Here is a 137,779-nt window from a genome sequence, read left to right as displayed (position 1 = left end):
GAGGGGCAGAGAGAGAGGGAGACATAGAATCCAAAGCAGGCTCCAGGCTCTGAGCTGTCAGCACAGAGCCCAACACGGGGCTCGAACTCAGGAGCCCTGAGATCATGACCTGAGCTGAAGTCGTATGCTCAGCTGACTGAGCCACCTAGGCGCCCCCGGCATCTTCTAATATATATATATATTTTTTTCAGCAGTGTTGATCATATAACAGGTGCTTTGTAAGTGTTTAGCTTCAGTATTCTTATTCAATCAAATCATTATTTATTAAATGAATGATAAATAGGTACATTCCCAATTCTAGGTTCCAGACACCTAGAGCATTCATTTAATAATTTTTTTGTCATTCATTCAATAATTAAGACTTTTAATGAATGAATGAAAAGTAGGCGAGACCTTCTGACAATTGTTGAATATGTCACATTATACACATCCAAGTAGAACCTGTTATATATGTTACAGATTATATTTGCTCCTCTTATTTCACGATGGCTCCTCGGCAGGAAACAGTGAGAAGTTCTTGTGCAGTGTAGATTTTTCAGTCCTGGAGAGGATCTTCGCGAAAACAGGCCAAGCTCAAGCTGAGACTGGTTTCAGGGCTTCACTCTTGCAACTTCCTTGGGTTCCACCAGAGGGAGCTCCATACCGCTTAGCTTTACTGAGACTCTTGCGCAAGTATGCATTCACTCGTTCAGCAAATGTGTATTGAGTGTCCACTATGCGCCTAGCAGTTTTCCCTGCGGAGGACTCTGCCCTCCAGGGACTCAAGTCTAAAGTGGAGACAGACATGTAAACAAGTAACGATGGCACAGCCTAGCGAGGGCTATAATAAAAGCGTGTCGCAAGGTGTTAAGGGGATTATTAACTCTGGCGGCAGGGGGCCAGGAAGTCTTCATAGACTGGGAGCTGAAGTTTGAAAGGCAAGAGTTTATCAGGTGGACAGAGTAGACAATGGTTTATCAGGTAGGGCATAGCTTATACAGATACACGTGGGGAAATAAGAAGAAGCATGTGATGAGTTTGGAATGGCTAAGAATTAAGGTTCCGGGAGGCTGGAGAAAGCGGAAAAGGGGCTGGATAGTTGGCAGGGGCCAGATCATCAAAGGCCTTAATCTGTGAAAAGAGAAGAGCCACTTACTGTGTATATCAACTCAATAGCTATATGAGAGATCTTAAACTGTAGGAGAGATTATAGCCTTCTCATACTTGTGCACAAAATAGTTGTTTAGTTTTTTGTGGGTTTTTGTTGCGGTGGTGGTTGTTTTAAGATTTTACTTGTAAGTAAGCTCTACACCCAACGTGGGGTTCGAACTTACAACCCCCAGATCAAGAGTCACATGTTCCACGGGCTGAGCCAGCCAGGTGCCCCTAGTTTTTTGTCTTTTAGAGGGTCCTCGGGGACCATGTACACACTTCACAAGATCAACGTTCTCATGATTTCATAATCGATGCCCAGTTTGGTGCTCACTTTCTCTCACGTTCTTAGGATTTGGTTTTTGTGACTTAAATGTGTCCAAAAATCAAACACCCTCTCAAAAACCAGGGAGATTTGCCACGATCAAGGATCTCAAAAAATAAATAAATAAGTAAAAAATCATGGTTCAGCCTTCTGAGGCAATTCCTAAAGACGCATTCTAGAAATGTCTGGGAGGATGTCAGCAGCATGAGAGTAAAAAGCTTGTGCTGAAGGTGACAGTTTTAATTAATTAGGTAATTAAATTTACTTACAAAATGGAAGCACAGTTGATACCCAAGGCCAAGGTAACAGCTTTAAACCATAATTTTTGCTCTGCCTTTAAAAGGAAGACATTTCCTCCGGTTACCTGCTAGTGTGGCCCAGCAGAGATCGACACTTGGGCCTACGACATGGGAGGAGACAGAAAACAGCAACGGTGAGGAAGTCTCCCTGAGTTTTCCCAGTACTGAAGCTGGGGGGGGGGGACCCCCACCGAGAGGGGCACCGGGCCTGTCCCTCTCTTGCTCTGACTCACCTGAGGAGACTCACACCCTGTTTGCCTGGGCAAGCGGCTGGCTGCCCCTTCCACCCAGAAACACTGAGCAGACAAGTCCAACCTGCTGGTTCCCTTCAAGGCCTCAGGCCTCAGTGGGAGTGGAGGGGAGGCCAGAAGGCTAAAATGCCTTAGCCAACTCAGCGCCTTTGCTCAGCATTCCGCAGATCCCTGATGGACACCAGCCGCCCTGAGGCCGGGAGCAGTTTATTAGTGACAGAACAGCCTGACTCTTCTGAGTTAAGACCGAGTTCGAAGGATGAAGCCCTTTAAATCAGGACGGTAGACTTCTAGAATGTAAAGGGCTGGAAGGATTCTTGGAAGTCACCTGGCCCACTCCCTTCCTTTTATAAATGTGGAAACCGAGGACCCGAGAGTTTAAAATTTTTTTTTTTTTTCAACGTTTATTTATTTTTGGGACAGAGAGAGACAGAGCATGAACGGGGGAGGGGCAGAGAGAGAGGGAGACACAGAATCGGAAACAGGCTCCAGGCTCTGAGCCATCAGCCCAGAGCCTGATGCGGGGCTCGAACTCACGGACCTCACGGGCCGCGAGATCGTGACCTGGCTGAAGTCGGACGCTTAACCGACTGCGCCACCCAGGCGCCCGACCGAGAGTTTAAAATAGGGTGACCCCACCTCCCGGTGCCCCTGGGGCAGTCCTGGTGTCTGTTTTTCGGGTGTGAGTATCAATAATGCTGCTTACACTCTCTGAGGTGTCCCAGCTTGGACAATAAATCATATGGGCACCCACACCCTGACTTAAAAGCAAGGCTATGAATAGGTGGAGAGCAGTGGAGAAGGAAGGTTAGAGGGAGGAGACAGTATGAAAAGGGATAAAGGTACACCTGGCCGGCTCAGTTGGTGGAGGCTGTGATTCTTTTTTTTTTTTTTTTTTTCCAATTTTTAAATTATTATTATTATTATTTTTAATCTTTATTTTTGAGAGAGAGAGAGCATGAGCAGGGGAGGGGCAGTGAGAGAGGGAGACAGAGAATCTAAAGCAGGCGCCAGGCTCTGAGCTGACGGCACAGAGCCCGACGTGGGGCTTGAACTCACGGACAGTGAGATCATGGCCTGAGCCGAAGTCAGAGTCTTAAAGGACTGAGCCACCCAGGTGCCGCTTTAAAATTTTTTTTTTTTTTTTAAATTCTTATTTTGGGTGTTGTATGGAAACCAATTTGACAATAAACTTCATATATTGAAAAAAAAAAAGTTCTTATTTATTTATTTTTGAGAGAGAGACAGAAAAAGCAGGGCGGGGGGACAGAGAAAGAATTCCAAGCAGGCTCCGCACTGTCGGCACAGAGCCTGATGCGGGGCTTGAACTCACAAACTGGGAGATCACGACCTGAGCTGAAACCAAGAGTCAGACGCTTAACTAACTGAACCACCCAGGTTCCTTGGGACCTGCAATTCTTCATCTCATGGTCGTGAGTTCGAGGCCCACATTGGGCATAGAGTTTTTTTTTTTAATTTTTTGAAAAATGTTTATTTTTGAGAGAAAAAGTGCAAGTGGGGGAGGGACAGAAAGAGGGGGGATAGAGGATCTGAATCAGGCTTTATGCTGATGGCAGCGGGACCTACGTGGGGCTCAAACTCACGAGAAGGGAGATCATGACCTAAGTTGGACCCTCAACCAACTGAACCACCCAGGTACTCCATAGAGATTATTTAAAAAAAAAAAAAAGATGAAAGTAAGAAAGAATTTAGCATGTCAGATCTCTTCTTCAGTGGCTCTGTTGCTAAATTACATTTTCCTTCACGAGTTTTTGCTTCTCAAGATAAAAGAGAGAATCATAAATATAAATTTTAAAATTTTAGCTAATTTGGAATTTCTTCGTACTAGTACTATGGTTGAATTCTGTTTGGCTGGTATAAGCAAATTACTACAAATCATTCATATGAGAATACCAAAGAGGGGAGCCTGGGTGGCTCAGTCAGTTGGGCGTCCGACTTCGGCTCAGGTCATGATCTCACGGTTGGTAGGTTCAATCCCCTCGTTGGGCTCTACGCTGACAGCTGAGAGCCTGGAGCCTGCTTCACATTCTGTGTCTCCCTCTCTCTCTGTCCCTCCCCCACTTGTACTCTGTCCCTTGAAAATAAATGAATGTTAAAAAAAATTAAAAAAAAAAAAAAAGAATACCAAAGAAACAAACGAGGGGAAAAAACTCAAAATTGTAGTAGCTTCTTTTTTTTAAGGTATTCTTTTTTTTTTCTTCAAGTTTATTTATTTATTTTGAGAGAGACAGAGACAGCACAAGTCAGGGAGAGACAGATAGAGACGGAGACAGAATCCCAAGCAGGCTCTGCACCGTCAGCACAGAGCCCCGTGCAGGGCTCGAACTCATGAAACCATGAGATCACGACCTGAGCCCAAACCAAGAGTTGGATGCTTAACTGACTGAACCACCCAGGCACCCAGGTAGTGGCTTTTTGGTGAAAGAGCCACCTGACCTTAGTTTTGCCAGGAAGAAAGAATTTTTACTCAAAACTTAGGCTTTCACCATTATCCTTAAAAGAACTCACTTCTACTAAGCCAAGATCATTTTACTCACTCACTAATGTTTACCGAACACCTACTCTGTGTTAAAGTACTGTGTTTGATCAGTGAGCTGGGGCACTTCTTTTCAAGAGGCTGGTAATTTTTTTTTTTTTTTAATTTTTTTTTTTTTAACGTTTATTTATTTTTGAGACAGAGAGAGACAGAGCATGAACGGGGGAGGGACAGAGAGAGAGGGAGACACAGAATCGGAAACAGGCTCCAGGCTCTGAGCCATCAGCCCAGAGCCCGATGCGGGGCTCGAACTCACGGACCGCGAGATCGTGACCCGGCTGAAGTCGACGCTTAACCGACTGCGCCACCCAGGCGCCCCGAGGCTGGTAAATTTTTAATGACCGTGTGTTTCAATGAACGATTACAAATATTTTATGAGAATGTCACATCTGGCTTATGGTTTGGAATTCTCTTTGTTACGGTGTACCTTCATTAAAATGTAAGGTCATTGGTGTAGAGACTTTTTTTTTAAAGAAATGTTTATTTTGAGAGAGAGAGAGAGCAGGTAGAGGGGCAGAGAGAGAGAAGGGGGGAGAAAGAGAATTCCAAGCAGGCTCCTTGCCATCAATCTGGAGCTCGACTTGAGCTGAGATCAAGGGTCAGATGCTTAACTGACTGAGCCACCCAGGAGCCCCTCAGCGTAAAAAGTTAAATTAAAACACATATCGAGAGGGGCACCTGAGTGGCTCCGTCGGTTAAGGGTCCAACTCTTTTTTTTTTTTTTTTTTTTTTTTTTATAAATTTTTTTTTTTTTTTTCAACGTTTATTTATTTTGGGGACAGAGAGAGACAGAGCATGAACGGGGGAGGGGCAGAGAGAGAGGGAGACACAGAATCAGAAACAGGCTCCAGGCTCTGAGCCATCAGCCCAGAGCCCGACGCGGGGCTCGAACTCACGGACCGCGAGATCGTGACCTGGCTGAAGTTGGCCGCTTAACCGACTGCGCCACCCAGGCGCCCCTAAGGGTCCAACTCTTGATCTGAGGGTTGTGAGTTCAAGCCCTGCATTGGGCTCTATGCCAGGCATGGAGCCTACTTCAAACAAACAACATAGTAAAGATAATTAAACAAAACGATGTGACAGTATGAGGCCTGCCTTTCTCACGGCAACAAATGGCTGGAGCTGGGGAGCAGATGTGTCTGCGAATGGGCATGTGTTCTTTCTTGTTTGCCACAGTCCCCACTCACTCCTTATCGTCTCATCCTTGGCCAGCTTCACTCATTTGTTGCCTTGCCTACACCTGGGTCTGGGTCAACGCATGGCTTTCCCACTTTGTTCAGGTGTGTGCTCTTTCGAGGTTGAATTTCCTCAATCCAGTTCATTCTGGAGATTCCTCCCAGATTTTGGCATTAGCGCGATCCATTTGCCTGAGTTGCCACGGCACACCGTTGTACTGTTGCTGGGTGGGGCCCTGTGACGATTTGCTCGCTGGATGCCATTTAAAACCAGAATCCCATCGTCGGGGCGCCTGGGTGGCTCAGTCAGTTAGGCATCCGACTGCGGCTCAGGTCATGATCTCGCGGTCGGTGAGTTCGAGCCCAGGCTCGAACTGAGCTCAGAGCCTGGAGCCTGCTTCGGATTCTGCGTCTCCCTCTCTCTCTGCTCCTCCCCCACTCACGCTCTGTCTCTCTGTGCCTCAGAAATAAATAAACATTAAAAAATAAGATAAAATTGGGGAGCCTGGGTGGCTCAGTCGTTTAAGTGTCCGACTTCAGCTCAGGTCACGATCTCGCGGTCCGCGAGTTTGAGCCCCGCGTCGGGCTCTGGGCTGATGGCTCAGAGCCTGGAGCCTGCTTCCGATTCTGTGCCTCCCTCTCTCTCTCTGCCCCTCCCCCGTTCATGCTCTGTCTCTCTCTGTCTCAAAAATAAATAAACGTTAAAAAAAAAAATTTTTTTTTTTTAAAGTAAGATAAAATAAAAACCCTGAGAAGTACTGTGGCTATAAACGAAACAAACAAAACCGTCTAATTTTGTTTCACCTAGTGTTTCCCCTTGCGCATAGAATTTTCTTTTCATTCAGTACCTACTAACACCCGGAGGAGTGGTGTTTGTCTGAATGATCATTGAGGGCATCTTAGTGGTAGTGACAGAGCTCCACGATGCCTCGCCGTTCTAAGAGTTGGACTCCTGATCTGGCGCTCTCTTCCTGACTCCTCTATCCATCTTTCCTCTTGCTTGGTTGCGGATGCCGTGCTTCTCTGGCCTGTGATACCGTCTTAAACCTAGCGTGTCTGCAACCCCCCTGTCCCCTCCCCCCCCAGCAGACACTTGCTAAAAATAGTGAAGAATGAGAGGTGGGGTTACGGTATATCCAGGGCCCAGGGCAGAACACTGCTGAGGTTGCGGCCAGGGGAGAACAGACCTGCTGATTCAGATTTCAAGTCAGGACTTGCTGCACGTTTCTCTGGGAAGCCTCCGCTTGCAGTCATGCTGTAAACAGGCTAATTGCAAGTTCAGCTTTCTTCCAAGAAGGTTAGGTCTGTTTTCAAAGATATAAGTGCGCTGTCTCAGTGATGTTTATGGAGCCAAATATTTGCAGGTGTTGGAAAAAGGGAAGCTTTTCCCCCACTCTGCCTGGCAGAGCGTGGCTCATGTGGAGACTCCGTCTTTTAATTAACCAGCAGATTATTCTCCACCCTTTTAATGTTAGAATTCGGTGGGTGCTTGAGGCAAACACTTTTGATGACCTATGCTTAAATCCTTAAGTGGATGTAAAATGTCTATTACGTTTAGAAAGTCAAGTCTCCCTAGCATTACTGACAAGTAAGTCCTTATTGCCTTTCTCTTTTACGCATATTTAAAATTTCCATTATGGGGGCACCTGGCTGGCTCAGTCAGTGGAGCACTCTTCATCTCAGGGTTGTGAGTTCGAGCTCCACGCTGGGTGTAGCGATTGCTAAAAAATAGACTAGAATAGAATAGAATTTCCATTACCTATTAGAATTTCCTCTTACATTATCTGAATTTAACTGAGAACCCTTGTAATACAATGCAGAGAAAAGAATCCCACCTTTCAAAGCTCCTTTCCTGCTGTCCTCTTACATCCTAAACTTGCTCTGTAGAAGAGGGACCACAGGGTTTGGAATTAAAGCCCAGCTACACCGTCTCCCAGCTATGTGATCTTGGGCAAAGTACTAAATCTCCCAGACTCATTTTCTCATCCGTGAAATGGGCATATTAACAAATTACTTTCTAAGGTTGCGCTGAGATAGAAAGATATGAAAAGTTATGTAACAAACGATGGTTATTATTACTGGGCTCCAGCATTCTACTTGACGCTGAACTTGAAGTTCCTATACAGGCCGTGCTGTCTTAAAACTAATGACAAGACCTTGGCCCAGAAGGCCCTGCCCTTTCGTCAAGTGGATGCCAGGGATGTTTAACCTTTTCGGAGCTGGCTTCCCCAGTGCTCCCAGGTAGGGTTTGTCCCTAGTCCTGTGCTAATGCTGTACCTAGCATGTACTTTACCATTGCCTATCACCCCATAGAGTGACTGCTTGTTAAAAGCCTGATCACTCCTTGAGAGCTAAGATATTATCTTTTCTTTAACCTTGGAATTCCCGAGGACAGCATTGGACTCCTGTCATTGCTCAAAACTCTTTATTTTTCAGGGCACCTGGGTGGCTCAGTTGGTTAAGCATCTGACTTCGGCTCAGGTCATGATCTCACAGTTTGTGAGTTCGAGCCCCGCTTCGGGCTCTGTGCTGACAGCTCAGAGCCTGGAGCCTGCTTCCGATTCTGTGTCTCCCTTTCTCTCTGCTCCTCCCATGCTCACGCTCTGTCTCTCTCTCAAAAGTAAATAAACATTGGGGCGCCTGGGTGGCGCAGTCGGTTAAGTGTCCGACTTCAGCCAGGTCACGATCTCGCGGTCCGTGGGTTTGAGCCCCGCATCGGGCTCTGGGCTGATGGCTCAGAGCCTGGAGCCTGTTTCCGATTCTGTGTCTCCCTCTCTCTCTGCCCCTCCCCCGTTCATGCTCTGTCTCTCTCTGTCCCAAAAATAAATAAAAAAAAGTTAAGAAAAAAAAAAAAGTAAAAAAAAAAAAAAAAGTAAATAAACATTAAAAAAATAATTAAAAAACCATTATTATTGAATTAAAAAAACTAATTAATATTTAATTAAAAAAATATCAATGAGTAATAGGGTATGGAAGGACCAAAATGATGATATTTTGGCATAATCCAAACCTCATTATAGACACAATTTCTAAGTATTTTCCCATCAAATCTTTTCTTTTAGGAGAGACACTGAGAAGAGGATGCCTAATGTTTGCTTCATTTACTTTTGCTTCAAAAGTCTTCCAAGGGCATCTGGGTGGCTCTGCCAGTTAAGCGTCTGACTCTTGGTTTGGGCTCAGGTCATGGTCTCATTGTTCATGAGTTGGAGCTCTGCGTTGGGCTCTGTGCTGACAGTGCAGAGCCTGCTCGCGATTCTCTCTCTGTCTCTCTCTCTCTCTCTCTCTCTCAATAAATAAACTTAAAAGGATAAGCATAAAAAAACAAAAGTCTTAGAGAACGGTAGAGGTGGTAAGTGGAGGGAAGGGAGGCCACTACATGTCAAAGAGTGGCCTGTCTTTACGGCTGAGGTCGACTGTAGACATGTTTGGTAAATTCTAACGAGGAAGGGAGATTAGTATCATAGAGAGACTTCCAGTTGGCTCTGGAGAGGGCTTGGGAGTTAAGCCTGGCTCTGGATTCTGGTCGCATCATTGGATAGGAAACCCCGGGTGTGTACCTGACCTCTGAGTCTTAGACTTGGGCGAATTCCCTCTCTCGTTCCTGTCACCACCTATGGCAGACCTCCTCCTCTGTCTTTCAGACATCTGCTCCCCCATCTCCTGTCTCATTCTGGAACTTTCTTTCCTATGAAGTGCATAAAGGAGAAGCTATCAGGGGAGAACTCCCTCAGGAGGGGAGAGAACTTTATAAACACACACACACAGACGAAATCTCCTTCAGCTTGTGTTCCCGACCCTTTTCCCTTCAGAGTGAGCCTGATCTGTGCCCATCCTGGGGTTCCCCTTACCTAGGTTGACCATGTAAATTATTTTCCAAACTGTAACACCGACATCGGAGTGGGAAAGGGGTACTATTAATCATTATGGCAGGACAACAGCTATAAATCAGGATGCTCTTGAGCACCCAGAACATTCTTTTTTTTTGTTGTTAACGTTTTATTTATTTTTGAGGGGGAGGAGGGGCAGAGAGTGGGAGACACAGAACCTGAAGCAGGCTCCAGGCTCCAAGCTGTCCGCATAGAGCCTGACATGGGGCTCGAACTCACGGAATGCAAGATCATGACCTGAAGTCAGAGGCTCAACCGACTGAGCCACCCAGGCGCCCCTTGAGTGATCTTTTTAATACACAAATCTGATCAGGTCACTTTTTAAGTTTTCAATGTCTCTCTACTACCTTCAAGATAAAGTCCAAACACCTTAACCCTTATCAAGAGCTGTTAGGGTCTGGCTTCTGATTAGATTTTCTGCCTCACCTCTGGTTAATCATTCTTCTTTTTTACCCTTTTCTCTCTACCTACCATAGAGCTCAATAGGTACTAGAATGAATATATCTCTTTGAGTCTCAATTTCCTCTATAAAATCTCACAATTACGGACATCAGAAATAATATGCGTAACATGCCTACCACAGAACTTGGTACGCAGTAGGCACTTTAAAAAAAAAGATTTTAGGGGCGCCTTGGGTGGCTCAGTCGGTTAAGCGGCGGACCTCGGCTCAGGTCACGATCTCGTGGTCCGTGAGTTCAAGCCCCGCGTCAGGCTCTGTGCTGACAGCTCAGAGCCTGGAGCCTGTTTCAGATTCTGTGTCTCCCTCTCTCTGACCCTCCCCTGTTCATGCTCTGTCTCTCCCTGTCTCAAAAATAAAAAATTAAAAAAACGTTAAAAAAAAAAAAAAAGATTTTATTTGGGGGCACCTGGGTGGCTCAGTCGGTTGGGCGTCCAACTTCGGCTCAGGTCGTGATCTTACGGTTCGTGGGTTCGGGCCCCACATCAGGCTCTGGGCTGACAGCTCAGAGCCTGGAGCCTGCTTCAGATTCTGTCCCCCTCTGTCTCTCTGAACCTCCCCCCTCACACTGTGTCTCTCTATCTCTTGAAAATAAATAAATGTTTTTAAAAAAATATTTAACTTTTAAAAATTTTTTTACTGTTTATTTTTGAGAGAGACAGAGAGAGACAGAGCATGAGTGGGCGGAGGGCAGAGAGAGAGGGAGATACAGAATACGAAGCAGGCTCCAGGCTCTGAGCTGTTGGCACAGAGCCCAACGCAGGCCCTGAACCCACAAGCCGTGAGACCATGACGTGAGCCAAAGTTGGACCCCCAACCAACTGAGCCACCCAGGTGCCCCAAAAGACTTTATTTTTAAGTAATCTCTATACCCAACGTGGGGCTCAAACTCACAACCCTAAGATCAAGAGTGCCACTGTCTGAGCCAGTCCGGCACCCCAAGTAGGCACTTGATAAATGGAAATGTTTTTTTAATGGTAATTTTTATCTGTTAAAAATTACCCGTATTCTAAGGAATGATGTCTCTACTAGAATACTATAAAATTATGAATCTCCAACACTTTATAAACATTTACTTAATGTGAAGGAAACTTGGCGAAAGAGGGAATAAATTTTGCCAACCTCTTATTATGAAAATTTTCTTTTTTTTTTTTTTAATTTTTTTTTCAACGTTTATTTATTTATTTTGGGACAGAGAGAGACAGAGCATGAACGGGGGAGGGGCAGAGAGAGAGGGAGACACAGAATCGGAAACAGGCTCCAGGCTCTGAGCCATCAGCCCAGAGCCCGACGCGGGGCTCGAACTCACGGACCGCGAGATCGTGACCTGGCTGAAGTCGGACGCTTAACCGACTGCGCCACCCAGGCGCCCCTTATTATGAAAATTTTCAAACACGCAGAGAAGTTGGGAGAATCTTACAGTGAATATCTGTATACCCCACCTAGGTTCTTTGGGCAACATTTTACTATACATTTTATCACACATCCGCTCGTTTCTCGTCCACCCTTTACCCATCCAGCCAGCAATGCATCTTACTTTTCTGGTGCATTTTATTTTATTATTATTAAAACAGAGAGAGAGAGAGAGAGAGAGCATGCAGACAGGAGAGAGAGGCAGGGGGAAAGAGAGAATCTCAAGCAGGTTCCATGCTCAGCATGGAGCCTGACACAGGGCTCAATATCATGACCCTGGGATCATGACTTGCACCCAAACCGAGACCCAGATGCTAAACCGACTGAGCCACCCAGGTGCCTCTGATGCATTTAAAAATGAAATTGCAGACATCAGGACACAGCCCCCTACGCACCTCAGCATTAATGAGAGTCCAATATTTATCATTCTTTTTAAAAAAAATATTAAAACAAAATTTTCATACAATGAAACACACAAAACGTTCAATGTGTACCTTTCAAAGAGGTTTTTCAGGGGTGCCTGGCTGGCTCAGTCGTCAGAGCATGTGACTCTTGATCTCAGGGTTGTGGGTTCAAGATCCACGTTGGGTGTGGAGATTACTTAAATAAATTAAAAAAATTTTTTTTTAACTCAAAGATTTTTTTCAAAAGCACAAGCCTGTATAACCCAAATTGCTATCAAGATGGAGAACATTAATATCCTCTAGAAATTTCCCTCATGTCCCTCCTGTCAACTCCTGTCCTCACTTTCTCAGGGGCAAACACTGTCAGGATTTTTTCCACCAAAGATTAGTTTTGCCTGTAATAGAACTTCATATAAATCGAACCAAAGAGTACATACTGCTTTATATCTGCCTAATTTTGTCCAACATAGTATTTTTGAGATGCCCTCACGTGGCTGAACATATCAGAAGTTTGCTCTTATTTTTTTGGTGAGTAGTATCCCATTGGACGAGTATTCTACAAAGTACCCATTTTTCTGCTGATGGACTGCTGGGCTGTTTCCAACTTGGGAGTATTATGACTAAAACTTCTACAAATATTCTCATACAAGTCTTTTTGTGGATATATAACTTCATTTCTCTTGGATAAATACCTAGGAGTGGAAATGCTGAGGTGGTTAGCTTTACATGATTATTAAAATTTTTTTTAATGTTCATTTTTGAGAGGGAGAAACAGAGTATGAGCAGAGGCAGGGGAGGGGCAGAGACAGAGGGAGAGACACAGAACTCGAAGTGGGGTCGGGGCTCCGTGCTGTCCGTGCACAGCCCGACATGGGGCTTGAACTCATGAACTGTGAGATCATGACCAGAGCCAAAGTCAGATGCTTAACTGACTGAGCCACCTAGGCACCCTGAAACATGACCTTATAAGAAACTCTCAGACTTTTTCCCAAAGTGGTCATGGGAGCACTTTTCAAAACCTTAACTAAGTACAATCACAACCAACCAACCTTACTGAGTGTTTTCTATGGGCACCAAGCACAGAGCTGTATTTAAATGCAGTGTTTTATCTGATTCTTACACCAAGCCTGTGGGGCAGATATTACTATTCTCATTTTACATAAGGGACTATTGAGGCACAGAGAATTAAATAACTCCCCAGGTCTCCTCACAGCTAGCGAGTGGCCAAGGGTGGATTTGGATCAAAGCAAAGCAGGTGAGATTCCAGCCCCTGCCTCCTGCCTCCTGCCTCCTAGTATATAGCCGCCAAAAAAAAAAAAAAGGAAAGAAAGAAAAAAAGAAGTTGCTGTGTTTTCTCTCAGGAAATGAATTAATTTCCTAAGAATGAAAATTGGTCATGGTAACCAGAAGATACTATCTTCATCAGTAAGCAGGATATATATATATATATATATATATATATATATATTTTTTTTTTTTTTAGTAAGCAGGATATAAATGTAAATTCTCACCCATTATTTCGATGTAGTACCTTTGGTGAACAAGGAGGTTCTTCGGTTATCTTGCAAGACACCCATCTCTCCAGCCCTGTGCAAATCCATCTAGCTGCTCTTTAGAGTAAGGGAAGGGTTAAACTTCAGAGTCTCTTCTCTGGGCCAGTTAATAAGAGCCTGATGCCCTCCTCTATAATTAAGAAAGGAGCCCCGGGCTTTACTGGGGAGGTATACAAGCCGCAGTGAGGAGGGAGATTCGAGAGCCAGAGAGCATGGTTTTTCTAAGCTATTAGAGCTCAGTCTCAGATCCAGACTTGCTTTGGAGTATCTCCAGGGAAGGCAAGGCCAGGAGGACCAAAGTGAACACACCTCCTCTTTTGGACTAAGAGCTCAACTCTCATCTAGGACTCTGACATTCTGACCTCCCTCTCTCATCTGTGAAAAGCTCACCAGAAGTTTAAAAAAAGAAAAGAAAAGAAAAGAAAAGAAAAAGAAAGAAAGGAGCTATAGAGGGGCACTGTTGTTGGGAGGGGTGGCTGGGAGTCCCTGAGTCGTCTGAAAATGGGTATGAAGTTTGTACTTTTCAAATTCTGGCCAGGGGACCTCTGAGAAAGCTGTTTGAGTATGTGGTGGTTGAGGTTCCAAGGCTTTCCCTCATTATGATTATTATTTTTTAACGTTTATTTTTGAGAGGAGAGGGGAGCCAGCATGCAGGGGAGGGGCAGGGAGACAGGGAGAGAGAGAAACCCATATTATCAGCGCAGAGCCCAGCGCAGGTCTCGATCCCACAGACTGTGAGATCAGGACCTGAGCCAGAATCAAGAGTCAGACACTTAACTAACTGAACCACCCAGGCGTCCCTCCCTCATTACTTTTTTTTGGTCCGGTAAATACCAAAGTCATTCCACTCTTTTTGGATCACGTATCAGCCACTTCCAAACGGTGTATTTGTCAGGATCAAGTCCATACTCCTTAAAATGCAGAATGAGGACCCTCAACATCTGGACCCAGCCTCTCTCTCCAGCCTCCTGGCCAGCCACCCCTCCCCGTGCACTGGGTTGAGAAATCATTTGTAGGTCCCTGTGGGGACTACATTTCCGCCCCCCGTTTATTTCAAAGGAGCGGCTTTGTTTCTCCTCTCTCTCTCTAATTCCTATTTGTCCTCTAAGGACCCATCGCAAAGGTCACAAATATGGTAATTATTTGTTAACATAAGACTCCACCTCCCAATCTTCTTTGGACTCTGATTCCCCCCACCCCCACCCCAGGCAGAAATATCTTATTCTACTTGATATGGCTCGCCCAGCATATAACAAAAATTAAATAAAATCTTTCCTAATAAGAAAACATATGGGCAGAAGCTTTTGAGTAAACAGACCTTTATCTGAACCAGCCGAAGAGCGAAATCATTTGTTTCCCTTGCTTTGAATGCTAATTTCATCTTGTGGTGAAAAAGACATTTTGCCTTGAAGGTTAAGATGACAATTTTTACAAATTTCAATACAAGCCAGTTGTCCTTTATGTCTTTTGGGCCCCCGCTGTGAGTTTCCCACTGGCCAGTGGGTTTCTAGGTATCCATTAATGGGGTGCCTGGGTGGCTCAGTCGGTTAGGCGTCCAGCTCTTGATTTCAGTTCAGGTCGTGATCTCGTGGTTTGTGGGTTCGAGCCCTACATCGGGCTCTGTGCTGACAGCGCGGAGCCTGCTTGGGATTCTCTCTCTCCCTCTCTCTCTCTGCCTCTCTCTCTACCCTCCTCCACTTGTGCTATCTCTGTCTCTCTCCAACTAAATAAACTTAAAAAAATTTAAAAAATATTTTTGAGGGGTGCCTAGGTGTCTCAGTGGTACTTTGGCTTGGGTCATGAGCTCACGGTTCATGAGTGTGAACCCCACTTCGGGCTCTGTGCTGACAGTGTGAGCCTGCTTGAGGCTCTCTCTCTCTCTCTCTCTCTCTCTCTCTCCCTCTGTCTCTGCCCCTTCCCTACTCTCACTCTCTCTCAAAATAAATAAACTTTTTAAAAAAAGGAATATTTAAAAGGAAATGTGTAGGGGGTGGGGACAGATGAAGTGCTTCGAAAACTAGAGTATGCCATCAATTTTAATGGTAATCAGGATTTGTCTCTGGAACAGTTTAGGGAAAAAAGTGATAGCTCTGAAACTTCATTTTTTCGTTTTAATCTCCACCTTCTTCCTTTTCTCTTGTTCGCTGAGACACTAAATGCACCAGAGGCCTTATCTAGATGCCTCCGGTTTTGATCAAAGTCCTGCCTACCGCCACCCTGGGGACCCTCGGGGGCAAATGTCCTTTTTATTCAGTGTTTTCTCTACTGAAGGAGTCCAGCCTTTGGTCTCCCCCTCCCCTCCCAGGGAGGGGAACTGGATGACTCTGGAGCCACTCCTGCTAACTGGAAGGAATTGGGCGTTGCTGGGCACAAAGCCAGGAACTTGAACCCTGCTGAAGAATGGGATCTGGGCAGCTGCTGTCCTTCAGAGCACGGCCGGCGGCCAGCACCCAGGGCGTCTGGCTACCTGGGGGAGAGATTCTTCTCCTGACAACAGGCAGTTTGTTCAGTGCTGCCTGCCCTGATTCCTCTCCTGCTGCTTTTCTCTGTGTCCTTGAGCTGTCTGGTAACTCTATCTCTCACCAAATTTTGCAATTTGTTCTAGACTTCAAGACCTCAGGCTCTACTTCCCTTTCCTTTAGAGCTGCATTTCTCCGCAAGCTGAAGGCTAACAAAGCAGATAAGTTTCTCTAACTCCTTGTTATGCCCGAAGTTTTGAAACCTCCCACAGAAGACCACCAGAGTCATAAGTCAAAGCCAAGCGGCAAGGGTCGTTTATTGCAGGTTCGAACTTGGACCTCTGCTCACTCATTGCCGGTGACGCTAAGAGGCAAGGCTGACCGATCGGGACCAACACTCTTTTTTTTTTTTTTAAATTTTTTTTTTCAACGTTTTTTATTTATTTTTGGGACAGAGAGAGACAGAGCACGAACGGGGGAGGGGCAGAGAGAGAGGGAGACACAGAATCGGAAACAGGCTCCAGGCTCTGAGCCATCAGCCCAGAGCCTGACGCGGGGCTCGAACTCACGGACCGCGAGATCGTGACCTGGCTGAAGTCGGACGCTTCACCGACTGCGCCACCCAGGCGCCCCCGGGACCAACACTCTTGAAAAGAGCGTGGCCGACCGATCGGGACCAACACTCCTAACAAGAGTGTGGCCCTGAACAGCCGGGGTACAGAGTTTTTAAAGCCGATCACATCGTTTTATCATTATCTGGGAACAGAACAGAGAAACAGTTTCTAGATGAGTTAGAAATAGTTGCCAGATGAGTCAGAAACAGTTATCGAATGAGGTGATTATTTTAGACTTTCTGCCGCTAAGTTGCAACCAGTGGGTCTCCTTGACCTTGTCTCTGATGCTCTTTTTTGAGCTTTTGTTTTCTTCATTGGTAAAGCCTGATTCACAAGAGTATGAAGTATGATTTACAAGAGTAAAAGCAAGGTTGTTATCTTTTGACCTTCAGTGTCAGAACAAAGTTATTTTTCAAGCTAAGCGTTAGCCCTACAGTACAATTTAACCCTTACATCCTTTTCTTTGGGGCTCTTGGAGCTGAACTCCACAGACCTACTGCCGGAGAGCCTCTATTTTATCCTACCACCATTTTTTAAAAAAAAAATTTTAATGTTTATTTATTTTTGAGAGAGAAACAGAGCATGAGCAGGGGACAGGCAGAGAGAGGTAGACACAGAAGCTGAAGCAGGTTCCAGGCTCTGAGCTGTCAACACAGAGCCTGACGCGGGGCTCGAACTCACAAACCGTGAGATCATGACCTGAGCCGAAGTCGGATGCTCAACTGACGGAGCCACCCAGGCACCCCAATCCTATCGCCATTTTGAAGATTCCCCCAGCATCTCTGGTTCATCTCTGGTCTAGAAGCCGACAAAGGAACCACTCGATTTTCAGGAACACTCATCACAATAAAATACTCATGTTAGGAAACACTTCATTTTGGGTAGCCCCTGGGTTTCTCAGTTCTTTCTCTTTTTTTATTTTATTTTTTTATTTTAAAAAATGTTTATTTAGGGGCGCCTCAGTTGGTTAAGTGTCCGACTTCTGCTCAGGTCATGATCTCAGAGTTTGTGGGTTCAAGTTCTGCATCGGGCTCTGTGCTGACAGCTCGGAGCCTGGAGCCTGCTTTGGATTCTGTGTCTCCCTCTCTCTCTCCCTCCCCTGCTCACGCTTTGTCTCTCTCTGTCTCTGAAAAATAAATAAACATTAAAAAATTGAAAACTGTTTATTTATTATTATTTATTTATTTATTTTTTTTTTTCAACGTTTATTTATTTTTTGGGGGGGACAGAGAGAGACAGAGCATGAACGGGGGAGGGGCAGAGAGAGAGGGAGACACAGAACCGGAAACAGGCTCCAGGCTCCGAGCCATCAGCCCAGAGCCCGACGCGGGGCTCGAACTCACGGACCGCGAGATCGTGACCTGGCTGAAGTCGGACGCTTAACCGACTGCGCCACCCAGGCGCCCCATATTTATTATTATTTATTGAAAGAGAGAGGACATGGGCATGGGAGAGGGGCAGAGAGAGAGGAGGAGAGAATCCCAAGCAGGCTCCACACTCAGCACAGAGCCTATCATGGGGCTTGATCTCAAGAGATCATCAAGAAATCGAGAGATGTGGCACAAAAACAGACACATAGACCAATGGAATAGAATAGAAACCCCAGAACTAGACCCACAAACGTATGGCCAACTCATCTTTGACAAAGCAGGAAAGAACATCCAATGGAAAAAAGACAGCCTCTTTAACAAATGGTGCTGGGAGAACTGGACAGCAACATGCAGAAGGTTGAAACTAGACCACTTTCTCACACCATTCACAAAAATAAACTCAAAATGGATAAAGGACCTGAATGTGAGACAGGAAACCATCAAAACCTTAGAGGAGAAAGCAGGAAAAGACCTCTTTGACCTCAGCCGTAGCAATCTCTTACTCGACACATCCCCAAAGGCAAGGGAATTAAAAGCAAACGTGAATTACTGGGACCTTATGAAGATAAAAAGCTTCTGCACACAAAGGAAACAACCAACAAAACTAAAAGGCAACCAACGGAATGGGAAAAGATATTTGCAAATGACATATCAGACAAAGGGTTAGTATCCAAAATCTATAAAGAGCTCACCAAACTCCACACCCGAAAAACAAATAACCCAGTGAAGAAATGGGCAGAAAACATGAATAGACACTTCTCTAAAGAAGACATCCGGATGGCCAACAGGCACATGAAAAGATGTTCAGCGTCGCTCCTTATCAGGGAAATACAAATCAAAACCACACTCAGGTATCACCTCATGCCAGTCAGAGTGGCCAAAATGAACAAATCAGGAGACTATAGATGCTGGCGAGGATGTGGAGAAACGGGAACCCTCTTGCACTGTTGGTGGGAATGCAAATTGGTGCAGCCGCTCTGGAAAGCAGTGTGGAGGTTCCTCAGAAAATTAAAAATAGACCTACCCTATGACCCAGCAATAGCACTGCTAGGAATTTATCCAAGGGATACAGGAGTACTGATGCATAGGGGCACTTGTACCCCAATGTTCATAGCAGCACTCTCAACAATAGCCAAATTATGGAAAGAGCCTAAATGTCCATCAACTGATGAATGGATAAAGAAATTGTGGTTTATATACACAATGGAATACTACGTGGCAATGAGAAAAAATGAAATATGGCCTTTTGTAGCAACGTGGATGGAACTGGAGAGTGTGATGCTAAGTGAAATAAGCCATAGAGAGAAAGACAGATACCAAATGGTTTCACTCTTATGTGGAGCCTGAGAAACTTAACAGGAACCCATGGGGGAGGGGGAGGAAAAAAGAAAAAAAAAAAAAAAAAAAAAAGAGGTTAGAGTGGGAGAGAGCCAAAGCATAAGAGACTGTTAAAAACTGAGAACAAACTGAGGGTTGATGGGGGGTGGGAGGGAGGAGAGGGTGGGTAATGGGTATTGAGGAGGGCACCTTTTGGGATGAGCACTGGGTGTTGTATGGAAACCAATTTGACAATAAATTTCATATATTAAAAATAAATAAATAAATAAATAAATAAATAAATAAATAAATAAACTTAAAAAAAATAAAAACATATGGTAGTACATGGGAAAAAAAAAAAAAAAAAAGAAATCGAGAGATGGCTGCTTAACTGACTGAGCCACCCAGGCGCCCCCAACAACTGCGTTTTGTTGTTTACCTTTTTTTTTGCCCCATGATCATGACATCTTTCTCCTGCTGCTTTTCTTTTCTTTTTGGCTTTTCTTTTTCACTTCTGCAATCTGCCTCTCCCTCAGTGGAATTTTCTCTTTTCCTCCCTCTTTATGAAGTTTTCTCTTTTTTCTCTTTCCTAGTCAGCCTGCCCCTTCCTTCCTTTTCTGGCAACTTCTCTGTTTCAGGGTTTAACTAGACGTTATGAATCACTCCAGTTTCTAGGTTGCTAATCCAGGGAATCGGGGCAATTTGTTTCTGTTCAGGGTTGGACTCCTGTCAAGCTTGCTTCTTAACTTCATGTGGAATCTTCCTTCTCTTCTGCTGTTTCGCCATGCTGCTTCATTAATCTGTAACAATTACCCACCCTCTTTCCAGACACAGAGGCACCTTTACTCATTTAAATTCCTCAACTCTTCAGATTTCAGACAGATGGCTGCCCTCAAAATGGCAGGTGAAATCTGAGGCACAAAAATGTTATTTTTCTTTCAAAGATTATTTATTTATTTTGAGAGAGAGACAGAGAGAGAGGGAGAGAGAGAATCCCAAGCAGGCTCCATGCCCAGCGCCGAGCCCCACGCGGGGCTCGATCTCACAACCACAAGATCACAACCTGACCTGGTATAAAGTCGGATGCTTAACTGACTGAGCCACCCAGGCCCTGCCAAAAAAGTTATTATGGAAACCTTTTCTGCGAGAGTCCTCTGGGTCTGCTGGTCCACGTCAGGTATAATCTTGCAGAAAGAGCATTAGACTTGAGAGTCAGAAAAGTTTTGATGTTCCTACCTATTGGCTGTGCAAATTTGGGAAAATCACTTACCTTCCCTGGGCTCTCTGGAAAAATGGGAACACTTCATGGGAGTATTGTGGAGACGAAGAAAGAAGCAGAAAAATACCTGCAAACTGGACCGAGATGGTAAGTGAGTAGGGACGATGTTCTGCTTCTTTAAATTCTTCCAAGTGAAGGGGTCATAATAACACTGACATTTGTTTGGTCAGTTTCTTCCCACCACCACCCCCGCCCCGCCCCGCCCCCCCTCCAGGGGTCTCAGGGAAAGCTACAAGCTGGAAAAGGTGCAGAGATCCTTGTGGTCACATTTGGCTCAAATGTCTACGCTGTAGGACTTTTTGTCTGGAGAGGGTCTTAAGAAATTCTGATTGGAGTTCTGTGAATCCAGTCCAGGCCAAAGCGGCCCCAGGGAGGTGCTTTGGGAAGGGCAATCACTGCAAGGTGGTTGCAACAGTTCACTTCCCAGGCGGGCAGGAAGTCTGCTTAGAAAAAATCGTGTGTGTGTGTGTGTGTGTGTGTGTGTGTGTGTGTGCGCGCCAAACCCAAAGCAGCCTGGGAGTTTCAGGCTGGCACCACCTCTGGCTGTCTCTGAGGCCATCCAGAGGCCAGAGCCCAGGCAGATTAACTGCAAAGTCAAGAGAGGACCGCAGAGTTTGGAACTGTGTGTGGACCGCTTGCAGCGGAGAGGGCGGGAGGGAGGAAAGGGAGGAGGGCGTAGGGAGCTGAGGCCCCACCTTTCATTCCAGCAAAGTGCACTGGCAGAGCCGGGATGAGTCACAGGCACTGGAGCTCAGGTTCCCATAGGTGAGGGACTGGCTCTTCTCTCTGGGAAAACGAGGTGCCAGTTCTTACTGGAGTGGCCTTGGCAGGGTGTTGGAGCCCTCGGTCTGCCCGGTCTGGTCTCTGGGGCCAGGGCTGGGTTCCCTCATGTATGGCAAGAGCACTTCGCGTGCTGGGCTGCTTCTCCTTGGCGTGCAGCTCACAGGTAAGGGCTGCGGGGAGGGGTGGGGGTGGGGGTGGGTCCCTCGCCATTTCCTCCTTCACGGCCGACCCTGCAAGGTGGTCGCAAGAGTGTTGCTTGGAAGCCTGAGCCACGGTTGCCGTTCACTTTAGGTGTTGACTTTCCTGAAACCGAAGTTGGTGGGTTGTTTTTGGAGAACTGATTTTGGACAAACAGGTTTAGGTGTGTTTGGGCTGCTAGTGATTCAGGCACAGAGAGGGCTTTCTAATCTCAGGTTACAAACCATTTTTTTTTCCCTTTTTTTTTTTGTGGCTACTCTCAACCTCCTACTGCAGGCAGGGTCAGGCGCTTGGATTTCTGTGCGTCTTGTCTGGGACTCTCAGCAGCCCTGGGAAAGCTGAGAAACTTAAGGAGAGAGACCCACGGTGATTTTGAAACTGCCCCAATATGCACCTTCTAAATGTAAATATCCTGGTTAAAAAAAAAGCGCCATGTGGTGTAAAGGTTCTAGGGGCGCAGACAAACAGAAGCTGTCTGGGCTTAATTAATTTCAATTTCTGCAGAAGATTGGGGACAGCATGAAATCAAGGACCCTTTCTGGACAACTTGCCTTCTAGGGGACCATTATGCACACAATACATAATGCTTCATCTGAATACATGTCTAATCCATGCTACGATTAGTTTTGATTTTTGTGCTTTCAATTGTTTGTAGTTGGTTCCAACAGTGTGGGAGCGGGGACCGTGAGGCTAGGGTATCGCACTATGGAGAAAGTTGAGAGCACCGAGAAGGCTCGCCATGTGGTATTCTGAGTCACGGTTGCACGTAAGTGGGAGCATGCAGACTCAGGACGAAGTCAGTTTGAGAGCCGGGGCATTGGCTTCATTACAAGACTCACTCAGACATTTATTTGGGCCGTGTAGGCAGAAATTCTCTTAATCTGCATCTTCCTTTCTCCTTTTCTCTGTGGTAGCCCTTTGGCCTATAGCAGCTGTGGAAATTTACACCTCCCAAGTGCTGGAGGCTGTCAACGGGACAGATGTTCGGTTAAAATGCACTTTCTCCAGCTTTGCCCCCGTGGGTGATGCGCTAACAGTGACCTGGAACTTCCGTCCTCGAGATGGGGGCCCCGAGCAGTTTGTGAGTAGATTATTGTCATAGGCCCGGGGACCCCTGGTGGGGGAGACAAGCCGGTCCATTTCTCCTTGCCCTTCCTGTGTTTTTTTTTTTTCTCAGCAATAAGCACAGGGTAAAGCTGAGACACGATTCTTGGCAGAGAATGACTGGCAGAGTTGAGAGGTCCATCAAGGGGAAAGCAAGAGGTTCTTGGAAGAGCGCTGCATCTGGGGCAGTGAGGCTGGCTCCCCTTTCTCAGCCTCCGTGCCCCGGCGCTGAATAATAAGACTTTTGGCCGCTTCTGCCTTGTAGGTGTTCTACTATCATGTGGATCCCTTCAAACCCATGAGTGGGCGTTTCAAGGATCGAGTGGTCTGGGACGGGAACCCCGAGCGGTACGACGTCTCCATCATCCTCTGGAAGCTGCAGTTTGACGACAATGGGACATACACCTGCCAGGTGAAGAACCCACCTGACGTTGATGGGCTGATAGGGGAGATTCGGCTGAGCGTCGTGCACACTGGTAGGTCACACAGGGGAAAAGGGTTTTGGGAAGCTTGAGAGCTTATAGAAAGGAGAGGGGTGGTCTTTTGTGACGGCTGAAAGAGTAGCGAGAAGGGCTAGCCCTTCGGGTCTGGGATCTACAGAGGGAGACTGAAGGGTCCTGGGGTAAAAAGAGAAAGACTTTGTTTGTCTGTGGAAAGAAACGGAAAGTTAAGCAAGCAGACTGCGGAATCTGTTACAGAAGTGGCATTGAGATTGTAAAAGGGAGAGGAAGCAGTTCTCTGATAAAAGGCTAACAATAGATCTGTTCATTCACTCATTTATTCACGGGATACTTACTGAGTACCTACTCTGTGTCAGGCACTGTCCTGTGCTTGGCCCGTACTGTCTCACTTAATCCTTACACCCTAGGCTGCGGATGCCAGTGATGGTGGTGATCATTTATTGAGTGCCTCCCACGTGTCAGGGGCTTTGCATGTGTTATTTAATCTTTATATATCACATCAGTTTCTTGTGCTCTTAGTGCCCCACATTTTACTAATGAGGAAGTTGAGGTTCATAGAGGTTAAGTCGTTTGTCTGAATTCATGGAGCTGAGGGAATGGAATCATTTGGAACTCAAACCCAAGCATCTTTGACTCCAAAACTGTACTCTAGACTAATGCATTGTGGTGCTTGCAATCTTATAAAGGAAAACACTGGGTGTTGTAGGGAAGCCAATTTGACAATAAATTATATTAAAAAAATAAAATAAAATAAAAAGAAGGGAAAAAAATAAAATAAAATAAAAAGAAGGGAAAAAAATAAAAAGGAAAACTCGGAAGCTGTGCAGATAAGACCATAAAACTTAGGAGTTGTAAATCTGGGCTTGAATCACTGCTAGCATTTACCAGTTGGCAATAAATCTTTTTTTCCTTTCCTTACAGTGAGAATAATCTAGCGAGGCTTATGGTGAAGGAAAAATGAGACAATAAATGTAAAAATTCCCCAAACTTTTTTTGCACCAAAAACTTTTTTTTTTTTGCACTGAAAATTATAATAACTACCATACAGTGAGTGTTTATTATGTGTGGGCACAGTGTGGAACCGATTGATACGAATGTCTTTTTTTAAATAAGAATTCAATAAATGAATATTGTTGTCTCTGTTTGCTACATTGAGGAAACTGAGGCTCAAAGAAGTTAATTACCCCAAATCACATAGCTAGTAAATTGTAGAGCTGGCATTTTCACCCAGCTGTCTCTGGCGGGTGCTCTTAACTAACACATGACATTACTACCTGTAGAGTACTAGGATTTCCTCCTTTCATTCCTAGTATCGTCCTTCAGGGCTCCATCAGTAGGGCTGCGTGACCTTGGAGAAGTCAGTCGAGTACCAAAAGACGTAATGGAATGTCTTTGGACCTCAGTTTCTGAATTCATCTGTGTGTAACCCGCAGGAACAGGTTGGACAAGAACACATGTTCTTAAACGTATTGTGGTCACTACCCTGAGAACCTAAGGAAAGTCGTGGCTCTGCTTCCCACAAAAATGTACACATACACACACTATGACACAGAGTTTGTGGGCTTGTGGCCCGGTTCTCTTCCCATCCTCTTTCACAGACTCCAGGCTGGGAACTTCTGGGCTAGACATTTTCTAAAGTCCTTCCTGGCTCTGAGGGTTTATTGAAGTTTTAGTCAGAAATCAGGGCACCTGGGTGGCTCAGTGGGTTTAAGTGTCTGCCTTCAGCTCAGGTCATGATCTCACGGTTTGAGTTCGAGCCCCGCGTCTGGGTCCGTGCTGACAGCTCAGAGCCTGGGGCCTGCTTCGGATTCTGTGTCTCCCTTTCTCTCTGCCCCTCCCCTGCTTGCACTCTGTCTCTCTCTGTCTCAAAAATAAATAAACATTAAAAAAATTAAACTAAAAGGCAGGAGACCCAGGCTTCACAGGGTGAAGGGACCTTTCCCACTGGGTTCCGTCTTGCATCATTTTATCTACTGGACTATAGTTACAGATTTACTTGCCTATCTTCCCAGTGGGTATGAGTTCCTTGAAGGTAACGTCTTTTTTGGCTTTGTATTTCCGTTGCAATGTCTGAACATAGTAGGTCCTTAATAAATCTGGATAAATGACCGGATGAATGCCAGAGGTGAGAGGGACTCTAGGAGAAACAGTTTGGACGCTGGGTTTGGCTAGGTCAGCAATAACCTTAGCCTACTGGGTGGTTTACTGGCTCCGTGGTTCTCCGAATCTTAGCATCAGAATCACCTGGAGGACAGGTTAAAACAGATTGCTGGGCCCCACCTACAGTTCAGGAGGTTGAGGTGGCCCTGATGATTTGCATTTCAAAGTTCTGCAGAGTGCTGCTATTACTTCTGGGACCATAGTTTGAGAACCACGAGAGCAGCCTTCATAGCTTCCTTACTGCTGCTAGAGTTCACAAGATCGTATGGTAGGAGAAAGGAAGATTCCATTTAATGCTGAAACTACATCCCTCTTATATCGTTAGGTTTCATCATATTCTTTCTCTTTTTAGAATCATGACATCCTCTTTTTGTCCTTACAGTACGCTTCTCTGAGATCTACTTCCTGGCTCTGGCCATTGGCTCTGCCTGTGCCCTGATGGTCATTATAGTAATCGTGGTGGTCCTCGTCCAGCATTTCCGGAAAAAGCGATGGGCCGAAAGAGCTCATAAAGTGGTGGAGATAAAATCGTAAGGCTGGGCAGTTCTGGGCAGTCTTCTTCTAAAACTCTTCTATCGTGACTCTTGGTATTTTACACTTGGGCAAAATGATTGTTGAACAGATGTTTTTCCCTCCAAGTAAATCTTATAAAAGAATTCAGATTCACAGGATGGAGAAAGTAGGGTGTGATCTGGTAACTTCACAAAAGCTTTCTTAATTGTATAGAAGATTTCATTAGAGGCTTTCTTTATTATGGAGGATTTGATATTGTCAAAATCTGCTTATGTGAAGCTTTTCTAGGATATTCCTTACTTTAAAAAAATTTTTTTAACCTTTATTCATTTTTGAGAGACAGAGCACAAGCAAGGGAGGGGCAGAGGGAGAGGGAGACACAGAATCTGAAGCAGGCTCCAGGCTCTGAGCTGTCAGCGCAGAGCCCGACGTGGGGCTCAAACCCACAGACTGTGAGATCACGACCAGAGCCGAAGTCAGACGCTTAACCGACTGAGCCGCCCAGGCGCCCCTGCTATTCCTTACTTTTCAATATAAAGTGTGTATTTGTAAAATCTGCTGGGCAGGCAGCAGGGGCATTGTGAGTCAGTGCCTAGGAGAGTCAGCCATGCTGATATAAGGTGCTCAAAAAATATATATTTTTTGAGATGAAATTTACCTATCATAAAAATTTGTCTTTTTAATGTTCACCAAGTTACATAACCATCACCACTAATTCCAGAATTTTCATCACCCCCAAAGGAACTTCATACATTTTAGCCATCACTATTTATTTTCCACTTCCACCTGCCCCTGACAACTACTGATCTGCTTTCTGTCTCCATGGATTTGCCTGTTGTTCGAAGGCAAGGAGAACGTAAAGTGCCCCACCCCCCACCCCAGACTGAGAAGGCACTTTGAAACTGGAAGAGCTACAGAATACGCAGAGTTCTATGTTCAGTGACTTCCTGCCAGGGAGGATCAGGAGGACCGCCATCTGGACAGCTGCGCAGCCAGTCTCCTCAGAAGCCCTGCGTTTTAGCTTACTGGTTTTAAAGGAGCTGGACGTGCGGGGGAATGGTTGCATATACGTGACTGGTGGCTAATGTCTAGCAGACCTTATGGCACCATCCATGCGTTTGCAGAAAACTATGTTATCTGCACTGGTATCTTAATGGGCCCATTGAAATCCAGAACAGATTCCCTGGACATTCTGGTTTTAGAAGGTGAGCCTAGAGTTTATACATTAACCTTTTACATCTTATACATTACTCTAGAATGTGTATCCCTGACGAGGTCATCAAGCAGACAACAGCAAGATGGTAGGGCAAAGATGGAGGCAGTATGGCCAGCATTCCTACACCTATTCTGGACATTTCGTATAAATGGAGAATCATCCGATGTGGCCTTTTATGTCTGCTTCTTGACTTAGTATAATATTTTCAACGTTCGTCCACGTATGGCACTTCGTTCCTTTTTATGGCTGTGTAACATTCCATTGCATGTATATACCACGGTTTGCTTATCATTCATTCGATGGACATTTAGATTTTCTCTACTCTTTGGCCAACACGACTAATGGTGCTATGAATATTTATTTATAAATTTTTGTGTAGGCATGTTTTCAGTTTTCGTGGGTATATTATACCTAGGAGTGGAATTGCTGGAATGTATGGTTACTCGGTTAACCTTTTTGAAGCACTGCGAGACTGTTTTACAAAACAGTTACACCATTGTATATTTTCACCAGCAACATTCCAATTTGTCCATATCCTTGACAACCTTTGTTATTGTTTGGCCTTTTGATGATAGCCAGCCGATGGGTGTGGAGTGTTATCTCCCTGAGGTTTGGATTTGCATTTTCTTAATGACTAATGATGTTGAGCATCTTGCCATGTGTTTATTGGCCATTTGTATATCTTATTTGGAGATCTATCTATTCAAATATCTTGCCCATTTAAAATTGGGTTATTTGTCCTTTGTGGGTTGCCCTTTCACTTTCTTTTTCATGTCCTCTGGAGCACAGACCTTTTTAGTTTTGATGAAGTATAATTTATCTATTTTTTTCTTGTGTTGCTTCTGCTATTGGTGTCATATCTAAGAATCTGATGCTTAAGTGTTAAGCATCTGAGTTTGGCTCAGGTCATGATCTCAGTGTTCGTGAGTTCGAGCCCTGCGTTGGGCTCTGTGCTGACAGCTCAGAGCCTGGAGCCTGTTTCAGATTCTGTGTCTCCTCTTTCTGTCACCCCCCAACTCGCACTCTGTGTTTCTCTTTCTCAAAAATAAAAATAAACATTAAAAAAAAAAAAAAAAGAATCCATTGCCTAATCCAAAGTCATGAAAGTTTATGTTTTCTTCTAAGAGCTTTACAGTTTTAACTCTTACAGTAGGTCTTTGGTTCATGTCGAGTTAATTTTTGCACATGGAGTGAAGTGGGAGTCCAAATTCATCCTTTTGCAGTTGAAGTACTTGAGTTGTTCCAGCACCATCTCTTTTTTTCCTGCAAGTAATATTTACTGGAGTAAAATGGAATTGATTTGAAGAAGCTCAATGAGCCCAACTCTGAGGTTAGGGCTTGAATAGAATATAAGCAATAAAGATGACTTCTAGGTCAACATAAAACTTTGTATTTTCTGAATAAGGAATGGAATTAGAGGCAGCATACTAATGACAAACTAAGGTTTATTCAAGTTCCCAAATTGTATTTCCCTCCAAAAATATTCTGAAACATGTCAAAGTTCAGATACCCAGGGTCATGTGGAAGCATGTGTATTTTTAGACGGCACTAGTGGTAACTTTGGATTTATTCCCAGATGCATATAATTCTACCCAAAACATGGGAGAAAATACATCTACATCAACCGCAGCTTTGTAAGATTTGCCTCCCGTGCTTTTTTTTTTTTTTTTTAACCTCCCTTGCTTGTTAACATTAGTTTCTGCTTCTTTGTTACAGAAAAGAAGAGGAAAGGCTCAACCAAGATAAAAAGGTCTCTGTTTATTTAGAAGACGCAGACTGACATTCTTAGATGGTGAGGTTCATAAATGAGTTGATTTCTTTCCTTAGCTTCCTTGTCTGGCCCATCTCTAATGTGGATCCTCCAGATTTTAGGACTGTTAGGTGTTTTCTACGTGAAGTTAGAGGAGCTGGGTCAGGGAGATGAAAGTCTTCTATTAGTGTTATGGATGGCTTCCCCTCTCAGTATGTTTTATGCAAAGGATGAGGGAGTTAGACCCTACTGCCGTTGAAGATGGAAAATTCTAAGATTATCTGAGGCTTTGTGGTTATGTTTACCATGACCACGAATAATAAATGAACTTTCAACATGTAAATAAATCTTTATTTTTTATTTATTAAATTTTTTTCACGTTTATTTATTTATTTATTTTATTTTTTTTAAATTTTTTTTTTCCACGTTTATTTATTTTTGGGACAGAGAGAGAGACAGAGCATGAACGGGGGAGGGGCAGAGAGAGAGGGAGACACAGAATCGGAAACAGGCTCCAGGCTCTGAGCCATCAGCCCAGAGCCCGACGCGGGGCTCGAACTCACGGACCGCGAGATCGTGACCTGGCTGAAGTCGGACGCTTAACCGACTGCGCCACCCAGGCGCCCCATCACGTTTATTTATTTTTGAGAGAGAGAGAGAGACAGAGAGCATGAGCGGGGGAGGGGCAGAGAGAGAGGGAGACACAGAATCCGAAGCAGGCTCCAGACTCTGAGCTGTCAGCACAGAGCCCGACATTGGGCTTAAACTGTTGAACCGTGAGATCATGACCTGAGCCAAAGTTGGATGCTTAATCAACTGAGCCACCCAGGAACCCTGACATGGCCTGACATTTTAGCAGGAGAACTTTTATACTATTTGGAATTGATTTCAACTCCTTTCATCTAGTTCCTGGGAATATGAATCCCATTTTAGTAGTGTGTAATTTTATTTTACCAGTTTTCAGGCTTATTCTGCTTAAAAAATATGATGACTTATTTTTCATATGATCAGAATTTTTTCTATTCTCTGAAATAGGCCTGCTATTATTATTTTCAAAAAGAGTCATATTTTTGTAGCCTAAAGTCTCAGTGAAAAGTCTCAAGGACTTATAAAATCGAATATGGAGAAAAATGATTCTATTGTAAACCCAGAAGAACACATTGGGTATCAGAGAGATTTTACCAAGGGCTATTGTCTTTTAAAAACCAAGCAGATTCTTGGGGCACCTGGGTGGCTCAGTCAGTTAAAATGTCTGACTTTGGCTCAGGTCATGATCTCACAGTTCATGAGTTCGAACCCCACGTTGGGCTGTGTGCTGACAGCTCAGAGCCTGGAGCCTGCTTTGGATTCTGTGTCTCCCTCTCTTTGCCTCTTCCCCACTCACGCTCTGTCTCTCTCTTAAAAATAAACAAACATTAAAAATAAAATAAACAAAGACAAAAAACCCAAGAAGATTCTCTAGCAAGTCCGGGTCATGGAAAATGAAGATGGAGATGAAAAGAAACTTTTAAAAAAGCTTATTTATTTTGAGAGAGAGAGGGGGGGGGAGAGGGGCAGAGCAAGAGAGAGGAAGAGAGAGAGAATCCCAAGCAGGCTCTGCGCTGACAGCGGGCAGCTCAAACCCATGAACTCAATCCATGGGCTCTAACCCATGAACTATGAGATCATGACCTGAGCCGAAGTCAGATGCTTAACTAACTGAGCCACCCAAGCGCCCTGAGATGAGAAGAAATTTTAAGGAACTCACATGATCAAGTGCATTGTGACGGGATGTCCTGACTGGATGGATACTAGTTTGAACAAAGTAGTTGTAAAAAGATTAGGAGGGGGACAATTGGGAGTCTTGAATATGAAAATTTGAATATGGATAATATTAGGGAATTACTGTTAATTTTATTAGGTATAATAAAGGTATTGTGGTTATAGAGGAAAATGTTCCTATTTTAAATATGTATTTATATATATTTATTATATGTAAATTTATATATACATTTGTAATATATAAATTTATTTTCCCTATAGTTATTTGTTTTTTTATTATATATAAATACATATATACATTTGTTATATATAAATTTATATATGTATTTATTTATATATAATAAAGTACCAAATGAGTATTGGGAGAATAAGGCAAAAAATGCTTTAAAATTAGGTGACAGGTGAATTCTATACACTGTCTTTTCTATTCTTCTGTGTGCTTGATTTTTTTTTATATAAAAGAGTGGGGGAGGGGCAGAGAGAGAGAGAGAGAGAGAAGGCATGCATGTGTGTAATCGAGCTATAGATCATCTGAGTGTCTGTGCAAGCCAGAAGCTATGAATTAAGGACACTGAGAGATACGTAGTTAAGGAACGGGAAACATATTCTAAAAGTTGAATTAGAAGGAGAACAAGTACGTTTAAGAATAGTTTCCTTCACAGTGGAGAGCACATTCGATAAAATAGATGTAATTCGGAATTCCATGTTACCTCTATACACTCTTCCCACGTGAATAATCCATTTAAACTTCTGTATTTCAGGAAGCTGAAGATTCCCAAGAACAAGCACCCTAGGATAAGCTGAAGTTAATGGAAGCTTTTCTTTGGCTTTACCAGTTGTGACTTGTCTTCCAACCAGCCCTGCAGTACATAACCACCCAGAGAAGCAACGTCTCTCTGGAGCCAGCATAGGCCCAGGGCCCTCTTGAGCTGATACCGGGAGACTCACACACAGCCCATCACTACGGTTTTATTTAATTTCAGAGTGCAAATACTTTTCAAATGCTCATGAGCTTTTTATATTGAGAAACTACATTTTTGCCCTTGAACACTCCTTGGGGATTATTAATTGTATGCAAGTCCATTGGTGTCAAATGAGATGAAAGCCATCTTGTCAGTCATGACGTTTCCTTTAACGTATTAGTTTCTTCAGAGCAGCACTCTTGCTACTAGGGTTAATGTGTTTACTTTTTCCTTCTCAGTCTCAACTAAAAGATGAGCCAATTCTCTCAGCCGTTTTTGGTCAATTAACAGGAAACCCTAAATCCCGTTCTTCAACAGTTTGATTTTTATGGCTCTCCTTGAGTATGGGACACATCTTGTTTTATTGAATTTCTTTCAGTATCCCAGATGATTGTCTGTTTTGGTTGATCCCACATTTATAATTAGCACAAATCTAAATCACAGAGTAGTTAGAAGAGTTTATGTAAATGCTTATGGATTGACAAATGCCACCTCAGGATGAGTCACTTGTCACCTTTTTTCTGTGTTCCGAAAAAACAACCAACAGAGCAAGTCTTCCATGAGCAGTGGATACTGTTCAGCTTACTGTTCAGTTATAACAACAGAGCAAAATCTGTGCTCTTTTGCAGACTGGAATCATCAAGCAGTTACACAGAAGGTTCTGGAATAGTATATTATGACTATAAAAATTTAGGGCTGGTGAAAAAAATCAAGCCTAAGTGATGATAATTTTGTACAGTGTTCTATAAAGCTCCGAGAACTGGATGAGATTATTTTTTTTCCCTTTCCTTTCCTTTCCTTTTCTTTATATTATTTTATTTGCTTGTTTTGAGGGAGGGAGGATTTGGTATGGGGCAAAGAAATACCAAAACTAACAATATGAAACCAACTTTATTCTTTCTTCCCTTATGCCAGTAGAGACAGCAAACTTTATAAGTAGGCTATGGAAAGAAAAGTGCTTTTTCAAAAGTGTTTAACCTCCCAGTGTCTTTCCAAACTTAAGTTATAGCAGCATTTATTAAAAAAATAGAAAACATCTGAAAGTTTAGTTGCCCCCACCCCCGCCCCATCTTTATAGCCTAATAACTTCAGTTTTCACTGACTGGGCCAAAGATGTTCTTTCTTTTAACAAACTGGAATTTTCAAATAGGTTATCTGTATTTAAATATGCTGAACTTTGAATATTTTTTCTAGTATTTTTAGAAAAATTGGTACAATATTCATATGAACCTTGATTCTGCATTCATTCTCTACCTATCTCATTTTGCCTTTTACACGAAAAAAGTAAAATTTTAACACCCAATTTGGAAACTAAAAGTTACATTAAAAGTATTTATTATTATTATTATTTGAGAGAGAGTACAAGCTAGCGGGGGAGGGGCAGAGAGAGAGGGGAGACAGGATTCGAAGCAGGGCCCACGCTGTCAGTGCAGCGCGATGTGGGGCCTGAACTTAGGAACTATGAGATCATGACCTGAGCTGAAGTCAGATGTTTAACCGACTGAGCCACCCAGGTGCCCCAAAACTAAAAGTTGGCTTTCAGGTCTATATTACTTTTAAATTACATTTTCTACTTTTCTCCATAATTCAACCTTTGAAAATAACAATATTTTTTCAAACAGATGGCCTGAATGGTGTCCCAAAAGTGTAATGAAGTAGTTAAAACCTCATGGAAAATCTTTTCAGCAAAACTTGTAGCTTGTGTCTTGGCTAAACATTCAGGGGTTAATATGACCCTATTGTTCAGTATCTTTTTCCTAAAGAGAACTTTTGTATGGTAATTTATTTTTTATTGTGCCTAAACACATATGTAAATAACCTTTAGTAGTAAAGAATTATCAATTGTATAATTTGCTTACATACAAATCTAAAAAGTTTACATAGCAAATACTCAAAAACACATGGTTATGTATTTTATCATTACTGAGAAATTTTCTTAGAGCCTGGAAGTCAATAATGGGTGAAATTAGTTTATACTGGATAAATAAATGTTTATACTGGATAAAGAATTCTACATTGCTTCGGATAATTGGGAATTGGGCACAACAAACCACTTAGTCTGGGTACTCTTTCTTAGGAAGGGTATCATGTTCTGTTTGGTACTCTAACATCACGTTTTTAAATAGAGAAAACCACTAGCTTTCACATCTAGTAACAGAATGGGAACTGAAAAATGAAAAGTTATTAAGCCTTCCCAAAAGCTGAAACATGGACTTTTGTTCTTCTCTTGATTTCATTAAACACGCAGATTCCAGGAGAATAGGTTGACCAACATTGTAGCAGGGTACCATCCCGTCTCTTAGAAGAATGTGACACCATCGCATAGCTTCCAGCACGGTGAAAACATTACTTTCTCACTTTTCCCACCCAAAGATACATAAATCCAGTTCCTTTCCCCCTCTATTACATGTTGTACTGATTTCATCATTGCCACCGTGAACGGCAGTTTAATAAACACCCAATTTACGTAGGCACTTAGCTGGCTGCTGAACAGCAACACACAAAAACCCAGGCACTAAAGACACTTGAGATACACATTTATCATGAAGGCCTAATACATATTTATTGACTGATGCTGTACGATCTCCTAGATCTCTCCTAACCAAAACTCTAGAAACCTATTTAAAGACCTCTGGAAGAGAGTCGGAGAATCGAGACTATTTAGTACTGCAGGATCCCACACAAATAAATTGTAATTTTTCCAAAGTCGGTGGCTCACTTCACCGTCAAGCAACAGGGAGTAATTAATTCTTACTCGAAACTTAAAAGAATCGCTTGTCGGAGCAAGTTTCAGGTGTGGCCCTGGAAAGTTGCCACGTTCCTATGGCAACCTCGAATCGCCATTTGAAGCGTTCTCGCGACCTCCCGCCCTGACGTCACTTCCGGTATCACCTGTGTGGTTACCGGGAGCTGTAAACAAGGTGTGCAAGCATCCAGAGAGCTGTCGGGATGCAGCAGAGCGGAGCGGGTGGAGGCCGTGGCTGCGCTCTGCTCCCACTGCTGGGCGTCCTGCTCTTCCAGGGTGAGTGCGCCGGCTGGTTCCCCCAACTTCCGGCCGGGGGGGTTAGGGAAGATGGTCGGTTTTCCGGTTCCGGTGTGGAGGGGTCTCAGGAAAGCCCCCACATGGCTTCTAGCAATGCAGGAAATGTGAGGGTGTGGGGAGGCCGCTCACTTCCAGTATTCGCCACCCACTGAGCAGCCTGTCAGTGCATTTCCTGAGCGCTGGGGACGACGGACCCTTTGCGTGACTCGCTTTGTATTGTGGTGCTGGCACGACTTGATAGAACCACGGAGGGCTCTGGCTTCGGGGGCACCCCGTCCTATCCTGTGATGACTTATCAGCGGTTGACCCTGCTGTGGTTTTGTGGGCTGTGTGCCCTGATTAGGATGGGGCAGTTCTAGTGCTCAGTAGTTTGGCTCAGTAATTTGGGGACAGAAAGTCGTAACTGTTGGTACGTTTGTTTTTTGTAGGTGGTTGTCAGGGACTAGGAAGTAAAATGGGTATTGGTCACAGAAGGGATGTGCTGTGATTTCGTTAACGCTGGAGAGGCATTTGGTTGAGGAAAAGCCACTGCTGGAGCATTTTAACGACATTTTTAAACTACAAGAAAGGGCATACCTTTTCTGTTAACATTTTAATCTATTAACCAATATCAGAAGTGCAGTATTCACGCTATGGCGCGTTCTAAGGATTTGGATACATTTTGCTTTGATGCAATTTTCAAATTGCCTACATTTCAGCCCAACCTAATTGCCTTCGTTTTAGGGTGCCATTATGTCCTGCATTTGTGTGTGTGTGTGTGTGTGTGTGTGTGTGTGTGTGTGTGTGTGTGTGTGTCTTCTCAGGAAGTCGTATGTTAATAGACCAGAGTGAATTGTTAATTTCATAAAATTTCCCTGTGGTTAAGAGGGAATTTCTGAAGGGGGGCTTTAACATAAAGACATCAGTTCTAAATCTTAGCATGTAAGGCCAGGAAGTTTTTATTTATTTGATGACTAATATCCATGTGGCCAGCACACTCCTTGGTCCCTCCCAGCTCTCTGTGTCATCACAGGTGTCCAGTTTTTCAGCTAAATTATTTTGCAATATAATATGTAGACTGACCTACTGTAATCCTAGCTTCATCTGTCCCCATCCCCCAGATATTCAAAAGTCGTCCTATTGAGAAAAAAAAATCTAGAAATGATGAGTGGTTTCGTAAACTTGATGTCATTTCACATAGAAAAGCATCCATCAATTATAGCAGACCAAATAATTCAAACTTAAAAGTTTGTGACCTGTATGTACTTGAATTGATTTATCTTTGTCTTTTATTTTATTTTTTAATGTTTATTTATTTATTTTTGAGAGAGAGAGAAAGCAGGGGATGGGCAGAGAGAGAGAGAGGGAGACAGAGAATCCCAAGCAGTCTCTGCCCTGTTAGCCCAGAGCCCCTGGAACCCCTGAACACTGAGATCATGACCTGAGCTGAAACCAAGAGTCAGATGCTTAACTGACTGAGCCATCCAGGTGTCCCTGTCTTTTGTTTTTACAGCTGACTTTGGCTCAGGCCATGATCTCTTGGTTTGGTTCGTGGGTTTGAGCCCCCGTGTGGGGGCTCCACATGGAGCCTGCTTGGGATTCTTTCTCTCTCTTCCTCTCTGCCCCTCCACGCTCTGTCTCTCGCTGTCTCTCAAAATAAATAAGTTCAACATAGCTTTATTCAGATAGAATTCACATGCCATACAATTTACCCATTTAAATTGAGTGTTTTTTAGGGTGTTCACAGACTTGTGCAATCACTACCATAATCAACTTTAGAATGTTTTCATCACCCCAAAGAGAAACTCCATATGCATTAAGTCACTCCCCATTCCTCCCTTCCCCCGCCCCGGGGCAGACACCCATCTACTTTCTATTGCTATGATTTGCCTATTCTGGACATCTCACATAAATAGAATCATACCATATATATTCCTTTGTGGCTAGGTTTTTTCACTTAGCATGTTTTCAAAGTTCACCCATTTTTTGGAATCTGTTTCACACCAGTGTTTATCTGCTTTTCCCCTTCAAAGATAGGACCCATTAAATGATTAGCTTGTTTGAATTCTCCAATTTGTAAACATAGTCCCGTTATATCAGTTGTCAAGTACATGGAAACGATAGTTTAGGCAGCCTAGGGTTCTTACACTTTTCTCCATTTAAGTGTGCACTTTTATGAAACAAACGTTGACAGCTTTGTATTCTGGGAAATTGAGTTTGTAAAACTTGGAGTTTTGTTTTGTCATATTCTTTTCTTTCCTTCTGTGCATAAAATTACATATGTTTCAGTGTGATATTCTTATTTTCCTCCCAGATTAAAAAAAAAAAACTTGTTAATGGTTATATTTCTATTGTTGGCTATTTTGACTTGGCAAGAATGCTTTTTTACTCAGGAGAAAATATAAATATCCCTAAATACATTGGGTTTAGGATGAAAATTTCTGAATGAATGTAACAGTGGATTATTTTATTTTATTTTATTTTATTTTTTGGGTAGAGTAGACAAATTATTTTACATCTATTGATTGTAACATACTTTTACTTTTTAGAAACTAAATTTTTAGAAACTAAACATACCTGGGTAACTGGCACCTAAGTCAGGATTTAAAGTGTCACTGGTACTCCAGAAGCCTTCCTTATACTTCCTTCCGGTCATTATCCCTTCTCCCTGCAAGGGAGAGACAGTACATTAGTTTAGTTCATCCATGGATCTTACTTTTCTCTATATACTTAAGACCCACTTATTCAATTTTTAGATTTCAGTAAAGTGACTTTACATATTGATAACTTTGTGGTGAAATCATGCTAATGAATACGGAGTTAAGATATATTAACAAGAAATTGGTTGTTAGGTAGACTTATTAATGGGGTACTTACTCTAATTCAGTAACCAAAACTTGCCCAGAACTTGTAGATTTTATGCTTGTTTGGCAAGAATTTTTGTTTCACAAAAAGGAAACTGTGTTGATTTGGTTCAGTTGAATAGTACTGAGCATCCACAATGCCCTAGGTTCTGTTTTGATGAGCTCAGCCTCTATTGGAGAAGACAGACAAGCCAATAGATAATTTTAGAATCTGGTATTAAGAGAGAAATGTGCAAGAAACTGTGGGAGCACAGAGGAGATGCCCTTAATCAGCCATGAGGCTACAGGGAAGACTTCCTGGATGTGCCACCAAAGTTCAATCTTGAAAGAAGTTGAGGGGCACCTGGGTGGCTCAGTGGGTTAAGCATCTGACTTTGGCTCAGGTCATGATCTCATGGTTCCTGAGTTTGAGCCCTCTGTGCTGTCAGTGCGGAGCCTGCTTCTGATCCTTTGTCCTCACTCCCCCTCCCCCGCTTCCCTGCCCCTCCCCTGATGATTCTCTCTCTCTCTCTCCCCCCCCCAGCCCCAAATGAATAAATAAACTTAAAAAAAGAAGAAGGAGGAGGAGGAGAAGGAGAAGTAGTAGTTAGAGATAGAGAGTAAGTAAATTCCAGACAGAGAGAGGAACATGAATAAGGCATAGAGCCTTTAAATAACTTTCCAGCAAATTTTTTGAGACGTATACTTTGATTGGGTTAACTTAAATCACATGTGGAGTGTGTGTTTGTGTGTGTGTGTGTGTGTGTGTGTGACACAATCAGTGTGGAGTGTTGGCTGGAGGGCTGGAGGGACATTAAGGAGATTCTGACTTATAACTGTAACTCACATATTTCTTCTTTGCTCTAAACCAGGGCCGGCAAACTTTTGTAAAAGGATAGAGGATAAATATTTTAGGCTTTGTGGGCCATAGGTCTCTGTTGCAACTGCTCACCTCGGCTTGAGTAGCGCAAAAGCAGCCCTAGACAATATCTAAATGAATAAATGTGGCTGTGTTCTAATAAAACTTTATTTACAAAGAGTCATCGTACGTTAGATTTGGCCAGCGGGCCATAGTTTGCTGGCCCTTACCCTACACCAACTGTCCACTGACATTATCTCTTGGCTATCTCAAAGGCCCATTAAACTTATCCGAAATCAAGCTAAGGCTTTCTCCCCTTCCCTTCTCTAGTCTTTCCTGTGTCAGTGAATGGTATCACCAAGTCAGAAACCTGGGAACCGTCCTTGATACTCTGTTTCCCTAACATTTCCACAACCAGTCTGCCACCAATTCTTACTGATTTTACTTTGTAAGTATGGTCTTCCTGGGTCTTTCCATGTCCACTACCACCATCTTAGTTCAAGCTTTATTTTTCACTTGGCTATTGGAGTAGTTTTCTAAGTAATCTCCTTATATTTACTCTTGACTCCTCCTCAGTGTCTTCCCTAGAGCGATCTTTTAAAAATGAAAACCTCATCATGTCTTTTTTCGCTCAGTCCCACATTTAACTGTTTTCCATGGCTTCCCACTACTCTAAGAATAAGGACCCAAATCTTTAAGGTTCTGTATGACCTGCTTACCACCCATCCACATCTCCCTTTCTCTCATGCTGTTTGCCTTCCTTTCGGTTCCTTGGCTGCCTGTGTTCCTACTTGGCACAGGACGTTTGCATATGTTGTATTCTCTACCAGGAATGCTCTCCCTCTCCTCACTTTTGTCACCCTTCCTTCAGAGCTCAACTAAAAAAGCAACTTTTTCAGGGAAGCTTTCATTAACCACTCCCTGCTCCCCTACTGTAATAGGTGCATTTCTGCTACTCTCTTGGTCTTTGCTTCAGAGTACTTGCCAGGTTTTGTAATTACACGTTTGTCTTTATGATTGATTTGATTGATATGTTAAACTTTTGATGTATTTTAAGCTCCAAAATAGGGAGCATATTTATTTTGCTCATGTTTAATTCCAGGCTCAGAGGGTGGCACACCAATGGATGCTCAATTACTATATGTTTGAAGAGTGAGCGAGTGAATAAGTGTATTGTCAAGAAAGCCTTGGGATGGAGAAGGTCTAGGAGCAAGCAGTCACTGCTTTAGAGAGATCCAATAAAATCAGGATAGAAGGACACCTATTGGAGTTTTTCCAGTTTTAGGACATGATGCTCTTTACCAGAAATGGTAGTGGAGTCTGGATTGTGCTACAGGGGTCCAGAAGTGAATGGGAAGGGGGGAAATGGAGATGCCAGGTGTATACTACTCTTTCACAAACTTGGCTTAGAAACGAAAGAGAGGGCAGTAGCTGGTAACACATAGTATCATGGGGTTAAGGGAAGATCATTATTATTTTGTTTTATTGTTATTTGTCTACCCATTTTTAAGGATGGGAGAGACTTCTTTGTGTTGAAACGAAGAGGCTGAGGGGGGAGAGGGCCCTCCGGAAAGGAAGAGGTTGAAGATAGTAGAGAGGGTTTTTCTGCTGAAGCAGGGCTTGGAGGGGAGGGCTCCAAGGCAGGACCAAAGAGGATGGCCTTGCATAGGAAAAGGGATACCACACCCTTTCAGACTGAAAGTATGGGTGGGTGTAGATGCAGGAAAATGCGTGGCTGGGCAGTTTGTAAAGCCTCACATTTCTTGAAAAAAGTAAGAGGAAACGTTTTCTTCTGAGAAAGAGGGATTTGGAGGTTGCATAGAGGATGGTGAGAATGGCAAAGGTTTGAGGAATCCGAAAGAGGAGCTGATCAAGGCTGCTTCGTTAAGGGCTCAGCTATGGGTGGAATCCATGAATTTCTCATGGTAACTATCTGTGCAGTTGTGTGATTTTTCTCCTTTACCGTACACCAGCCACAGCCTAGGAGGTCATCTCGGGCTGAGCTTTTCCTGAATGGGTGCCCTGGAAAGAGAAGGGAGTAGAGGACTTAAGAATGTTGGAAATACTGTAAAAAAGGGGGAGCGGAAGAGACTGCGTGACTAATGAGCACACTTGGTTCCTATACTAGAATTTCTGGTGACCTGTCCACCTCTTTCTCTCAGTCTGTGTCTGCTCCCTTGCCTCTGAATTTTTGCCTTCAAGGTGCTCACGAACAGGGGAAATAGTCTTTATAAATTGAGGGCAATCAACAGTCTGTGTACCTGAGGAGCATTATGTACTATTTGTTATGAAGACAGTGAAGAAAGAGCAGTCAACTGCACCCAGATGAATCTGGGAAGGCATCACAGAGGGGGCCGCTATTTGGACAGGGTCTTGAAGGTGTGTGAACACCGTGGGGGTGGTGCACCCAGGCAGGATGGGTAGGAATGGGGAGAGCCTTCCAGACAATGCCACATTCAAAGAGAGGCACAGTGGCATGAAAGGACCTAGTAAATTTGGGAAATGGTGGATATTCTGGGCATGGTGGAGGGGATGGACGGGACGGGTAAGTGGGTGGAGTAGCAGAAGTTTGGGGCCAGGCTGTTCACTGTTTGGATTTTATTCTACAGCTCAAGAAGGAATTATTGAAGGTTTTTGAATGTTTGTGGTGTTCATTTAATAACAACAGCTAACATTTATTGAAAGATTCTATTTCAGACGCTATGCTAAGCATTTTTGTGTTATCTTATTTAATCTTATTAGATCCTAGCAGTGATCCAAGGAAGTAGGCCTTGTCGCTCTTTCATTTACCAAGTGAGGAAATTGAAGCTTGAGTAGGTTAGGCAACCGTGGTCCAAATCTTACAGCTAGAAAGTAGCTGGGCTAGAACGGAGGTCCAGGTCTATCTAATTCTAAATCCACGCTTTTCAAATCTCTCGACTGTACTTACGTTTTAGGGTAAAGGAGTAGTATGGGGAGAGTGTAGATTATCCATCCATTTTCAGCTCCCAGTTAAAAAAAAAATTCTTTTTTACATTTATTTATTTTTGAGAGACAAAGGGAGACAGAGCGTGAGTGGGGGAGGGGCAGAGAGAGAGGGAGACACAGAATCCGAAGCAGGCTCCAGGCTCGGAGCTGTCAGCCCAGAGCCCGACGCGGGGCTCAAACCCACAAACCGTGAGATCATGACCTGAGCCGAGGTTGGATGCTCAACTGACTGAGGTGCCCCTCTAGCTCCCAGTTTTTGAGCTTGTTCTTGAGTAATGAGTAAGGTGGATCGGGAGTGAGGGCTTAGGAGAGAGTAGGGGCTGAGGGATGAAGGCTTTTGGGGCAGAGGAACATCATTTGCAAAGTCATAGAAGGAACGACAGATCCAGCATGGCAAAGCCAGAGTGGATGTGATGGAGGAAACAGAAGTAATCCTTATCTTTGAGATGGGTCAGATCTCATTCGAGTTGTGAGCTCAGCCTTGGTCTCCTCCTTTTAAGAGGAATGCGAACAGACTAGATTATCTTGAGAAGAGCAAGAAAAATGATTCAAAGCAGACAGAGGTGAAGGCGTTGATGACTCATAGCTGGGTCTGTGACGGGCAGGGTTGAGAGAGTGTAGGCAGAACTGAAGAGGTGGCCATAATAAGGTTGAAGCCATCTAACATGCACTGGGCGTTTATTCAGGGGTAGGCAGGCTTTCCAGTGTTACACCTATTTTCACTCATTTATTCCTCACGGTGACCTACTAAGGCCAGCGCTGTTATTCTCATGCCCACCAGGGTGAGAAACTGAAGACTAACTTGCTAAGACCACAGGGCGAGCAAGTAATTCAGCTGGGGTTTGCCTCGACCGGAGGGCCTGCTGGTTTTCAGATTGGTGTGTGGGTTTGCGCTCTTCTGAAACCTTGCTGCTCTGTTCCGCCTTTGGCCTGCCGAAAGAATCATGGCTTGTTGCAGGGGAGAAGGAAGCAGTGAAAACAGAGTGCGGGTGACTTTCCTAAAAAATGACTCCCTGGTGGAAGATAAATTTCTCCTCTGCGTTCTCTGAACGCGGAGGGGATTGGTCAGAGGAAAGCGGAAGCTCTTCCTGGGGGAACTGGGATGCCAGATTTGGATATCTGAGCCAGTTTTGGCAAGAGTTCAATCTCTGGAGGGTTTAGAAACGATATCTTATTTTTACATTTTAAAATCTTGGTTTTTTTTTTTTTAAACGTTTATTCGTTCTTGAGGGTCAGAGAGAGACTGAGGGTGAACGGGGGAGGGGCAGAGAGAGAGGGAGACACAGAATCCGAAGCAGGCTCCAGGCTCTGAGCTGTTGGCACAGAGCCCAACACGGGGGCTCCAACTCACGAAGAGTGAGATCATGACCTGAGCCCAAGTCAGACGCTTACCCAACTGAGCCATCCAGGTGCCCCTTTATTTTTACATTTCAGAATGCATTAAATTGTTCTGTTTTCTTCCCCCATGATTTACGTTTAATGGATGTGGGATTCATTAACCAGAGGGAAGAATAAAATACAACCAGATAGAACCTTGGGGCAGCTTTCTAAAATTCTTTGAAACGAAATGCCCTATTCTTGTTTCCTGTTCTCATTTTGCTGGTGGTTGAGACAGCGGTAGCTTTGGGTTACAACTGTGCTGTACTTGGGGATAAGTCCCTTCGACCACAACAGCTGCCATAATTCCTGGCGGGGAGTGGGGGTGGGGCGGATGTGTGTGTGTCGAGGGGGAGTGAGTGGCGTTGCCTTTCAGCTGCTGTGGGCAGACTGACTTGTTTGTACTTCATTTGACCACAGTCTGTCTTTGGAAAGATGCTGGTGTTTTAGATTTTTTAGGTTTTAGATGGTGTTTAGGTTTCAGATTTGTACCCAAGCATTCATGCTGTGACTGAATATCGTAAACTGACAAAAATACTCTCCTTGGTTAACGCAGATATCTGCTCCTTGGCCTTTTGGGCCTGCCTGACAAGATATTTGTTACTCTGAGAGCCCTGAAAATGATAGTGTCTCCGCACTGTTCACTCACATCTGTATATCCCGCCCAGCTGCATACCTTTTAAATGTTTGGGCTTTGCTCTGATTAGGTGTTTACATCGCCCTTTCCTTGGAGATTAAAGCGGATGCGCATGTCCGGGGTTACGTTGGAGAGAAGATCAAGTTGAAATGCACCTTCAGGTCGACTTCATCTATCACTGACAAACTCACCATAGACTGGACGTACCGACCCCCCAGCAGCAGTCGTACTGAATCCGTGAGTATTTCCTCTTGAGGAAACTTCTTTGAGTCTTCTGTGGCCCACAGCTCTGGAGTCCTTTTACTCCAAGTCCCAGGCCCCCCTTAGACCTTCTCATCTTAGAATCAAAGATAAGCTTCTGTCCTATATGGCATCCATTTGGTCATATACGGCTTTTTATTCTTCTATGGGAGGATTTTGTAAATACGCTATATAGGAAAAAAAAAATTGCCAGAAACTCAGAGGAAATGTGGTTCACTTTTGTTTCCCATTTGTTGTTTCTTTTTGCATGTTTTCCTAGCTTATTTTCAGATTCCAAGTACGACCACGAGTATCTCCAGGACTGCTGGCTAGAAAAAATTCTATCGGTCCCAGTCATAGACATCCTGTCTCATAAAGCTGCTCATTTCCTGTGGCATGAGGTTGTCTCAATGGGTGTATCTGTTTGTGTATCTGTACTCAGTAGATTTATCTTGGCACCGTGTCCTAGCATGTAAACATCTGCACTGATTTATATAGTTCCCTTCAAAGGGGATGGTGGCACCTCCTGTTGATGACAGATGCTGTTGGTGACAGATGGCCTTGCAACGTTAGAAGCAATATACTTTATACGCACATATAACACACATTTATGGCCCAGATCCCATTGTTGATGTCTAATTGGAGATTGCAATGCTATTAAAAAACCCTTTCTCTTTATGCTTCCAGCAGCATCCTTTGTTCAGGATAGATGCTATCGAGGATGCAAATGTCATAGCTGTATTTTCGAAAGTATCCCTAGTTTGTTTATACTGTGTTCTTCCCTGGGAAACTTTCTCTTTGATCTTAATAGATAAGGTTTGGGTTTTGTTTCAGGACCCATTATTGAGAGCCACAGAGCTTGGAACCAGGTAGGGGGCTGCAGTGAAGGAAGCTAGGCTGTATTCCTGGTCCCTCTTCCTTAAAACAGTTCATTTTGTTTTAAGTTATCGGAAAACTATAGCTGGCCTTATTTGGCTCTGCCTCCTTGGCCAAAAGCAGGACAGAGCAAGCAGTGGGAATCTTCTTGGGTCAGAAACCTTAAATGCAAATAGCAGTTCTCATATGGTGCTGTTTTTTCTGTGAGACTGATTAGAAAGCCAGCAAGCTCACCTGCATTGGAATCAGCGGACTTTTATTTATTTATTAAAAACGCTGATTTATTTATTTGAGAGAGACAAAGTGCTAGTGGGGGAGGGGCAGAGAGGGAGGAAGACACAGAATCCGAAGCAGGCTCCAGGCTCTGAGTGGTCAGCACAGAGCCCGACACGGGGCTCGAACTCACGGACCGTGAGATCCTGACCTGAGTTGAAGTCAGCCGCTCAAACGACTGAGCCACCAGGCGCCCCCTGGAATCAGTGGACTTTTAAAGCCCCGTTACATGATGTCGCAGTCCAGGCCAAGTCAGTCAGGATTCTGTCTGAGTAATCGGTTAGCGAGTATTAGAGAGTCACCAGTTTAACATGGAACTTACAGGTTGCATTAATCTTAGAGATACACAGCAGGATTTGTTTTGTCAGTGAGGAGCTTCAAGCCCTTTTACAGAGATGCTGATGATCAGTGGTCGGCATTCTTCACCTCCCTCTTTGTTTTCAAGATTTGATTTTTAAGTAATCTCTACACCCAAAGTGGGGCTCGAGATCAAGAGTCGCTGATCCACCGACCGAGCCAGCCGGGTGCTCCCTCCCTCCCTCCTGTCTCATGGCGCTCGTCACACACGTTATTATTTCTTCCTATCTGAATTTCCCCCTTAGACCGGAAGATTCATGACAGCAGGGACTGACTATGCCTGTTTGGCTCTCACGATATCCTTTTGCTTAACCCAGTGCCTAGCGCATAGTAGGGGTGCTGTAAATATTTGTCGAATGGATACATGAATAATGGAACTGAGAAGTGATTCAGCATCTTCTCTGGGAAGTTGCTGTTCAAAATTGGGCAATCGAGTGCTTGCAAATGGGAAGGTACCAAGTAAACAGATAAAGAGGAAGGCCTTGAAACGTTGCATAAGAGAGAAAGATCATATTGTATTGTAGTACTTGCCTGGCCCACCACCAGACATATACTGAGGTGCTTTTGGTGACAAAGTGTCTGATAATTGATCTGAAGCAACGTCATTTTGATTCAACAGACATTCATTGAGTACTGATCACGTATTTGACTTGCGGTGGGTTTGTAATAATTGCCAAGATAACTTGAGAGACGCTTGACTATATCATAAGAGAATATTTGAGAATGAACAAGTACCTTCCCTTGCCCACTTACTAGCTGTGTGCCTTTGAGTAGCTCGCTTAGTTTTTGGACTTGTTTCCCTTTCTATAAACTTGGAATAGTTGTACCAGCCCCATGGATAGTTCACCGTTGTTATGACACTCAAGTGAGTAAATCTATGGGAATCATTTGCAAACCATAAGGTAGTATACAAATAATTAGCTGCGACTTTAGAGTAGGGTTTCCCTGGGGTGCCTGGGTGGCTCAGTCGGTTAAGTGTCCGACTTTGGCTCAGGTCCTGATCTCACGGTTCGTGAGTTCGAGCCCTGCGTCGGGCTCTGTGCTGACAGCTCAGAGTCTGGAGCCTTCCTTGGATTCTGTGTCTCCCTCTCTCTCTGCTCCTCCCCTGCTCATGCTCTGTCTCTCTCTGTCTCAAAAAAAAAAAAAAAAAAAAATATATATATATATATATATATATGTTATATATATAAAAAAAAGAAGGGTTTCTCAGCTTTGGTACTACTGACATTTTGTGCTGGATAATTCTTTGTTGTGGGGGCCTACCTGGCACACTGTAGGATTTTTATCAGTATTCCTTGACCTCCACCCACTAGATGCCAGTGGCAGTCTCCCCACCTTTGACAACCAAAAATGTCTCCAGATATTGCCAGATGTCTCCTGGAGGCCCCAATTGCCACCACCCAGTTGAGAACTACTGCCTTAGGACTTCAGGGAGAATTTGGAAGAGCTTTGAGAGTTAGGATTCTGGGACTCTTTTGTCAGGCCTTTTCCTGATAAGTTGTATTAACTTGTCTTTTAGTCTATAGGATGAAGGTGAACAAAACATAAAAAAAAAAAAAAAAGGTCCAACCGAGAAAACCCATCATGCATTTGTATTTTGTTTTGGACCTACTGAGCTTTACATTGTCACTGCAGTTTGGAAATGAACTTTCTTTCCTTCTGGTGTTTGCTTTTCTTAGATTTTTCATTATCAGTCTTTCCAGTATCCAACCACAGCAGGCACGTTTCGGGATCGAATTTCCTGGGCTGGAGATGTGTACAGAGGGGATGCGTCTATAAGCATCAGCAACCCTACCCTCAAGGACAATGGGACATTCAGCTGTGCCGTGAAGAATCCCCCAGACGTGCACCATAACATTCCCGTGACAGAGCTAACAGTCACAGAGAGGGGTAAGCTAACTGCCACCAACCTGCTGCGGGGCTTTGTGCCTCCTGTGGCGCTTGCCCGGGTGGTCAGGGACAAGCTAAACTACCTGTCTTTGTGAGCCAGTGAGTCAGTGGGGACTTCTGCCATGCTAATTGTCTCTTAGGATGAATTTCTTAATCTTTACTTTGCAACCTGCAGTTGTCATTCAATTGTCGTTCTAGTTTCCCCATGAATCTCTTTTATTTTAACTTCAGGTGACCAGAGGTCTTGTGGGATGCACGGCAAACCCCTCCGTAAAGGGGGGCTTGTTACCTGTGTGAAAGATAGGTCATTTGATTTCCCTAGTCCGTTTGCACCCTCAGTTGTGAGGCCGTGTTCTTGCCCGTGTCTTGAAAGGGTGCCCCCTCTAACGAGGGGGGCAGCATACTTCTTTTATGTTGGAAAGGGCAGCAGTTTCCTTTTGGTGTGAAACCCAAGGAAAGTAGGTTAAGGACTGACCTTTTTTTTTTTTTTCGACATTATTCCCTGGTGACTCCTGAGTGGCCATTCTGATCCTCAGTTGGATTGGAACCAAAGACCTAGAGATACAGAACGGCATTGTAGTTCGTTATAGATGGCCTATCATTTCACAGGTCTTTCTCAAATCTGTCTGTCTGTCTCCCTTCCTTTCCCTTCTCCCTCTCTTTCTTTAAAAAAAAAAAATTTTTTTTAACATTTATTCATTTTTGAGAGACAGAGCATGAGCTGGGGAGGGGCAGAGAGAGAGAGAGAGACACAGAATCCGAAGCAGGTTCCAGGCTCTGAGCTGTCAGCACAGAGCCCAGCGCAGGACTCGAACACACAAACTGTGAGATTGTGACCTGAGTCCAAGTCGGATGCTTAAGGAGCTGAGCCACCCAGGCGCCCTCTTCTTTCTTTTGTTAAGATGGTAACTCAAGGTTTAGGGGCGCCTGGGTGGCTCAGTCGGTTAAGCGTCCGACTTCAGCTCCAGTCACGATCTCGCGGTCCATGAGTTCCAGCCCCGCGTCAGGCTCGGGGCTGATGGCTCAGAGCCTGGAGCCTGCTTCCGATTCTGTGTCTCCCTCTCTCTCTACCCCTCCCCCATTCATGCTCTTTCTCTGTCTCAAAAATAAATAAACTTTAAAAACAAAAAATTAAAAAAAAAAAAAAAAAAGATGGTAACTCAAGGTTTCAAAGATCCAGTCACGCTCATGCTGCTGGCTGCAGTAGAAAGTAGTATAGTGTTTTTGGAAGAGAGTTTGGTAGTATGAGTCTGTGTGCCCCTTGATCCAGTAATACCATGTAAAATTTTATCTTAAAGAAATAGACGTAAATATGAAGATTTACGTACAAAGATGATCATCATAAAGTAACTTGTAGATTCAAGGAATTGGAAACAATTTGAATGTCTAGCATTCCAATCCTGGTTCAACAAATGACTCAGTGTGCTAGAATACTATGCTGCCGTTAAAAAAAAAAATTAAAAAAAAAAAAAACAAAAAAAACAAGGGGCGCCTGGGTGGCGCAGTCGGTTAAGCGTCCGACTTCAGCCAGGTCACGATCTCGCGGTCCGTGAGTTCGAGCCCCGCGTCGGGCTCTGGGCTGATGGCTCGGAGTCTGGAGCCTGCTTCCGATTCTGTGTCTCCCTCTCTCTCTGCCCCTCCCCCGTTCATGCTCTGTCTCTCTCTGTCCCAAAAATAAATAAACGTTGAAAAAAAAAAATTAAAAAAAAAAAAAAAAGAACACTATGCTGCCGTTAAAAAATAACACCCAGAAGGAATTTTTAATGACCCGAGAAACATTTATCATATGGTACCTAAAAGAGGGGTCTAGAAACAGTGTGTAAAATATGATCCATACTTCTAAAAATGTGCACTCTCCTCCCTACCTGCAGACCCATACCCACGTACTCCCAAGAAAGCACCAGACGGGTAGATACCAATGCGTTAATCCTAGGGAGTGGGACCGTGGCTACGTTTTTATTCTTTTTGTCCCTTTGTGTACTTTTTTTAAAAAAAAAAATTTTTTTTTTTCAACGTTTATTTATTTTTGGGACAGAGAGAGACAGAGCATGAACAGGGGAGGGGCAGAGAGAGAGGGAGACACAGAATCGGAAACAGGCTCCAGGCTCTGAGCCATCAGCCCGGAGCCTGACGCGGGGCTCGAACTCACGGACCGCAAGATCGTGACCTGGCTGAAGTCGGACGCTTAACCGACTGCGCCACCCAGGCGCCCCTTACTTTCTACCCCTTGTACCATGAATTTATTCCTGTTGTGATCAGAAGAAATACAAAGCAGGAGCACCTGGGTGGCTCAGTTGGTTGAGTGCCCGACTTCGGCTCAGGTCACGATCTCGCGGTTCGTGGGTTCGGGCCCCGCGTTGGGTCCTGTGCTGACAGCTCCGAGCCCAGAGTCTGCTTCCGATTCTGCGTCTCCCTCTCTCTCTGCCTGTCTGTCTCAGAAATAAATAAACATTAAAAAAAGAAAAAAAAGAAATACACGAGCAAAAGTAAAAGCTTTCTCATGTCAAAGGAGGCCCTTTAGCGCGTCCCGCCCTCTCACCTTCCCTTTCCCCCCCGTCTAGGGTTTGGCATCATGCTCTCCTCTGTGGCCCTCCTCTCCGTCCTTGTCTTCGTCCCCTCAGCCGTGGTGGTTGTCCTGCTGCTGGTGAGGATGGGGAGGAAATCAGCTGGGCTGAAGAAGAGGAACAAGTCTGGCTACAAGAAGTCGTCTATTGAGGTGTCAGATGAGTAAGTCCGGCTGGAGCCCTGAGCAGCCTGGCCCTTTCTTCTTCGGAGCTGTGCTTTGTGGACAGTACCCGGAGATCTGAATCCACGCCTTTCCTTCTTCCCAGGCCAAGTTCAGTTCTGCCGAGGAGTCCCAGAGGGGAGGTTGGAGGTGACACTGGTAGATATTAATTCGGAGAGAGGGGGAGGGGTGGACAGTACGGTCCTACTCTCTCCTTTGGAAATCAGATCAGACCCTGCTATGGTTCTGCGTATACACCCCCAAGGAGATCACATTCCTTGCAACTTACCAGGAAATTCCAACAAGTCGGTTATTTTTCCCCTCTTGTTTCGACACCAAGCTGATGTCTCCCGACAGAAAATGCCTAAGCAGTGAGGAAGGCCTTAAGAATAATAGCCTTAGACGGCAAAAACCGATTTAAAGCAGCAAGATCTGTTCTTGGTCAGCAGATGCTCTGAGGGGCTAATGGGATTGTGATTATCCAATCACATTTATGAAACGTCATGTTGCCAGTGAGCAGGCATGATCCAGTATTTTCTCTAAGAATAAATCTAAAAAAAGGGTGACAGAGTCTGCATGAAAACCCTTCTCATTCTCCATTGTCTATACCAGGGGTTCCTAACATTGGGAGGGAACGCTTACCTGAGGAGGGTCTAAAATGTTCTCTGTGTGTGTGTGTGTGTGTGTGCGGGCACGTTCATGCGTGTGCATTATTTCACGGGAGAGAGAGGGCCCCTTCCAAGGAATCTGTGGGCCCGCTAAAAAAGTAATGAGCTCTTGGTAGAAATACTAAAATGTCTATTTCTAAGCACAATGTAACAAGCGTCCTCCTTAGGTCACATTGTTTCCTGACATTTCTTCTCTTTCACTCCACCTACCAGCTACATTGAGCTTATCTGCTTCTCTGAACACACTGTGTACCCTCAAGTCTTTTTTTTTTTTTTTTCTCCCACATGCTTTTCTCTCACTTGGAATCCTTCCCTTCCCTCTCTTGTTTGCCTGGAAAACTCTTCCTTGTCCTACAAGACCCAGATGAAGTGTCTCCTTCTCGTGAGTGTCCCTGAGTCGTCCCCCTCCCCCCCACCCCGGAGAGTAGGCCACTCCCTCCTCTTTGCTGCCATAGCAGTTTGACCTTAAGGACTGAAACATTTTATTACATCATATCATAAAGTACTCATTAAGTTTCAACAGGTTTCACACACCCATGAGATTGTGAGCTCTTTAAGGGGCAGTGTTTTATTTATGTCTGTACCCCCAGCTCAGCACAATGGCTCATCCGTGGTGGCTCATATATTCATTTCTAAATGAATGATTGGGAACAACCCCTATTTATTGGGCACTTCCTATGTGTCAGGCACTGTGGGACGTGTTTTACGTGTGGTTATTTTTTATCCCAGAGCTTAAGTCACCTGCCTAGTCACCCTGCTAGTAAGTGGCAGAACTGGAATTTAAAACGCCACCTGTCTGACTTCAACAGCGGCGTGCTTAACTGCTCTACTGTGCCGAGGACAGTCATTGTTCAGATCTGGTTTGTCCTTTTTCTCCAGCACTGACCAGGAGGAGGCGGACGACTGCATGGCGAGGCTTTGTGTTCGTTGCGCCGAGTGCCTGGTAAGCCCGTGCCATTTCTTTGTTTGCTCTTCACGCTCCTTCTTCCTGCTGACTTACGGGGACCCTTGCTCCCAGAGGCAGCAGAGGATGCTTGGGTAGATCCAAAGCAAGGTCTTCCCTTAAAGCATTTCGGTCTCAGGGGACCCCTACTGATTCTTTTTTTTTTTTTTTTTTTTTTTTTTTTAAGTAGGCTCCATGCTCAGTGCAGGGCCTAACACGGGGTTTGACCTCACAGCCCTGAGATCAATACCTGAACTGAGATGAAGAGTTGGATGCTTAACCGACGGAGCCACTCAGGCGCCCCGACCCCTGCCGATTCTAACCATTATTTTGTTTTCTGTCTCATGGGCGTAGAGCGATGTCCTCAGGTTAGGGAAGGGACCGTGTAGAACTGTGCCAACTGACAGCGAACACCCTGAAAGATGGGTGCCTTAAGCCACTGGGTCACACTAGCAGATTTTGTCTGGTCGGACTCAGAGTCCCGAATTGAACTTTCCTGCTGTGTGTCAGTTTTTCCCCCGGGGAATCAGCGCGATACAACCTTTCGGGTGACTTGTGGCTTCATCAATAGGAAGTACCCCTGTCGGAAGGCCAGAGTTTTGATTTAAATTTCAAAAGGCTGTCACCCCTGGCCTTTTAAGCTCTTGCTGTGATTGGTTGGCTCGTGCGGCTGTCCCAGGGTCCTAGGAGGAAAGACTCTCTGATGTGGTGCAATTGGAAACAGGTCAAAAGCAACTTACGATCTAATATGAAACATACCTGTCATTGCCGGGTTTAAGCTGGAGTTCTCTTTGTACTCATCGCCAAGCTCAGCCCTTGGCCAGATGACCGCAGCGTTCTTTTGTTCCTCTCGTTTTCAGACTTGAGTGTGATGGGTAAGGCGAGGGACAGTGCCAGTGAGGAGGACCTAGTTATAACCCTTCGGGGTTTGAGTATTTTGATGACACAAAGTAAGTGGGTTCTCATCCAGCTTTCAGATATTAATTCATTCAGCAGTTATTTAGTGAGCATCTGACATGTGCCAGATAGGATTCTGGGTACTTAGGAAGCACGAGTGAACTATACTGACAAAAATCTCTGCCCTCAAATAACTTACATTCTTTTCCATGCCTAGAAAACGCTCATTCTCGGGGAACCTGGCTGGCTCAGTCCGTAGAGCACGGGACTCTTAATCACGGGGTGGTGGTTTCAAGCCCCACATTGGTGTAGAGATTACTTAAAAAACAAGAAAGAAAGAAAGAAAGAAAGAAAGAAAGAAAGAAAGAAAGAAAGATAACTCCAAGACACAACTGAAATGTCACTTTCTCATAAACTGGGGTACAAACAGTAACTAATGAAATCTTTTAAAAATAAGTGAACATATGGTATATCAGATGGTCCTCAATGTTATAGAGAAAAATAAAATAGGGAAGGGAGACGGGATGGCTGGAAGGCGGTATGATATTACATAGGGTGGCCAGGGATATCATCATCACTGAAATGATATTTGAGCAGACACCTAAAAGAAGCAGATAGGAAGCCATATAGCTGTTCTGGAGGAGCATTTTGGGCAGAAGAAATGGTAGGTGCAAAGGCTCTGAGCAGGGGGGGGGGGGCATGATTGGCATGTTCTAGGAATAGCCAGGAAGCCAGCGTGGCAGGAACGAAGCAAGCAAGGTGAAGAATTGTATTTATTGGTATCAGAGAGAGAATGCTCAATCTTATAGAACATTGCAGGTGATGGGAATGATCTGGGCGTTTATTCTTAATGAAATGGGACGTGCTAGAGGTTTTCGAGAAGAGCAGAACCGTGAACTGATGTCTGTTTGCAAAGGGTCATCCCGGCTTCTGTATTGACAAGAGGTAGGACCATGGTCAGGGGACCCTGACAGTCAGAAAGCCCAGCTAAGAGACCTTAGCAATGATGCAGGTGAGAGAAGATGGTACTGGTTTGAACCAGGGTGGCAAGAAGTGGTTGTGTTCTGATTATAGTTTGAAGGTGAAGCCAGAAGGATTTATGGGTGGGTTTCATGTATATGGGAAAGAATGAGGAGTCAGGGATACTTAATTCCCTGGTTCTTGACTTTAGCAACTGGTGGAATAGATAGGAAAGGTAGATTAGATGTAGACCAGAGCCCTGGAGCTCTCCAAGATGGATAGACTTGGCAAAGGAAGAAGAATTGGTAGAGGAGTCTGAGAAGGAATGTCCAGCGAGCTAGGAGAAAACCAGGAGGGTTTGCTATCCTGGGAGCCCAGTGAAGCTTGAGTTTCAGGGAAAAGAAAGTGATCAGCTGTGTCAGTTGCTGCTGAGTCAGGTCAAGTAAAATGAGAGCTGAGGGTTGATTACTGGCCGGTCTGGTGGTGTGGGGGCCGTTGGTGACCTCGGCAGAAGCAGCTTCCGCGGGGTTGGCGGGGAAGAAAGCCCGACCAGGGCAAGGTCAAGAAAGAACACGACGGGAGACATTGGCGACAGTGGGTGTAAACAGCTCTTGCAAGGAGTTTTGCTGTGAAGAGGTGTAGAGAAAGAGGCCAATAGGTAGCAGGGAGATGTGTTTCAAGGGTTACCTTTCTGTTGAAGATGAGAGAAATTACGGCACGTGTGTATGTGATGGGAACGATTCAGTAGAAAAGGGAAAAATGATGCTGCAGGAGGGAGAGAGGAGGTTGCTGGAGTAACTCCAGGATGCAGTGGACAAGCGGGGATGCTGGCCTTAAATAAAGGCGGGGAGAGCAGACCCATAAGAATAGTATGGAAGACCGCATAGTTGGGCCCCGATGCAGGTGAGTGGGCACATACGGTGATGGGAGCTTGCGAAGCTTCCCTGCCGACTACTCTATTCCCAATGTGGGGAGAAAGCAAGGTTGTCAGCTGACAACAAAGTGAGGAGGAGGTGCTGGAGGTGTTGGAGGGAGGTTTGGGGAAGGAGGGAAGGCTATGGAACAGTAATCCAGGAAAATGAATGGCCTAGAGAAATGTGGTCTGCCAGGTAGTTCTAATGGGCCACTTGAGGTTAGAGGTAATGAATACAAATGTAAATAATAAGAGTGAGGGGCACCTGGGTGGCTCAGGGGCTAAGGGTCCGACTTCAGCTCAGGTCATGATCTTGCTGTTCATGAGTTCGAGCCCTGCGTGGGGCTCTATGCTGACAGCTCAGCATATGCTGGAGCCTGCTTCGGATTCTGTGTCTCCCTCTCTCTCTGTCCCTCCCCCGCCCACATTCTGTCTCTCTCTCTCTGAAAAATAAGTAAGCATTAAAAAAAAAAATATATATATATGTTTAAAAATAAACAATAAGAGTAAGAATGAGAATAATGGTACCAGTAGCCAATCTTTAACAGCACTGACAGTGTCAGGCACAGGGCTAAGTGATTTCCATACATTGTCTCATTCAATTCTCATAGCCTTTCTATGAGGTGTCTATGAGTATTTTTATCACCCCCATTTTACAAATAAGGAAACTGAGGCTTAGAGACGTTAGCTAACTTTAAAGTTCACACAGCCAGCAAGGGTGGAGCTGGGGTTGGCGCTCAGAGAAACCCAGAAGCCGCAACTCCCCTCTATAGTTCCGCGTGTTCTGCTGCAGAAAGGCGCCTTTTCCTGCGTGTTGAGGTTTTAAAGAATATCCGCCACAGAAAAGGGAACCACTAGGGTCTCGAGACAGAAATTAGCCCCAAAGACACCAAATATGTTGAAGTCCTGTGACACTTCACGGGGATGTAGGTGTGTCGATGACGTTAATTTCACCGTTAATGTCGCCCCACGCTGAGCTCCATCCGAGGGGTCCTAGAATGTGGTCTTCGTCTAAGCTCTGAACTACACCTGGTATGGTGTCAGTGGCATTATACTTCATATACACACCACAGCTGCTTTTCTTTCCCTCCAGGATTCAGACTATGAAGAGACATATTGATGAAAGGCTTCATGATGTAAGAGGAGTCACCTGATAGAAAATATCCCATCCCACTGGCAGCTAAAGCCTCTCAGAGAATCGAAGCTGCTTGGATCACTGTGCTGGAGGATTCTGGAAGCCATCCGTAGAGACGTTAGGAACCATTTATTTATTGAACAACTGTTCTTTTTATATTTATGAACTGTTCAGGAACTCCCAGAAGAAACTCCTACCTACCCCTTCCAATAACTTATGCTCTAATTGAATGAAGGAATTCTCTTCCTGAATAGAAAGAAACTTTTTGTTTTTGCCTTTGCCCTTGAACGTCTTACGTGCTTTCTTCTGGTTACTTGAGGGAAAATCCTAAATGTTGGCCACACCGCTGAGGCCAAAATATTTTTAAAAAATGAAATGGAGCTTGTAGTGTCCAGATGTGCGGCGAGACGAGATGTTTGGGATAAGTATTCTTTGGCACTTGCTCCGTGAATGCTTTCAGCTGTGGATCAGCACACAGCATGTACTCATTGGTTTAATGACATCATCCATTGTGTTTGGGTGACTCGGAACTCTAATTTCCATAGAGTCGGTAGGGCCCGGAGCCCATGGTTTGCTTTGACCGGGTTTTTAAAGTATTAAAGTGTCGTCAGTGTCCAATTAAGGAAAGGAACGGTGATGTAGAGGGATCCCTTTCTTTTGTGTTGCTAGGTGCAGCTTGGAAAGGTTTTTTTTTTTTTGTGGGGAAATGTATAGAATATTTTATCAGTTATTTGCAAAGAAATCATCTTTTTTTTTTTTTTTTTTTTAAAATGCCACTCCAGAGTTCAAATGTTGGATTTATTTTTTTTTTTATTTTTTTTTTTCAACGTTTATTTATTTTTGGGACAGAGAGAGACAGAGCATGAACGGGGGAGGGGCAGAGAGAGAGGGAGACACAGAATCGGAAACAGGCTCCAGGCTCCGAGCCATCAGCCCAGAGCCCGACGCGGGGCTCGAACTCACGGACGGCGAGATCGTGACCTGGCTGAAGTCGGACGCTTAACCGACTGCGCCACCCAGGCGCCCCTAAATGTTGGATTTATTTTAACGAGGCTTATGTTTATCGGAAATCATCTTTTGACCTTTGTTGTTATTCAGAACTTTTCTGAGTTCTAAAATGCGCCAAATATGAGTGAACCAAGGTATTTGCAAACTGTTTTTGTTTATGTCATATTTGACATAAGGAAGTGAGGTCTATACTTCTCTATAGTCTATACTTCTCATTTCTATCCTCTCAGTACCTTATGTCAGCTTCCTCCATTTTCCTGCAGCAACTGATTTCAAATTTTAATTTATACGGGATTTTCTACAAGCCATTAAGTAATACGTGTGACATGTCCGGAAGGGCTGATAGTATAGTCCTCTGTAAAAGAGCGATAGAGTTCACTTCTCGATTATGAGAGACAAAAATTATCCTCCCTCCTCCCATCTTTGTTTTTTGTTTTGTTTTGTTTTGTTTTGCTTTCCCATGGTTCTTCACTAGGTGGCTAGGGAGGTTTCCATATTATAGCCTAATAACGCCCCATATGTTACACAAAAAAATCATTTTGCCCAGATTTATGTTTAAAATTTTGGGTCATTAGTTCTGGAAGTCATCAGTAAAGACTTTAAGAATTATGATATGGGTTTGGCCTGGCCTCTTTTGTTAATCTAGTCCATACATAAGGGAGTCTGGTTCATTAACAGATATTACGATTTACCTCTGGTCACGTAAGGAAGTAAAAGAGGCAAAGACACATTGACTGTTTATTTCCAGTGGTTGAGCCTCAGAGTCTTGGGCTATTTGTCAAGTATATGGTTGTCTGGGGCCAGCCTGCTGACAGACACTCTGACACCACAGCAGAGAGGGGAAAACATATTTGAGCAACAAGAGTAAATAATTTGGGTTCTGGGAGATTTGAAGATAGGGACCCAATTGTGGGGTAGACTTTTTGTGGGTCTGAGAAAGAGATGATGTGACAGGAACCCAGTTAAAACCGCATTTCATGAATTGAGGAACCGGGTTTGTCTGGGGTTTCTTGTAATTTCCTTTCAGGTGTGTTATGAGGATTAATCCAGTTGTAGTAAGCTTGTCACTGTAGGTAAAGGGTGCTGTGTGACCACTTGGTCATGTTATTTTGTAGCCTCGATCGTGATTTGAACAAGTCCCTTTCTTTTTAAGTGACCGAACAACAGCATCCTTCGTGGTAAGAGAGTAGGCTGGGGATTTAGTCGTCTCCGTGGGTTTACGGTCGCACCAGTCATAAGGCTTCTGTCGGCGTTCTTCTTTATCTCTTACATTGAGGTCTGGGTTACAGCCTTCCCCCCACCCCCAAAAGGAGCAAAAAGCAGTTCCTTTTTTTTAAAGATGGAAGAAAGATAACTTTTTTTTTTTTTTTCAACGTTTATTCATTTTTGGGACAGAGAGAGACAGAGCATGAACGGGGGACGGGCAGAGAGAGAGGGAGACACGGAATCGGAAACAGGCTCCAGGCTCCGAGCCATCAGCCCAGAGCCCGACGCGGGGCTCAAACTCACGGACCGCGAGATCGTGACCTGGCTGAAGTCGGACGCCTAACCGACTGCGCCACCCAGGCGCCCCAAGATAACTTTTTTTTTAAAACGTACTCTTTTTAATAACTTCTAAGGTGCTATTCTCCCTCTCTCTCGTTTTCTTTTCGCTGCTCTGTATGCAGAACACATCGAATGAAGACCAGCCTTGTCTAGAAAGGGAATTGAATTCTGAAAGCTTCAGAGGGGGTTAAAAGCCTTTCAGAATTTTTCTTTGGCTGCCTGCCGGAGGCTTTACTCGTGGCTACACTATCTTACAAGTTTCGTGCATTGAGCTCTCAATTCTGTTATCGAATGTGAATTTATGAAATGCTTTGTGTTTCCCACGGGTCCCCTTGCCCCAGGCTTCGTGGAGAAGGTACTGGGTCTCCGCAACTCCCAAATCGTGCGCTGGTGTTTCAAGAGGGAATGTTGAATGTTCCTGTTTAAGGAGAATGTTTTGAGGCCAAATCCTCAATCTGAACGTTCTGTCGTGCCACTCAGTTACGGTTCTAAAAGGGAGCCGGGAAGACCCCTGGAGAGCGGACCAAGACTGTCATTTAATTGCACAACTGGAAACTTCGCTGCCAGAAGAGGCAGCTCCATTCATTCGATTCCTGCGTTGGACTGTTGTTAACCGCTGCATTTCACAGCGTTTTTTTTTGTTGTTTTGTTTTGTTTTGTTTTGTTTTGTTTTGCAGGAGAGTGTGCACCGTTGGGCCATGTGCACAGATGTTGTAACTCTTGATATCTTTACCACATCAGAGTTAATAAACTGCTTTGCACTTTCTGGCTACTTTCTGGTCTGTATCTACATGTAAAATGAGAGCTGTCATGTGAAAGGGGAGGAGGTTGTGGTTTTCAGCATCAAGCAGCCATTCACGTCTAAGCTTTACCCCTGCAAGACCCTGCACGGATTCAATGGGGTGCTGGAGCCAGTTCACCCAGCAAGAGCTGATCGTTAAATTTTTAGGAATTTTGCAAACTGATTGTTAAACCATTGGTGGCTTGAAATAGGCTGTGGTGGGTGTTTCTGTAAGTTGCTGGCTTACCAGTACACTATTTCTCAAGAACCATGTAGCATAGGGGCGCCTGGGTGGCTCAGTCGGTTAAGCATCTGACTTCGGCTCAGGTCATGATCTCCTGGTTCATGAGTTTGAGCCCCTCATCGGGCTCTGTGCTGACAGCATGGAGCCCGGAGCCTGCTTTGGATTCTGTGTCTCCCTCTCTCTCTGCCCCTTCCCTGCTCACACTCTCTTCTCTCTCTCTCTCTCAAAAATAAATAAACATTAAAAAAAAAAAGAACAGTGTAGCATAGTCCTTGAGAGGAGCAAGTATTCAACAACTTTTCAAATGATACAGGACAAGTTCCAAAAAACCATGATGGCCATGTGTAGGTAGGTCAAGCCAACCCAAGCAAGGTTGAAGGTGTGTACAACTGAGAACACTTATTTTGAAGTGGCAACTTATTTTTTTTTTTTTAATTTTAAACATTTATTTATTTTTGAGAGAGAGAGAGAGACAGAGCACGAACGGGGGAAGGGCAGAGAGAGAGGGAGACACAGAATCCCAAGCAGGCTCCAGGCTCTGAGCTGTCAGCACAGTGTCCGATGCGGGGCTTGAACCCACGAATCATATCATGACCTGAGCCGAAGTCGAACGCTTAACCGACTGAGTCACCCAGGCACCGCTGGAGTGGTGACTTAAAAGCAAAAGATAGTTTGAAGCGAAGAAGCTTTGAGTTCTTATCTACGATGTCCAAATCACTCAAGGGGTTCTCTGGGGGAATAAAATGCTACTTGCATTCTGGAAATGCTGATATCACATGGTCAGAGGACAGCAACATGGTAAGCTGGAGGACTGAGCAGGCTTCTCTTTGGAAGCAGGGATTGGGTGATTGCCTGGCTACATTGCACCTATGTGTTGAGAGAAGAAAATAAAAGAGGTTGCTGTAATTTTCCTTTTATTACCTTATTTTATTTTTAAATTGTAGATCAAGCAAGCATAGGAGAGGGGCAGAGGGAGAGAGAGAGAGAGAGAGATTGAGAGAGAGAGAAAGAGAGAGAGAATCTCAAGCAGGTTCCACTCTCAGCTCAGAGCCCATCGTGGGCTTGATCCCATGACCTTGGGATCATGACCTAGCTAGAATCAAGAGTCAGACACTTAATCAACTGAGCCACCCAGGCACCCCTTATTTTGTCTTATTTTATTTTATTTTGTCTTATTTTATTTTATTTTATTTTGTCTTATTTTATTTTATTTTTGAGGTTGCTGTATTTTAAACAGAGCAAAATGTTCTGTGTTCATCTTAAATCTATTGTTCTTTGTTTGCATGTAGCTGATTTCTCTCTTGGGGAATGTGTGCCTGATGCCTTTCAAGACCCCACCCTCAGAGAGCTCTCTAGAAGGGGAGACAGCCCCTGCTCAGGTCTGGAATATGAAGCTCTCCTCGGTAAGTTGAATATATATCTTCTTTTTAGAATGAAAATATAAATAAAAATTGGGTCATGGGCCAGATAACTGAAATGAGAACCTTGATTTAGAGGTTCCTGTTTGCATCTCTGCAGGCACTTCAGAACGCACGCATTTGGTTTGCTCTGAGCCTGACCTTCTGTGCCGGCAGAAGTCTCTTCAGTCGGACTTGGGTATTGCAGATGTAGCGCAGTTCAGTGCTTGGCTTCCCCTCGGTGTGCCTCATCTTGGGTAAGCAATTGCTTCGTATTTCTTAAGCAGGGATTCACACTTTGCTCTCTCAGGAGAAGGCTTTAATTTGATGGTCACGTTTGCAGGGCTCTCCACCTCTGTAGGAAGAGATGGGTCTAAGGTAGCCTGGTGGGTGCACTTTTCCTTTCTGTGGGGTAGAGTTGCTTCTGTTAAGATCCTCAGAGAGAAGAGGGGTAAGGTTTGCCCTTAATGAAAGAGTAGGTGATAATGATGATGATCATGATGAAGAACAAGACTTTCATTTATAATTTGCCTGTGGTTTTAGGTAGAGCAGTGACTAGCTGCCCTTGAACTCATGGCGGGACTTGTCCCTCACTGTTTCTCTTCCCCCAATCCTAGACAGACCAATATTTAGCCTTAAGAAGTCAGAAACTTAAACCTCTCAAGAGAGCTAGGCTATGCTGTCCTTACCAATCACGTCCTTTGCAAAGCTCTGATCTCATGAAGGCCTGATGTAGGGTCCTTTAGGTGTAACCTGGTCTGAGGAGGGAGCGGGAGTAATGACTTGCAAAGTCCCCTTCAGGTAGAGGGTTGACCAGTGATGTCAAGACTGTCTTACAAGGAGCCATGTGACCGCCCAGCCCAATGTAGGATAAACGGTCTTGGAAGGAAAACTGAGGATGCATTTCAAGAACTTCATGCCTCAGAGGGGTTACGTGGGTAACTATACCTCAAAACAATGAGAGCCCAGAGGTGCACAGCCAGGGGTGAATCGAGGGGACTTAGCCTCGCGAGGTGAGCGGGGTAGGTAAGGGAAGCCTGTGCAGGTGTCTATTTGCTCAGTGGTTGGTTGTCCTTACGGGGGGCAAGCACTGGCACTCAGAGGCAGCACCTCTCCCTTATCTTGTCTTGTGATATTGTAACATTAGGGGGTCATTTTCACATCCTGTGTGGTTGTCTCATTGTCACGAGTCCCTTTTCTGAAGAGGTTTTTCTTTTTTTTTTTTTTTAATTTTTTTTTTTTTTCAACGTTTATTCATTTTTGGGACAGAGAGAGACAGAGCATGAACGGGGGAGGGGCAGAGAGAGAGAGGGAGACACAGAATCGGAAACAGGCTCCAGGCTCTGAGCCATCAGCCCAGAGCCTGATGCGGGGCTCGAACTCACGGGCCGCGAGATCGTGACCTGGCTGAAGTCGGACGCCTAACCGACTGCGCCACCCAGGCGCCCCTCTGAAGAGGTTTTTCTATCACAATCGTGCCAAGGGTAACCCTTCCTCTGCACTGTTAACAATGGGAGAGGTGATCCCGATGGTTACAACCTGCCCCCCCCCACTCCCACACCGGGAGCGATAGAAGATATTTGACAGGAGTTATATTGTGAAAGCTCCGTGAGCTCAGGTCAAAATGTTTGGCCAACACACGAGATTTCTGACCATGCAGAATTATCTTAAGAGCATCTGCTGAGGAGATGTCAGGATCTGAAGAAGCGAGGTAAAAGTTGAGAATTTAAACGGAGTCCTATTCTCAAGGTGCTTAAGGTGCATCTGATGCTTTGGTTGGATTTCTAAAGACCAAGATTCATTTTATGCGTATATTATATATTTGTATATATAAGATTCTGATCTTCGTTGTTCAGATAGTAGAGCTTATAGTCTTGGGAGGCGAGCGTGGAGAGCAAGACTTTAATCAAACAAGCCCACAAATAAATAGATAATTAGAAATTGTGACAAATGCCCCGAAGGAAAGACAAATAGTCTTATTAAAACATGTGGCTTGCCGGGGGGTAGGTGGGGGCACCTGGGCGGCTCAGTTGGTTAGGGCGTCTGATTCTTGGTTTCGGCTCAGGTCACGGTCTGATGGTTCGTGGGTTCGAGCCCTGCAGTAGGCTCTGAGCTGACAGTGTGGAGACTTCTTGGGATTCTGCCTCCCTCTCTCTCTACCCCTCCCCTGCTCTCTCTCTCTCTCTCTCTCAATAACTAAACAAATACATAAATATTAAAACAACAATAACAACGAAACAAAACATGTGGCTGGACATCTGACCTGGTAAGTATGGCTCAGGAGAGATTTCCCTGAGGAAGCCACACTGACTTGACATCTGAAAGCTGAACAGGAGTTCACTGGGTGAAGTGGGTGGGAAAAGCACTCAGTTGGGGGAGCAGATTCATCTTGTTTGGATACATGAAGTTCAGCGAAGTTTTGCTCTAAAACATGGAATACTTTCAGAAACACAGAGGGGCAGTACAGGGCAGTGAGGGGACAGGTTCTGATCCAGAATGCCTGGGTTTGAATCCTGGCTCTGCCGCTTGCTATGAGTTATCGGGCAAGTCTCACCAATCTGTGCCTTAGCGTCCCAGTCTTGGAGCCCTCATAGGGTTGTTGCAAAGGTTACATGGGTCAACGTGTAGAGCATTCAGGCGGTACCTGGCATGTAACCGTCTCGGAATTATTGCATATGTAACTGCTGATTTCTGGCGTGGTCCTATATTAACTAGGGGGGAGAAAAGGTCCGATCTTTTAATAGTAAGGAGGAGGCCCAGGAGACTGAGTGATTTCCCAGAGATCAAAGAATTAGTTCATGGAAGGTCTGACCCAGGAAGAGAATTTTTTAGGAATTCAAATCCGTGCTTTTTCCACGAACTCATTGCTTTTCTCTTCATTCACAGGGAGTTCTACCGGTGCATATGAGTACTTAGAGCCAAAAATGATATCTTGTATTCTTTTTTTTTAAAATATAATTTATCGTCCAATTGGCTAACGTACAGTGTGTAAAATGTGCTCTTGGTTTCAGGGGTAGATTCCGTGGTTCATCGCTTACACACAACACCCAGTGCTCATCCCAACAAGCGCCCTCCTCAATGCCCATCACCCATTTTCCCCTCTCCCCCACCCCCCATCCACCCTCAGATTGTTCTCTGTATTTAAAAGTCTCTTATGGTTTGCCTCCCTCCCTCTCTGTTTGTAACTATTTTTTTTTCCCCTTCCCTTCCCCCGTGGTCTTCTGTTAAGTTTCTCAAGATCTACATATGAGTGAAAAAATATTGATCTCTTGTATTCATTAGATTATTTGCACGTTTCCTAAGATTTGTTTGAAAATGGTTGGGTGTGGCTCTGAGTGACTGGAGTTTGGTGACGAGGTTCAGAGTCTCTTTGGGATCACCTGTGTCCTCAGGATAGAATGGCCCGAGTTGTAGGGAATGTAAGTTGGTTTCAACGTGGTGGTCATTTTGGCAGCTATTTGCACTCACCCAGCACATGCCAGGCACTTTAGTGGCGCTGCAGCACAGGCCTGGGACACTCGTAAACAGCAACATATGGTCCTTCTTGAGAATCTAGACTTACTGCGGTTTGGTGTTAGACCTGTAAATCAACTGTTCCTCCTCCAAGCAGAGGGTACACTGCTCTGGGGGAATGTACAAGAATAGTTTGCCGGGCAGAGGAGGGAACACAACCAACTCCCTGAAGAGGAATTCAGCCAGAACGTTCAGGGATCTCAGATATCCCAGATATGATGAATTACAATGACCCATGCTCTAAAGGAAGCTCTTTTTCATGGATGTGTGGGGTGGGATGGGTGGGGTGGGATGGGTGTCGGTGGAGCCAGAAGATGACTGTTGCTCTCTTGAGAGAGATCTGTGTTTTTATCAGAGGTGTTTGGGGGAAACTTAGTATGACTCTTGGTATATCTGAGTCAGTGTAATCATTATCTACATTGTGATGGGGTTCAAAAAGTGAAACTTAAAAGAGTTTCCAGTTCATTCTGATTCATCATTTGCCATTCCTATAAATGTTGACGCTCAGAACCCAAATCTCTCTCGACGCTACAAATTCTGTTTCCTATCTGATTTTTAGGTTATGAGAAACAGGATCTTATGTGGTAATGATTTCTACTTTTCGAAGCACTGTTATCTACATTATCCTGTTTGATCCTTGCATTATTGTCCTCATGTTATAGGCAAGGAAACTGAGGTTCCGCAAGGTCAACTGACTTCTCTGCATAAGTGGGACCTAGGGTAGGACCTCCTTGAACAGTTTGACCCTGATTTTCCAGATGGAGGATTTTGTTGTTTAGAACGCAGGTAAGGAATCTCTTAGGTAATCATTGTGTACAAGTTAAAATGGCCACAACGTGTGGACTTCCCACCAGCGCTGGGTGGGGTACTGTGATGGTATTACACAAAGGCAGCTTTCCTCCTAGCAGGTTCTAGGTAGAGTTCTTTTAATGGCAGGATGTTCCGGGGGCAGGGATCATGGCCGAGACCAGACATAGCGGTTGGTAGGAACCCAAAACTGGTTGGATTGTAACTCCCTGGAGTTGGTGTTCTGTCGCATTAAGAAAATTGTGGGGCATGGTGAAAAACAACGAATCCTTTCCCAGAGCTGGTAGACGCAGCGAAATTAATACCACAGAGATAAATATAGATGCTTAAAAAGTACTTTTTTGCCCATGTGCCGTCCAAGTCTCATTCTATCCCTGCTGCCTTGCTTAAAAAGGTGGGGGGAGGGGGGGGAGGGCAAAAAAAAAAAAAAAAAGCTCACCATGTATATTTTATGCGGCTCCTTTCTGCCACAGAACACGGTGAGTGCCTTAACTGGGTTGAAAATTTTCTCCTTATTTGTGTAGCTCCTTTCCCACATGTCCTGAACATTCTCTATATGCTTAAAAGTAATAATTTTAATTTAGTTGGAGAGATAGGCAAAAATCTCACACTGAGTCAGCTGTCATCTTTTGTTTATGTGACATCCTTAGGTTGTAGAAATGGCCAGGGTTGTCATCTCAAGGACATCCTGAAATTATTTGCTTTTTTTCTCTTGAAAAGCAATTTTCATCTAATCTTCTCTTACAGCCAATCTAAAGCGGCCCCCAAGCGACTCTCCAAACACTACTTTGTTTCATGACAGCACTTTCTAGCATCTGCTATTTTCTTGTTCCTTCACTTGCTTCTTTTTTTTCCCCCCTCCATCTCCCCCCCCCCCCCACCCCCCAACTCGCAAACTGCAGGTGAGTGGCACCTTGTCCTTGTTCGGGGCTGTAGCCCAGTGCCTCAGGCACAGACTGGCCCACAGAGGCACTCACTGTGGTTTGTTGAGTTAACAAACTTCTCTTGATGCTATTTTCTGATCTTTTTTTTCTTTTATCTGAAGGTTGGAAAATTGGAGAGCAGGCATGTGTTGCCCACTGAAACTCCTCCTGATGCCAGTGTTACTGGGTAAGTAGAAACCAAGGAACCAAGGAGGGCGTTTGATTTCTTGTAAGTCTCGTGCGTTTTCGAAAGCCGGCTTTATAGATTTTCGTTTCCCTTTGGTTTGCTGAAAACAGAAACCCCAACCTGGAACATCCTAGTTTTGCTGAAGCAGCTGTTTTAGAAGCTAGGTAGCAAACTCTTTCTTGGAAAGCTGAATCTTCCTCTGTTTCTATTAGAAACAGAAGGCCTTAGGGTCCTTGATTGTGTGTTCTAGGACCTTCCTACGTGGTACGGAGAAAGTTTCTGGCATTCCTGCGCTTTAAATCGTGACCTTAGAAACACAGCTAGTCTCAGATCAGGAAATGAAATTACCGAAGAGAGTCCCGGAATCCCTGTACTCTGCTGTTGCTGTAGCTACACCAGCCTTCTTGTGGTTCCTCAAATGCACTGAGCTCTTCACAATTTGGGGTAGTTTCTTTTGCCAGGACTTTCTCTCCCCACCTTACTCTAGCGAGCCTGCCTAAGGCTTCCTTATCCTTCAGGTTTCTCCTTAAGCTTCCTTCCTTCTGGAAACCTCCTCTGAACCATGCCACACACCCCCCCCCCTGCCCCCCAGCCCCCAACCCCGGCCCCGGCCCCGGCCCCTGGCCCTCAGGTCGGGTTGGAGTCTCCTGTTCATGTAACTTCTGTGCTCTGGGCTGCTTCTTGTGTATAGTTCGTGTCTTCTTTCTAAGTTGTCCGTCCTTTCTCCCTGCCTTTGCTTTTTTTTTTTTTTTAAAGCTTATTTTTATTTATTTTGAGGGGGGAGGGGCGGAGAGAGAGAGGGAGACGGAATCCCAAGCAGGCTGTGCACTGACCGCACATAGCCCCCTGCAGGACTCGAACTCACAAACCGTGAGATCATGACTTGAGCCAAAACCAGGAGTCGGATGCTTAACCGACTGAGCCACGCAGGCATCCTTCTCCCTGCCTTTTCTCTTTATCCCATGGAGATAGCTCTGTAGGAAGAATGAATGACTAAGGTGCTTTGCTCTCATAGTCTCCTATTTTTCCTCTTTATTATTAGTTTTTTAGCTGTGCATGGTAACCTAAACACTGACTCAGCAACGTGAACATAAGAACTGCCTTTGCTCTAATTCCAGGAAACAGAGAATGTGCACCAATATGCAGACACACACACACACACACACACACACACACACACACACACGAAAATGGTATGTATTTAAGAGAAGCTTTTAGAACCATGCAGGCTGGTCATGTTCTGAGGCTCTTTAGACATTTCCTCAGAGGCACAGGAGGCAGCCTGCAGATTTCTGCCCTTCCAGCCAGAGACTTAACAATTCAGCCCCGTAGGCGGTGGCATCAGGGCGTTTTGTATTTCTCTGCAGAGAGCTTTTTCCTCTGTAGAAAGTCTCATTTTCTCCATCCGTTGTTCTACAAAGGTTACCCGTCAGGTGTCAGTTTCTCGTCGCTTTGGTGGCTGCCTCTGCTTTCTAGCTAACCTTCACTTAATACTACATAGGGCGCTCTTAATATTAAATGAAATTAGCTTAATATTAAACTAATTAAATTAAATTAAAGGTATAAGAACACCTTTAAGCGCGTGTGAAGTTGCTCAGTTCTTCCTTACAGGAAAATTCCAAATCGGCTTTGGAGATGATTTTGATGTCTTTCCAAACACTTTCCCTCCAAAGGGTGTAGGGTTCATGTCTTCTTTTCCGTCTTCCCTACTGTGCGTGCCTGCTGTTGGGCAGGAAGTTAACCCTCTTCTCTCAGGGCAACAGCTTGCATGAAAAGACTGGCACATTTTCTGTTTATTCCCATACGTGTTCACTTGGCTCTTCCTCGATAGAAACTGGCCAGCACCTAGAGGGGTCTTGCTCAGTGTTGTCTCTCCGCACAGGGCACATCTTGTGCAAACGGAAAGAGCCGCGTAATGGTTTCCTCTTTTAATGAAAAGAGAGGTGATTTGAGCGATATATAGATAGTGGAGTGGTGCCTGTGCGTAAACACCTGGGATCTAAAAAGCTGGGGCTGACGGCAAAGCTGGGGTGGGAAGCGGGGGTGGAGACAGACACAAAGAAAAAGCGGAGGGGAGAACCGTGCTCGTGCTGGTCTAATTACAAGGACCTGCACGGACAGCCAGAATCAGCCAGCAAAGTCAGAGAGAAGCTTTTGTAAGGGAACTAAAGAAAAGGAAAAGAGGAGGGAAGCAAAGAATACCCGTGAGTTGGCTTTTTAGATAGGGAACCCATGGGAAACTAGGAGCAGGAGACATGTCATTTCCTGTTTGTGGGTGTCTAAATGCATGACCCGGAAGGAGAACATCAGGGTTTCCCTGAAAGGGAACTCAGAGAGGGGCACCTGGGTGGCTCAGTCGGTTAAAGCATCTGACTCTTGATTTCTGCTCAGGTCATGATCTCATGGTTCGGGAGATCGAGCCCCACGTTGGGCTCTGCGCTGGGCGTGAAGCCCGCTTGGGATTCTCTCTCCCTCTCTCTCTGCCCCTTTCCTGCTCTCTGTCGCTTTCTCTCTCTCAAAATAAATAAATAAACTTAAAAAATAGAAGGAAAGAAAGGAGCTGGGAGAAAGGAATTCCAGAAACAGGGAAGGGACCAGCTAGGAGAACAGGATCAATTTGCATTTTTGCAATATGGAGATTGCAGAACCCCTCCAACTTGAGGCATGTGCATAACTAGAAGGTATTTCTCTTACCCTTGGGAGTGCCCTGCTGGTTTGAGTGAGGGGCCTCTGAGTACTTTGACTGTGTTGGGTCATCCGGGGAGGGAAGACGTATAGTACTTAGTGATTAATACTGATTTGTGTGGTTGAGGGTATTTGTCTAAATGATGTCTCCTCTTGCCTTTGGCTTCTATAGATTATTCCCTGGGCCTGAATGACTTGATTGTTTCCTCCCTTGAGCTAACGGTCCATGTGGGTGACTCAGCCCTGATGGGGTGTGTTTTCCAGAGCCCAGAAGAGAAACGTGTGACCAAGGTAGACTGGATGTTCTCATCAGGAGAGCACGCCAAGGTAACAAGGAGTAAATACAACTCTGTGGTAGAAACCTCTGGCCAATGGTGTGAGGACAGCGCGGGGAGAGGGAGAATCAGGTCATCAGGTGCCATGAGGTGGTGGTGTCAGAGTTTGGGTTCTGAAGCTTGTCGGAACTGAGCCTCTTCCTTGCTCGGCCCTTTGGCCGTGCGACCCACTGGGCCAGTAACTCCACTTGGCTGACCTTCAGCTTCCTCATCTGTGACGATGAAAGTCATTATCATAATGGTAATGCTTACCTTTTGGGTCCTTGAGAAGCAATGAGAGACGTGCCCATGAAGTTCTTTTTGTTTCTTTTCTCGATGTTTGCCCTTTGTAGAGTAGTTTAGGTGGTTGGGAGGGCTGACAAGGGTGAGAGCATTGGTCTAGACAGAAGAGACATAAGAATGATGTCACAATAATCTTTTTTGGCGGGGAGAGGACCAGATTCTTTTGGCATTCCGTGCCCCATTCATGTGCCGGGGAATTGTCTCTTTCTCCTTCATGGCCGCTTCAGGTGTTGTGATTAGAAGATGAAGCATGGCCGAGAGGGGGTCTTTCATGGGCGCTCTTTGGAGTGGGGAATAGTGTATACACCCCGTCAGAGATTCTGTAGAGATGCCTGTATCTCGGGATCATTTGTGGAATCTTTCCTAAGTAACGTGTTACTAACGGTAAGGTCCCGAAGCGTACAAACGAAATACTCTTTATGTAGCTCATAGCATGTTATTCCTTTAATACTTTTCTCACTCAAATTTGTATTAGTATTTTGTATTATGAGAGGGATAGGCCCATGGTGTACGTAGAAATAAGAATTTCCCAGGGCTCCCCTTCCCAGCCTGCAAGCCAGTCCGTGATGATGACTCCTTCTCAAGCTGTATGATATGCTGCCTGGAAGAGGGCAGAAGGGGGGGTGGGGAGTGATGGCCAACCTGCCAGGGACCGTCACCACTACCGGTCTGGGGGATTGCCTCAAGGCTTTGAATGCCCTTGAATCCAGGGGCCATAGCGGAAAACGGGGTGGAGATGAGCGAAGGTGTTCAAAAGTTGTGAGTTTGAGTCCCCAGAGTGACCTTCAGAGTGGATGTTATATTTTACCTCAGACTGTAAGAAATGGATATGTGTGGACCATAGTCCGCCATTTGTGTGTGAAATAAGGCACAGGGCCTTGTTCAAGTTACAGTGTTACCTGGCACCAAGTACTTTTTAATCCTTAGGACAAGGATGATGACAAGTACGATGGCGATGGTGATGATGCCGTTGCCTCCACAGAACAGGGTCTTTTGCATCCAGACTCCTAGGTCTGGTGCCCGTGACTCTAGATGTTCCCCCCAATGTTGTGTTGCCCTCCAGGATGATTATGTGCTATACTATTACGCCAACCTCAGCGTGCCTGTGGGGCGCTTCCAGAACCGTGTGCGCTTGGTGGGAGACATCTCACGCAGCGATGGTTCTCTCCTGCTCCAAAATGTGGAAGAGGCCGACCAGGGAACCTACACTTGTGAAATCCGGTTTGAAATGGAGAGCCTGGTGTTCAAGAAAGCGGTGGTGCTGCATGTTCTACCAGAGGAAACCAAAGGTATGCGAATGCTTACCTAGAGGAGGGCGAAGGGGCAAGAGATCTGATGTGCAAAGAGGGAAGGGAACCGACTTTGTTGAACAAATGCCAGCCTTTGGTCTAGACACTTACCACAGAGTGAATCTGTGATAGTTGGTGTTCTTTTTTGTTTTTTTTCTTTTTAATTTTTTTCTGTTTATTTAATTTTGAGAGAGAGAGAGAGGCAGACTGCAAGTGGGGGAGGGGCAGAGAGAGAGAGGGAGAGACGGAATCGGAAGCAGGCTCCAGGCTCTGAGCTGTCAGCACAGAACCCGACATGGGGGTTCGAACCCACGAACGGTGAGATCGCGACCCGAGCCGCGGTTGGACGCTTAACCGACCGAGCCACCCAGGCACCCCAGTAATTGGTGCTTTTAAAGAAAAATCTTGACAGTGCTAATTTTATTATTACCTTAAATGTGTCCCATCATCATGAAAATGCCGTGGAGGAAATATTGGTCTTTTCATTTTACACATGAATTAACTTGAGGCTTAGAGAGGCTTAGATGTGACTTGTCTAAGGACGCATGTTTATTAAATGGCGCATCTAGTACTTAAGCCCTGGAGCCTCTGACATCAAAGTCCCTATTCCTTTTACTCTGTCCTGGTGGTACTTCCCGTCCGTTACCCTCAGTGACGCCATGTCCGTATTTAGTAGGTTCCTCTGGTAAGCGTTCTAGGGGACAGAAAAGAAATGAGAGGATCTCGGTATCTCTTCTTTGGACTTCATCTTCCCATTTGTAAATGGAGGGTGTGGCTTCAGTAGACTGGTGGTGTTCAAACTGTGCTGTGTAGAACCCTGAGGTTCCAAGGAACCTGGTAGGCTGTGCAAAGGGTGAGAGCAGGGCAGGGGTTAATAGAGGATCCGGTCTAATAGGACCTCAGGCCTCCAACTGCAACCAAAGTCCTTTATCTTTCTCCTGTTTTATTCATTGGTCTGCCAGAGAAGATTTTGTTTGAAGAAAGAATTCTCCTGCCTTAAAAAAAACCTTGAAAACCCTAGAATTAGATGTATTCTTTCAAAGTGTTGAGGGACGAGTCTACGGTCTCGGGAAAGCTTGCTAGAATCTGGACCTCCTCTCCTCCCCCAGCTGGTTTGGCCTGCTGAGTGCACCTCTTTGGTGATGCCCATCACGCCTGCCCAGATGTGTCTTCCCTGTTCACCTGGGTCTGTATTCTTTGTCCTCTGACCAGCCTTGGACCCCCTGCCTGGCGCAGAGTAAGCCATCGATAAACATTTGTCGAACGAGGGGCACCTGGGTGGCTCAGTCGGTTGAGCATCCGACTTCGGCTCAGATCATGAGCTCATGGTTTGTGGGTTCCAGCCCCACATCGGGGTCTGTGCTGATGGCTCAGAGTCTGGAGGCTGCTTCCGATTCGGTGTCCCCTTCTCTCTCTCTCTGCCCCTCCCCCATTCATCCTCTGTCTCTCTCTGTATCTCAAAAATAAATAAATGTTTAAAAAATTAAAACAAACAGACATTTGTCGAATGAATGAAATTCTGGAATTAGCACCCTTCACTTGGAATCCTGTTTCTAAAAACTGGAGCTGTAAAAGGGATTGTAGAAGGTGGCCTCTGACCTCCCTCCTAAACTTTTCTACTTTTTTTCCTTTTCTTTTTTGTTTTAAAGTTTATTTATTTTGAGAGAGAGGAGGGGGAGAGAGTATCCCAGGCTAACAGCACAGAGCCTGTTAGATGAGGGGCTCGATCTCATGAACCATGAGATCATGACCTGAGCTGAAATCAAGAGCCAGACGCTTAACTGACCGAGCCACCCAGGCGCCCCGCCCCCCTACTTTCTTTCAGTTGACATTTTTCTTTTGATTTCAAAGCTGTAGTTCTCCAGAAAGGAAATGAATCAGCTATTTCCCCAAGGATCATCTTTGGGCTACTCCCTTCTGCTTTGTCCTCTGATGCCATGCCCAAATGCTTGTCCATACAAATACAGCCTACAAAACAGGAGCCTTTTCCCTCTTTGAAGAGACGCAGAGGCCATAAAGTAAAAGAAGCCAATTTCAGAATTGGAAAATCCACGGACACAGGCTAGAACAATTTTAGGGTTTGTCAGATATTTCCCCCGTAGCCAGTGGAGCAACCTGTATTTATTTTTCCCTTGTGGCCGGAAAGGGAGTAGAGCCAACTCCTAAAAATCTGCCTGCTGGCCACTGGAAAGTTGTCCAGCTTGCTTGGTGGAGGTTGTCTTCCCCCATGTGAAGTCATCTATACTTTGCTCTACAGAGTTTACTCCTCAGTTTATAATTTGTCTATGCTCCTGCTACCATTTAGAAATTTTTCCATGATCCTACTCCTTCAATTCCTTTTTCTTCATAGGCTTTATTTTAAATATCACAGACAATATTCTTGCAAACAAAAATAGTATTAACTTCCTGTACTTTTGCTCTAGAACCAGCCATCCTTCCACTTACGTGAGGGGGCCCGGTACAGAGAGTGAGAGCTTTTGCGCGTTTCTTCACTTAGGTCTGGGGTGTGCGCTTGCTCAGCCTTTTATGGGCCGTGTGCCTTTGGGCGCCTTCACCTTCTTCCTCTGAAAACGGGCAAATGACAGTGCATATCTCAAAATATTGTAATGACTGGCTGATATGTTACATACACCGTGTCTGGCACATGCCTGGTGCAATGAAAGGTGCAGAATGGGTCAGTTATATTTACTGCATTTTAAAAATAGAGCTCAGTTGGTGAAGCGTCCAACTTCGGCTCGGGTCATGATCTCACGGGGTGAGTTGGAGCTCCACATCAGGCTCCTTGTGAGTGCAGAGCCTGCTTGGGATTCTCTCTCTCTCTCTCTCTCTCTCTCTCTCTCTCTCTCTCTCTCTCTTTCTCTCTCCGTACCCCCTTTCTCTCTGCCTCTCCCTCCCCACTCACTTGCCATCTCTCTCTCTCTCTCTCTCTCAGAATAAATAAATAAACTTAAAAAAAAATAGAGTTCAGCTCTTAATGTGCTGTTGGATTTAGGGGGACCTTCCCTCCCTATCTGTCTTCTTTGGAGTGAATTTTTGTTACTTTCAAAATGACTCCCTCCATAGAGTTTCAAGTTCAGAATATTTTCTTTTGCTTTCCTCCTATTGTGCATCTCCCCTGCTGGGCAGGAAGTTCATGTTCTCCCAGAGCAACACTTTGGATGAAAAGGTCGGCTTATGCCCCGAGTTTGCTCCTTCATGAGCATTGCTTAATGCTCTTTTGAAGGAATTCTGTCCAGTTAAGCCCTGGGTTTGTGTCTCCCCAAACACCATCCTGCCTTTCATTTCTTAACTGACTTTGGGGTTGATTTGTGTAGCATATTCTTGAAAAAGCAGAATCATTTTGCTAGTTTTTTTTTTTTTGGGGCCCCTTGAAATGATTTACGCAGTAAACACATGATGGGGTCAGTTGCACGTACAAAAAAAGCAGAAAGAAGAGTCTAGGAGTTGGGAAGCCAGAGGCAAGGAAATCTGTTGGGGATGTGGGGGCAGGGATTAAAACAGAAAGACAAGCCAAGAGAAAAGCTGTCTATTGTCTTGGCCTAATTAGCAAGCAGTCCTGTGACCTGTACCATAGCCAGAGCTGTCTTAAGCCAGTCCTAAGACAACCTGTAAAAAGAAGGAAAGAAATTGAAGAAAGTCACCCGTGATTCAGTTTTTCAGCTCAAAGAGCCAGTGGGTTATATATAAGCATGAGAATTATATAACTTTCCACTTCCTGTTTATGTTCGGCAGATGTGGGCTTCTAAGCTGGTGATTGGAAAGAGGGGGGCTTCAAAAAAAGAAGAAAGAAAGAGGGGGCTTCAAGATTGTCTGTCCTTTCTTTAGTATAAACCTGAAGTTGAGTTGGGACTGGAGAGAAATTCTGGAAAAGGGGAAGGAGCAGGGAATTAAAGGGAATCAGAATGTGTTTACCGTAGATTGAAGACTCCTCAGAGTTGATGTGTGTGGGTAGCCACGGGTATTCTCTCAGCTGTGGGGTGTCATGTGAGTGAGGCGCCTCTGAGTGCTTTGTCCACACGGGATCATCTGGCTCATCTGTGGAGTGAATGTGTGCGGTATTTGGGGGGTGGCATTGATTTTATGGCTGAGGATCTTTGGCTAAACATGATCTCTTCTGGAAGTTCTTTGACTTCTGTAGATTATACCTCGGGTTTGACTTGAGTTACCCTTTTATCCCCAGAGCTCATGGCCCATGTGGGTGAATCGACTCAGCTGGGCTGCGTTCTCCAGAGCACAGGAGAGAAACGCATGACCAAGGTAGACTGGACGTTCTCATCAGGAGAGCATGCCGAGGTACAGGAGAAAGCACCCCTGCTGTGCTGTCGGAGCCCCTGGCGGATGGCGTCAGGACGGTGTGGGGGCAGGGGGAATCGGGGCAGCGGGTGCCGTGCGGTGGTGTTGCAGGGCTTGGGCTTTGGAGCTTGTCAGAACTGGGCCTCAGCTCAGCCCCTTGGCTGTGGGCAACTTTAGCTTCCTGGTGGGAAGAATGGCTCTGATGCAGATGAGGAAGAGGAGAAGGATGATATTCTTGCTGCTGCTGCTGCCTGCTCAGCTTTTAGGGCCGTGGAGACACATGTATTGGATCGTCCGTGCAAAGCATTTGTACGTGACTTGGCCACTGCCTTTTAGTTTCCTTCCTCTTTTCCCTTCTCTTTGTAGAGTCCATGGGAGAATGAGGGGGGTTGACTTTGGTGGCCTTGTCTCTAAGCTCCGGGCTGGGCATAAGAATCGTTGCATTCTTATTTTTATTTCGGTTATTTTTATAAGTTTTCTTCTGGGCCCCGCTGCCCCACTTCTGGGATGGAGGGAATTTTCTTTGTCTTTATGGGTGCTTCAGGTGTTGGCATTAGTAGGTCCTGGGGGCCAACGCGCAGACAAGTTCATGGGAACTTGCGTGCAAGCAACAGGTGAGTTCACGAGACCATAGGTGTCATTTGTGCCTGCTGATGTACATGTGGGGCAAGGTGCGCTGCGGGGGATATCCCAGGTCGGTTACTGTTAATAAAAATTAAGGTGCAAAGTTTATAAAAGATTTATCTTTTCTAAATTAAGACATATTCCCAGCCACCTCTGTTAAAAAGTCATTTGTACTCACTCGATTCCTGTATGCCATCTGAGTGGGCCTCATGGTGGCATATGGGGAATTACATGTGGCCCCAGGTTCACCTCTGGGAGCTTGTCGTGTGTTTAGATGTCAACTGCTAAGTGAGTCACAGCAGAAAATAGGTTGAGAATGAGCCTTTTGAGCTGTGAATTCAAAACACAGAGAGGTTTCGCATCCACGTTTGTATCCGTATACCCATTTCCTTTTCTTAAAAGCCTTAAAAAATGTTTTAAGTTTATTTATTTATTTGAGAGAGACAGAGACAGGGTGAGTGGGGGAGGGGTAGAGAGAGGAAAGAGAGAGAGAGAGAGAGAGAGAGAGAGAATCCTAAGCAGGCTCCTTTAACAGGTATTTACTTACTCATTTAACAGGTATTTTAAGCACCTATGTAGCAAACACTCACAGCTCCTGCCCTGATGGGAGACTTACGATCAAGATCAAGGGAGATATACAGTAAAATAATGAGGAAACAAATACATGCTATGTCAGGTATTAGTAAGAGCTATGAGGAACAAGAAGGCAGACGTTTGTGGTTCTTACTGTGTATAGGTGGTCAGAGAGCCCTCACTGAACAGATGACATTTGAGCAGAGATTTGAAGTGAGGGAGTGAACCATGTGTATTTTGGGAGGGAGGGATGTCCCAGGCATAGGGAGCAGAAAGTACAAAGGCCCTGAGGCCAGTACTCAAGGAGAGCAAAGAGGCCGGTGTGGCTGGAATGAAGTGGTGAAGTGACCCGAAGAGGTAAAGTGAAGAAAAAGTGTAAGATGAAATCAGAGAGGAAAATGGAGCGGGGCAGATCATGGAGGGCCTTGTACTTTTAGCAGAAATGGGAGGGGGCATTGGAGGGTTTTGAGTAGAGGGGTAACATGATTTAACTTCTACTTCCTTTTTTTTTTTTTTTTTAACATTTATTTATTATTGAGAGACAGAGAGAGACAGCATGAGCAGGGAGGGGCTGAGAGACGGGGATACACGGAATCCGAAGCAGGCTCCAGGCTCTGAGCTGTCAGCACAGAGCCTGTCGCGGGGCTCGAACTCACAAACCGCGAGATCATGACCTGAGCCGAAGTCGGACGCTCAACCCACGGAGCCACCCAGGCGCCCGTTTTTAAAATTTTTTTTAACATTTATTCATTTTTTGAGAGACAGAGCGTGAATGGGGGAGGGGCAGAGAGAGAGGGAGACACAGAATCTGAAGCAGGTCCAGGCTCTGAACTGACAGCACAGAGCCCGACACGGGGCTCGAACCCACAAACCGCGAGATCATGACCTGAGCCGAAATTGGACGCTTAGCCAACTGAGCTACCCCAGCGCCCCTTAACTTCTATTTCTAAGAGCTCATCTGCTGAGAATAGACCAGTTTGGAGAAAGCAGGGAGACAAGTAAGGAAGCTTATTGCAGGAATTGAGGTGAGAGATGCGGTGGCCTGGGTCAGAATGGTAACCATGGAGGAGGTGACAAGTGGCTAGATTTGGGATATATCTTCAAGGCAGAGGTGACAGGATTTGCTGAGGGATTTTCCATGTGAGTTTAAGAAAGCGAGGAGTTTAGTAGGATGACTTCAAGATTTTTGGCCGGAGCGTCTGGAAGAAGGCATTGCCACTTACCAAAGTGGGATGGGCTGGAAGGGGCTGGTTTGGGGGAAGAATGTGGAATTTAGTCTTAGACGTGTTTCCAGGGTCTGTCGGAAATCCAATTGGGAGTGCCGTAAGAAGTCAAGGCGCCCTTGTGCTTCCTTTTACGGGAAGGGAAGGCCTCTTGTGCCACTTTCCTCAACCTTTTCTGCCCAGGGGACAGGCGTTCACGGTTCGGCGGTGTCCTTCACAGTGACACAGGCTGTGCCCCTGTGTGTGTGCATGGCCTCATGTTGTCTGATATTTCACTGCCCACACACGCAGGGCCCTGCACGTCCTGAGAGCCCCCCACTCAACCTTGCCCATGCCCCGACCCCCTTGGTCTTTGCAAACTCATACTTTGCCTTTCCCTTCTAGGAGGAGGTTATGTTACGTTATTACTCCAAACTCAGGGTACCTGTGGGGAACCCCCAGAACCGGGGCCGCTTCCAGAACCGTGTAACCCTGGTGGGGGACACCTCCCGCAATGATGCGTCTATCATGCTCCAAGGAGTGCGGGAGTCTGACAGAGGAAGCTACACCTGCAGTATCCACCTGGGGAACCTGACCTTCAAGAAAACCACCATGCTGCACGTGATCCTGAAAGAGCCCCGAAGTATCTGACGTTCGGCTGGGGAGGGATGGGGGGCCTCGTAGCGGGTGGGCATGGCCGGGACTAGGGTGAGGCCAGAGAGGCATTCAGGGTGCAGAATTTCAGGGGGCGTCTGTCTCTTACAAGCGCTTGTGCCCTGGACTTCAGTGGCCTTGAGAGTGGCATTTGGAGCCCTAGGCACCTTGCTTGCCTCGCTCTAGTTCTGGCCCTGAGGATGTATAAGGTCAAGGGAGCTGGTATTTGGTGAACACACGCCTTCTGCCAGAACTCACTCGTTGCCGGTGTGATAGGCTGATGGGAAGGTCCAGGAGCTCAGAGGTGGATTGGAGTTGGTGTCCGAAGTCACTTTTTACTTGGGTGCTGTATGCTCCGTAGTGGGAGGGAAAATGACCCTGAGCTGGGGAGAGACAGCACCGAACAGAGAGAAAACAGGAAGAGACCGGAGCCCCAGACAGAGGTGTTTTCTGTATTCTGGCCAACCCTGTACATTAAAGCCAGTGGTATGTGGGAGAATAAAGACTCGATTGTGTGGACGGAGAGGGTGATCGGTGAGGGGTTAAAGTTAAACCAGAGCATAGGTAACAGTCAGGATGTGGCCTGTGGACTTTGCCTTTCGCTAGAGCCCTTCGCTGGGGGTTGGCTGCGGTTTGTTGGGGGCGGGGAAGTGAATGAGGCCAGAACACAGCTCGGTACCTCTGACCAGAGATCTGGGTCGATGGAAGCACCTCCCTGTAACAGCACAGGCTCCCAGCCGGAGAGCGAAGCAGGACAAATGGCTTTCTTCACCTCCTCACGAACACGAAGTCGTGTTTTCCACTTCACGGAGGAAATACACGCCATTAATGGGAGCTCGCCCAACCTCCAAGGCCTCCCCACCCGCAGGCCTACCTCCATCTGCCCTCCTCCTTACCGCCGTCCTGCCCCCCAAGGCTCCCTTCTGCCCCGGGCTGATCCGAACCTCTGTGCTCAGGTGACATGTTCTCCCCCTCGGGAACCTCGTGCTTTCTACTGGCTTCTGCTCCTCGGCCTATAAATACGCTCAGCTCTTCCTCTTACCTTCTGTCCTCGTCTACTTTAGCTCGCACCCTGTGTCTTTTTTTCTCTCTTAAAGCAGACACAACTCACATACCGTACAGCTCATCCATTTAAAGCATGCAACTCAGGGGTTTCAGAAAATTCAGAGTTGTGCGACCATCACTGCAATCAGTCGTGTCTTTCTTTCTTGACTTAGCCAAGTAGCTTGCTCAGAGGCTGAATGTGGTGTCTCCTCTGTCACCTCCAATGAATTCCCGAGTGCGCTGCAACCTGTCTTCTGCTCCTGCCTCTACTTACCTCACATCACTAATGGTACTCTAATCGCCCGTCCTCAGTCGCCTTTACCCGAGTAGGATTGAACACTGCATCCTCTCTATATTCAGTAAATATTATGTTGGGTTCCCTTCTTCTCTTCTTCCCTCCTTGCCTCCTCTCTCCTTCCCTCCCTTCTCCATCCCTTCCTACCTCTCTCCCTCCTCCTCCCTCCTCCCTTCCTTCCTCCCTCCCTCTCTCCCTCTCTTCCTTCTTCCCTCCCTCCCTTCCTCCCTCCTTCCCCCCCTCCTTCCTCCCTCCCTTTCTCCCTCCCTCCCTTCCTCCCTCCCTCCCTTCCTTTCTCCCTCCCTCCCTTCCTTTCTCCCTCTCTTCCTTCCTCCCTCCCTTCCTTCCTCTCTTCCTCTCTTTCTTCTTTCCTTCCTTCCTACCTCTCCCTCTTCCCCTCCTTTCCTTCTTTCCTCCTCCCCTCCTTCCCTTCCTTTCTTCCTTTCTCCCTTCCTCCCTCCCTCCGTCTCTTCCTTCTCTCCTTCCTACCTCTCCCTCCTCCCCTCCTTTCCTCCCTCCTCCCCTCCTTCCCTTCCTTCTTTCCTTGCTTGCTTCCTTCCTTCCAAATTCTAGTCAGATATTCCACAAATTCCTCAAACGCAACATATCCAAACCTGCCCCTGCACACGTCTCCACGGCTCATCTCCAGCTTATCTCCTCCACCTGCGTTAACGCCGTCACCATCTACACGGTTACCTAGCCGGATGCCTGGGAGTTGTGCCTGATTCTTCCCTTTCCCATGACCTCCAATCTAACAGGTCAACAGGTCCTGTCATGTCTACTACTGATGTTGGGTCTGCCTTCTTTCCAGTCCTATGCTAGGCTCTGGCTGTCTTCCCCTCTGGCTTGGCCTGCAGGCCCCTAACATGTATCTGCTCTCATCCTCAGCCCCCGCTCTCATCCTTCCTGCGGCTCTCTGTGCCATCCTGTCAATCACAGATCTCTACATTCTGTCCAGTGCTTGTAATCTTTCAGTGGTTTCTCCATTGTCTACAGAAACAAAAACCAGACTCCTGGCTGGGATAATCAAGGCCCTTCATGACTGGGGACTCTGTTATCTATCCAGCCTAATTCTCCACCGTACCCACGAATGCAACCTTGAACCAGACCCCCAGAACGATTTCTACTTTCTGAATGTACCATCCTGCCGGGCCTCCAGACTTTGCACATACTGTGCTCCGCCATCCTTCCCCATATTGTCTGCCCAGCATCCTTGATGTTTCCTCAAGGGTTTTAAACTTTAAAACTTTTGCTGAGGAATTCTCATCTGCCCCCCGTAGAAGTGGGTACCCTTTTTCCTCTGTGCCCCTCTGTGCCCCATGTGGACTTCCATCATAGCACCTAGAGCAGTCTGTGGTTCTCTGTCGATGTGTTTGTCCCTCTTCTTGAGATTAGGGACCACGCGTTGTCTCTGGAGCTTCCGTGCCTAGTGATATCTGGCACCCAGGAGGTGTTTACGTATGTATTTAGAGGGACGTGAGGAAATGAATGAGGGGTGCCATATGGGTAGAAGTGCCCCTGAAGGCCTTACTTGGCATTCTGACTATGAGGCTGGGTGTTGTAGCATCTATCCTTTTGAAAGCAACCACTTTCTCATAGAAAGATCTACAGCCTCTGAAGCATCTGTTATTTTATTTTAAGATAGAATTGTTAATGTAAAAGGAAACTCTGCTGTAGGTAAGGTGCTATTCTCTTCTCCCACCCACCTTGATCTATACTGTAGGGGTGAGCAAGGGAGCCAGACTTGGCTCTCCATCTAATGGGGACCGCTGGAGTCCCAGGGTTTCCACATGGGATGGAGTCTGGCTTTCTCCCCCAGCTTCCTGACTTGGCTGTTGCTACTTGGTATAGAACTTGTGGGACTCTCAGCTCTTTTCCCGAAGCACTAAGACCCTCTAATTGCTTTTCTCCTTTCCCAAGCATTGGTGACCCCAGCAGCCCTCAAACCTGAGATCCTGGGTGGTAATCAGCTGGTGATCATTGTGGGCATTGTCTGTGGCACTATCCTGCTGCTTCCCGTTCTGATATTGATCGTGAAGAACACCCACAGGAATACGAGGTACAGGGCTGGGTTGGGACGCTGGTGGTACCTCTAACCCGAAGTGGGAGAGTGACAGCACCCTAACCGTGCCATTTTCCCAGAAGGGGGTTACTTTAAAATAGAATCATTTGTGGTTGTCAAATTAGATGTCATCTAGGTAGGGACCCCCACCCCCTGCTCACCATGCTCCAGAAAGTCCTTGCACGTCCCCACACCCTCTTCATTCACTTTGGTATTTCACAAAGATTGCCAGCTCTTTTGTAACTGGTGGCCTAAGGAGAGCATCATTAAGAGTATAAACCTTTTGCAAGAGCTATAATGGTGCCAGTCCGTGCCTGAGAGAAATGGTTTTTGGATTATCCGCAATATCCACTTCACCTAGAAGCGCAGATCTTGGGGCTCCGACCCAGCAGCAGTGTTTCATTGGCCATTGGCAGGCCCATGGCCCCCGCACCCCCCATTTACCCAAGTGTTGATGACGAAGTCTTGTGGCTGTCTTGTAGAAATGCTGCTCACGGGCAAAGGCCCCCATTCAGGCTAAGTAGTTCTGGCTTCGGAGTCTCTTTTCCCCGTAAAACACCCATTCCACGGAAGGTGCTGGCGTGCCTTCTGGGTTTGCACCTCCTCCCCCCAGGGCCTCGGTGGCTCGGTTTGAACTTGGCTGGCCTCTCCAAGGGTCTTTACGCTGGGCATGAAGGTGGCACTGAGCCCAAAGTTAGACACCCATGTCAACTCACCTACCCACTCTGGGCCTCAGTTTCCCACAAAATGAAATCAGTGCTTCCGTGTCTACTCACTTATCCTAAAGAAATAAGCAGACGGCTATGCTGAGATTTGTAAACACGGTTGCTGTAGCACGGGTGATAATCGAACACTGAAATCATCCTCAGTGACGGTCAGAAAGGTAATGATTCACCGCATAGGTGTTCCATTCAATGACACGGTGCACAATCCCGAATGGGACGACATGGAAAGATGTCCCAGAAGCCGTATTACAGAATGTATGATACGATCTCATTTTTATAAAAAAAGAAAATTATATACAATAAACATATTTTGTGTGAGTGCCCCTAGGCCCGTATTGAGAAAGTTTGGGAGAATAATTCCCAAGTATTGGTAGTGCTGTTTGGGAGAAAAGAGAAGGTGGGTCCCCTGAGGGTGGGAGGTTTACTGGAACTTCAATTTCCAACTCTCTGTGTTTCTTTTGTTTTTTAAAATGTTTCATTTATTTATTTTGAGAGAGCGTGTGCATGTGCGGTGGGGAAGAGGAGCAGAGAGAGAGAGAGAGAGAGAGAGAGAATCCTCAGCAGGCTTTGTGCTGTTAGCACAGAGCCTGACTCAGGGCTCAGACTCACGAATCCTGAGATCATGACCTGAGCCGAAATCAAGAGTCGGACGTTCAACCGACTGAGCCACCCAGGCACCCCTCTCTATGTTTCTTTATTATTTGAATTATTTTACAATGAGAACACACAGCTTTATACTCAGATAATATGCGAAAAATATTTCCTCCACTTAAAGACAAAAAAAAATCCGGTTTCTTTTCTAGCTTCAACCCTGATTTTATTATTATTATTATTATTATTATTATTATTTATTATTATTTTTTTTAGCTCTTGCCTAGGCCAGAGCAGAAAAAAAGGAAGTGTATTCAGTGGCAGATGCAGAGGGCAGATGGTCAAGAGATCAAAGGCCGAGGGCTGGGAAGGGGCCAGGGCTGGCCGCTCAGGGAGTTTGTGGCGCCAATTCTGCTCGGCCTCCCCCCCTGGATGGCCAGGAACCCTTTGAAACTGGGTGTCGCTGAGCTTCTGTCGCCCCCTGCTGGTCCAGCTACATCTCCCTAGTCCTCGGTTGTGATAAAATCTAATCCCGTGGCCCTCACTGTTAATTCACTTGAAAGTGTGTGGGCAGAAAGATGTTAGCTAGGTTAATAGGGAAGTCAACGCTGCTGTTCAGCCCAGACTATCTCCAGAATCCCTTCCTGCCCTTCATCAGAGAGATGCACTCCTCGGGTCTCAAGGTGGGCTGACTGGTGCTGGCGGTGGGCATCTAGAGAGAATAGTTCCTCCTCTGAGGTCCCCCTCTGCACAAAGCTCTGTGGGGTCTCCTGCAGGGACTCTTGAACATACAGTGCTGGCCGGTTAATTCCCCATGATTTTCATGCCTTGCAGCTCAGGAACGTCCACAACCCTGGTAAAAAGCCTGGAGAACATACAGAAGCCTGATCCAGAGGTAAGGGAAGAACTCTACCGTTCTGCTGCTGGGCCCAGCGCGGGGCTGGGTGGATAAGGCTCTAGCATTTCAGGTGGTGCCATCAATTCCTCTGTGAACTATCTTCCTCAGTGTTATGTCTCAGCATGCCGGCCGGTGCTGGGCACGGAGCAGGGGCTCAGGAAATCTTCATTAAGCCAGCGAGCGAGAGCCCCCGGGGTGGGAGTGGGGTGGGGCTACAGGGCCTCCTGGTAGGGCTGGAGGAAGAAGCACCGGACTCAGAGCCATTTGTCCTGTTGTAAGGTCCAAATAACCCGATGATCTGTAAGAGCTTCTTCATCTGTGGCATCATGAGGGAGCCATGAGGGAGAATTGTGGTGAATTCAGGAGTCAACAGTTCAGATGAAATCATTCAGGGACCTTAAGTAGGAGGATCAAGAAGTTCTTCTTCCATATTAGTTTGTAATGGAGCTATAAGTAATTGCTATTAGAGACTGAGAAATGAATTCATTTCCTTGAACTTCCTTTCCTTTCCTTTCCTTTTTTCCTTCCTTCCTCCCTCGCTTCCTTCCCTCTTCCCCTTTTCTCCCTTCCTCCCTTCCTTCCTTCCCCCTCTCCCTCCCTCTCTTCTTCCCCCCTCCCTCCCTTCCTTCCCTCCCTTCCCCTTTTCTCCTTTCCCTCCCATCCCTTCCTCCCTTCCCCTTCTCCCTCCCTCCCTCCCTTCTTCCTCCCCCTTCTCCCTCCCTCCCTCCCTTCTTCCTTCCTTCCTCCCTCCCTTCCTTCCTTCCTTCCTTCCTTCCTTCCTTCCTTCCTTCCTTCCTTCCTTCCTTTAAAAACTCCTCTTTGAGTATTTACTTTTCCATCTTTTGGCCTGTTTGTGACCCAAGAGTAGGTTTTGTCGCAGCTGGGGCCTCAGAAGCCCAAGAATTTATCACTGGATGACATCGCCTCCCCAAATAGTGACAGGAATACTACCACCGACCTCACAGATGTGAGATTCAGGGAGGGCTGTTCCTGCCACATAAACCCTGTCAAAGAGATAACCGCAGTTAGCTGCTGATCAGTGCCATCGTGCCAAGCCTCTAATTAGAAGGCAATAAGCACAGGGTACAAGTAATCTGGCAAGATAAGGGTTTCCTGCTGCTACCTAAATGGCCATCCAAAGATGTTTATCTTTTGAAGCAAAGAATGTGGTTAAGATAGTGCTCTTCGCCGACTAGCCAATTTTCTTAATTTGGGGGAAGACTGGGGTCTGAATTGTCATTATTGACGATAATTTTCTAGCTCTCAATAACCCTCTGGTGTTGATGCCCTGTGAACAGTAACAGATGGCCATTTTCTCTGGCATATAACATTTGCCGATTTGGGGGAACGTTTATCCCGTTTCTCCCCCCATCCCCCCCTCTAGAAACATGTTTACTCCTCAATAACCACACGGGAGCTGATTGAGGAAGAAGAATCGAGTGGAAGGGCAGAGGCCACCTACATGACCATGGTGAGAGTGGTTCTGGGCCTGGCTGAGCCAGGTGACGGGGGTTGGAGAAGGAGCTGGCGAGGGTATGGCAAACTCCTAGGCGGTGGGCATGGCTGGGTCACCCAGGGAGGTCACTCTGCCGAGGACTACTGCCCTGTGATACTTTCTACGTAGTAGGGAAGTCTGAAATGCTGAAGCCCTGCTGGGTAGAAGACCAATCTTGCCTTCGTACCCAATCTCGAGTAGTTAAGCGTCACTAGGGCCAACGGTCATGGATTTTAGTGGCGAGAAGAGGCACCTTTATCAGGCATGAGCAAAGCACCCCTGCCTCATTGGAGGTTAAACACAACTAGTAAAGAGGATACCGTAGATCCTTGGACAAACGTTGTGTGGTGATCTTCCTTCCTATCCAAGAGTCCCTTCCAGTTCTTCCCTTTTTATTTATTTTTATTTTTTAAAAGTATTTAAAAGTTTATTTATTTTGGGGGAGAGAGAGAGAGAGAGAGCGCGCGCGCGCACCAGCGGGGGAGGGGTGGAGAGAGAAGGAGAGAGACTGAGGACTCTGCACCATCAGCCCGGAGCCCGATGTGGGGCTCGAACTCATGAACCGTGAGATCATGACCTGCGCCAAGATCAAAAGTCAGAGGCTTAACCGACTGTACCACCCAGGTGCCCCAATTCTTACATTTTCAAATTCTGTGACTTACGATGCTTGGACATAATCTGATCGCCAGGAAGGCTGCCTGCTGCATTCCATACAATAATATGGAGTCGGATTCCTTCTTTCCCTTTCCTCCACTCCACAGGGAAGTTCAGCACGTAGAAAAGGCAACTGGGGCGCAGTGAGTAGGAATAAGGACAGAAGGGGTGAGCTGGCGACGGGCACGGTACTATTTGTAGACTAATTATAGGCACCCCGGCCATGAAAGGAGTGGTGTTCTGCTGGGCCCAGAAAGGCTGGCCTCTTGCTCGTGTTTGTTCCCGTCACAGTGGCACTGAGAACACATGACTCCCAGATGATCGCGGCAGAGAAGGACCCTGCCAAGGAAGTGTGAGATCAGGGACCTGGCCTGGTTCCACCAAGTGCAACAGTAGCTCCACTCCGAAGTTGCGTGTAGTCATATTTACCCCTCTGGCCTTCTCCTGCTACTGCCCTGTGACGCTGCGGTCCCTGCCAGGCCTTGTCCGGCCTCTCAGAGACCTGCTGATGACATTTGCATGGTAGCTGCTGCTGAGTGCGTCCTCACCTGGGCGACACTATCTGCAGAAACTCTGTGAGGTCCACCTTCCCCGTGTTCAGTGTAGGTACTTGGATTGAAACTGGAAAACAGCACTTCTGTCCCCTTGAAACGGAACCGAATAAAGCAAGGGGGATGAGAGGCTAAAGCCACAAAACTCAAAGGCCTTTAGGAGCTGGTCAAGTTATTTCTAAAGACCATGTGCCAAATTCAGTAAGCGTCTGGACAGATTTTGGCCCGCAGGCCATTTGTTTGAGACCTCAGGTATAGAGGTGATACTCGATTAGGGAGCAGGGATAACAATAAACCTGCAATTTTGTTGTTGTTGTTGTTGTTGTTGTTGTTGTTGTTGTTGTTGAATTGATCATATTTATTTCAGTGAAGGGGGCACCACGCCTGTGTCCCCCTCTCTGAGGCTGTATGGCATACTGGTTGACGTCACAAGCTTTGAAGCTGGACAGATGCGAGTCCAAATCCTGGCTCTGTGATTTAGAAGCTAGATGGTCCTGGGCAGGTAACTTAGCTTCTCTGAGCCTCAGTTTTCTCATCCTTAAAGTGAGAAGAAGAAGACTACCTCCCTCCCAGGTGGTGAGGATCTAAAGAGTTAGTGCTTGTGAAATTCAGAATTGGGCCAGATCGATGGAGAGAGCTCAATAAATGGCAACTATTATGATCAAAATACTTATAAATGTGCTCTGTTTCTTCCCTCCCTTCCCCTGCAGCACCCAGTTTGGCCTTCTCTGAGGTCAGCCCCAAATAACCCGCCTGAAGAAAAGTCAGCTGGGAGAATCCCCAAACCAGAGCAAGCCTTTTGAGAAGAAAGGACAATTCCTTTTGTCCTTAGCAGTGGCACAGACTCTGTCCTCTGTGTGTCCCGAGTCACTGTCTGGTCACTCCGGACCCCTGCCCCCACCCCAGTTGGTTTCCTGCCTCATTGATCAAAAGGCTGAAGAAGGAGGGTTCAGAACCTGGCAGAAAGACGGGACAGCTCGGGAGGAAGAGGCTTCGATGGAGAGAAGCATGGCGGCGCTCCTTCCGGAACGGGACACTGGCTCTGGGGACCCTGGCCGAGCCGCCGCAGTGGCCTCCTGCATTCCATCAGGTCCTCCCCTTGGATGTTGGTCTCCATGGATGGGTTACTGGGAAGAATCACAGAAATCAAAACCAACCCAAATGGTTCCTTTGGCAAATTACCCCTAAATAAATGTGGCTTGTGGAAATCATCCTGTTTATGCCCCGGCTGAGGGGGAAGCGGAGTCTTTGGTGAGGAATTTAGAGTCAGGAGTCCCTCAGACTGAAGTGACTGCAGGCCAGTTTTGGCCCTGGGACAGTGTGGGAGTGAATGGGTTGGAGTGAATGGGTTGGAATGAATGTGGCTCGAGGATTTAACCCAGCAGCTGTTGGCCTGGCTGGTATCAGGATGGCCGGTGGCTCTTTCCTGGGCCTCACCGGAGGCATCCTTGGTGGAGTTTGGGCATCTGTCTGTCTTTTTCAAAAGTGGAACTTGTTGGTTTGCCAAAAGTAGACGGCCGCCGAGTTAACTCTTGGTCGGAAGGGGGAGGTCCCTATACGTTTGGTACCATTGTAAGATGTAATGAGGTTCGTTTCAAAGATCCTTTGGTTCTGGGCTCCCATCTCTAGCCTGGGCTCTGCTCAGGCCTCCTTTCTTCGACTGCCGAGGCCCTTCCTCGTTCTCTGTACCCCATCCTTCCCGCTTAGCCCTTCAGGGAGTGGAGTTCTGGTCCAATCTCAAGTGCAGCTACATTTTTGAAGGATTCCCCTGACTCTCCATACATCAGGACCCTCTCATTACACGCCCATTATTGCCTCTTTCTCTTTTACCAACTGTTCTTAGGTGTCTACTCGGAGGCCTATAGCCTCATTTTCGTTCTTGTGCAGCATGGCCAAGAGTCGTTAAATGTTTCCTTCTCACCTGTTAGCTCTAAATAAGGAGGATGTCAATACTTTGCAATGTGTGCGTCCTGTCCAAGACATATCAGAGAAGTGACACGTATTGCCACGGTAAGTAGAGTGAGCGGAGAGACTCTTTCATATCCTAAGGATTCATGGAGAGGAAGTGATCTCATTTCTGGGCTATTAAGTAACATGCTCTCCTGGGCTAAGGGGTCCCTTTCCACTTCCTCAAATGTTATCTGCAGAGGATGAGGACCTTCGGATGAGGACAGAGTTAGGTGGACGGATGGTGATTTTAACATCTGATGTTCTGGGTCAAAGAGAATAAATTAGGGTGAGAGCTGGAGGATGGGATGTGCAGTTACCCACACGCTCCTGCGGAGGGCGCTGGGGTCGGGGAAGTGGGGGCACCCCCCTCCAGAGTTCCATGTGCCTGAACTGGAAGTTGATTCCTTCAAAGTTTGGTTTCCATTCTGGGTAGAGCAGCTGTGATTGAGGAGGGGGAAGAGGAAGCCTCCTTCTGTCTCTCAGCCCGACCTCCCCACAAATGTCTCATTTATACACAGGCCTCAAGTCAAGGTTGAGAGTGGAAATCCACAGCTGTCAAATAGTAATTTTGCCTAAAACTATAACGGCCCCGTGGGGACCATCGGAAGAGCTGCCTGCTCCCTCATGCCCTCCTCCTGCGGGCGGTTCTCTATTCAATCCAGGAGCATGAAGGCATATGGAAGAGGGAATGGGCTTCGAGCTCAAACAAGCCTGGTTCAACCCTGGCTCTGCCTTTTGTTCTTTCTTAGATATTGCAATTGGTTGACTCAGGATTTTGAGGCTGTTTCCCTATAAAATGGAGACCCAGAGGGTTTTTTGTGGCGACTAGATGAGGTGGTTTAGGTGCCAATGCCTGGTGTGGGCCCTCCATCCCCTTCCAATGAGTTCCTCCTCAGTTGGATTGTCTTCTAGAGATTCCGTCCCCATCTCTTGTTACCTTTTATTTCTGTGGGCAGGAAGTGCTTGAACCCCGCGCACCCCGAAGCCCTCTATCCCACCCAAAGGAAGAGAGAGCTCCAAAGCTGAGCTGAGGGGAGGGTTTTGCACAGCTCCCAGGGGGCACGTTTGGACGGTGGGAGAGCTGCTGAAAACATGCAAGCTGGATCTCCTTGTAGTAGACCTTTCAGCAAGCAGTTTTGTTACTTGAATTTGTACTATTTTAAGTCCCTAGAACACCAGATGCTCCCATGTTCAAAGGCTTCCAGAAGTACGCAGGCTTTTGCCAACAGAAATTGGCCTTAAAGGAGTAGAGCGGGTGGGGCCACCCATGAATAATAGAGAAGCTAGCAGCCTCAGAGCTTGGCTACCAGAACTGAAAACACTTCAGCCTGTCCGCTGGGAACCTGGAGACGTACCTCCCGGAAAGGGCTGCAGCTTCCGCCAGCCCTTTAGTCTTCGTTCCCCTTGCCACCCACTTTTTCTCCTTTTGGCCAGTCAATATGGTTACATGTCTACACTGGCAGTTTGTTTGATAAAATACTAGCGCTGTGCGTGTGTGTGTGTGTGTGTGTGTGTGTGTGTGTGTGTGTGTTTGGGAGGGGTCTTGCCGCCCCTGACTTAGTTACTCAGAGCCAAAGAACCTTAGGTTGCAAGTTTTGTCCCCACACAGACCAGTTATCCTCTTACTAAGCATAAACACAGTTTCTAAGCACTACTGACCTTTTGTCTTAGCCAGCTGGTTTGCAAATGTGGTCTGTCTTCCTCAAGGGAGATGAGGTGGTCCATCACCACTTCTGTAAAACTCAACTCCCAAACGTACCTTCTTTCTCAAAAAATAAGGGAACTCAGAGTTTTCTCAGAGAGCAGAGACCTTTCCTATTTTGTAGATGGTGCAAACAACAGAGATTTGCCTCTCCCAGGACTTTCAGATCATGTGTTCATGGCCTCCTGAGTTTGGGTGCCATCTTGTCCACCCATCCATGCCTCGAATTTTCTTTTCATGATGGAACCCTCTGCTCCATATACCTTTGTCTTTCTTGCTTCTGAGCCTTTGCTCTGGGTGTTTCCCTGCCTGGAACTCCCTTTCCCTTTCTGCCTGCCCAAATCAACGTTCTTTCAAGGCCCTGCTTCAGTCCTGCCTGAGTGGATTATTTCTCCCATCTTCCCAGATGTCTCTACACTTACCAGATTTTATCTCCTCATGTTCTCTGTTTGTTTCATGAGTGTGAGGCTTTATTTTCTCCCAGAGATCTTAAGCTTTTAGAGATCCTGCTTTGTGTGTCTTTTCTTTACATCTCTTCTGCGACCACGTGGGTCCATCCCTTGTTAAATAGGATTCCCGGAAATGGCATGGAACAGCATGTACCGGGAGGCCTCCAGTTCGGGTCCTACCATGCCCTGGCCGCATAAGTTCTGGCTGACGGAGTTTCTGCCCTTTCCCCAGATGTAGACATTTATTCTCATGTGCTCAGGGACCAGTAGAGGCTTAGCTCAAACTCTAAATAAGACCCAGTCCCTGTCCTTAAAGAGCTGTAGTTTAGTTGGGGGGGTAAGATGTGTAAACAAAAGGTGACAATATTTTCTGACACCCAGGCAATACCAGGCGTGCCTTTGTTCCTGTGCCCCCTGGAGAGGGACACTTACACCTTTGTCTCCCTATCTAGAACGTGAGCTCTCTCTCCGAGGGTGAGCTGTATCTCATTCATGTCGGAGTCTCTAGCTTCTAGTCCTAGTACATGGGGGACATTGAATAGATATTTGAGTTTGCTGAGCGAGAGAGTTGATAAACAAACGAGTGAATGTACCCCGTGTCACAGGCACGCAGAGAGAAGAGGTACGTAGAAGACAAAGAGCCGGTGAGTTGGTAGCCGCTTTTTGAAGAAAGACTAGGAGGTTGCTGAACAGACCAGAGAGGAAGGGCATTCTGGGAAGAGGAGACAGCGAAGGCAAGGACACCAAGGTGTGAAGTCCTGGGTCAGAGAAACCACCTGGTGTGCAATGGCTGCAGAAGGGCCCAGGGCGGAGCAGAGAGGTAAGTAACGATGAGTCCCTTCCTTGGTGGTTTCTCATCAGGCAGCTGGGTGCTCTGCAGATCCTGAGACCAGCATTTCCTCCTAAGCTTGTCCCTGCTTACCAATCCCTTCTCCCCAACCCCTGAACCTGGCTTCTCACTGCCCATGGCTCATGGGATGCCATCCTTTTAATACGAGTTGAAGTCAGGACTTTAATGTGCTCAAGAATCACCCGGAGATCTTATTAAAAATGCAGATTGTGGTTTCTTGGGTGTGAGGTGTGGCCTGGGAATCTGCATTTCTAAGGAGCTCCCATGTGATGCTGAGGGTGCCGGTCCAAGGACCAACCACCCTTTGAGAAGTCAGGCTTTCAGGCGAACTACCTAGGGAGGCTCTCGGTAGCCTCAGTGAGGCATTCCAAGGGCGAAAGGAAACCACCTTCCTTTGGGTTATTTAGAACACTGCTTCTCCCAGCAGGGTAGGTGATTGGGTGTTGTCCAGTAAAAAGTTAGGGGTAAATGGCACTGGGTAGAAATGCCAAAAGCAGGGCTTCACTCCTCAAATAGCCCATCTTTGATACTGGTGTCTATACTCTGCAAAATACCTCTTTGAATTTCAGCTTCCCAGCCTTTTACTGGCTCCTGGGGAAGCTTTATGCTTTTGGAGCAAATGGGCATTGGGAGGCCCGAGTGAGCCATGAACGGTTGCCAGGTCTGTCTCCTCCCGCGGGACCCTGCCACAGGCCACTGCCCTCCTGATCGTTTGACCCTGAGTCCTGGAGGACTGAGTCGCTCAAAGGCCGTCCTGTTATAAATCACGCACCTGGTTTCTCTTAGCCACATTTTGGAGAGAAGCAGAGAGTCGTGTCTTATCTTATGTCCCCAGCCAGGATAGAAGTTTCTGGTCCCTGTGTGAGACCCAATGAGCCGAGTAAGCTGCTTCCCTGAGCCTCTGGGCTCCCTCGACTGCATTAAGGAAAAGGAGGAGGCCGGCTACGTCAAACTAAAACTCTCTGGTTGACATGTGCCTGCGGCAGCACGGGTGGCTGAGTGGCTGTTCCGCAGACACAGACCAGGACCGGCAGAGCTGAGGGCCCGGGCTGGTGGCAGGGCTGGTGGCGAGGTCTCTCCCTCCTCTCCCTCCCGGCACACCTGGGAGCCCGGCTGCTGCAGCAAGGAGGCCCGGGGCCAGAGGGCAGCAGGGATGGGGCCCGGCCGTGGCCACTGGAGGACAGTTTTCCCTAGGCCGCCCCTCCTCTCTCTCTACCCGTCTGCCTCCAGTGACTGGCACCCAACCCTGGCCACCTGGCCTCTCCCAGCCTAGCGGCTGCAGCTAGATTTTCCTGCCTTCACGATGATGTCTGCTTTTCCCCATTTCCTCTTCCAATCCATTCACTTGGTCGTTCGCTCGCTTGTTCCTTCATTCATTCGGTCGCTCGTTCATTCGTTCGGGCGGGCTCCTGGGCAGCTTTGCGTCACCCGTGTGTGGAGTGTCCGCTCACGAGCCAAGCGCTGCTCCGAGCTCCCATTCGGTTCCTCCACACCCTGCTTGGGGCACCTTCCTTTTGCATCCTATGCAAAGGCTCCTTGCTACGTCCCTTCCGGTCTTCGCTCTTCTCTTCCCCGCGCCTCTGAACAACCCGAGAGAAGGACTTGCGTTTCCGCCGTGGGCCATGTAGAGTACCGGGAGAACCCAGTGTTTCACACAGGCCTCAGCTTGAGTCCTGCCTCTGCCTCTGCCCTTGACGGCCATACATAAACTGGGGTGGGTTCGGTTCTCTCCGCCGCAGCGACGGGGCCTGGGACAGGTGGCAGTCCAGAGCTGATGGCCAAGAAAGAATTCTCGAGACGTCTTCGGTGCCAGAAAAGGTGACTCCGTTAAAGCACGGGGACGGGACCCTGGGCAGAAAGAGCTGCCCCGGGACCGTGAGGAGAGACTGATTATAGACTTGGGAGCCAGGGGAGGCAAAGGCAAGGGGGAGTTTCCAAAGTTTATATACTAAAGAAGACTCACAGGAGAGCGGAGGCCTAGCTATTGTCAAGCTCAGGTCGTTTTTCCCTCTAGCAAAGCATGAACCTTAAGACAGAAGGGAGTTCCTGGAGGCATGTTCTACTCCGCCTGCCTCAAGTATTTATCAATGGGCTGCAGGTTATAAGGGAATTTAATTTTTTTAATGTCTGTATTCTGAGAGACAGAGCGCCAGCAGGGGAGGGGCGGAGAGAGAGGGAGAGAGAGAATCCCGAGCAGGCTCCGTGCTGTCAGTGTGCAGCCCTGTGTGGGGCTGGATCCCGTGAACTGTGTCATCATGACCAAAATCAAGAGTCGGATGCTCAACCGACTGAGCCACCCCGGCACCCCCAGCACATTTCATTTTATCTGCCATTTCCTTCTGCCTCTGTTTCCCACATCATCAGTTTCCTAATTTACAGTGAAAAAAAGAGAAGAAGAAATCACCTGGCCCAGAGTTACAGTTCAGTTGAGATGTCGCATGGAAAGTTCTTGGCACAGAATTAGTGCATAAGGATTTTAATTGCTTCCTCTTGCCCATGGCCCAATGGCCCATCACAAGTGTGAGGGACTGCCACACAGGAGTCTGTGTTCTACTTAAATGTCTCGCCAGAAGAGCTGGGGCCGCCTGCTGTGTTCAGGGCCATCTTGGGACTTCACCCCAAGTTCTCCTCCTTGTTGATTTCTGCCTTCCTTTTCCAAAAGTTTTCAAACAGACACATCAGAAGAGAGACCTGTACAATGAGCCCTTTGCAACGGTCGCCGGTTTCAATAATCAACAGCGATGTCCTGTCTTGCGTCACCTCCCCCACTTTTTTTCCCCTGGTGTATCTTAAAGCAAATTCCAGTCACCGTATCATTTCACCTATAAACACTCCACTATGTATAACAGATAAAGATGTGCAAGAACAAAACCACAATATGGTTACCACGTTCAACAAAATTAAGAATTATTATTATTAAAAAAAATTTGTTTTAATGTTTATTTATTCTTAAGACAGAGACAGAGCGTGAACAGGGGAGGGGCAGAGAGAGAGAGGGAGACATGGAACCCGAAACAGGCTCCAGGCTCTGAGCTGTCAGCACAGAGCCCGACGCGGGGCTTGAACCCACGAACTGTGAGATCATGACCTGAGCCGAAGTCGGACGCCCAACCGACTGAGCCACGCAGGAGCTCCAAGAATTATTATTAATATAATTTAATACCCAGTCCCTATTTATTTTTTCCCAATTGTCTCAAAAAATGTCTTTTCACTGTTGATTTGATCGGATATCAGGATTCCCAAAGGTTCGTATTACATTGGATTTTAAAGTCTCAGGTGCTTTTGCATCAGCCTGTTTTGACGTGTTCTGTTTTCAGTGGAAATGGTAGAAAAATGAGGAAGCCCTTACTTCCTGAAAGTCTCTCCAACTCACTTCCCTGAACCCTTTCCAAATAACACAAAACAAACATGTCCTTTTTTGGGTGTCTTTAAATGACAAAAAGAGTTCCCCCCTTCACAGCAGTTTTGAAATGAATGAGCTCCTCTAACAGCTTTCAAAACCCAACAATCATTCAGGAGGAGAAGAAGAAGAAGAAGAAAAGCAGGGTTTGCTTTAGTTCTTGTTTTTGAGGGGAAAAATTCCTGGGAACTTTGTCCTTTTCAGAAAGACTTTTTTTATGCCCTCCCACCTGCTTTTCAAAATCCACCAACCACAAAATTTACTCCATCCCCCTTTTTTCTCTCTCCCTTACACACTCCCTCTCTCTTTTTAGCAGCAACATATAAGCCGGCCATATTAGAGAGATGGAAATAAAGCTTCCTTAATGTTGTATGTGTCTTTGAAGTACATCTGTGCATTTTTTTTTAGCATCTAACCATTCCTCCCTTGTAGCCCTCGGCCCCTCAAACCACCCTCTCCCATATCCCACCCGACTAACATCTCAGTCTCTGAAAATGCACAGAGATGCCTGGCTACCTCGCCCTGCCTTCAGTCTCACGGGGCTCAGTCTCTTTTTCTCTTTGGGTAAGTTAGACGACACATTTGCATGCTCCTGAGGGTCCAGAAGTGTAGCCGCAGCTGGAAGAGGGTGGGGGCTGGGGGGCAGAAAAGAAGACATTGCTTGAGTTTCCCTTCTTGTCCTTGGGAAGGGAGGTACCGGGGGACCGGGGAAGACATTGCTGAGGACAGCATAACGCGGGTATGACTTGGCCACAGAAATGTTGGGTCGGGGGATCTGAGTGTTCCTTGGGGGTGATAGTTATCACAGGGGGTGGTTTTTCTTTGGATTTCCCTAAGACGGACTTCTGTGGGGGTGGGGGCAAAAGATAGGTTGATCTGCCAAGTCTCCTCGTGGATTTTTTTTCAGCTGCTGCAAATGTGGGGTCCTGGGCCTTAATGCTCCCTTAAGGGGCTTCTTTTGTGGACCTTGATCTTTGGAAGCTGGTGGATTTAGGATATTAGGAAAGAATGCTTGGGGAGCCGGGGTAGAAAGTTGAGTCTGGGTCTTGTTTCCTGGAAATCTGTACCATTGATTTGTTGAAATGTGTGGGGGTGCAGGTGGCAAGTTGGCTTGGGGTATGGTCTCTGTATTGGGGAGACACTTCCTGAAGCTGATGGTGGCCTCTGACTTGGGCCAGATGGAGTGGGGGAGGGGTCAGGTGAAGGAATCAGGAAAAAAAGAAAAAGAAGAAGAAGAAAAAAAAAAAAGGAACTCATGGGCTGAGTATGGCTTCAAGACCAGCCCAGCCTTGGAGACTGCCATGTCAAGTGATCCAAATGTTAATTTCTTACTTGACCCCTCATGACTTCCTGGTGAGGAGGTGGGCTCCAAAGTTATTTGCAAGCCTGCTTTGTGGGTAGTTTCATTCTTGCTCCTAAACTTACTCATTGCTGGTGTAGCAGTTGGTCAAGTCCAAGGATTGTCAGTGGGGATATTCCCAATCGCAAAATCCCTCTTCTTCCCTCCCTCCCTCCCTTCTTCCTTCCCTCCCTCCTTCCCTCCCTCTCTGTTTCTCTGTTTCTTGGTTTGCTGTGTTGGATATTGGGCAAGAGTGCTAGACAGAGACAACACAGAGCCCCTGGCAGCTTGTATGATATGGCCTATTGGCTTTGCTGAGTTACTGGACATATTAACAACAGAGCAGGAATGTTATGGAAGCTCGGGCAGTACAAAGAGGGCGAGCCTGGGAATCAGATCTGGGTTTAAAGCCATCTTGGCCATTTACTTCATGAGCATAGGCAAGTTACTAGACCCTCCTGAGCCTCAGTTCTTTCATGGGTAAACTGGGGAGTGCCTGGGTGTGTTTTGTGATTCTGGCACAAAGCAGGTGCTCAATAATAGCTGAACTTTGTCAATGTTTTCAAGCACCCGCGCGCTGTGTATCTTATTTAGTCTTCGCGATAATCGGTAATCGTGCGAGGTAGACACTGTTATGATCCTCCTGTGACAGATGACGAAACAGGCACAGAGAAATTAACCAAATGACTGAAATTAAATAACTTGAAGTCACACGACTAGAATAAGACCAGCTGAGATTTGAACCTTTTGTCTGACTGCGGGTACTTAGTTGTTGAATTCTACTGCCCCCAACGTTCAAGAAGCGGTACTGCTATATTAACAATAATTGATCAAAGAATCTCAATCAAGTGCAGGCAAAAAGATGAGGAATTGGGTGGATGGCCTGTGTGTAAGGAGCCAGGGATGGAGGACAGGTGACTCCTTTTGGAGTTAAGGAGAGCTTTCTGCAGGCGGGGGCAGTCTTGTGAGCGCGAAGAAAGGAAGGGGGCTCTGGGACCAGGACCAGGGTGTGTCTCAGGGGAGGATGGGGTCTGGAGGGAAGAGTTCAGGGAGTGGGGGTTGTGAGGTGGTGGCGGGGGGAAGCTAGAGCCTTGGCGAACCTGGGTGGTAGAGAATGCAGGAATGGGGATCTTGAACTCGAACTTGACTGATGCTAAGATGGGGTATGCTCTGGCATTCCCAGGCTAAGGGGTTCAGGAGGAAGATGGAACTTTGGCGGTTGTAATGGCATCGGTCTCCAAGATGGAGGAACAAATGACAAGGGAGGGGCCGCATCAGGGGCAGGGTTTGTGAGAATGACTATACAGCTGGTCACGGGGAAGGGGACCAGCTGGGCAACCTGCTGCACACACAACAGAAACAGGTGGGACTAGTTTTTAGCTAGAAGCAATCCACATGACTGGACTTCCCAGAGTTTTTCTTAAGACCATTGGCTCCGCAGCCCCGCTGCACTTTGCTGCTGGGGGCAGGGATCCAGACACAGAGGGGAGAGTGCCTTTCTTTCCTTCTGCAGACTTTTACGGAGTGCCCATCTGTGTGTCACACACTGTTCTGGGTCCAGGGACACCAAGATGACTAAAAATCAGCCCTGGAGCCTCCTGAGAGACACACGCACATAAACAATAACAATGCCACATCATAGGTGCTGTCATAATAATAACAATCATAACAACGATAGCAATAACAGCAGCTAAACTTTGTCAAGCGCTGACTACGTCCCAGGCAGGTGTGAGCTTTACGTGTTAGCAAGCCACTTACTCCTCACAGCAGCCCTAGGAGTTAGGTTCTATTATTGCCCCCCCTTTTAACAGATGAGAAAACTGAGGTCTGGAAGGTTAACCACCTCGCCTGAGATCAGACCACTTGGCCACTATGCCGTTCTGCCTCCCGGTCATGTACAAGTTAGAAGCGGTAGGGACGGGCTGCTGCCGCCGCGGAGGTATGCCTTATAAGCCGGGAAGTGTAGGTTATACAAGGGGTGTAGAAGGGTGAACGAGTTTCCCGAATGGAATTAAAAACGAATGTAAGAGGCCTGGAGGGGTGAGAGAAGGTGGAGTTGCTGGGAAAAGTAAGAAGTCAGGGATCACTGAAGTGAAGGAAGCATGGAATCAGGAGCTGGCGGGAGAGGAGGCCAGGACCTAGGTTGGCCCCAGATGGCAAAGGGCTTGGAAGCTGTGCCCAGGAGCCCGCGCGTGATCCCGAAAGCAACAGGGAGCCAGCGGAGGGGTGATGAGGACAGCTTGCTCATGCTGCGCGGGGCGGGGGTGGGGGGGTGGCTAGACTGGGCTTGGAGGGGGAGATCCTGGCACGGGGGAGGGTCTGAATGCAGGAGGCAGGATCTGGGTGCCACACTCTCCTGGGATGCAGGGGCTGCCCCAGGAGACAGTGTGCTCAGAAGTTTGGGGGGACACATTCTCTACTTAGACACATTCTCTCTCTTTTAAGCAAGAAGAAAATAAGCCTACCTCCTAGGGGGCTGTAGGGTTGGAAAGAGGAGTGGGAGAATTCACTTCTGTCTTTGCAGGAGACAGGGCTCAGCTGGAGGTGAGCAAATTTTTGTGATCTCTGAGAGATGGGTCAGTTAGAACAGTCGATAACAGGGGGCCTGGGGTGCCCAGATGCGCCCTGGAGAAAATGGGGAGGGCTGGGCACCGGTGATGTTTTGGAACTAAGACCAGAAGCCACATCCTTACCGCACCCCTGTTGATCCCCATTTCCTTTCTGTGAGTTGGTAATCACGAGACCCAGACCTGGTCCCAAGTGGGGCAACCAGGGGCACTGGGCTTCCTTGTATGGAGGTTCCTTTAAATAGGCCCATTCTCCTCTGGCCAGCCTGCCCTGAGCTGGGGGCTGGCAGTTTGGGGCAGGGTCTGCCATGGAGACGGCAGGAGGCCTGGTCCCTGGCTTTGTCACACCCTCACGCAGCCCCAACCCCTCACCCCTGTCTGGAACCTTGGCAGCCTGGGTTCAAATTGAGCTTTGCCACTTACTAGCTATATACTTGGGCTATTCACGTAACTTCTCTCTGCTCAATTGCATTTTCTGGAAAGTGGGGTGGTATTAGGGTTATTGTACGTATCTAATGAGGCCTGCGTGCATCTAATGAGGAATGCATAAAACAGCATCTGGCCTGCGGTAAATAAGCACTTTGTTATTGTGAAATCCTTTCTGTGGCCCTCGTTGTGGACTCGGCTACTTTCCGGAAGCAGCAGAATTTATCAGGATTTTGCTCACAGCTCTGACCTTGTTGCACGACGGCTCCCTCGTCTTTAATGGGAGCCTGGATCCGTGAAAGGCCTAAAGCCCCCGTGGGGACTCAGGCTGAGGTGGGCGCCTTGGAGTCAGGAACCACCTTCTGGCCCCGGCTTGTCCCTGGCTTTCACTGATTTGGTGATCCCATCCCTCTCTCTGCGGTTGGGACTTGCTAGATTTCTCTGACCACTAGAGGGCACGCGTGTTCCTCCCGGCGCCTGCTGCAGGGGTGCAGGAGAGGGACCCTGCATTGCACCTCTGCTCCCCTCCTGCCAGCCAGAAAAGGCCTCCCCACAGCTCTGTCCTTCCATGCGGCAGGGTGCTGGCTCCTTCCTCATGGAGGGAGCTGCCCTGTGGCGTTCAAGTTCTAATCTGAGTGATGTGGGCTGGGGTGGGAAAGGGGCCAGGGATAGGTCAGCCCGATTTACAGCACCTGGTTTCTGGGGTCACCTGGAGGCTCTTTCGGGGGTAGGGGGCCCTGGGAAGGTAGCAGAACTTGGAAGGGGCTAGAGAAGCAGGGCCGTCCTCGGATAAGAGGTAAGCTCAGGACAAGGCCCTGCCAGGTTCCTTCCCTGCAGATCTCTCTGCCTCTGCAGAGCGGGGGCGGCAATGGCATTTTCTGCACACCTCCTCCTTGCCCGGTGCTGTGCTAGGTGCTTTCATAATGGTGATGAAAGCGGGGATGGGGGAACTGGGCTTTGTTCTTCTCAGCCGGCCCACCCGGCGTCCCCAGCTCGTATTCCCCCGGTGAGTATTCAGCCCACACCCCGAAGCCTTGGCCTTGCAGGGGGGTCCGCACGCCTAACCCCTCCACCGAAGGCTCAGTCGTGACCTCTACGGCCAGCATTTTATTGCATTTCCTACTCGTCAGCGTCCTGCCCACGAGCCTCGGCCACTGCATCCTAAGGGATGGGCTGAACAGGAGGTTTCCAGGCTGCGGTGCGGCTGCTGGTGTGGTGGGGCCCGGCAGGTCTGTGCTATACAGCAGCGTGAAAAACAAGGGCCCTGCAGGGCCTCCGCTGCCGGGCCTGGGCTGTGTGCCAGACCTGGGGGAACTCCAAGGGGCTGCCCTCTGCCGGGAGGAGACTGTCCTGGAAGGCCTTCCTGTTTAGGGGGCAGAATTTGAGAATGTAGGATGACAGACTGTCCATCGATGCATTTACATGCAATTTACATTGCATAATTTGAAAAATTATCGTGGCAACCCCAGGAGGTGGGTGTGGTCAGCCGTGTTTTGCAGAGCCGGGGACCGAGGCTTGGAAGGTGAAGGGGCTTGTCCACATTCTGCGAGCCGACTGCAGGCAGCATGGGACCCCGTGTCTCACGGGGTCTTCTGGTCTATGCTACTCCTGTATCAGCAGCCACCTAGCCACCCCTCTGCCCACGACTCCCTGCCCCCAGGCCCCTGGTAGCTTTGTATGTCACCCAAAGAAAATCCTAACTCTGAGTTCTGGCCCCCAAGGTTAAAGTCACATTATTATTTTTTTCTTTGTTGATGTCTGTTGCCTTCCCTAGGACACAAGCTTCATGTCGCAGCAGTGACGCTGCCTGTCACAGCAATGTCCCCCAGGGCCTAGGCTAAGTGCAGGGGCGGGCGTGGTGGGTGGCTTATAAATATCGGGTGAATGAGTGAATGAATGGCTGATGCTGAACGTCACTGTTTATCCCCTATAAAGAAGAGGAATCTTTTGGGGATGACATTTTGACGATATCGGTAGAAAATCCAAGCCTTAAGGTCAGGACTAGGGCGAGGCCAGAGAGGTGCCCACGGTGTATGGTTTAAGGAGGCCTTTGCCTGATCCCAAGGCGGGGGCACCCCCTTAAATTTTGTGTCCCAGGCTTTCTGCCCTCTGAGGGTCCCTGCACCTTCGGCTGGAAGGGCCTGGGTTCGCTCACCTCCCCCGAGACTCTGGTCTGCTTAGGATGTCTCAGTGGGACAGAACTTTCTCAGCCCCAGCCCCCAGCTCCTCTGGACCAGGTCTGGTGCTGCTTATCGGATGTGACAGAAACCTGCTGTGCCCACTGGGCCACCCCCTCAGCCTGTATCAGCTCCCTGCTGTGGCGTTTCCAGGCCTGACATCTCCTAAAGGGACTCCTGTCCTTGGAGACCCATCAGTTGGTCCCTTGGAATCGTACCTACTTTTCTGGGATGGCTCTAGCCTTCTGCTGCCTGTCTGCCTTCTTTCCTGTTTGCTAGGGGCCGGTGGGGGGCGGGGAGGATAAGCGGGGGTGGGGGGAAGCTGGGCTGGGCACACTGCTTTCCTCCGACCTTGGGGTATAGAGAGCAAGGCCTTCTGAGTCTCCATCCATCCTCAAGGCTTTCCACCCCGTGGGGGACACTGGAGGGGCTTTGGCTCAGCAGAGACATCTGGAAGCGGTGGGGAAGGAGGTGAAAGCTGGGGTCGGCACAACGGAGCCCCTCGTCTGAGGTCTTCAGCTAGCAGGTGGCCGTGGTAGGACTACAGGATAAGCCGGATGGAATGGCTGCATGACATGGTCCTGGGAAAGTCTTAGGGCCACTTGTCTGCCCCAACCTCAACAGACGGTTCGGTTTCTCTCCACCCCAGCCTTGCTCTAGCCAAGGGCCACATCAGGTGCCCCTTATGAGCTTGGCCCACCTGACCCCACTCCCTAGTTTCAGCCAGAAGGGCCCCCGCCCACTGCCAGAGCTCTCTCCACGCCCACCTGGTGCAGAAGGCTTGCGCCCCGTCCCCAGCCCTGTCAGCCAGACTCCTTACCAGCTTGCGGCTTCATCCGCAGTGCCACCAGCGCGGAGCATGGAGATCACGGTACCTACCACCCTCAACGTCCTCAATGGCTCCGACGCCCGCCTGCCCTGCACCTTCAACTCCTGCTACACGGTGAACCACAAACAGTTTTCCCTGAACTGGACCTACCAGGAGTGCAGCAACTGCTCTGAGGAGATGGTGAGTCCTGGGAAGGAGGTGGGGGTGCAAGAGGAGGCAGGGGCCCTTGCGAGTGAAGCCCCCATTTCCCACCACCTGTCTCTGCACTGGATGAGGACCCTGGTGGTCCCGGGGACGGGGGGGGGGGGGAGGGGGGTAGCTCTGTCTGCTCCAGAGGGCTTTGGCAGGAGGCGTGTCGTGCCGCCCGGGGGTGGGGGGGCCCGGGAGGGTGACAGAGACCTGGAGGTAACCGCCTCTCTTCCGGGAAGACAGGTGCCTGGGGGGTGGACCCCCCCTTCTCACACCTCCTCATGCATCCTGCTCCCCTCCTGCCCCTTGTCCTAGTTCCTCCAGTTCCGCATGAAGATCATCAACCTGAAGCTGGAGCGTTTCCGAGACCGCGTGGAGTTCTCGGGGAACCCCAGCAAGTACGATGTGTCGGTGACGCTGAGGAGCGTGCAGCTCGAGGACGAGGGCATCTACAACTGCTACATCATGAACCCGCCCGACCGCCACCGGGGCCACGGCAAGATCTACCTACAGGTCCTCATGGAAGGTGAGGGGCGCGTGGGCAGAGCGGGGAGCCCGATCCCAGCCGGCCGCCCTCGGGGCGCCCTTGGAGAGCCCGTGCCCTCCTGGGGCTTGTGCCGGCTGGGAGGCTTCCGCTTTTCTTCCCCTGCTCCCTGGGGACCGGGGCCGCGTCTCGGAGAGTCCTTACCGCGACCTCGGTCACGATCATCCTTCGAAAATAGCGGCTTTTCGTGCGTGGGGCCCTTGCTATGTCTCGGAGAGAGGGCTAACCTCGACGTGGGCGCTATCCCAGGTCATCCTCCAAAATGCCTCCGTGGGGGAGGCATCGTTACTGTCCCCATTTTACAGATGAGGAAACAGGCTGAGAGAAGATCAGTCAGTGACCTAAGGTCACACCATAAACGAAGAGTGCAGTTAGGACTCAGGTTTGGGTCTATTCGATCTCAAAATCCATGGTCTTAAATCGTGCGTTTTACTGTCATCCCCTGGGGCTTTTAGGTGCCCCGGGGATTTGGGGGCGGGCCCGTGGAGGTCAAGGGCCTGGGTTGATTTTGGTTTTGACCAACGTCTTTTCCATGGGGAGCGCCCAGTCAGGACCAGCCCGCACATACTGTGGGGAGCAGGGGGCGGCGGGGGAGGCCCCCTTTTCCAGCCCCGGGGCTCAGTGGGTCCGTTTCTTGTCCTCCAGAGCCCCCTGAGCGGGACTCCACGGTGGCAGTGATCGTGGGCGCCTCCGTGGGCGGCTTCCTGGCGGTGGTCATCTTGGTGCTGATGGTAGTAAAGTGCGTGAGGAGGAAAAAAGAGCAGAAACTGAGCACGGATGACCTGAAGACAGAGGAGGAGGGCAAGACAGACGGAGAGGGCAATGCGGACGATGGCACCAAGTAACGCGGCGGCCCGGCCGCCCCTCCCTCGCGTCCTGTCTTCTTCCCCCTGCCCTGCACCGTGTGCCCTGCCTGCCCTCTCTTGGTGTGCTTCTCTTGAACCAGGCTCCCAGTGCCGACCCGGGGCCCCCCGAGCCCCTCACTTCGCGTCCCCCACCCCGCACCAAGAGTGACCCACCTCTCTTTCATTCGGGGGAAACCTGCCATGGGGTGTGGGACACCTGGGCCCTGGGGGACGGGGAAGTGGGCTCCGGACTGCTGGTCCCGGAGGGGAGGCAGGAGGCCTGTGTGAGGGTCCTGGAAAGAGAGGCGGGGAGGGTGGGCAGTGGCGGAGGGGGAGGTCAGCTGTCCAGCCTGCCCGGTTTGTGGACTGGTCCGGTGGGGCCTCAGGGAGGATGGGCGGGTGGCAGAGGGGCTTTCCTGTGCTGCCTCGAGAAAGCCTGGGCGGTGGCATCGCCGTGCTCCCCGGCTGCTCCAGGCCGGGTGGCCCGGTCAGGCTGGGGTGCCGATGGGTCCTGTCACTTGGGTGGAGGCCACGTTGAAGGGAGGACCGTGCATTTCCTGGGCACTGAAGGCAAGCAGGGGCTGGGGGCCGGTGGAGACGAGCCTCGGCCCAGGAAACTCTGCTCTTACCCCCTCTCCTTCCAGAGCTGCTACCAGGGAAGCCTCGGGGGTTTTCTGGCAGCTGCCAATCCCTTGGGAGTTTTGGTGGGCATTGTACGGAGAGTCACTGAGCTGGGCCATGGGCGGGTTGTAGCGTCCCAGGTGGCGGTCATTTCCCACCATAGTTACCCACTAACAGGAGACAAATTTCGAAGCCGGTAAGGTCTGAAGGGGCAGGGGCTCCATTGTGAAGTGGAGTTGGCCGCAGGCTGCCTTCTCCCACAGGCTGACCACCCTCTCTCCTCCCAGGCCAGGAGCGGCCAAGGTGGGGGGCTAAGGAGGCGTGGGAGCCATGATGGGGGTGCCGATGTGCAGAGCGGGGGCTTCATTCAGGCCTTCCATTCAAACTTTCCCAGTTAGCAGGGTTTGGGCTGGCTTTTGGTAGAAAACAGGGAAGGAAATGCCCTGAGGGAAGTGTGAGGGGACTCCTGGAGCCTCTGAGATCCTGTGGTCGCTCCCTCCCTTCCTGCCCCGGGGACTCCCTCTGTGGGGAAGCAAGTAGCGTTTATGGAGAGCCAACTTTCACTGCCGTTATACTCACATCAGGAAGGGACTGATTATTTAAGCCTCAGGAGAGGGAGCGAGACAGAGAGAAGCTGCCGACGCGGACACTACCTTGAAAGACCCTCAGAGACCAACCAGGCGAGCCACGCACAACAAATGGGGAAACTGAGGTTCAAACTGGCAGAGACCGAGGGTCCTGCCGTCTCCTCCTCTGGCTCCTCCGTCTCCAGTCTGACCCAACAGAGCCATAGTTCTCTGGGTGGGAAGAGCCTCTGCGGGCTGGTCCACGAGGGAGGTGAGGTGAGGGAGACGGGCTGTCCAGGCCTGCTGCTGTCCCAGGGCGGCAGCTTCAGGCTGTGATTGAGGCCGGGTGGAGGGGTGGCGGGATGGAGGGGTGGAGTGGGAGGGCAGAGCTGCTGGCAAGGCCCCACTCCTGCCCCCCTCCCTCCCACCCCAGGCTGACCTTCTTCAGCACCTCCCAGCCTTTCCAGGAGCTCAGAGGCCACCGAGGCGCAGGAAGTCAGTGCCCAGGGCAGGAATGAGTCTGAGGAAAGGAGGCGAGGACAGGACTGGGACAGTGTCGGGGACCATCCTCTGCCTCTCCCCATCAGATAGCCGATTTGGGGCGAGAACGATATGGGAGGTTCCGTTTAATTCATTCCAATTCAGCATCCGTTCATTGAGCATCTCCCGTGTGCCTGGCACTGTGCCGGGCCCCAGGGAGGCACACGAAGCCATAGACGAGTTGGGAACTGCAGGTCGGCCCCGTGGGGACCAAGACTAGTTTTTTGTTTTGTCTTGTTTTGTTTTTGGGGTTTCTTTGGTGCATCTAATTCCACCTGCGCAGCCACTGCTCCCAGGGCTGAAGTTGGAGAAGAAGGAAGAAAGTCCTGAATCCGGGCACTGGGAAGGAAAGGAAGGATGGAAAGGGGGGGGGGGGAAGATACCGCAGGGAACAGGGTGGTAGGCCAGGAAGAGTGGGCACAGCGTGGGGGACAGACAGCCTGGGTCAGGTGAGTCCAGCTCAGCACCTAACTGCCAATCAACACACTGCCAATGGGGGTGGGCTAAGCCACCAGGATGCCTGGGGCAGGCGGACACAGCCCATCCTTGGAGCCGACCAGCGAAGAGGGGAGCGACGGGTGGTGGGCACCCCATGCCAGCTGAGACCAAGGTGGCGACACACTTCTGAAGCTTGCAGATTTCACTTTTCGGCGACCCCTCAAGGGCTCTCCTCTCCCAGGACCAGTGAAAGTCTGTGCCGAGGATCGGAAAAGTGGGGCAGCTCTCTTTTTCCAGGACTCCTAACATTTAGGGGAGTTTTCGCACGATTCCCTAGGTTTCTTCTAAGAAGTCCTAACTCTCCGTAAAGAAGCCCCAGACTTCCGGGTTCCTTCCTTGCAGTGCCCTGACCTAGTGGGGCCTCAGAGGCCCGAGCGGATGGAGGTGGGCCAGGAGCCACCTCTGCCCCAGGCGCCCACCCCCATGCGCCCTTTCTCCTGCAGCCGCTTAGAATCTCTTCCAGGGGCCTCCTCGAGGTGCCTCCCCCAGGGCGATGAGATTGGGAACCAAATGGGGCTTCTGCGCGAATAGAGGTGGGAAACCGGTGACATGTTTCCACGGCTGCTATTTCTCTCTCCTGCTTTCTAGTTTCTACCAGCAAGCTGGTCCTCTCCCTGCAAAGCCCACTTCTGGCTGCGTGTTTCCGTCACTGCGCTCTCGGCTGGGTCCAGTCTCCTGTTTTTCTCAACTGCCCCTGCCTCTCCTGTTGTCTTGGAACTCCTTGTCTGTCTCTTCCTCCTAATTAAGGGCCCCTGTAAAGAGCTGGGCTGGCCGGCCCATGGGATTTAGCTTATAAGAACAAAGTACAATTTTTTCAGGACTGAAATGCCTTGAGGTGCCTTGAAACTGGCTTTGAAAATAGCTATCCGCCCCTTCGCTGGGGACTAATCGCAGTGATTCCCAATTTATAAAAAGGAAAAGCTGATTAATTGGATTCCTAAGTCCCCTTGGGGAAGCCGGCTGGGAAGTATTTACAAGGTCAGGTTAAGCAGATGGACAATTGAGAATACTGGCCAGGTCACCAAAGACAGTCCCAGGCCATGGGAATAGCGTGGTGCGGTTAGATGGAGGGATGAATCCAGAAATTTCCCTTGCTACTTGTCTTCAGGATCGACAGCCTGTGTCTCCTGCTGTGCCTCATGCTGATGTCTTCCTTTATTGAAGCTTGCTGATGCATTTGTACATAGTCTATATATAGGTAGAGATATATTATATATATACAAATACACAACATCTCACTGCATCCACCCCACAAGTTATACTGGGTGTGGGGGGAGGGGAACAATCATTTCTCAAGGTTTTGAGTTGATTCACCAAAGGCAAACTACAGAATGTTCTTCTTACTCTTTGTGCACTTGGAGGAGAAAACCCAACTACTTAGGCACCTTCTAGGTTTTACGTGCCACCGGGTGGTTGGAAGGGGTGGTGGGGAGAAAAACTTCAACGGTCCTCGGGGGCCCAGCTGCCGCGTTTCTTTTGCAGTTTGTCTCATTGCTTGGATCTATTGGCTACAATAAACAGATCGTCTCCCTGAACGTCCCTTGAGTGTGGCTTTTTTTGGGGGGTGCAGAGCGGGAGAGGCTTTGCCAGGATCCTGACGGGGCCCCCTGATGCTCCTTTCCTGGTAACCCCACTGACATTGCCGGGTCCCCAGCAAGGACGCGGTCCTTCTGCTCTGCCCATGTTGACAAATGCCTTATCTGTTTCCCCGTTTGCCTTGTCTCGGAAACCTGGGGGACTCCATCCACCCTGAAAGCACCCTGAGGACAGGGTGGCTGAACACGCACTTCTTGGGGGTGGCGCCTGGTTATTTCTGGGATGCTGACAACCATTTAAGTCCCCGCCACCGTTAACACTGATGTTATTTTTTCCGTGGGTGGAGGGGCCATCCTTCCTGCCCCCTTTCTCTAACCTGTGTCTGATTGGGCAGACATTTCTTTTGCCTGTTCTGGGTTCAGGGAAAATAGATGACAGCTGGTCAGAGACTCCCCTGATGCACCTTCACGGGTGAGGATCACTGTGGGGAAGGGTCAGGCTGTCCATGTCCCGTCTGAGTGCTGCCCTATCCTATTTACATGCAGTCGAATCTCCCTAAGTTCAGGACCAAAGACGACCCCCTGGCCCAGGAGCTCTACTGTTCCAGACACACTCAGTCTTTTTGTCTCTTGCTTCCTGTTTTTATGTCTCTGCATCTCTCTCTCTCTCTCTCTCTCACACACACACACACACGTGCCCAGGGGCTTACCAGATAAGAAAAGCCTCAACTTTCTGAATGGCAAAGAAATGCTGAAGTGGCTGGTTCCTACTTTTCTTCTGGTTTCTTTGTCATTTCTGTCTACTCCCCGCTGACCCGGAGGCCTTTGCCAGCGGTTAGTGGTCAGCTGCATTTTAGAATATTCCAGAAAGATCCTGATATTGGTAGTTGTAACTTTGGCAAGGATTACAGCTGCTACCTGAGAGAGAAGCCAGAAGGGAGGTGCCCGGTGTTTAACAGAACCAAAGACACCTTGCTTTAAAAGGATGTCTGTCTTCCAGAGCGCCTGGGTCCTTCCAAAGATGGGATGTCAGAGCGGGTGCTTCTCTAGTTAACAAATAGGGAAACTGAGGCAGGGGATGTGGACCGAGGAGCAGCAGAAGGCACTGGGGATTCTGGCAGGTTCTTTCTGGGGTGGAGTCAGCATCTTCCTCATTTGGGGGCTTTTCTCCCAGAGCACTTTGGAGCTGGGCCTGCTTCCTGGGAGGGTTGGATTTGGCTCAGGCATCTCCCTTAAATTGATGTTCTTTAGCCCAGGGTGCTTGGCGCCTGGGGGCAGGTAGCTGTGATGTTGCAGAATGAGCTGCCTCGTGGGGGAAGGGCTGGCTCCCACTCCGGTGCTCAGAATTGGTCACCAGCTTCCTGTCCCCTCCCTGCCCCGCCCCCCCCACTGAGATAGAGGTGCCCGTGCAAGAGTCTCTCAATTCCCAAGGCTCCTTCACTTCCTGCTGGCGCCCCCTGCAGGGCTTAGGCACCCCATCCTCCTGCCCACGGCCTGCTGCCATGGAATAGGAGACTACGTGGTGGGGGGAGGGCTTTCAGAGTCTCTAGGGCAAGTCCTGAAGGCCAAAAGGACCGGGAAGGGAGAGTAGAGCTTTACAACATCAGAGACAGGCGGGGGTCTTGGGAACTGCCTGGCCAAGCCTCCTGACTGTCCTGAAGCGGAAGCTGAGGACCACAAGGCGGTGATTGGCGTAAGGCCACAGGGTGGGTCAAGGACAAGACAGGATCTCTTCTCAGGCTCTAGGTCTAGGCCTGCCATTCTTCCCACAGTCTGGGCACAGCTGGGCACACCAGCCCAGGTGCCTGCTGCCCCTCCCCCGCTGGGCCTGGTTGAGCTAGAAGAGGCCCCCACGCTTTCTGTAAGGGTTGTTTACAAAACTGAGATTCAGAGAGGGAAAGCGTTCCTCCCAGAGTCACACAGTTGGCTAGCGACAGAGCCTGGGCGGGAAACCAAGTCTCTCCTCCCCAGGTAAGGCCTTCCCCCAGGATGACCCACCATCAGACGCGAAGACTCACGTCCCCTGGCTCCAGCTCCCAGGGTCGCGTTCCTCACCCCCATAGCGTGACTGGCTTCATGTCGGTTTGTATGTGGGCCCCTCTTAGGTGACTTGTCTCCCTCTCATATTGCGGGGGTGGGGGTGGTATCTAAAAGCCATCAGTGAGAGGGGGCTGGGCAATGCCCGGGGGCCTGGGGCCCGGGCGGCTTGAAACACGGGAGCACCAACCCCCACTAGGTCCCTGGCCCTCCTCTGTGGCATCTGGAGGGCTCAGAGGGTCCGTGCTGGCAGGGCACTGCGGGAGCTCTTCTCAGATGGCCCAGGTGGCCTTGCCTACGAGCCCCCTCCCCTGTAGGGCTGAGGAGGCCTCTGGCTAGAAAAGGGAGAAAGACTGGGAAAGTAACTTCTTCCTTTTCTCTGGCAGTAATGACCTTTGAGCGTCCAGGAAGTGCTAGGGAAGGGGGCACGTGGGCACTGGGTGCTCAGCTGGGCTACTTGGGATTCCACGGGAGGGGCTTTCCCTCGCAGCCCTGACAGAGTCACCTTTATCCCAACCACAGCTGCTTCTGCTTCTCAACCGGGACAACTGGCCCATAAAACAGGTGGCACGGGACCAGGAGCTGTTTGCCTCAACAGACTGCGAGCCCCTCCTGTGGGCACGTGGGCAGCCAAAGAGGGTTCCTCCCACCAGGAGGGGAAGCGTGTGTCACAGCTCTTGGCCGATACGGTGGCCAGGTCTGTGGCCACGGGGTGAGGGATTAGACTTGTGCCATTGTGCCCCAAGGCGACACATTAGGGCTGGTGGGCAGAGACAGACAGAGATCCAATGGAAGTCAGAGCTGTGCAGAGGGTTGAGTTTCTCGGAGGTAATGAGATCCCCATCCCGGAAGGTATTCAAGCATAGCTTGAGGGTGTTGTCGAAAGATTCATACATCAGGGCATACTTCTGGATGCCTCCTAAGTACAATGACCCTCTTCAGGCCTCATTTTCAGATTCAAGTGCTAGAAGGAGGCTTAACTCTTGCTTGCCTGAAGATTAACATGACATGCACGGGCCAGCTCCTATCCCTCTGCCTCTTAGTCTCAGCCTTCCCCGGCTTGCCTCTGTACTCTCGTGCCCCTTCACCCTATTCATCTTTACTTGATTCATCCATGGTGGGGAGAGGGGAGGTGGCGAGCGCCTATCGGCGGTGAGAAACAGTCTGGGAGAAGGTGGAGATTTGGGGTCAAGCATCCTCGGGGACTTCTTTCCAAAGAGCAGGCCAAGCGCAAATTGTGTCCTTGGCCCTCCGGCCAGGGCAAAGCTTCCCCTGTCCTTCCAGCCAAGACTGTTAGATAGAAGGTGCCAGTCTTCACCGCCTTCTCCTCCGTGGGCCCTCCCAGCTTCACCAAAGGCTTCAGCCTCCCCATCCCTGCCCTGTGGCCCACTCACACCGTGTGGACACTCCGCTGCAGTGGGAAGGGTTGTGGGGCTGGGTTTGAGTCCAGCCTGAGAGAGCTGGGGAGGTCGGGGGCGGGGGGGATCCGATGAGAGAGCCGGCTAGACTAGTAAGAATAACCACTGTTTACTGAATACCTACCCTGTGTCTGGCCCCGAGCTAAGCATTCCAGGGATGTCAGCTGACTGAATCTTCAGGACAACTCCCCAAATATGCATCCTTTTCTCACTTTTACAGATGGGGAGGCCAAGGTTCTGCTATACTTAGTACGTCTACACGCAAGGTGACATGGCTAGAAAATAGCAGAGGACTCAAACCCAGGGCAGAGTGACGCCAAAGGCATCACATCACACTGCGAGGAAGGACAGAAAGGGGCAGAGGACTGGCCTCTAGCAGCCCAGAGATCGAGGAGCGAGTGGGGGAAGGGTGCCTCAGAGCCAACCTCGAAATGACCATGGACGAGGTAAGGGCAAAAGTGTTTGGAAGCAGAGGCAAAGCCTTCTCAGTGGACTCCTAACAACCCCCCCCCCCCCCCCCCCCCCCCCCGCCCTCCGTGGCCTGGCCCTTGACCGCACAGCTCTGTGCCAACAGCCCTGATCTCTGGTCTCTGGTCTCTGGTCTCTGGCCACCTTCTCCTCGCTAGGCTTCTGGAAACATGTAAAACCCCTTCTTCGCTCTCAGGGCAGCTGTCTCCTGGTTCCTACCCCTCCTCCTGGGCCTGGGTCACACTCCAACTTCTCCAAGTTACCCTTCACTCCCAGGAGCCGACTCTCCATCTCCCCCACCTTCTTCCCCTGCCATTTCTCCCCTCCTACCCACATCCTCCCAGCCCTCCCCTTGCGAAATCCCGAAAGCTGCTGCTCCTGCACTGTTCAAAGGGGATCGCATCAGAACACTCAGGGAGTCCCGTCTGGGGCTCCACACCACTTTACATTTCTGTTTCGGTCTGTCTGTCTCAGCGCCCCGTTCAGGGCAGAGCCGGGTCTCGGGTCCGGGAGGACACCTTGCCGTCCAGCTGACAAGGTAGTCCCAGGGGCAACCAGGCTGCAGTGAATAAGAAACCTTCCCAATGCCCCCAGCCCCCAGCCCTCTTGAGTCCCCAGGCTCCCTTGACGGGAGGGCAGGGGTCATGGCAAGCCTCAGAAGCAGTGAGTAAACAACCTCTGGGGTGCTGGGCGGGGTAGCTGAGACCCTGCCCTGGGGCTTCGCACCCCACCCCCACGTGGCCCGGAATAAAGAGATGCCATGCCGGGGACTCACCCCATCTCTGAGCTGCCGCAGGGAAGCGGATGCCTGCTCCTGGGAGTGGACACACACGCCCCTCTCCAGCTTGGGACTGCCCGGTGAGCACCTCTCTGGTCAGGACGGTTCAGCTCCCTCCTCCCTCTGCCCTCCTCCTCCCAATGAGCTCATCTGTCTGGGGCTCCCCACCCCCTTTGCCCGAAAGGATGTTTGGATAGAACCTGGAAGCAAACAGAAAAAGAGGATGATGGGTGGCATGGAGGCGGTGGCTGCCTTGCCTGCCTGTGCCCAGAGCCCTTAGAAAGTGGAGGTGGGTGAGGAGGGTTCAGGAAGAGCTGATCTTCACTCCAACTCCACAAGGCGAGGTGGGCTTGGGGAGCAGGGGCGCGGTGGCCAGGACCGGCTCCTGGCCGGCCGCTAGACCACGTGCCTGCGGGCTGGTGTGGTGCGTGCTGTCCTGTTAACCCCCTCGGCACCTGCCAAACTTCAGTGGGTGCCGAGCCAGCGGCTGGGGGCGGCTGAGCGGGCACTGGGAGCTGGAGGGAACGAGTGGCGGGGAGGGACGGGCAGGGAACAGACCCAGGCGCACTAGGAAGGAGGCTCCCAAAAGTTTGTGCGGACGGCGTGCACCCAGCCCCAACCGGAGAGGCGGAAAGGTTTGAGGGCATTTAACTTTAAATTAATGCAGGCAGAGGATCTCGGGCGCCTGCAGTGCCGCCGTCCTGAGGTTGGGGCTCTGTTGATAAGCAAGGGGTCGGGGCGGCTCAGGGAAGGTGGTGGGAGAAGCAGCCTCTGGGGGTAGATCCCAGGCTGGTGGGAGAGGAGCTGTGAGGTGGGAGGGCCGGGGCTCCCCGCAGAGCCCCGTGGTCTCTGAGTCTCCGAGTCTACACCACTGCCAGTGAGCTCAGTTATCTGCAAGGCCAGGCCAGGGCCAGGGCCAGGAGACGCTTGGGGGGGCTGTGGGGGAGGAGGGGGAGAGGGGCCTTGGGGCAAGGGCATGGGGGAGCCAGCGCAGGGGCTGGGGGGTGGGGGGAGGGGTGGGGGGGAGTGGGGGGAGGCTCCCTGCCAGGCTCCAGTTACTTAGGAGGAACTCCTCTTAAAATAGCTCCCGAGACCTCATAGGAGTGTCCCTTTCCCCTCCTCCCCTGCCGGGGTCTTGGCCACCTTTCCGAGAACTAGCAGGGGACTGAGCCTCCCATCTGCCTGCCCTGCTAGAAGCTGGGACCGCCCCTGGAGTGAGCTCCTTCCCTTGGGAGAGCATTTCCCGGTCACCGGGGGCTGGGGTTCTGCTCCCAGAACTGTTGGGGCGCCCCCCTTTCCCCAGCCACACACCGACCCTCCCTCCCTCCTATGCTCTCCCTCCTGGCTCTGCCCCAGCTCCCTGAGGGCAGGAACGGATAGGGCACCTGAACTAACTGTTTCAAAGAACCTACGTGACCCCTTCCCAGGAGACAACCTCCTTCCCCCTGAATCGAGGCCCCATCTCCCCCACTCCCTCTCTGCAACGCCTGAAAACTTGCTCTTCAGGGTATTTCTGAGCAGGCTGCCCAGGACCTGAGTGTGCATTAGCCACCAGCAAGGATCAAGCCTCCAGGGTGCCGCTGGGGGCTTACGTCCAAGACACCATCCCGGCCCTCCAGGGATTTCCAGCAGAAGGAGGGAAAAGAGCCAAGTGCCAAAATCGCGCCCCCCACCCAGAGACTGGGGGCTCTTGAGCGGGGCGAAGGGGGCTAAATCAGGGAGGGTTCCTCAAGGAGGCGTTTTTCAAAGGGTCATTCTCTCCCCAGCACACTCAGGAGGACCCTCCAAGCTGGATCAATGGTCTAGGGTTTTGAGAATTGTTCAGGGAAAGTGCTCTATAAATGTAGAAATCTCCTAGCCACTAATGCATTTCTCAAGCCCTTCTTTTGCCCAAGTGTGGAACCCTCCTGATGTTCTTTAAAGGAAAGCTGGGGGGGGGGGGCGGCGTGGACAGAGGGAATCACATAGTGGGGGAGGTTCTAATCCTGGCTCTAAGACTCGCTTTGTCTGTGACCTTGGGCTCCACACCCTACCTCTCTGGGCCCGTTTCTTCATCTGTGAAATGTGTGTGTCTCCTTAGAATTCTCTGGGCTGTGAAGAATGATGAGCAGCGAGGCAGCGGGGACGCGGAGGGTACTGGGGACACTGGCCCCTTTTCTGGTCGCCAGGATCTAAAGATATCCAGAGAGCTCTGTCCCCTCTCCTCCCCCTTCTCTGGGCAGGGGTCACTTTCCTTCCCTTTGGCTCACCTCCTCCCTCACCTCAGCCTCCTGTTCTGAGAAACATGACCCCTGCTGTAAAAATAAAGTGGGCAGCTTCGATGCCCGCCCTGCTGGTCTAGTGTCCAGGATCTCCGGTGGGGAGGAGAGGGTGAGGTGAGCCTGGAGATGGGAAGAGACTGAGCATTTTCGGGTCACAGACCCCTTTGAGAATAATACGAACGCAAAGGTACTGTGCGCTCACCCTCTGGCTAGCACTGTGCTAAGCACTTTTTGCATAAAAGAATATCTCATTCAGTCTTCATCGTCAGGTCCACTTCTGATGTTTGTAAGGCCCGGAGCAAGTGGACGAATGGAAATTACGTCTATGCCTAACTAGAAGTTAGAAGTCAAGATGCCAAAGTGTTAAAGTTTATCTGTTATCCTCCGAACGGATTAATTTTCCTTGGCCTTAATTCGAGGACCAGGTCCAAAAAGGATTCCCTGGGCTGCTTCTCGGCTCCTGCAGGGGTGGGGGCTCTCACGTCTGCCTGGCAACGTTCCACCCTGCATGTCAGGTTCTGTCCACTCCTCGGCCCCTGCAAACAGCTGGCCCTTGCCCGCTCTCTGGGCCTACGGGTGCATCTGGCACGGTCAGCTCCTGAGGGGATGCGCCTGGGGACGAGGCTGGCTCCGGGTTGAGTCATCTGAGCAGGGAATTCTAGGATCCCGGATACCCGGAGCACGGTCTAGAAGAGGAGGTGCGTGGACCACCCTCCTTTCTGACACACGAACTCCTTTTCCAGTGAGGAGATTAGGGCCACAGGAGGGCCAGAGCGAGGCCCTGAGGCCCCTCCCAGTGGCTCTGTCTCAGTAGCACTGCTCTTAACCATCCCACGAGGTAACTATCACAAAGTACAGACGAGGCTTCTGCAGGAGATTGCATAACTTGCTCAAGGTCGCGCAGCAGTGCGTGCTGGAGCTGGGATTGGAGTCCCCAGCGCCTAACCCCAGGGCCACCACAACACTGTCACGGCGACACGGAGGAAAGGCAGTGGGCCTCTCTCCTGGAAACACAGAGCATCTTCCCGACAACCTCAAGGAGCCCAGGATCTCTTTAAAGCCAGGCCGGGGACCCCCAGGTTAAGAAAGTGGGGGCACTGATGGGGCTGTTGCAGGGCTCAGGCCGTGACATGGGAGCAGGCTTCCAAATCTGAACCGGTGTCCAGACCTGCAAGGACTGGAGGGTCAGGGAGGCGGACAGGACCCGTGGCGGAGGGAGGGGGTCTGGGTGGCCGGCAAATAGCCCTACTCGCTTGTCCCTCCAGGTTGGATAAGGCTCCCTCCTCTGCCCTGGCACCTCAGCCCTCTGACCTGGCTGTAACCCCAAGCAGGGAGGCCTGCCCTGGGCTCCTTTACTCCCCACCCCCAAAAGGGAGACTCAGGGAATCCCTTGGAGGAGGGGGCAGAGCAGGTTCCGGGGGGGGGGGGGACAGCCTGGGTGGGCAAAATGAGAAGTAGGGTGCAGCGGGCGCACATAGGGAGTGTCTGGCCTGATTCCCCAGCCAGGAGCATCACGATTTCGGGAGAGGTCTGTGGGCGGGGGGGCGGGGGCCGTTTGCAACTGGAGGCTCTGTTCTCCGGGCCCTGAGCGGCGGGGGCGCGGGCGGCGGGCGGCGGGCCGCAGGCGCAGGGGGTCCGCCGTGGGCCAGCCCGCGCGCGCACTCACCCGCTGCGGCAGTGCCGGCCGCGGACGTTCGAGTGGTCCTTTTGCGGCCCCGGGAGAGGGAGCCGCCGCCCGACTCGCGTTCCCCAAAGCAGAGCAACACAGCCTTCCAACACCCGAAAGGCTCCACATCTACCCCCACCCCCAACTATCCTCCTAATTGGCAGCTCGGCGCACGGGATGATGCGGGCGGCTGCGGGTGGCCCTGCAGTGCTGAGCCGCAGCCGCCCAGCCCGCGCTGGGGAGGAAGCGGGGTGCCCGGCCCGCTCCCGGGGCTCCCGGCCCGCGAGGCGGGGCAGGGTGCGCAGCGGGCGCGGGCGCCCGGGGTTCCGCGGCGGCCGCCGCCCCTCCTGCGGCTGGAGCGCGTCCAGAGCCGAGGCGCAGGGCCGCTCCCCTCTGCGCCCGGTCGGCGATCCTCCTGCCCGTCCTCCTCCTCCTCCTCCTCCTCCTCCTCTTGCTCCTCCTTCTCCTCCCGGTGCCCTCAGCAGCGGCTCCAGCAGCCGGCCCCTCCTCTCCCTCCCTCCCCCTGCTCTTGCGCTCTCCCCGCTAACTTTCCCGAGCCCCGACCGGCGGCGCAGAGCTCGCGGCGGCTCGGCGGCCCACTGCAGACCGCGGGCCGCGAGCGGCTGTGCCCTGTAGCCCGTCCCCGCGCCCCTGGCGCGCTCCGGAGACCACAGAACGATGCCCGGGGCCGGGGACCGAGGCGCGGCCCCGGCGAGATGGCTGGGCACTGGGCTTTTGGGTAAGGCAGCCCCAGCTTGATCTCTTCTCCTCTTTCTCCACCCTGTTCCCCCAGGGGAGGGGACACTTAGAAGAGAAGTGCGGTGGACCGGGTGGGCTTTGGAGTGCGGCACGGAAGGAGCAGCGCCGCCGCCAGTTTCGTGCCGGCCGCCCGGCTCGCACGGCTGGGCTCTCTGGGGACGGTGCGTGTCCCCCGCCCCAACGGCCGCCAGCCCCGTGATTAGTTCTTTGCTGTCCCTGGCGCCTTCAGCTCCGGGCTTCTGGAGCTGCATCTTGGCGCTGCAGCAGGGGTCTCTCGAGTCCTGAGGTTTAGGCTTGCTGGGGGAGGGTGTCTGTGTCCCGGGCGTAGGGGGGATGCCAGGCGGGCTGCACCTGTGACTGTCGGGATGGTGGTTTCTCCCCCTACCCAGAGCTGTTTGCAACTTGGAGGCTTGGTGCCCAGGCATCGGGATGCACCAGTTGGAGGGGGTGGAGGGGGGCTCCCCTTCCTCCTGGCCCTTTCCCCGCTTGTCTCTGCCCCCTATCTCCTCAGTGCCCCCTGTCTTTCCCGCAGCCCCACACTAGGGACGGGGGAGGGTTGGAAGGACTCGAGAACCGTTCAAGCCCCCTTTTAGGAAAGATCTTTTCCTTCTCCTCACAAAGAGGTACCACAGGGAGGACCTGTTTAACCTGCTCCCGGGCTCTTCGTTTTGGGATGAGTATGATGACGGAGGGGACAGATCCAGAGGACCCCGAAGGAAGACAGCATTAATATCTATTAATATACACGTGATAGTTTTGAGTGGCGAACTCCAAGAGATTACAGAATGGTATCAGTCCAGAATCTAATCCCCTCATAAATCACGGCTGGATTTCAATGTAAACTGACCCCATCTCTGGCACCTGCCCTTCTTCCTGTTTATAGTTGTCAGATTTGGCTTTTGGCAGCTCCCCTCGTCAGGCTAGGTACATGATGTAGGCGTTTGTGCCGGAAACAGGGAGACCGAAGCTTTTAAGGGCAGCCGCTGCTGTGCGTGCAAATGTAAATAAACTGTATGCGGACCTGTGTGGCCACGTGTATGCACGTGGTGCGGAGGAGGGTAGAGTATTTCTTTCACTCAGGAGCCACCGATTTACTTACATCCCTACAGCTGGCGAGAAGACACGGGTGTTGTCTCTCGTCCCTTGGGCGCAGGTTTGTGCTGCTTTCGCCGTGACCCTGATGAGGTTGGCGTCTGCGAGGCCTGAGGCTCCCTCTTCATCGGGTGGGCGCAGGGCCGCTGTGTGCTAGCTCTCCCCACCCCCATCTTGCCTCTGATCAGCCCGGGTGCCCACTGTGGCCACGGCAGGGGTAAGGGGTCCCTGGGAAGTCAAACTCCTACAGTCATTAAACCAGCCCACTTATCAACCTCTGCCCTGCCTTCTGCCTGCGGTGGGCAGAGTCCTGGTACTTTGCTCCAGGCGGAAAACGTCCCCTCCCCCCTTCCCCCAAGGACTGTTCGGCTGGGTAGACTTAGGACCACCAGGGTCCCTCCTCGGACCCGGCCCAGGCGGCCGCTACTGAGCCCTCACAGAGGGCATTGCTTTGAGCTTGGGACACAGACGCCATCTTTGCTCCCAGTCCAGCGGGGGAGATACAGGGGCAATTGGACAGCCAACTTGAGAAGCTCCCTGGCAGCCTCCGAGCTGGCAGGAAGTTTGAAAACCGTATCACAGAGTTCCCTTAAGGATGAGGAAGCCAGGGTCCAGAGAGGGAAGGTGACTCATCCAACATGGCCAATTGATGGTCAAGTGGGACAGAATCCAGTTCTCTTGGGCTCTGTCAGCCCAACTTGCCTCCCAGTTGACTAAAGTCTGGTGAGAAGGAAGGTCAGCAGGATTGTGCTCTTGAGCTGAAGAAGGGGTGAGGCCTGTAGGGATAGAGGCTTGGGGGCCCAGACACCTGCAGAGACTGGGCACAAAGCAGTATGCTCCCCGGGGTCCCTACCCCCCCCACCCCCTCACCCCATGTCAAACTCAGTTTCACTTATTGAGACTACAGATTTCTCATAACCCCACGACATATCCCTCTCTTAAACAGAGAAGCAGTTCCCAAGGTCGTATTGTTGCGGCGGGGGTTTACGTGGGTGCCAGTCCCTTCCTGAGCTTGTAACTGGTAATATGTCTGTCCTGCCCGCCCCTTCCTTGTTCCCCGATTTGCTTAATTGCTGTGATCTGTGTTTAATTATCACTTGTGAGGGTGCTATGTTGCACAACCCTCTTTCCCTTGGTATGTATTTATTAAGGGCTTGTTTAATGAGAACACAATTAAGGAGAAGGTGCTCAGACCCGCTCAGAGAAAAGGAAAGGAAAGGGTGAGGTAAGGAGTTCACGGAGAGGAGGGCGGTAAAGAGGAGGAGTGGAGAGATGCCCTTGGTTTTGAGCTGGACTGGGTGATGGGCTGTTTTTCTGGAGATGTGGGCCGTGGGGGTATCCCAAAGCCCTCCCCCCCCCCCCCCCCCCAGTGCTAGGATTAGGATTAGTGCGAAAGGTAGGCCCTGGGCACAGGTACTCCCACCTCTTGCTGAGAGTGCAGGGATCTCTGCATAAGCCGCCAGCCGGTTGTGCCCACACACCCATTCCGTGGCTGCAAGGGGGAGGGGGGCAGGCTCGCTGTTTGGACTTGTTGGCAAAGCTGGTTTTGCTGAGCATCCAGTACTCTCTTGGGGGCACACTTCTGTCTCAGCAAAGCTCCTGGGGGTGGGCAGGAAGTAGGCAGGTTGCCTAGGGAGAGGGAGCTGAAATCTTTCCTTTGTCTCTGGGCCCAGGGGCCTTGGTTGGCCCAGCCCTGCCTCCCACGGTCCCCAGGGCCCTGCTCCCCAGGAGGGGTCTTGTCCTGCTGCCTCGGCCCACTTTCTGCTACTCAGCTCTAACTTTGAGCCTGTCTCTGTCTGACTCCCCCGGGGCCAGGGACCAGGGCGTATCAGCTTCCCTGTTACAGTCAGCCCGCTTCTGCCTCCCATGCTGCCAGGCCAGCCCTTGGAGCTAAACTTAGAGCCCATGCCACCTTGCCCCTCTTTGCTCTCTCCCCTCTGGCGGTGTGTGTGTGTGTGTGTGTGTGTGCATGTGTGTGTGTGTGTGTGAGTGAGTGATTGATCCTTGGATTTGGGGAGAGGTGGCAGACCATTTCCTGCCTGGCATTTGCCTTGGAATGTTTGATGGTGACCGTAAGATTCCCGCTGGTGTGAATATTTAATGATAACATCTGCATGCGCCAAGGACTTAAAAAATTTTTTTTAATGTTTATTTATTTTTGAGAGAGAGAGAGAGAGAGAGAGAGAGAGAGAGAGAGAGAGAATCAACAGGAGAGGAGCAGAGAGAGAGGGAGACACAGAATTGGAAGCAGGCTCTGGGCTCCGAGCTGTCAGCACAGAGCCCATCGCGGGGCTCGAACTCATAAACCGCGAGATCATGACCTGAGTCAAAGTCGGACGCTTCACCCACTGAGCCACCCAGGCGCCCCTAGGGCTTTTTTTACTTTACTAAAACTTGGGCAGCTCGAGTGACTCCTCAGACAATACCCGCAGCACCCAGATGAGAGTGGAGGGGCCGAAGGCTTCCCAGAAGGGCAAAGAAAGTGGAGGCTCCGAGAGTCGCTGGGTAGTCAGGGCCTTTCAGGGAGCAAAGGCAAAGATTTGGGGCTCAGGGTGGTATTCCACAGGGTGAGACCTTGTTCATCGACCCCTGAGGCCAGAAAGAGGCCCCCAGTCCCAAATACAGGCACACACTGAAATTCTAAACAGTTGAAATTCTAAGCAACGTCTTCACTCCGGGGAAATGGCCGCACAGACACAATCAGCTCCACGTGGTGATATAGGGCACGAGTACAAACTAGTGTGCGAACGGCCTGGGGGCATTTTCGGCGGACACCGGCCATTGACCTAGAGGTCCCCTGGTCGCGTCCAGACCTGTGATGGGGGTGAGCCCTGTCCCCCTCTCTCCTTTCAAATACCATCCCCCTCTCCCTGCGAGGTGCCTAGGTCAGAGGGGTGGCCTCACTGAGGCCCTTCATGGGCTTTGTGAGCTCATGTTTTGTCTTTATACCAAGCTCAGGAGGTAGGAAAGACAGGCGTCCCTGGTCTGGGGTGTGCATGCGGGCTGTGGCGTCTCTGACTTTATCAAGGTCAGCAGGCAGCGTGGGGCCTGCTTGGCACCTGCTGACCAGTCCGCTCCTGGCTTGGTCATCCTACTGAAGCACTCTTCCGGGGGCCTCTAGTGGACCAACATCTGCCCTTGTTCCCTCCTGTCCCCCCAGTAGAGCATTGCCAATGGGAGAACACGGGAGACAGGCCCCTGGCTTTTCTGTGCATGAGCCTCCCAGGCATAGCGGCCAGGACTTCCAGACCGCTGGGAGGCTGTGCGGTGCAGAGCCCAGGCTTGCCCGCCGCCTCTGATGCCTGAACTTGGGCAGGGCTTTGGACTTTTCCGTGGAAGCCTCTCTGCCTTTCCTTTGTCCCCTCCAGGCTATGCTGGGAATGGCAATGTTTCACTGTGGGAGTCCTGAGTGTATTAGAGTTAAGTCATCCACATAGGCACACGCTAATCAGGCAGAAATATGCATTGTCATGAGCTAGACCTTAAAGAAATAGCCTGTCCTCCGTTCTGGACTCTTCTTTTGCCCTTTTTGGCCTCTCCCTATTTAAAGCAGTCAGAAAGATTTTGCTTTCGATGTGTATTTTTGGTGTTCTTGGATATCCCATTCTGGCGAGGGTTGGGGAGGGGATGTGACCCTTGACTTGAGATCCCCCCCCCATCTGCCTCAGGATCCGGGTTCCTGGCGAGAGGTGCCAGTGAGCACTGGAGGCTGGAGCTATGGCTGTCCTTGGAGCTTGGGCACCGAGGGAGGCCTGTGGTTATTAGGAAGCTTCTGAAGGCTTCCCCGTCATAGTTCTGCACTCTGTTCCTTGGTTTCGGGGAGCAATGGGGGTCAGAAGCAGAGCTCGTGTTGCCTACAGAAGGGCCATCTTTTAAAAAAATTTTTTTTAAATGTTTCTTTACATTAGAGAGAGAGAAAGAGTAGGAGAAGGGCAGAGAGAGACACAGAATCGGAAGCAGGCTCCAGGCTCCGAGCTGTCAGCACAGAGCCCGGTGCGGGGCTCGAACTCACAAACCGTGAGATCGTGACCTGAGCCGAAGTCGGATGCTTGCTCCTGTCTGGCTGCTGTCCCCAGACCTCTAGGGGAGGTGTGTTGCAGGGCAGGGGCAGAGGGAAAAAGGAAACCAGGAGCAGTGAGCCGAGCTAGCCTTGAGAGTGTGAATGCGGCTTATTCCACTCACCGGGTGTGTGGCCTTGAGCAAGTGATTTTCTCTGAGCCTGTTCCTTTCATTTTGTATATTAAGGATAAAAATAACTACCTCGTAGGATTATTATGAGGATTAAATGAGACAGGGCATATAACATGCCCTGGGCTCAGTCCCAGATTCACCAGTTACTATGTGGCCCTGGACAAGTTATGTAAGCTCTCTGAGCCTCGATTTCACCATCTGTAAAATGAGAAAAATTATACCTACCTTTTGGTGTTCTAATAAAAGCTGGCGTTAATATGGATAAATCCTCTAGGACAGTGGTTTTCAAAGTGTTGTTGCTGACCAAAGTATTCCCTGAGAACATGAAGAAATGCAAATTTCTTTTTTTAAAAATGTTTATTTATTTTGAGAGAGAGAGAGAGAGAGAGAGAGAGAGAGAGAGAGACTCCCCAGCAGGCTCTGCACTGTCAGCACCGAGCCCAATGTGGGGCTCGAACCCAGGAACCATGAGATCATGACCTGAGCCGAAATGAAGCTTCAGAAGCTTAACCCACCGAGCCCCCCAGGCGCCCCTAGAAATGCAAATCTCTAATTTCCAGTAGGCTCTCTGGACTGAATCAGAAACTCCAGAGGTGGGGCCAAGCCATCTGTAAGTGTCCTCCAGGCGATCCCCATGCTGTCTCAAGTTGGAAAGCCACATTCTAGAACAATTCCTGGCACGTAAGAGCTGATCGAAGAATGAGGGCTAACTTCTCAACACTCATGGGAACCTTGGCGGGCAAACCCTTCTCTACTAGGATGTGAGCAAGGAGTTTCTTGCTTTGGGGCTTTGGAATGCTGGAAATGTTTCTTGTTGACCGAAAGGCGAGCCACTTAACCTCTCTGTGCTAGTTGTCTCATCTATAATATGGACTTATCATAGCACGTTGCTCACAGGATGGGTATAGATCCGATGTGCCTGGCACATAGTACATTCTCAGTAAGTATCGGCTGTGATCGACACTGGCAGGGGCCATGATGGGTTCCTGGACCATTGCGTGTTCCTTCTGACCTTCGAGGTGAGAGCCCTCCACGTTGCCTTCAGCAGCTGAGGGGACTGAGGGGACGTGAAGAAGCTGAGTGGAGCCCTGAGTGCAAGAGGCGGGCCGTTGGCTCTCCTTGGAGCCCTTCGCTGTCATTTAAAAAGCACTGCTTAGGTGCATCATTACCTCCGGTGAGCAAAGCAAGGGGAAACTGATTAGGGACCATGAAGGAATCACGGTAGACAAAAGAGGTCCTTGAGAGTCAGGATGGGACAAAGAGAGAGGTTGGTGACCCCTAAGACAAGGACTGACCCCGGCTGTCTTGGGAACAACACCCATCTACGGACTGTCTACAGAGCGGATCTGGGCTGAGGGGGAGGGGGGGGGGGCCTCAGGGGGCCCAGCCATCACCCCCGGTCAGTGCAGCCAAGTCACTTCCCATGTGGGGCCTTGCTGTCCCGTCTCTAAGATGGGCAGTGAGAGTAACGGATCAGCCTGGGGCACTCTGGGAACGCCAGGCCGGAGGTCCAAGCAGCTGGGAGGAGCTGCAGTCTGGGAAGAAAAATCAGGGAAACTTCGGGACGGGAGTCAGTGCAGCCACAAGGCTGCTCTCTCCTGCCCACTAGCTCTTGGGTCAGACCTGGGTTCACGTTTCCAGAACCCCATGAGTTGTACAACTTTGGGCAACACGCTTTGCTTTTCGGAGTCTCACTTTTCCCGTCTGTAAAGTGTAGGATTGCTGATACCCACCTTTTTATTTGTAATGCTTATTTTTATTTTTGAGAGGGTGAGACAGAGCGAGAGCGGGGGAGGGGCAGAGCGAGAGGGAGACCCAGAATCGGAAGCAGGCTCCAGGTTCCGAGCCCTCAGCCCCGTCGCTGGAGGCAGGGGTGGAACCCACAGTGAGATCCTGACCTGAGCTGGAAGTCCGGGCGCCTGAGTGGCTCAGTCTTACAGAAATACCCATCTTCCAGGTGTGAGTTGGGAATGAAATGGGATCACCCACGCGCGGCCTGTAGCAGAGCTCTGGGCCCGGGAAAAAGGGTCATTATTCCGGGGATGGCTGGGAACCTGAGTAGGACCCTCTCTGAGACCTCGCTCAGGGCGACCCCGGGTGCCCCTTTCACTTAGGGGCAAGGACAGCTAGGCATCTTATTCTGACGCCCCTCCTCCCCACACCCCCTATCGCGGGGCTCCTCAAAGGACTCTGTGGGACAGGAGGAGAGCCAGGGCCACGAGGTGGGTCCCAGTGGCGAGTGGAGACTGATGGTTCCCAGGCCCAATGATGTCCTGAGTAGTGGGTGCGAGGTTGGGAGAAAGAGACCGGCGGCGGGGGGGGGGGGGGGGGGGGGGTGGGGGTGGGGTGCCAAACGTTCCCGGAACGAGGGCCGAGAGGGGCCCCGGGGTGTGGGGAACAGTCCGGGCTACTCCGGGCCGGGAGGGGACAGCGGTCCGGCACCCTCCACACCGCCCGTATCCCGTGCATCCCTGTCGTCGGGACTCTGCCTCCAGCGGGGTCTGCCCGCTCCCTCTCTCCTACATTCGCCTGACCCGAGCCTCCGAGCCACCCCACCCCCTCTCCCGGTCCCCCGGTCCCCCCCACCGTGGGTCCTGGCCCGGGGGGTCGCCTTCCTCCTGTTCTCAGGATCCGGCAGGTGTCCAGGGGCCGTGGGACCCGGCCCGGCAGGCACAGTCCGGCGGGAGGTGGCCCTCAGCCTCTCAGCCCCTGGGGGCCGGTGCGAGGGTCCAGGGCTCAGGACCAAGAGGTCGCTGCGCGGTGTCGGGGACTGGGTTTGCCCATTTTCCCTTCTTCCCCGCGCGGGACCTCGCCTCATCCCCACCCCCCAATCCGGGAAATGTAACGAGGGGGCCGCGCAGCGTCCCAGGGGCCATTCCCACCGCCAATAGGCCGAGCCCGTCCGGCACCGGCGGGGTGCCGGGAATGGCACTTTCAGGGACTGCCCCGCAGGTTAGGGGGCGCCGACTCGCGGCGAGGGCCCCTTTTTCTTGGGTTGGGGTGACCCCTGGTGGTCATTCCGTGTGCCACAAGGGCGGCTCACCGGCCCGGGGCCAGGCGGGAGAAATGAATGAGGGCGGGTGGCTCAGGCAGTGTGAGCTGCAGTGAAGAGGACCGTCCTCCCCAAGTTGATACCGAGGGTGACAGAGACCTCCCTGCCCGGCCAAGCCACTCCTCCCTGCCCGAGTGTCCTCTTCCAGAGCTCCAGGCTGGGGATTCCCGTGGGGTTTTATTAAGGGGGGTGGTGTCTCTCACACAGGTCTCTTCCTGCTCCCCATGTCCCTGTCGCTGGAGGTGTCCGTGGGAAAAGCCACCACCATCTACGCCGTCAACGGCACGGAGATCTTGCTGCCCTGCACGTTCTCCAGCTGCTTTGGCTTCCAGGACCTCTACTTCTGGTGGTCATACAACAGCAGTGACACATTCAGGATTGTAAGTCGTGGGGGGAGGGGAGGGGACAGCTCAGCTCCCTGTGCCTTACCCCTGCCTCCCGTTCCCCTGGTCTGGTCCCTTCTGGACTGACATCGCTGCAATGGTCCCCAGAATCCACCTCGTGTCACCCTGGCTCCTAGCATTCTTCCCAGAGCTGTCCAGAAGGCTCCAAGTGGGAGGAAAGCTTAGACTGTGTTTCCAGAATCGGGGGATTTGTGGGAATTCTTGGCTAGAGTCCTTGTCTGGTCTGAAGGAATACCTGAAACTTGGATTGCTCGTGTGAAAATAATTTAAAAAACGGGAGAGAGAAAAGACCTCTGGGAGGCTTGGAGAGAGCAAATGAGAAGAGGCCAAGGGGAGAAGGGTTGGGGAGCTGTACCTGAAGGGAGGGAAGAGGAAGCTCCCAGGAGTATCGGGCAGGGCTGTGGGCTGCGGGTGGGGTGGATCAGTCAACAGGGGCTTAGGGAGGAGTCACCGCGTGGTCCGGTAGGGGTCCCAAGGTGTAAGTAAGGAAGCCACAAGAGACCAACTCTGGATGTAATTCAACGCCGAACTCAGAGGCTGTTGATGGACAGTGCCGTAGGATTGGGACTGATCCAGATCTTGACGGAGGGCCAGAATTCAGAGGGACCGGGGACAAGGTGTCAGCAAAGGCCGGGGTGGGGGGGGTGTTGACAGAGGGAAATGAGTGTGGGATTTGCCAGAGTCATTACGTAAAAGGCTTTTAAGGAGAAAACAGTAAAAGCTGTGCTGCGTTCCAGGGAGACCTTAATGACAGAAAATGGGTTTAGCGTGAAGCAAGCAAAATTCAGGTTAGACAGGCAGAGTCATCGATATTGGGAGGAAACCAAGTGGGGGGAGCATCTCTGGCGGCAGGCGCTTTCTGGACCTGGGCAGGGAGGCTCCTAAGGGATGGGCTTGAAGCGATGCCATGACTTTTGAGGACTCTGATTCTTTCTCGGCCATCTCTTCCCCACCTCCTTCCCCCTGCAGATCATAGATGGGACAGTGAAGAATGAGAAGTCTGACCCCAAGGTGAAGTCAAAAGACGATGACCGCATCACTCTGGAGGGCTCCACTAAGGAGAAGATGAACAACATTTCCATTCTGCTGAGGAACCTGGAATTCAGCGACACGGGCAAATACACCTGCCATGTGAGGAACCCCAAGGAGAAAAATATTCATCACCAGGCCACCATCACCCTCCAAGTCGTCGATAAACGTAAGCAGTGGGGGCTGGGACAAGGGATACCCCACTCAGTGTTACAGTGAAATGGCAACATGGCCCCCACCGGTGTTTGCTTTTGTTTTATGCTCTCGAGAGTTACTGGAGTCACGTCTGGAAGCTCAAATAACTGAGCAGGAAGACTTAATTCTGCTGCTGAATAGCTCGTGATATACATGTCGCTCCTCTGAGCCGGTTTGCCTCATCTGTAAAATCTGCATTCTCCTAGGGTACCCGTGAGAAGTAGAGACGCGAGCTAGGAGTGTTTTGTGGCAGGGAAGTTCTTGGGGTGTGCCGATTATTACCGCTCTCGTGGATTCCCTTAGCAGCTGTTGGTCGCATGCCAGGTATCCAACCAAAAGGGCTACGACTGATCCATAGCGTTCTTCCTTGAGGAATTTAGAGTTCAGGGTAGGACAGAAGACAGGTGAGCCGAGAACTGAAGGAGGGGTGGAACGTGGAGAGGCACAGGCAACTGAGGTTGGTAAGAACGGTTGCTCCCCTCTGGAGCTTAAACCCCAGTTGGGGGTTGCCGTCTGGCACAGATGGACGGATTGGGGGTGAAGAAGCCGGTGATGAGGAGCCAGGTGGTCACATGACTCCAGGCGCTAGAGGTGGTTGGAGAAGGGGCTGGAGGTGTTAGGCTGGGCTTCGTGGATGGGGCGTCTGCCAGGCTAAGGAGGCACAGAAGCAGAGAAAAAAAGGGAGGGAAGCTGATCAAGGATCCTGCTTGGGCTGCATTTCTTGTGTTCCTGGGGGTTCACTGCCCTCCCGGATGATGTGGGGCCTGGAGAGAGAGATGCCCATGGGTTCACTGTTGGCCGTGTCAGGGGCAGAGCCAGCGGCCATCCAGGCAGCTCGCCATGAGCCTGGAGCCATCTGGGTCAACGCTGTGTATAGCATCACCTCTTCTACTATGTTTGGACGTTATCCCACTTTGTGTGCAGCCTTTCCATGAGGGAAGAGGAGAGGCAGGGAAGCCACATTTATGGAGCATTTCTGGGTGCCAGACCCTGAGTTAGGCGCTGTGTCTTACCTTCGCTCCTTTGATCCTCACACGTCCCTTTGAAGGGATTTTTTCTCCATTTTTATAGACTCCTTCATTCATCTATTCAGCAGATAGTTATCGAGTACCTACCGTGTGGTAGTCGTTGCTCTAGGTGCCGAAGATACAGCATGAACAAGGTAGACAAAGTTCCGCCCTTCTGGAGATGTCCTTCCAGTCGGGGGAGACACATAGTAAACAAAATAAAGAAGAAAATGATGTCGTCGAAGAGAACATAGCTGGTGTTGTGAAGAAAAAGCAAAATGGGGAAGGAAAGAGGGGAAGGCCGCCCCAAAAAGGCAACAGAGAAGAAGGACATTTGAGGAAGCAATGGGGATATCTTTGGGAAGATAGTCTAGGCAGAGGGAACAGCAAGGGCAAAGGCCCTGAGGCAGATACTTGAACATCAAAGAGACCACTGTGGCTGGGAAGAAAAACAAAAAAAGAGAGAGAGGCCACTGTGGCTGGAGCAGAGCAAATAGAAATGAGTCGGATTAAGCCATATTGTGTGGGGCCTTACACGCCTGAGGGAGATGGGAGCCACTAAAGAGCTCTGAGCAGAAGAGTTAGCCTGGAACAAGCTCTCTGCGGGGCAAAGAATAGATGATGAAGTAAGGAGTCTGGTTAAGAGGCTCCTGCAAACATCCAGGCCAGGATGTCTTGGGCCAGTGTGGCCCTGAGAGGTCAGATTCTGGGATTTTTAAGTTAGGGCCATCGGGATTCTCAGGTGAATGGGATGTGGGGTTTGGAGGAGGGAGGGGTCAAGGATGACTGCAAGCATTTTGGCCAAAACAACCGGAAGGGTGGAATTTTCTCGACGGAGGTCGGGGTACAGGGAGTGGAGGGGGTTCCGGAAGTCAGGAGTTCAGATGAGGCAACCGAGGTAGAAGGGTTAGTGACCAGCTCCAGTTACCAGCTCGTTAGTGACTGTTGAAATCCTGTAGTTGAAATCCGGACGACCTGACCCTGAAGACTTCCTGCCACATAGAAGTTGTTAGAGGGAGATGCTTCATCTTTCCTGCCCGGACAAAAGAGGGCCAGAAAGAAGCAATGACATTCGATGTGGCAATTTGGGGGTCAAAAGCCGCTGTGGCCCCGCGTCTGGATTGTTCCAGAACGGTGTGTGTGTCTGTGAGAGGGTGTGTGCACGGAGGGGGCCGGGGGAGGGCCCTCTTCCTGTTGTGCCTTAGCCTGGTGGACGCCATGTTCCAGCTTCTACTTCCCGCCGCAAGGCCTGGGGAGGGCCGCGGACCCGAGGTTGGAGGGCTGTAGCCGCCGGGCTGCCGTAATGCCAGGCTCGAGGTGACTCCTGCTCCCCTCACCCACCCCCTCCTCTCCCTGCTCTGGCCGTGCAGTGGAAGAAGTGGACAACACGGTGACCCTCATCATCTTGAGCGTCGTGGGCGGGGTCATTGGGCTCCTCATCTGCATTCTGTTGCTCAAGAAGTTCATCGCCTTTGTCGTCAAGAAGACTCAGGAGAAAAAGTGAGTTGGCTCCTGCCCCCCCCCCCCCCCCCCACGGGCCCACCACCCCGTCCCGTCTTCTCTCGTGGGTGTGCCCGGTGTTGTCCCATCCCACTGCCATCTGCCCCCGCCGTCCGCCTGCATCCTTCCATGGGTCCCCTCACCCCGTCCTCGCTTCCCACTCCTACCCCTCCTTCCCATCCCCGCACCTCTCCTCCCACCTCCCGGCCCCTCTTCCTCTCCCTCCTGGAGGAATTTATTGAGTTCCCGGAGTACGCGAATACAACCTGCCTGCTCTTTGTCCTCTAGCTGTCTTCCTGTCCGTCCCATTAGCTCCTCTCCTTCCACGAGCACCTCCCCAGCCTAAGTCTTACCAGAGGACTGACGACGCCTGCTTTGTCGAATCACAGAAAATGCGAGATTCCGTGTACAGAAACTCTAAAATGGGAAGACCCTTATTCTGAAAGTTCACACGGGGGAGACTAAAATCTAAGAAGGCCGATAGGGCCTTGCCGGAAACCCCAGGGCGAGCTCAGGTTTAAGACGGATGGGAAGGGAGAGAGGGTACGAGCCCAGCCCCGGGGCCCGGAATTGCCAGAACTGTGTCGGGCTCCTGAACAGCAGGAGGAGAATGTGAAAAGGCATTTGGAATGTGGGGCTCGAACCCATGAACCGAGAGGCCATGACCTGAGCTGAAGTTGGATGCTTAGCGGTCTGGGCCACCCAGGCGCCCCGGAACTGCCCTGCTTCTCTTCCCGTCATTCCGCTTTGTTGAGAAGAGGGAGTTAGGCTGGGAAGGGCAGAAACCGCACTGGTAAGAAGGGAGGGGTAGAGAGCGGGAGGCTCGGGGTATCACCTCCAGCACTGGCTGGGATGAAGAAGTCTTGGATTGTCTCCCTGCATCGTGACCAGGGTTTTGGAGAGTTTGGAGAGGGACCAGGAGCATGGGGTTGGACCACATTTTGTTTTTAATAACCAGTTTTGCTATTGATGGTTAGCAAAATTGGAGAACGGACTGTTCAGCATAGGGTTTCAAAGCATTTAGAAAAGAAAACAGTGGTTCTCGGGAACCACCGTGGGTTCCTCAAGGACAAGGCAGACCAAATGTTTTCTTGCTAGGGCGCTGGTAAATCAAGAGGTTGCTGCAGATGATAACACTTCACACAGAGGTGCAGTAGAATGCTCCAGGGGTTCAGGAGAGGGTGGAACACTAGGGAAGGATTTCTGGCCAAAGGGACATTTGTGATAGGCCTTGCAAGATGGATGTAATTTAAGCCCTGGGGAGGGTCAGGAGAAGGGTGTTCCAGAACCGCTGAGAGCAGAAGAGGACAGTCTGGGAGGAGGGATGTGTCTGAAGAACAAGGCATTTTGTTTGTTGGGAGAGCGGGGCGTGTGGTCGGGGCGGGGGGGGGGGGGAAGGAGAGAAAAAGCCTGCAGAGGGGGCTGCGGGGAGACCCCTGGGGACCTGGGAGTCCGGGTTGAGATCGGTTTTCCTTCTGGCTGCATTGGAGCCTGTGAGAGCTCTCAGGGCCTGGCATGATCAGAGGGCTTTGGAAGAATGGGTCTGGCCTCGGTGAACACAGGGACTGGGTGGGAGGGGAGGCTGGAGGTGGGATTCAGACCCCGGGGAAGCCTGCAAAGGGTCCTGTGAGTGCGGGAAAGCCTGCATTAACAGCAGAGATGGGGTGGCTTCCCGAGCAGAAGGGAGATGCGGGACAGCATCTTGGGATCAATTCTGGGCTTCTCCTCAAAGGCGCAGTTCCCTTTGCCTGGAATGTCTCCTCCCTTTTTCCTGTTCATCTTTGTTGGACTCAACTTCTGTGACATGTCCAAAGAGCCGTCCCCGATCCCTAGGAGGAGGCTTCCTCAGGGAATCCCTCCTTGGCACACCCTTCACCCTATCATTGTGTTGGGGTCATGTGTTTGATGGCACATTCTCTGCAAGACTGCAAATGTTCTGAGAGCAGGCACTCAGCACCTGCTAGTCTGAAACAGTGCTGGGTACCGAGTAGATTTTCAGGAAAGAAATCTGGAGTGCTTGGGAGTACAATTAGGTGGATTGTGGTCGTCTGGGTTGGCCATAGGTATAGGGATAGGTAGGTAGGTAGGTAGACAGACAGGTAGACAGACAGACGGATAGACAGACAGGTAGACAGCTAGATCCATCTGCATAGGGGTCTTTAGTGGTATGCCACCGGGCCCTGCTTATTCATTGTTACTAGGATTTGAGTGACACCAAGAATATCAAATTTCCGGGAACCGAGTGACTATTAGAGAACAGAATTGGGATCTAGGAGGAGCTCGATAGGCTGCAGCTCTGGAGTAAATTTTGCAAGACAAAACCGATGAGGACAAAATAGCAAGTCCTTCCCGAAGGCCTCGAAGCTGGCTGCGCAAGTCCGGGGTGAGGCGAAGATAGTCTGTGGCCACAGCAGCCGTGAAAAAGCCTCGGAAGCTTTGACAAGCAGAGAGCTCGGAGTGATGTAGCGGTCAGGGCTTCTCTGGAGAGCCGTAGGCAGCCTGGGTACGGGCATTGAGGTGGGGCATTTTTTTTTTAATGTTTGTTTATTTTTGAGAAAGAGAGAGAGACAGAGCACGAGCAGGGGAGGGGCAGAGAGAGAGAGGGAGACGCGGAATCCGAAGCAGGCTCCGGGCGCTGAGCTGTCGGCACAGAGCCCGACACGGGGCTCGAACTCACGAACCGTGCGATCGTGACCTGAGCCGAAGTCAGACGCTTAACTGACTGAGCCATCCAGGCTCCCCCCCGCCCCCTTTTATTTTTTAATTGTTTTGAGGTGGGACATTCTTACCCTGGAACATGACCAGTTCTGGGCAGGCAGGGTGGTGGCATTCCTGGGGGATGTCTTCCCATGTAACCATCTCTCCTTCCTCCTGCCGTCTCCCCCATCCCGCCATACTCTGTCCACACCTGCCGCCCTCGATGCCCTGCTCTGTCTGTCCCCCTCTTCCGTGAGTGTTCCTCCACCTCTGCTCCCAGCCGGCTCAGGGAGCCTTGAAGGGCCCGCCGGGGGCCTGGGGAGGAGCTCTTTGTCCTTGACGTACTGCCCCCTGGCCTGGACCCTTCCCCTGGGCTGGCCCAGCCTGGGAATTAACCTGGCTTGGCTTCCCCAGAGCCCTGACCCCTGGGAACAGCGCCTGGTACCCTTTCTTGCCTTTTGCCACGTTGGGGCGACTAGGTGACGGTGAGCCTTACCAGGTCCTGTCTACGTGGCAGGCACCGTTCCGGGTACTCGCTGATGCCTTGTGGCACCCCCACGAAGAAGGTGTCATCGTTACGTCCATTTTATAGACGAGGAAACTGAGGCCCAGAGAGGTTAGATGACCTGACCTCTCGCCACCTTTGCCCTCCAGAAGGCCAGAGAGAGGGCCTGGGGCGGGTTGTGGGGCCCACCGCTCCTCTCCAGAGCCGACCCCTTACTCTCGCTCCTGTCCTCACCACCTCACCGGTGCCCTCTCCTGCTCTCTCCCTCTCCAGGAAAGAGTGCCTCATGAGTTCCTCAGGGAATGATAACACAGAGAATGGGTTACCTGGCTCTAAGGCGGAAGAGAAAGCACCAACCAAAGTGTGAGCCCTTGCTGGGGGCCGAGCAGCCGCCGGGGGCCTCACTTTCTGATGATGGAACTGATGCTTGAGCCGTGTCCGTGAACCCACGTGCCTGAGACACCTGCTGCTTGGCTCCAGCTGTAGTCTTTCTGGGGAGAAACCGGGGTCCTGGCCAGCCTGCCTGCCCCCTCCCAGCCGGGGCTCCCCAGGGATGAGGGCCAGCCAGGGGAGGGGGCCTGTAGAAAGTTCAGGAAAGGAAAGGAGGGCTCGGCGGTGTGGAAGGTGGGTCACCCGACACCTGGGTACATGCGGTCTTCTTCAGTCTCCCCACCCTGGATGAGCAGCACCTTGGTTTTCCTCCAGATTTCTGTTTAAGAGAGGCTTGGGGGGCGATCAGTGAGGCCTTCCCCGGTAGCTGGACCCAAGTGAACAATAACGTGGAGATCTAGCCCTTTCGGTGGTGGCTGTGGCCTACAGGCCTCTGTTCAGGGTCGGGGGTGGGAGCCTGCTGGCGGGGGGGCGGGGGGGTGGGGAGCCTACTGTGAGTGGCTTTGATGGACACCTGACCTGCCAGGTCCCTCTGGGGAGGCGCTTCCTCCCCTCCACAGGGTGTCCCACAGCCCCTGCCCCATCTCCATCCCCCCAGACCCCCCATCCCCCACTGCTGCTTGGAGTCTGTGAACCTTCCCAACTGGGGCTGAGCATCTTGGTCTTGGAGGGGGGGGGGGGTCCCGGCCTTCCTGGAGCACTGGGGGTGCCACTGAAGCCTTTCCTAGCATTTCTTCTCGGGGAACCAGCACTGCGGACGTGGGCGAGCCGGTGTCCAGGGCCCCTCGGCCACTGGGATGCCCACCCCGGCCCCACCAGTGCTGGCTGCCCCTTCTCCTCGGCATGGCGGGACCATGGCCGCCCCTGGGAACTCCCGAGCTTGGCTCCCCTCTGCTCCTCTTTCCCTGATGCGGCAGGTGGCATCATCTTGCTTGAGGTGTTGCACTCTCAGGCCCTCCCTTCCCGTGGGCTCACTCCCCCACCCGTGCCCGTGCCCGTCCATCACACCTTCTCCCCTGGCCCTGGGTTGTTCACCTCCAACTTGGGGTCAAGCCTTGCTTTCACCTCCGGGATCCTCTCTCTTTGGAAGAGAGGGCCCTTGGGTTTCCTGGCTGCTTCCCTTTCAGCTGTGCCACCCTCCCCCCTCGCCCCCCGAGGGTGGGGGAGGAGCAGGGAGAGAGTTCTCGCAGTCTTCTCTGCTTTTCTAAGAACTGGTTTGCACACCCCCCTGTGTGTGGGGCTGGACTGTGCCTTAGCTCTTCATGTCCTGGCTCATCCCCTCTGTCCCGTCTCCAGCCTGGACGCGATGGCCATCTCTGGTGTAGTGCTGCCTCCTCCCAAGACCATGCTGGGGACCAGGGAGCTGGGGGGGCCCACCAGTGGCCCCTTGGACAGCGATGGGATCGTGGAACTGCCGGCGTCCCTGACAGGGAATTCAGCGGTGGAGTCCCCATGGGGCGGGAGGAGGGGTGAAGAGAGCCGTGTGCGGTTAGGGGAGGCCTCCACAATCTGTTCCTGCTCGCCCCCTCTCTGGCGCTCTGTCCTCTGGGCCTGGGAGGGATAGGAAGGGAGTAGCCCCCTTCCCCAGGGGTTAGGGGGCTGCCACCGGATTCTCCCTATCGAAAAGCGAAAAGCGGCCGCGGGCTTCCCCTAGGATGGAGGTGGGGGGCGCTGAATAACAGGTGCCTGGCTGTGACCCGTGGCCCTCACCCCACCTGATGGGTTTACAGGGTCCCACTCTGATCTGCCTCTAGGGCTCCCATCCTTGGCCCCCCAGAACTCTAGGCTCGGGCTCAGATTTTTGCGGCTTTGCGAACACACAGACTGCCAGCCTTTTGGAAAACTTCTTGTGGCCACCTTTGTGAAAGCTGCTCGCTTCTCCTTCCTGGTTTCAACATTTGAACAAGCTGAATCTGAATCGGTTGGGCTCCTCTTACTCTCTTCAGAGGAGGCCAGGGTTTCCAGAGCAGGGGGGTGGTGGGGGGAGAGCATCATCCTGTCCGCTCCGGGGTCTACTGCTGACTGATAGGTGGTCACGCATCTGCTCTGGGCTCCACTTTTCCCGTCTATAAAGTGGGTGTAATAATACTTACCTACCTCCCAGGACTGTTGTGAGGCTTGATGGGTTTTTGTTTTAAAAAATCTCTTTGGCTTGGAAAGGGATCTAGGAGGCCAGGCCTTATCATTGGAGGAGTCGTTCCAAGTCTGTCCTGTCCTCACCTCTGTGTCCCTTCCCCACGAGACAGACACAGACCCACATCGATGCACACGCACGCATGCACTTTCTTTCTCACCCACTCTCGCTCTCTTCCCACTCCTCCCCCTTGGAATTATTTTAGTCTCTGCAATATTAGAAACCTTGGCTCTGATGCTTGAAGCTTCTTATCCACGGCTTCTGTTTGGGAGTTTTCCATAGAGGGGGTAGAATGGGGACCCGAGGGGGACACTTTGGGTTGCCCCGGGGCCTGGGGGCACTACGGGCATTGAGCGAGTGGGGACTAAGAATGCTCAGCTTTGTCCCCGCAGCAGAGAATGTTCTGCCCCAGCGCTGGGAAGGCACCCGGGAGGCACACTGGCATGCGTTTGCCATAGAATGTAGACGGGCAAAGCCATGTTCCCAGGCCGTCCGTCAGTGCGTGCAGATCTCAGAGGGTGATGCGCAGGGGCTGGTGAGGGTGTCTCCAGGGCTCTTGGGCTAGAGAGAGCCATTCACAGAGTTAGGGTTGGGAGCCCTGGAGGCACGCAGCTGTGCCCACAGTAAAGTCCGCGAGACCCAACACGAGAGTCTCTTCCAATTCCCCATCCTTGGCCTCAAACGAGGACCTCAGCATTCTAGGCCTTGCGTCTCTGCCTGGGCCGGAATGGAGCAAAAGGCCGCCAGAATGAACCTGTAAGGCTAGAGTGGTCTGGGAGAGGGGCCGACAGAGCGCAGACTTTTCCCTCCTGGCTGGCTGACCAGAGCTGGGGTGTGAAGGGAGGGGTGTGAAAGCGTGCTCCTGAGATGGTGGCAGGTGAGGGTGTGCCCGTGGAGTTGGGGGGGGGGGAGGGGCTGTGCACGGAAGCGCGGTTGTGTAGGAGGCGTGTGTGAAGGCTGAGTGTGCCTGAGATGGGGGGAGACTCGGCACATTTGGGGAGTCATCTTTCCTGGCCTGGGCTATAGCTGTTGGGCCACCTGGAGGCTGAGAGAGGATAAGAGACAGAGGGGAAGAGCAGCCATGCTTCTGGGCCCCATTACCCCATGACTCCCTCCCACGGTTGCAGGCAGCTGCCATGAGTGCTGGGAGTGGGGGGATGGGGTGGGTGGGGAGGGCAAGGAGGGGAACTTCTCGAGAAAATCCTACAGCTTGCTTCACCTTACTCTGTCCCGGGTTGGAGTCCCTCCCCTCCCACCTGATATTCAGAGCTTTTGACTATCTTATGCATGGTTTATTCCTCTGGCTTGGATGACAATACCCATAGTCAACTCTTTAAATATAACTATAGATCAAAACAGTGCCGCAATGGGTCCGGGAGGCCTCTGGTCTGTGGGTGCCTCTGGGAGGCACGGATATGCACACCCCCAGCCATGACTTGTGTTCAAGCACAGAATGATGGATGCAATCAACTCTCTTGCCTTTATACCACGTTTGGCATTGTAGAACTTTATTTAGCTTTGCCTTGGATGAAATAAAAATTATGTTTAATAGAAACGGCTTGGGGCTTCCATTTTTGGCTTTTGGGGAGTTGGGTTCCGGTTTTATCACCTGCCAGCTGTAATGGGGACAGGTTCCTTTACCTCCCGAGCCCCGGTCTCCTGGTCTGAAATGTTACCTGCCCTGGTATGATCATACGTGGAAAATGTCTAAGAACGTGGGGCACGTTCATTCATAGGGAAGTTGGAAAGCTGGCCCTTTAACACTGGAATCACTGCCAGGGCCCTCCCTGTACTGATGACCTTGGTGATGATTCTGGTCGGGCTTTGCTTGGCTGGTCCCTCCAGCTGGCTGTTCCAGGGGACAGGCTCTCTAGCGGTGGAGAGGAAAGGGGCTGTGGCTTATACCTCTGCCCATGCACATTCCATATTGTTGATCTTGAACTATCCTGAACATGGATGGATTACCCAAGCGTTCCTGACTTTAGAAGAGTTTCTGCTGGGCATAAGGCCAGGCTGGGAAGGAATTGGGGGTCGTGTGTGTGTGTTTGGACCCAACAGAGTAGAGTCTGCTATGACTCCGTACTTTTTTTTCTCACACCTGAAACCCTTTTATCAGCAGATCTCGTCAGCTCTATGTTCAGAATACATCCTGAACTCAGTTGCCTGTCACCACAGCCATCTGTGCAATCCGGGACCAGGCCACCGTTGCCTCTCACCTGCGTCACTACAGTACCTTCCTCACCGCTCTTCCTCCTTCCGCCCTTGCTTGTCCTTGATCTGCCCTCTCGAGTGGTCCTTTCGGCACAAATTGAGATAATGTCATCTGTGCTTCCAGACAAGATAGAGAGTTGGGGACCCTGTACCTTTGGACCTCAAACAGCTGCAACACTGGAAAGAGTTTATGATACGGTGGTTTTCAGAGGTAGGACAACAGGGATTGGAAGACGGTGACTCTCGAGAGGGACAAACAGGCGAGGTGGCCCTACTATTTATTGGCCAAGCTTACAGCCTGGAGAGGGTTTCCAGGCTGCAGTGCAGGGAGGGGAATTTCGGCCAAGCCCGGTGTTTCTCTGAGTTGATGAGAGGCGCTGAGAAACCGGAAGGTGAAGGCAATTAGGATTCACAGGGCCGAGTACCTGCCCACGGTCCTCTTGAGTCCTCAGCTGATACTCATGGTGGGCTGTGGGAGCAGACCACGTGAAGCCAGGGCAAGAACCACCAGAAAGGCAGGGGGGTGAGGACCCTGGGGCTGACGGGGCAGCCTTTCATCTTGGGGTGATCTCGCCCCTCTACTGAGGCAGTACCTTTCAATACCCTTCCCATCTCCCATGAATTACAAAGTTTTCCCATGCCAGTTGGTGGCAATGTTTCTATTCTGGGCCGGTGTGAGCTCCAGATCATTCTCGCCACCCCTCTCCGGTGGGTCTTTTTCAGTCCCAGGTGATATCCTCACACACGCGGCCCCCATTAGAAGCCAAAGACCCCCAGGGGACCCTCTGTGGGTCTCCAGAGTTCTCGCCGTGAAGCTCTCTCTGCTCCAGGACTTTCCGAGGTGAGCCCTACCTGCTTCCTACCCCCATCTCCTTGACTCCTGGAGGTTGCCAGGCTGCGCCCGGGCCCCCCTCCTGTACCGTAGGGTGCACCTCTCTCAGGGCTCACTGTCCTGTGTTGCCTCGTGTCCCACGTCTGAAAGCCGTTCTGTGTATCACTTCCCCAGCTTTTGAGTCGTTTCAGAGGGGAGAGTGAATTTACTCCCCGTCTTTGTCAGAAGAAATTTGTGAAAGGTTATGGGCGTGTAAAAACCTGTACGCAAATGATTGTAGAAGCTTTATTTGTGATCGCCCAAAATGGGAACAACGCCAATGTTCCTCAGCTGGTGAACGGGTGGACAAACCATCGTACGTCCATATGTGGCGTGCTCGTCAGCAATAACGAGTTCCGTGTGCCAGTGTGGATGAATCTCTAATGCGTTATGCTAAGTGAAAGACTTCAGCCTCAAGAAAGCGCCTACTATATTGTTCCAGTTCTATG

At 49.5% G+C, this 137,779-nt stretch overlaps 5 protein-coding genes and 2 long non-coding RNA genes across 15 annotated transcripts; 5 read left to right on the top strand and 2 right to left on the bottom strand.

Annotated features, from left to right (window-relative positions):
- Window positions 1-21,020: 21,020 nt before the first annotated feature.
- Window positions 21,021-33,408, top strand: MPZL2 (myelin protein zero like 2). Its single transcript, XM_045482994.1, has 6 exons — window positions 21,021-21,437; window positions 22,387-22,553; window positions 22,842-23,052; window positions 25,580-25,727; window positions 28,643-28,718; window positions 31,199-33,408. Exons 1-5 carry the CDS (start codon window positions 21,380-21,382, stop codon window positions 28,704-28,706), a joined length of 648 nt encoding a protein of 215 aa, XP_045338950.1. The 5' UTR covers window positions 21,021-21,379; the 3' UTR covers window positions 28,707-28,718; window positions 31,199-33,408.
- Window positions 33,409-34,276: 868 nt separating this feature from the next.
- Window positions 34,277-59,875, top strand: MPZL3 (myelin protein zero like 3). Of its 3 annotated transcripts, none has more exons than XR_006713785.1 (7): window positions 34,279-34,421; window positions 43,175-43,341; window positions 46,530-46,740; window positions 49,302-49,467; window positions 49,572-50,515; window positions 51,013-51,076; window positions 59,849-59,875. XR_006713785.1 is itself a non-coding variant. In XM_045482993.1 (6 exons), the coding sequence occupies exons 1-6, from the start codon at window positions 34,349-34,351 to the stop codon at window positions 54,964-54,966; spliced, it is 708 nt and encodes a 235-aa protein (XP_045338949.1). In that variant the 5' UTR covers window positions 34,277-34,348; the 3' UTR covers window positions 54,967-58,306. The 3 variants fall into 3 exon arrangements, 1 of the variants encoding a protein (XP_045338949.1); XR_006713784.1 differs by lacking the exon at window positions 59,849-59,875 and adding an exon at window positions 54,940-55,269; XM_045482993.1 differs by lacking the exons at window positions 49,572-50,515; window positions 59,849-59,875 and adding an exon at window positions 54,940-58,306 and having other exon boundaries at window positions 34,277-34,421.
- LOC123600739 lies at window positions 49,124-49,862 on the bottom strand. Its single transcript, XR_006713788.1, has 3 exons — window positions 49,755-49,862; window positions 49,280-49,584; window positions 49,124-49,169 (listed from the first exon to the last, which is right to left on the bottom strand). It is a non-coding gene; the product is annotated as an uncharacterized LOC123600739 (long non-coding RNA).
- A 234-nt stretch (window positions 59,876-60,109) lies between the features above and the next one.
- On the top strand, window positions 60,110-86,849 carry JAML (junction adhesion molecule like). 5 transcript variants are annotated; one of them, XM_045482990.1, is made up of 10 exons: window positions 60,110-60,213; window positions 65,322-65,386; window positions 68,244-68,398; window positions 69,752-69,977; window positions 74,158-74,270; window positions 77,075-77,312; window positions 80,583-80,721; window positions 82,875-82,935; window positions 84,323-84,409; window positions 86,349-86,849. In XM_045482990.1, exons 2-10 carry the CDS (start codon window positions 65,344-65,346, stop codon window positions 86,439-86,441), a joined length of 1,155 nt encoding a protein of 384 aa, XP_045338946.1. In that variant the 5' UTR covers window positions 60,110-60,213; window positions 65,322-65,343; the 3' UTR covers window positions 86,442-86,849. The 5 variants fall into 5 exon arrangements, with proteins under 5 accessions (XP_045338946.1, XP_045338945.1, XP_045338944.1 ...); XM_045482989.1 differs by lacking the exon at window positions 60,110-60,213 and adding an exon at window positions 64,133-64,255; XM_045482988.1 differs by lacking the exon at window positions 60,110-60,213 and adding an exon at window positions 64,840-65,178.
- Window positions 82,288-85,377, bottom strand: LOC123600738. Its single transcript, XR_006713787.1, has 2 exons — window positions 85,096-85,377; window positions 82,288-83,334 (listed from the first exon to the last, which is right to left on the bottom strand). It is a non-coding gene; the product is annotated as an uncharacterized LOC123600738 (long non-coding RNA).
- Window positions 86,850-94,276: 7,427 nt separating the features above from the next.
- Window positions 94,277-103,089, top strand: SCN2B (sodium voltage-gated channel beta subunit 2). Of its 2 annotated transcripts, none has more exons than XM_045482986.1 (4): window positions 94,277-94,553; window positions 101,341-101,507; window positions 101,832-102,042; window positions 102,706-103,089. In XM_045482986.1, exons 1-4 carry the CDS (start codon window positions 94,484-94,486, stop codon window positions 102,903-102,905), a joined length of 648 nt encoding a protein of 215 aa, XP_045338942.1. In that variant the 5' UTR covers window positions 94,277-94,483; the 3' UTR covers window positions 102,906-103,089. The 2 variants fall into 2 exon arrangements, with proteins under 2 accessions (XP_045338942.1, XP_045338943.1); XM_045482987.1 differs by lacking the exon at window positions 94,277-94,553 and adding an exon at window positions 94,616-94,728.
- Window positions 103,090-111,105: 8,016 nt separating this feature from the next.
- On the top strand, window positions 111,106-135,803 carry SCN4B (sodium voltage-gated channel beta subunit 4). Of its 2 annotated transcripts, none has more exons than XM_045482985.1 (5): window positions 111,106-111,126; window positions 124,595-124,767; window positions 125,761-125,989; window positions 128,393-128,522; window positions 131,998-135,803. In XM_045482985.1, the coding sequence occupies exons 2-5, from the start codon at window positions 124,612-124,614 to the stop codon at window positions 132,089-132,091; spliced, it is 609 nt and encodes a 202-aa protein (XP_045338941.1). In that variant the 5' UTR covers window positions 111,106-111,126; window positions 124,595-124,611; the 3' UTR covers window positions 132,092-135,803. The 2 variants fall into 2 exon arrangements, with proteins under 2 accessions (XP_045338941.1, XP_045338940.1); XM_045482984.1 differs by lacking the exon at window positions 111,106-111,126 and adding an exon at window positions 115,851-116,032.
- Window positions 135,804-137,779: the final 1,976 nt, after the last annotated feature.

The sequence above is a fragment of the Leopardus geoffroyi genome, chromosome D1 (genome assembly GCF_018350155.1).
Source record: "Leopardus geoffroyi isolate Oge1 chromosome D1, O.geoffroyi_Oge1_pat1.0, whole genome shotgun sequence".
In the NCBI taxonomy this organism is placed as follows: domain Eukaryota; kingdom Metazoa; phylum Chordata; class Mammalia; order Carnivora; family Felidae; genus Leopardus; species Leopardus geoffroyi.
Note: the sequence above shows the minus strand (reverse complement) of the source record. Positions and strands in the feature narration are given on the sequence as shown.

Bases quoted from the DNA above. Each gene is read 5' to 3' on its own strand.
- JAML (XM_045482988.1), top strand. From the start codon at position 65,072: ATGACAGCACTTTCTAGCATCTGCTATTTTCTTGTTCCTTCACTTGCT. The intron at 65,179-65,321 runs GTGAGTGGCACC...TTTTATCTGAAG, and splicing joins CCCCAACTCGCAAACTGCAG to GTTGGAAAATTGGAGAGCAG. The intron at 65,387-68,243 runs GTAAGTAGAAAC...TGGCTTCTATAG, and splicing joins CCTGATGCCAGTGTTACTGG to ATTATTCCCTGGGCCTGAAT.
- SCN2B (XM_045482986.1), top strand. From the start codon at position 94,484: ATGCACAGAGATGCCTGGCTACCTCGCCCTGCCTTCAGTCTCACGGGG. The intron at 94,554-101,340 runs GTAAGTTAGACG...CTTCATCCGCAG, and splicing joins CAGTCTCTTTTTCTCTTTGG to TGCCACCAGCGCGGAGCATG. The intron at 101,508-101,831 runs GTGAGTCCTGGG...CCCTTGTCCTAG, and splicing joins GCAACTGCTCTGAGGAGATG to TTCCTCCAGTTCCGCATGAA.
- SCN4B (XM_045482984.1), top strand. From the start codon at position 115,972: ATGCCCGGGGCCGGGGACCGAGGCGCGGCCCCGGCGAGATGGCTGGGC. The intron at 125,990-128,392 runs GTAAGCAGTGGG...CTGGCCGTGCAG, and splicing joins CCTCCAAGTCGTCGATAAAC to TGGAAGAAGTGGACAACACG. The intron at 128,523-131,997 runs GTGAGTTGGCTC...CTCCCTCTCCAG, and splicing joins AAGAAGACTCAGGAGAAAAA to GAAAGAGTGCCTCATGAGTT.
- MPZL2 (XM_045482994.1), top strand. From the start codon at position 21,380: ATGTATGGCAAGAGCACTTCGCGTGCTGGGCTGCTTCTCCTTGGCGTG. The intron at 22,554-22,841 runs GTGAGTAGATTA...TCTGCCTTGTAG, and splicing joins ATGGGGGCCCCGAGCAGTTT to GTGTTCTACTATCATGTGGA. The intron at 23,053-25,579 runs GTAGGTCACACA...TTGTCCTTACAG, and splicing joins GCTGAGCGTCGTGCACACTG to TACGCTTCTCTGAGATCTAC.
- MPZL3 (XM_045482993.1), top strand. From the start codon at position 34,349: ATGCAGCAGAGCGGAGCGGGTGGAGGCCGTGGCTGCGCTCTGCTCCCA. The intron at 34,422-43,174 runs GTGAGTGCGCCG...TGCTCTGATTAG, and splicing joins GGGCGTCCTGCTCTTCCAGG to GTGTTTACATCGCCCTTTCC. The intron at 46,741-49,301 runs GTAAGCTAACTG...CCCCCCGTCTAG, and splicing joins GCTAACAGTCACAGAGAGGG to GGTTTGGCATCATGCTCTCC.